The 144,179-nt window shown below is 42.5% G+C and overlaps 5 protein-coding genes across 11 annotated transcripts; 3 read left to right on the plus strand and 2 right to left on the minus strand.

The window, feature by feature from the left end:
• Positions 1-9,085: 9,085 nt before the first annotated feature.
• On the plus strand, positions 9,086-13,532 carry LOC147856732 (blue-light photoreceptor PHR2-like). 2 transcript variants are annotated; one of them, XM_087328349.1, is made up of 4 exons: positions 9,086-10,354; positions 11,822-12,066; positions 12,894-12,986; positions 13,095-13,532. In XM_087328349.1, the coding sequence occupies exons 1-4, from the start codon at positions 9,185-9,187 to the stop codon at positions 13,168-13,170; spliced, it is 1,584 nt and encodes a 527-aa protein (XP_087184475.1). In that variant the 5' UTR covers positions 9,086-9,184; the 3' UTR covers positions 13,171-13,532. The 2 variants fall into 2 exon arrangements, with proteins under 2 accessions (XP_087184475.1, XP_087184476.1); XM_087328350.1 differs by having other exon boundaries at positions 11,828-12,066.
• Positions 13,533-16,003: 2,471 nt separating this feature from the next.
• Positions 16,004-20,036, plus strand: LOC147856733 (Transducin/WD40 repeat-like superfamily protein). The gene is made up of 9 exons (XM_087328805.1): positions 16,004-16,183; positions 17,229-17,436; positions 17,545-17,640; positions 17,787-17,861; positions 17,944-18,054; positions 18,147-18,238; positions 19,016-19,100; positions 19,208-19,331; positions 19,478-20,036. The coding sequence occupies exons 1-9, from the start codon at positions 16,065-16,067 to the stop codon at positions 19,732-19,734; spliced, it is 1,167 nt and encodes a 388-aa protein (XP_087184931.1). The 5' UTR covers positions 16,004-16,064; the 3' UTR covers positions 19,735-20,036.
• Positions 20,037-21,766: 1,730 nt separating this feature from the next.
• On the plus strand, positions 21,767-33,175 carry LOC147856734 (N-terminal nucleophile aminohydrolases (Ntn hydrolases) superfamily protein). Of its 6 annotated transcripts, none has more exons than XR_015530576.1 (12): positions 21,767-21,907; positions 22,699-22,749; positions 22,827-22,965; positions 24,951-25,035; positions 25,166-25,250; positions 25,476-25,556; positions 26,275-26,442; positions 26,529-26,680; positions 27,020-27,140; positions 32,770-32,885; positions 33,009-33,082; positions 33,126-33,165. XR_015530576.1 is itself a non-coding variant. In XM_087328223.1 (12 exons), exons 1-11 carry the CDS (start codon positions 21,767-21,769, stop codon positions 33,078-33,080), a joined length of 1,200 nt encoding a protein of 399 aa, XP_087184349.1. In that variant the 3' UTR covers positions 33,081-33,082; positions 33,126-33,175. The 6 variants fall into 6 exon arrangements, 5 of the variants coding, with proteins under 5 accessions (XP_087184349.1, XP_087184348.1, XP_087184350.1 ...); XM_087328223.1 differs by having other exon boundaries at positions 32,781-32,885; positions 33,126-33,175; XM_087328222.1 differs by lacking the exon at positions 33,126-33,165 and having other exon boundaries at positions 32,781-32,885; positions 33,009-33,119.
• Positions 33,176-33,605: 430 nt separating this feature from the next.
• Positions 33,606-50,977, minus strand: LOC147856735 (1-phosphatidylinositol-3-phosphate 5-kinase FAB1A-like). Its single transcript, XM_087328383.1, has 13 exons — positions 50,776-50,977; positions 49,219-50,688; positions 48,982-49,129; positions 48,519-48,872; positions 44,403-45,086; positions 43,931-44,259; positions 43,714-43,840; positions 38,158-38,330; positions 37,741-38,045; positions 34,958-37,650; positions 34,375-34,641; positions 33,976-34,220; positions 33,606-33,909 (listed from the first exon to the last, which is right to left on the minus strand). Exons 1-13 carry the CDS (start codon positions 50,886-50,888, stop codon positions 33,825-33,827), a joined length of 6,993 nt encoding a protein of 2,330 aa, XP_087184509.1. The 5' UTR covers positions 50,889-50,977; the 3' UTR covers positions 33,606-33,824.
• Positions 50,978-59,431: 8,454 nt separating this feature from the next.
• Positions 59,432-66,969, minus strand: LOC147856736 (uncharacterized protein At4g10930-like). Its single transcript, XM_087328313.1, has 12 exons — positions 66,855-66,969; positions 66,666-66,748; positions 65,907-65,997; positions 65,078-65,148; positions 64,867-64,939; positions 64,667-64,776; positions 64,503-64,568; positions 62,489-63,214; positions 61,344-62,400; positions 61,080-61,154; positions 60,126-60,965; positions 59,432-59,689 (listed from the first exon to the last, which is right to left on the minus strand). The coding sequence occupies exons 1-12, from the start codon at positions 66,876-66,878 to the stop codon at positions 59,477-59,479; spliced, it is 3,429 nt and encodes a 1,142-aa protein (XP_087184439.1). The 5' UTR covers positions 66,879-66,969; the 3' UTR covers positions 59,432-59,476.
• Positions 66,970-144,179: the final 77,210 nt, after the last annotated feature.

A 144,179-nucleotide genomic window follows, 5' to 3' on the forward strand; every position in this document is an offset into this window, starting at 1 on the left:
TGTCCACATACAAAATGTCGAATCTTTAGAGGAATACTTCCATTCAATAGTGACCACCATGATGCTTGAATCTTTGTTTTCCCATGCACCAATCCTTCATGCTCAATAAAATATTGCATCATAGATATCCATGGTTGATCTTGTTGACATATATCTCGTAATAATGTAAATCTACGAGCCATCAAATGCCTTTCCAAATCCAATATTATTGCACCACCTAACCTTTTAGGAGTAGCCAAATGGTCCCATGAAATCCATGTAACTCCCACCATTTCTTCCTTCCGCCACAACATGAACCGAATAGGTTGTAACATGCTTTGTAATGTCTTCTTAGTCCAAGGAAGTAAAGGCAAAAAATATAATAACATGGGTATCAAGATACATTGCACCACTTTGAGTCGTACATGAAAGGGCCATAATTGAGACTTCCAATACATAAATTTGTCCCTCAATTTACTACCAATCCAATCAATCAATTGAACATTTGTAACATCAATGCCCAATGGATAACCCAAATGTCGATAAATTGAACCTCGTGTAATCACTAACCCTTGTCATCCCAAACATTCCAAATCACTCTCCGTACAAGAAATAAGACAAGACTTCCTCCAATTTATATACAACCCTGAAGCCAAAGCAAATTGATCCCAAACTTGCATACTCCTTTTAAGATTTTCTTTTGAGGCTTGTAAAAACATAAAAGAATCATCTGCCAATGCTTGTGCCACCAATTCTCCACCAGAAGGAAGATGCAAACCCACAATATCACCACTGGCCGCAAGATTTGACAACATTACTAACAAAGGATGTGTAACAATAGCAAATAACAATGGGCTTAGTGGACATCCTTGACGCGTGGATCTAGTAAGAAACACTTTCGAAGTGACTCCGCCATTAAACATCACACGAGAGGTTGCATTTTGTCCTAGCAAAAAGATAAGTCGACACATATGAGGACCAAACCCCATGTTATACATCACACCTGAGAGGAAAGACCAATTAACATGATCATATGCTTTTTCCAAATCTAATTGCACCATAACCATTTCTTGATGTGTATGTCGAGCATAATCGGTCACCATTTGAACATTCAAAACAATATGCAATATATTTCTACATGTAATAAAACCATATTGAGATAGATGAATAAGTTGACGTAAGAACTTAAGTCTGTTGGATAATATATTTGCAAACACTTTGTACAACACTCCCATCAATGAAATAGGCCTCCATTGATGAAATGACTCCGGAGATGGTACCTTTGGTATCAATTTGATTAAGCCCACCTTCCAGCTCTCAGGCATGAAACTAGAATCCCAACATTGTTGAAACATTTGTGTGAATGGACTCTTAAGCATGCACGCATACTTCTTAAAAACTTCATTTGTAACACCATCCTAGTCAGGGCTTTTACCATTTGGAAGGTGTAACAATACCTTTTCCATCTCAACTCCTTCAAAATCAACATCCAATTCTTGACAAATATTTGTATTCACGGCACTCCCAATTACATTATAAAACTCTTGTCCTGCTTTCAAGACATCCTCATTAATAATCAAATTTGGCCCAATCAAATTCTTAAAATGAGTAATACATAACTCAATAACCTTGATTGGGTCTACAACAATGTCATCCCCTATCTTAATTTGTACCACATTTGCACGAGCATATGGTGGTCATAATCCTTGAAAAAACATATGAGATTGTGATTGATTATCTATAAATCTCTCATTTAATTGACGTAATCTTTACTCTTGTCTGTTGATAACTTTGACAAGGCCAATTCTTCACAATGTCATGTACTTGAACTTGAACATCCAAAAGCTCTTCACCATGTGGATTATTCATCAATAGTACATTGCACCGCGTAAGAATATATGAAAACTTATCAATCAATTTCTTACGTCTTTTAGCATTAGTCATACCATATATACGATGAATACCATTGATGTTTTGTAGTTTTGTATCCCATGCATGCCATCCTTTTGAAATAACTTGTTCTGAAAACATGCCAAAAATTTGTTGCATATAGGCATCAAATAAAGAATGTAATAATAAAGAAGAATTAAACCTCAAAGGAAGTCGTTGAAGCAATATTTTGTACATATCTACCCCATGTTTATTAAACTCGAAACATATGGGAAAATGATCCGATGTCACAAGCTCTTGCATAATTGACATATTAAGCATCTTTCTCTCTTTTTCTCGTCATTAGCTTACCCTAGTGGTAAGTTGTTAACACTACAAGCACTACTTCTTGGGTTCAAAGACAAAACCCAATTTTCTCACTTCTCTTTATAATATACTTCATATATATCTCTTAATTCATTAGATGCCACTGTGGAATGTAAGGATTGAACCCATGACCACTTGAGCTACATCCATATGGGCTCTCTCTCTCTCTCTCTCTAGTTGAGGACTTGGTTCATGCACTAGGTACTTTTCTTGTAGTGGTCGTGGATTGCATACATGATGTTAAGATCTTTAGTCTGATATCTCCCAATTGAACTATGCCAGTTAGAAATTCATGACAAAACTTATCCTTAAGTTTCACATTCTATGCCGTATAAACAAGTTTATTGTAGTTTAATCATGAGTATATTTCTATTCTTCTCTATTGTGAAATGCACATAGGGAGGATCCGAACTAGACAATTTTTCTTCTTACTTGCTATTTAATTTATAGTTGATGCAGAGGTCCCCATTTGGGTTGGTTTGGCTACCAACTAATGTTGGCACAAAGGAACAAAGGTACACCACAACATGAAGCCTTGCGCTTGCTCAAAAAGTGGCATAAAGGTACGCCACACTATTATGGTTTTAATATATTCTTATTAAGTGTCCTTTTGGATTTAGAGTAAAATTTATATCATAAAATTTACCCTAAACCAAGTGTATAGTGTAAGTGGTGTATAGCAAGCGTGCATAAACTCTTGGATGGGATCATCATCAATAGAACAATATGCCACTTAGCAACACCAAGTTATCACGTAGTACTCGACATTTAACGCCCCTTGCTCGACGTGAAAATAAATTGTTGTTATGTAAATGTTCGTGCTTGTGCTACTTGAGTGGGATAACGAGGGTTTCAAAGGTGGGAGGATGAGAATGTTGGGAGGATGTGAGGACGCGAAGGTTGGGAGGACTCGATTATTGGGAGGATGTGTAGGTTGAAAAGACATGAATGTTGGGACGACACAAAGATTAGGAGGATGTGAACGTTCGGAGACGATTGAAGGACATGAACGTTCAGAGTACACAAACAAAGGACGTGGATAAATGAGGCAAATGCCCCCGAGGTGAATGAATAGGAAGTCACCAATGATGACAACATGAAGCGCCCAATCATCAAACAAGGGCGTCGGGTTCCTATTTACGTGACATATCAATCACCTAGTTGCTAGGATATCATCAAGAATGAAGGCCCATTGAACTGCAAAATAAACAATGGACTAATCGTTTGACGCACTCAAAGCTCACAGAGGGAAAGAGGGAGGGTGCTTGTGAGCACTACACACGTTGGTATGAGTGGCAACCAAGCAAACCAACAAAATAAGTGTGAAGTTGTCCGCCATAGTTATAAGGAGAGTTGTATTTCCAATGCAGAATTGCATAGTGGCCGAAAATGCGTTTAGAGGCAGAGTGGCTCGATACCATTCACGCTCTTCGAGTTGAAAGCGGGTGTTTGGGCAACACCGAAACCGATGCGGTTTGTTGGCATTGCGATGGACGGTTTCACACTAGCCCATCACATGCATGCATGTAACATCTATAAGAGTGAGTGAGTGAGAGAGAGAGAGAGCCCAATACCAATGGAGAACAAGGAGTGCAACCTACCTAGTAGTTAGGAGTCGGTAACGGCTCCGCTCAAGCCTTAACCGAGCCATTAAACTATTCATAAACAATTTGGTTTGGTTTTTGTTTTATATAAATGGTTTGGTTAAGCTTGGTTTGCTTTCAAGGAAAAGAAATCGAACCGAACCGCCTATTTAAATGATGATTCTAACTTTATTTATACATAATACTCAACTAATCTCAAAACTTATGCTCATGTTAACTCTATTTAGTTTGTCAACTGCAAATTCCATAGAAAGGACATTACAATACCTTGCTTGGGGGATAAAAAACAAATCTCCTATATCCTTATATATATATACTCACTAATCTCAAAACTTTTGCTTGTGTTAACTTGATTTAGTTTGCTGACTGCAATTACATAGAAGGACATTATAATACCTTAGGGGATAAAAACAATCTGTCCTGACGAAAGTCCAGGAGTCATGTCTCTCTACCAATGCAACTAGAGATCCCAACTACTTGGAAACTTGTTGCACCACATACAAGAATAGGAGCCCAACACATATTTGCTATTGCAAGAGAGCCTTTCACGTTATCTACTCAGATGCATTTGGAATGACAAGTCATTGGTATTTCATCAAAGATTACGTGGTGTAGTGGTTTCCCTTTGCATTACATACCTTGTTTCTATATATATATATATATATATATATATATATCTTTTAGCTAACAAGCAGACATCTTTAGGCTTGTGTTTTTTGCCGAATCATTGAAGTAATTGCTTCTTCAATCAGAAAAAGGCAAAAATCTTCATAAACCATGATTATTCTTTTTGGGATTGCCAAACTTAGAGTTTTTTTTTCCAAGGTTCAGTGACAATGAAACAAACATTTTAACATCTACCCTTTGTACTTCTTATTGTACCCTTGCCCTATCCTTCAACCTTCTATATATTTATTGTTCGACTTGTTTCCCCAATGTGCGCTTCTCACATCATGAAACGCTTGTATTAATATGAGTAAGCACCAACTACCCTCTTAATTATTGAGGTGAATGGAGAGAGTGGTGCAACTAATGTATGGGTTAACAACTTGTTGCATAGTAGGGACCTTACTTAGAGTTCTAAGCTTAGATCTCCATATATTTGTGTCCTTTTGTTTGTCGTACTTTTTCCACTTTTAGTGAACCACTAAACCAAGTATTAACATTACCGATGTTGATCAAACTCCAAACGTTAAAAAGGGATATCTCCTATGTAACGTTATATAGTTTATCCATGTCATGTTCATCATGAGGCATTAAATCATATCATGCGAAAATGTAGGAGACAACTATATGCCAAACTTTTCATGCACAAAGTATTGATCTACCAATACAATTCACATGATCGTAATACAAATATCAACATTCACTAGGACTTTGTATAGAAGAAACACATGGTATTTGAAAACTTGACGTCGCAATTAATGAACATGATCATTCATGAACGTACAAGTAACACTTCACAACTACTATGTAACATAAACAATAGCTTGGTGCATCAAATTTGAAGGGAGTTGTTATTACATATGAAATCATATCTTTATTAATGAACAAAAACAACTTTATTTCACTCTGTGTGATTGTTTATGAATCACGCATTGTTTTATGGAACATTATTAGAAATGGAATTGGAAAAGTGGTTTAATTTAATCGTCATCTTCTGATGGAGTTGGAGCAGGAGGAATTGGTGTTGAGGGAGGAGTCAGAGCAGGAATAGTTGGAGCAAGAGGTGGAGTAGGAATTGGAGAAATAGTTGGAGTTGGATATACTGATGGACAAGGTTGGGGCTCAGGCTCAGGTTCATCCGCATAGGTTTTTGATGGCCCATGAAGGACTAACATTGTGACAAAAAGGAAAATGCACAAAAATCGGAATCGTTGCAACTCCATCTTCCCCATGATAATACAAGTTATATATTGGATAACATTTAAATTGTGTATGGAGTATGTAATTAAGTTTGCTTCTCGTTGCTACAAAAGCTTTCCCCCCCCCCCCCCATCTTATAGTGCCTCAACACCTTGATGTATCATCAATACCAATGAAAAATTTCATAAATGATTCGTGAAAATAACAACCATGGAAATTGGAATCTTACAATGAAAATAAGCAATAATTGTTTTCCCTTCCCTCGGGTTTTCTAGGATATTCTAACTCTTCATTTTCAAGCATTTAATTCATTAAATTGATTTTGATGAGGTGCTTCGTTATACTATCTCTTTCCGTTTTTCAATGAATGAAATCTTTGATATTAGAAAAACATATATTACAAGACATGATATTTACATTTCAAGAGCTCCATGGGCAATTTCGATTGAAAATTGCAAAGGCACAGTCCATGATATGCTTAGGTAAAATTGCTCGGAAATGATGGTCGGCAAAAGTTTTCATCTAAAGATTATCGATAACAGTTAGTATGGAATGTTAGTGGATATTGAATAGTGATTATTTTGCGTGCATGCCTTAATGTTTCAAATAATTTTCAACATCTTCAATTTCAAGCAATTGCTTTACTGAAATGATTTGGATGGTGTATACATTTGTTTCATAAAAAGCACAAATATACATACATATTACAAACATACATCAACATGCATACACATACATATACATAAGTTTCTAGACATTCATGTAAGCACATGGTTAATCAATCATACACATTAAAACACGTGCCCTTAATCAATTGTACACATTCATAGAATTGCAAATTTGAGGTAGGTGCATTGTTTATCACATTCTATCTTTACATGAATTCTTACTTTTTGTGTGTTCTATGTAATAGGTATTGATGTCCCAATGGCATCTGATCGACACACAAAGTCGAGGGAAGTGAAAGTTTGTATTTTGAGGTATATTTTAGTGTAATTTCAATGGTCCATAACTTCCCTTGATTTTATTGGCAAGGAAATACAAAAGGCATGTCAAACATCGTAACCAACCGATGGTTGGCACACCCTTAGATTGGCTAAGTGTGGGATTGATTGATAAGATGCCACTTTCTACAGGATCATGTACTGGTTCTTTGGATTGAATGTAATCTCAATGAGAACTTTGATGAGATTCATCTAAGAGGTGGGCTTGTGTTCAAAACAAGGTTAGGTGAATTTGTGAAGTTGTACTTCCCTCAAATGGAGACCCAATATTTGTCCAAATCTCTTACCCTAGGATTATTGTTCTTATCTACACTAGAGAGTTTTACACACCCAATTGTTTCTTAATATTTCTGGGATGGCAAAATCTATCACAAAAAATTATGTACTCATGGTTCGATCTAACTGTCCGTAATTAGATCGAACTCCTATCCTTGTTCTTCACCCTTGTATATATTGACTTCTTGTTTAACACCGTTATCTTCTTCAACCTTATAGTAACATATGTCTCTCTCAACATGATGGGGTGTGAGGATGACTCTTGTATGAAGAAACGTTGCTCTCTCTCTCTCTCTCTCTCTCTCTCTCTCTCTCTCTCTCTCTCTCTCTCTCTCTCTCTGTGTGTTAATATTCACATGCTTCCATTTGGTACTTGCTGAGGACTTTATTCATGCACTAAGTACTTTTCGTGTAGTGATTGTGGATTGAACACATGACGTTCAGATCTTTAGTCTGATCTCTCGCAATTGAACTATGCCTATTAGAAATTCATGACAAAACTTATCCTTAAGTTTCACATTCTATGCCGTATAAACAAGTTTATTGTAGTTTAATAATGTGTATATTCCTGTTCTTCTCTATTGTGAACTAGACAATTTTTCTTCTTACTTGCTATTTAATTTATAGTTGATGTAGAGGTTCCCATTTGGGTTGGTTTGGCTACCAACTAATGTTGGCACAAAGGAACAAAGGTACACCACAACATGAAGCCTTGCGCTCACTCAAAAGGTGGCATAAAGCTACGCCACACTATTATGGTTTTTATATATTCTTAAGTGTCTTTTTGGATTTAGAGTAAAATTTATATCATAAAATTTACCCTAAACCAAGTGTATAGTGTAAGTGTTGTATATCAAGCGTGCATAAACTCTTGGATGGGATCATCATCAATAGAACAATATGCCACTTAGCAACACCAAGTTATCATGTAGTGCTCGACATTTAACGCCCCTTGCTCGACGTGAAAATAAATGCCCCCGAGGTGAATGAATAGGAAGTCACCAATGATGACAACATGAAGCACCCAATCATCAAACAAGGGCGTCGGGTTCCTACTTACGTGACATATCAATCACCTAGTTGCTAGGATATCATCAAGAATGAAGGCCCATTGAACTGCAAAATAAACAATGGACTAATCGTTTGACGCACTCAAAGCTCACATAGGGAAAGAGGGAGGGTGCTTGTGAACACTACACACATTGGTATGAGTGGCAACCAAGCAAACCAACAAAATAAGTGTGAAGTTGTCCGCCATAGTTATAAGGAGAGCTGGATTTCCAACGCAGAATTGCATAGTGGCCGAAAATGCCTTTAGAGACAGAGTGGCTCGATACCATTCACGCTCTTCTAGTTGAAAGCGGGTGTTTGGGCAACACCGAAACCGATGCGGTTTGTTGGCATTGCGATGGACGGTTTCACACTAGCCCATCATATGCATGCGTGTAACATCTATAAGAGTGAGTGAGAGAGAGAGCCCAATACCAATGGAGAACAAGGAGTGCAACCTGCCTAGTAGTTAGGAGTCGGTAACGGCTCCGCTCAAGCCTTAATCGAGCCGTTAAACTGTTTTAAAACGGTTCAAGCTTGAGCTTGCAAAACTAGTTTGAGCTCAGTTTGGCAAAGCTCAAGCTTATCTAAAGCGTTTTGGGCCAAACCGGTTTAGTGTTCAACGGTTCAAGCTTGAGCTCAGTTTGGCAAAGCCCAAGCCGATCTAAATCGTTTTGGGCCAAACATGTTTAGTCTTAATCGAGTTAGTGTTCAACAGTTCAGGCTTGAGCTTCCAAAACTAATTTGAGCTCAGTTTGGCAAAGCTCAAGCTGATCTAAACCGTTTTGGGCCAGACCGGTTTAGGGTTAATCGGTTCGGACAAACCGGGTAAGGCTTAACCGGTTTAGGAACCGGTTGGGTTCTAAGTTTGAAAACATGCGAAGTGGTTTAAGGCTTAACCGATTTGGTGTGGACAAGGCCAAACCGGTTAACCCGAAACCGAACCGTTTGTGTGTTTGAAGATGATGAATCTGAAGAAGAAGAAGAACTCTCTAGATTGTGAATCCAGCCTAAAGACTTTGTGAAGGTAGAAAATGGATGGCAGGGAAACCACTGTAGTTTCCATGGAAAGTTGAAGAAGAAGAAGAAGAAGAAGAAGAAGAAGAAGCAGAAGCAGAAGCAGAAGAAGCAGCAATTGTAGAGGTGGCCATGGCTATGGCCAACCCTTTCACTGACCTAGACCTCCTCATGGATCACAACACAAGCTTTGCTTCATCAGGTTCCATGTCTCCTTCTTCACCTCCTCCTCCTCCATCTAGTTCTGCTCTTCAATTGCTTGACCCGGAAAGCTCCTCCGCTCTCGTGGATTCCTCATCTATGTCGTCGTCGCCTGTATCATCGTCTTCTCATGCTTCTTGCCATGGTTTTGCTACCCTCTCCTTGGCTCTAGGCCCTGCCATCTCTCCTGCTTTTCTTTCTAGCCCTAACCTTATTGTGAGACCTAACCCTAACCCTAATCCTTATAGGCGCCCGGCAAATCCTCCTCCCTCCTTCCCTTCGCAGAAGAGAAGCATAAATCCCAGTGCTGCTCTCATGCCGGCCATCTCCGCCGCCGCCATTTCCTCTCAGGTTATCACTGAAGGTATCAGGAAAAGCAGCACCGAGAGAAGCAAAAGCATGAAAAGCAATACTGCCTTCCCTGATTACCAGAAGCTTCTGGACCTTTCTGGAAATTTTAAAGAACCGGACAACGGCCCAGCCGTCCGTCAGTCTTCTATTGTGTGGTTCCGGAATGATCTCCGATGCCATGATAACGAAGCTCTCATCACTGCTTCCAAAGAATCTATATCAGTGCTTCCTGTCTATTGTTTCGACCCTCGCGATTATGGGAAGTCTACATCAGGATTCGATAAGACAGGACCTTACCGAGCAAAATTCCTTCTGGAGTGTGTATCTGTTTTGAGAGATAATCTTAGAGAACGTGGCTCAGAACTACTGGTGAGGGTTGGGAAGCCAGAAGAGGTTTTGGTTGATATTGCAAAGAGCATTGGGGCTGATGCAGTGTATGCAAATCAAGAGGTTTCTTGTGAAGAAGTGAAGTGTGAGAATAAGGTGTCTGCTGCTTTGAAAGAAGAAGGAATAGATATGAAATATTTCTGGGGTAGTACATTGTTCCATATTGAAGATCTTCCATTCAAGCTCGAAAATATGCCAAGTACTTACAGCGGATTCAGAGAAAGTGTTCAAAAGCTTGAGGTTCGAGGAGCTTTAGAGTCTCCCAAACAACTTAAAGGTCTTCCTTCTCTGGGAGGACTGAAGCTCGGTGACATTCCTACTTTGCAACAGTTGGGCTTGCGGCCTGTTTCTACACCAAAACAGGTATTTTCATAGTCTTTAGAGAGAGATAGAGAGAAAGAGAGGAGAGAGAGATATCGTTAGAACATTCCTGAACTCAGGATTTTTAATCACGTTCTCCTGCACTTCTACGGGTTAGGGTTTTGATGCTTATAATTATAATTAGACGAAGGAAGAGGAGAAAATTTTGTACCTTAGGTTTTCAATCCCAGGTCTCTTCATCTCCAGAAAGACCTATTCACTCTAGGTTGGGGAAGAAGCAGCATTCAGTTATTTTCTCTATCTCAGCCCCCACTCTAAACCCTCGGGTAGAGAGAACCTCACCATCCAATTTTTAGTTGCAATTAGCTCTTTCTTTAGTGTGAGCAAAGAGCGCGAAAGTTTAATGCGATTGTGACATGCTATGAGTGTGCATGTGTGTGTAGTTTTTAAGTTTTCAGGAGTTTTTTCCTTCAGTAAGTGATCAAAAGAGTGAGGCAATTGCTTTCTGCCTGAAAATGGAAGGAGCCTAAGGATTATTAATCATGTTCTTCCTGACCACTAGACGAAACATGATTACCTATTGTGATTACTGTATGGTTAGTTATAATAGTGAAAGAAGTATTTCTTGCCTCCAAATGTGGTATAAAGTCTAGGAAAAATGGACCGCACACTTATTTATATTGATCATGGCATCAGGAGGTCTTATATTAACTGTACAAGAACCAGTCAGACTGCCAGGTAGCATAAGTTCCACATGCTATTATGCTTTAGTTCAGTTGGATCTTACACTTATTTGTGGGTGTTGATCCCGTGGCCTTCCAGTATTGTGTGTGAGAGAGAGAGAGAGAGATCAAACAGGTATAGATAAAAGGGATGGTTGCCTGGCAATGACTACAAGGTTGTGTCAGCCTTGTTCATTCCACTGTGCCATCCAGCTTGGATATTCCCTGGTTGGCCGCTTGATAGAAAATATGGCATACCTCTAGGGTGTAGTCGATACATCTGAAACTCCACCCAACAGCCTTTACCTCATGTGAATGAGTTTGTTCACCATTCGCTGCTACTGCCACATTTTCTATGTTTATGTGGATTGAAACTCAAAATACTCTGGCTTTGGATCATGCTAAATTTTAGAACTCTCCGCAATATATAGTTTCAGACTCGATTTACTTTGCACTCTTCTGAAAGTTTTGTCGATCATTATTATTACATAGCTAGCTTTAATCTATTAGGGTTTATATTACATCACAATTGTTCACCATCTAACAGTAGCCTTGTTTAACTTAAAAGATCTGTACTGATAGTTAATTCAGTTTGGCTATTGCTCTGTCTTTAAGCTTGTCTTGGCATGCTTGAGCTAGGATTTGTTTAGATATGTAACATATTTATACTATGATATCATTTACTCTGTTTAGATAGGCAAGTGATATGATTCTCATACTGTGTTGTTCAGATGGATTTGTAACATGATCACTGACAGATCCATAACTTTCTTCTGAATTGTTGCAGCAGCAGGATGGACAACCAATGGTGGCAGCAGTGTCTCTGGTTGGAGGGGAAGCAGAGGCTCTCCAGAGATTGAAAAGTTTTGCTCAAGATCACATGAAACAATCTAAAGGCAAACCTTTTGCCAGCGGCGGTTATGGAGAAAGCCAATATGGATCAAATTTCTCTTGCAAAATATCACCCTGGTTGGCCATGGGCTGTCTTTCACCAAGACGTATGTTTGAAGATCTGAAGAGCAGCTCGAAAAGGTAATGAAACCATATATTGTTTGGTATGTGTGCCATGTGACTCTAGATTTTCATTTTCCGGCAATGAGATTATGTTTCTCATACAGTACAGTTAGCATTCAACATCATTGTTAAGTGATTTGGCTTTAGGAATTTATGTTGTTTGTTATCTGTGCCATTTGACTGTCGGATTTTTATGCTGTTTATTGTATGCAATTTGGCTGTAGGATTGTATTCTAACTGTTATGTTGTGTATGACTGCAAGGCAACTGTTTGAATAAAGGATGTTGTACTATCTTAATTCAACAATCAGGTTTTATGCTGTTTGTTTAGGATTTGCATACTATCAATGCAGCAATTGGTATGAATTGTGCCATTATATTGTCTTTAGTGGAAGTAAAAAGAATGTTCACTTTCTTCATTAGAAGTTAGTCTAATAAGTTACAGAAAACAGGTTTTGTTGTGCTCTTTGTATTCCTTTTTTTGGGGGAGACTTGGGACTGGGGTTTCAAGGTTTATGCTGTTTGTTATCCATGCATGCGGTGTGTGGATTTAGTGTTTGCAATGCAATGAATCATAGTCATGCCCTACTCCGCAATACCCTCTGTGGAGCATATGGCAACGACTATATTCTTGTTTTGTTAAAGTTGAAAGGATAATGTTTATCCGTTGCATTGCAAGTTTCTCTTTTCAAGAGTGTTCTCCATATGCTTCTCTGTACATGATGAGTTTATCTACTTAAAAAAAGAGCGTGTTTTATTCCCTCTTTATATTACAAGTTTGTCTAATAAAGAGAGTTTCTGTACGATCTTCTTCCAAATTCTTTCTTTGTGGTTCATTTGATGCAGCGGCACCTCCATATCCGCATCTGGAGAATCCACCACAAATGATAATGGATTGAATTGGCTTGTTTTTGAGTTACTATGGCGTGATTTCTTCAGGTATTCATGTACTTTCAACTATATTATAACTTGATCTTACTTAAAAACAAGTTGATTGCTGATATAAAAACATCTTATTGTCTCATTCTTGAACATGCTTGCTGACAGATTTATTACAAAGAAGTACGCAGCTAGTAAAGATGGTGTTGTCGCATCTCCTGCCACAGCTGCATTGGCAGTTTGAAATGGCAGTTTGAATCAGGGCAAAGTAAATTAATAGCCTTTCCATTAGCATGATGCTATCATGCCAAATTAGATGAAGAGCAATCTAGCCTTTGCAACACATCTTTGTTGGTTAATCCTCTAGTGTTGGGACTTCTCTTTCTCTCTTTATTGCATGTTAAGAAAGAAGATCATCGCCTTTATCTGAGAGTCCTTTGCTTCATTGCATATCTCTTAGATAAGTAAATGAGCTTAAGCTCATGTTGATAAACCTAACTTGGTTAGGTCCTCAAAGTAGAGTATTCGATACAAAAAACATAATTGTTTTTTTGACATGTCATTATCTGAAGGTTCTTTCGTAATATTGATTGTGATTGGATTCAAGTAGAATTGTTTGGTTTCTGGCTCATAGTAGGTGCACATGCCATTGGGATGTTTCGTATATGCAATTCACTGTCAATTACAAATGCAGTGCTTTTATGTTTGCATGACCTATTACATTAAGACAATGGGTGTTGCCATCTATTGGCTTTAAATCTAGTAACTCCTTTGAATCAAAAGACATTATGAAGGGGGAATGTCCACAAAATTGGTCTGAGCTTTTATGGTTCCCATCTTGTTGACAAAAGGATTGGATTGTTTATCTCATGCCATGTTTTAATTTCTTCAAAAGAACTTAGTTATATGGGAAATGTACATTTCTGCTTCTTAATCACTATTGAGAGATATCAACTGCATGAACCTCAATGTGTTTGAACTTCTTGTACGTGTGAAATTTGGCCACATTCCATTACAAAAACTTGAAAGATCACATTGAGATATTGCAAGGACACAACATTAGTGATTTATGCTATGTTGATAAAAGGGCACAAATCTTATGATGGCGTATGTTGTAATAACTAACCTTTATTAAGGAAACAATCGGACTGAATGTAATTACTTTGTTCGTTTCAATTAGTTGAAATTAAAGCATACCATAGACGACAAACTAGATTCTCTTTAATTCCAACATGTAGTTGTGGTTAGAATCAGATTGATGTTGAAAATCTGACTTTGACTTGGAATACACTAAATCCCATAAATTTGGCGGTGATGGTTCAAACACATGTTGTCTTCCTCTTACAATCTCATATGCTTATTATTGAAGTTTTGGGTAATCAACCAAGACACTTCACAACATATTTTAAGGTGTATGGTTTCCAATCACATATCAAACTTGTATTGAAAGGGCATATGGAAACAATGCCTTAGTAGGTGCATTTGTTTCATTAAAAAAAACAAACAATTCTATTTGAGTTTCATAGGAAACTCTTTGGTAAAACCACAAATTTTAAGATTTTATTACAATTTTTATGTTTTTCGGAATTTTTTTTTATGAATGTTTCCAACATGCAAGTTAAACCATTTGACCCATATTGCATTGAATGATAGCACCCTTATATGAATCAAAACAATTGGAATTTACCTTGCTAATGGAAATTCCATATTGCTAATAAAATGATGAAAATGCTAATGTATCTATCAAAAAATGTGAGAATGCCAAACATGGTTACCATATTTGGCTGAAATGCCACTCCGTTCGTTCTTCCTACAAGTGTCAATGTCTAATGTTGGCTCAATGACATTATCATTGCAATCCTTTTTTTCCCCAAAAAAACTCCTTCCATCTTATGAGGATGTTATATACAAATCCCCGTAGGGATGCGATAGTTCCATCTTATGTGGAGGCCCACTAACTCAAGAAAGGGAGAGGACGAACATTGTTGTCTTTCGACTCCATTGGATCCGCCCGTGAGGCCATTGTATTGGCTCTTTAGAGTGGCTACAACTTCACTCCATATCTCCTGCAATAACGTTGATTGATGCACAGTTTGATTGGAAAAGACCCGTCTACACCGTTGTTTCCAAAGAATCCAAAGAGTTATTGGGTTGATAAATTCCAACACAACTTGAGCTTGACATTGATGGGAGTTGAGTGGATATTGTCAATGGTGGAAAACAAAATCTCTTGTGCCTTTATCACCAACGTTATCCCCTCCTCACAGTTTTTGTACTGGTCAATTGAGTGTGTCAAATCTTTGCAACACAGGCTCTCGAGCAGTCCTTATAAGAAGAACCATGTGGAAGACCCTTTTGAAGGGCAGGAACTTACCTTAGGCAAGACGTCTCTCTTGGCAACCCTTGCCATTTCCTTATAAGAAGAACCACGTGAAAGGACCATTTGAAGGGCAAGAACTTATCTTAGGCAAGCCGTCTCTCTTGGCAAACCTTGCCATTTCCTTATAAGAAGAACCACGTGAAAGGCCCATTTGAAGGGCAAGAACCTATCTTAGGCAAGCCACCACTTTGCTTGGGTTGACGAGGTATTGAAACGTGTAGGTTATTCATAACGAGGGGAGGCCGAATCGTGATTCGTGCAGTTGCCTATTGCTAGCTTGCTTAGCCTAATAGGAGATCCAGATTTTTCATTGTGGGTACACATTTTACAATGAAGGATTAATCAGCGTGGTTAGAAGCAAAAGCAAACAAACAAGAGCCAAATGGAGCTCAATTAGTGCAGATAGGGAATGACTAGGTGGTATATGGATCTGGTCTCGACAAACAGCAATTAGCAAGTGCAGGATTTGGGCTTGGGATTTACGGCTCGGAAAACATGAGATCATAGTCCAAATGTGTTGCACATTCGCAACGGGAATTTCGGGTGGCCGGCTATCATTTTGCGCCCAACCAATGTGAGAGTAGCTGATAAAACCATGGTCTTCCCAGGTCTTGCCAGGCCAAGTCTCTTGTAGAAAAATACATACATATTGATATTTATATCATCATTTTGAATATAGCTCATTTTCCTTCCCTAATTAAAATTCTTCTTCTATTTCTTCTTCTTCTTCTTCTTCTTCTTCGTCTGCTCAGGAAGCCATGGATATCGAGCAGCCCGAACCAAAACACAGCAGGAAACGCTTCAACCTCAGAAGGTCCGTCCAAGCCAGCTTTGGCTCTCCTGAAGATCCAGACTATGTCTTCGACATAGCCTCTAGGTAGGCACCTCCTCTCTTTCTCGTAACCCCTATCTCGATTGCTGTAGGGCATGGAATCAATTGAAGATCTTCTACCATGCTCTAACAGAGTTGCAGAGGGTTTCTTGAACCCTGCAAACTTTTTCAGATGTTTCAATTGTGAAAAGGAGCTTTGTATGATCCATTGTTGCACATATTCAGTGCAATGATTCATTCATGTTCTTTGAAAATTGTTGTAGTAAGGCTTGTGCTAATGCATGAATTCATATGCATTTCCTTTTCTTCATATCAAAAGGCATGGATTTATGTAATTCACACATTGTTTTGAAAAAAACGACATTCCTTAAGTGCATGGATTGGGACATGTATATGATCATCTAGACATGGTAAGGTTTATATATTTTAATTAAGCATCATTGAGTTTCTTAACTGATCGAGGGCTAATAGTAGGTCACAAACCCACTCTTTGAAACCTAAGGAGAGTTGATGATTTAGTATATATACACAATCACTCATGTTGTATTCTCACATGGTGAATTATCCCCGAATGCTTATACTTACTTGAGCTCTAGTGTTGTCATCACTATGTATATCCTTTAGCGTTTTTATCTACTGTTTGTATTACATGTCACATGGTAATTGTAGTTTTGCTCATCTATCCTTTGACAGTTTGGAGATGTTAACAATGTATTAGGGCTGTACCTTAGTGGTGAGCCAATTCTAATTCTTGCACCCGAGTTTAAATCTCAATATATGCATTAATTTCCTAGATGCCACTGTGGAATACAAGGGGTTGAACACATGACCTTCTTGTCTTCGCTGGACAACCTTACCAACTGAGCTACAACTGTCTGAGCTATTTCTCGCTCTTGATTTGTTAAGTGAATTGTACAGATGGTGTTGATGTCTGGGGATGTTTTTGCTTGATGTGTACATTGTGTAGACGTCATATGCTAAGTCATTTTTCAGTGGGAGTTTTTGATTGAATATCGAGGCGATTCACTTCAAATTTCCATATTTACACGACATTGCAAAGACAAATTATTACTTTGTGAATGCATTACAGCTCAGACAATGCTGTTATGGCGGTGTCATTATCGATCAACACAATAAAATTGTACTCTCCAGGGACTGGCCAATTTTTGGGAGATTGTCTTGGACACACAAATACAATAACTGATGTGCTTTTTCCAGATCCAACGACGCCCCATTTGTTTTGTTCATCATCAAGTGATGGTACAGTAAGATATTGGGATATTAGAACTCGACAAGAGGTACTTACATATTTTTGGTGCATGCAAGAAAGTGTATATTGATATAGGCTTGGTATTGGTGGCAGTTCTTTTGTAAATTCAGATGTGGTACTTGTTCTCTTTCATCAGGTTAACATGCTCAAATCTTATGAATCTCCTGAGATATTCAGCGTTAGCTTTGGAGGCTCTAGTAATAACTTAGTTGCTGCTGGCGGCAAGTCTAAGGTATAATAAATCCTCTGTTATATGATTGTTTGCAAGGAAGATTCTCCAGTGTAGGTATTCCTTTTGTACCATGGTCTATATATTTCTGCTCACAGAGGATGGTATATATATTGTGTGTGTGAAAAGGCATAAATAGGGTATTGCAGGTGCTGTTTTGGGATTGGAGGACAAGGAAAGAACTGGCATGTCTTGAGGAGTGTCATATGGAGGATGTGACACAAGTAAGTATTATCGATGATGATTTATGGATAATTATATTTGTCATCGATTATAGTCATAGAGATTAATGTTGAGTGGCTCTAGGTTCGCTTTCACCCAATCAGGAAGGAGAAGGTCGTGACAGCATCGGTTGATGGGCTCATGTGTGTGATTAATACATTAGGGGAAATTAATGATGACGATGGACTGGACATGGTAATACTTTTCTTGCGCTCTCCAATATTCTTTTACTGAGGTAAAAAAATATGGCTATTAAGCTGCAATGTTACTTTCCATTACTGGTGCAGGTGATGGGTGTAGGGACTTCTGTGGGGAGGATTGGCTTTTATGGACCATCATATGAAAAATTGTGGTCCTTAACTCACATTGAAACCCTGAGGCAAGTCTCCAGACTTGGGCAAAAAGGCATTCATATAAAATGGTTATAGGAAATTGATATTTCATCGCTATTCGTATTCTCTTTCCCTCAAAGGTATCACATTATATTATTTCGAATACATAGATTACAAAGATGCAAATTACTATCCCATGATCACATCTAAAAATCAAAACAAAGAATAGACATAGCTTTGTTATAGGAGAAGAGTATTTCATTGATGTTATTATTTTGGGTAAATGGGAGTGTATTATACATAGATTACAAAGGTGCGAAGCACTATGTCACATGGCGACATGTTAAAATCAAATCAAATAAACATAGACAGTATATCTACTAACAAAATGTGAGCTAACTAGGCGAGAAAATCAGATGTTGAGGTTGATCGACACTACTAAATTGTGTATATGGGGGTGTGTAATACTCGCAGCAATATTGTGTTTCATTAGATGAAGAGGTAGTAAATGACAAGAGAAGTCATCGCATGGAAGAGGAGGAGAGAGAATAAGTGATGGATATCATTACAAGAGAGAGGTCCCCCTAAGAAAAAATAGTGAGGAAAGAGGAAGAGAGAAACTAATCAATGACAGAAGTTCTTCAAGAGAAGGAACAAATGAGTAAATGATGTAGGAATCATGACATGGGAGCTGGAGATGGAGTTAAAAGGCAAAATATCACAAAAACGATTGAAATCATGGCATGAAGATAACCAAAAAGAAAAGGAACAATAGACATTTTCAATGTATATTTTTTAATGTGGCTTACGTTTTCTGAATGCAGCATATGGGATTGGGAAGAGGGAACAATACTAGCGGACTTCAACGATACTCGAACCAAAGCTTCTTCAAATTGGACACTTCCACCTGTATCTTTCCCTAACAGTGCAAATCAGAAAAACTATATCTCATATTGTTTCTAATGAAATTTTTTGATTTGTAAGGGCTTATCTGAAAATTTCTTCATCTCATCCAGGTTGACTATCTTGTGCAATGCCATTATTCCCGTGCCGCTGAGAGTCTTTGGCTCATAGCTGGCAACAATTCAGGGTTGCTCGGATACTTCCCATTAAGTTTTAGCACCAGTCAAGTGAATACAGGTTGTGAATCTCTCACATGTATATGTGTGTGTGAGTATAGATCTTATTTTCATAGAGTGACACATGGATCCCCATTTTAATTTAATTCAAATCAACCTAACACTAATGCAAGGATATTTCCTCATGAAAAAAATGAGAACAATCAGGTGGAAATCCAGGGATGATAGGGCCAGTGAGTGCAGTTCTTGAAGGTGGTCATACGAGCGTTGTGAGGAGTGTTTGGTCTCCTTCAGAGAGTATGGCCACATCTCCGGGTTTGTTTTGTTGGACTGGTGGTGAAGATGGGCGTTTGTGTAGCTGGTCAGAGGGAGATGAAGACATTGATAAGAGTGGAGGATGGGTCTCTAGATCACTTGTTATGAAGAAATCTCATCGTCACAAGGTAAGGTCCAAACCATATTGATCGATGCCAATGAACAAATGTCTTTAAATTCACTTTTTAGCTCCTTTAAAATACAACTAAGCCTTGGTGTTTTGAAGTGTCCTAGTTTGTTTGTACTACATGATATGATGTTGACCCAACTCAAAACAATTCAGAAGGCATTACAATATATAGATATAATGAGCTTTTCTCTGATTTCTCAAAGACGCAGCAAATCTTCCAAGTTTGGGTTATTACATGATTGATGTTGAACTTTTCAAATATGAGCATGTTAACTTGCAGGAGAGTTTCCAATGAAAGATATTCATTTGTTGTATCGTTAACACTGATGTTATTTTCCTATGCTACACTCATATGATGATTTTTTAGCAATTCTGAATAATTCTCGACTAGGGCATTCTAATTATTCATGAAGAACCTTTTGGTTCATGAGAAAACATGAGTGGTGTCCCCTCAATAAGATACTTTTATTGCATTGCTGAGGAAATTTGAGTTACAAAGCATAACAAGATCATGCATATTCACATGTAAAAATGTATAGTCAGAATGAGGCTATGAAAGGGGATTAAGTTGGCAACAAGGTATGTGAGATCTATGAAGTGAATGAAATTGGGAAGGTTTGTGAGATCATTTTTCTATGGCATGTCCTTGGCTTGTGAATTTGTCGTCCACGTATTATATCCTTGCTAACCTTTGTGACAATATGATGATGATATACGAGCATCCATAGGGAGGCCAACATGAAAGTAAAACTGTGATGTATGTGCATACATGTATATATGTATGCATGTATCATGTATGTATTAGCGAGGTTAATGAATGAAATGCGAATTATGTCGTGCTTTTACACATTCTAGTATTTGATCACTTAAAAGAGTAAACTCCCCTGCGAAGAGGACAACACATCTTAGTCTTACGAAACACGGATACAAGCATTGTAAACAAAAGCAAGCAGTAAACCTCCACATGTACTATAATTTGCACTTAGTAAAAGTTGAAGTACTACCCATGATATATGACTGCCCTTGTGTAGGTAGTAGGGTGGTGGTATGGCTAACTCAAATTCGACAAAATTTGGACTAAAGATGATGAAAAAACACCTTGCTTCCCCCAAGTGGTAGGCATCAATGAACGCATTGACACATGCACCAACAATGCCAACAATTGTCCTAATGTTAAAACTACAACAAATACATTAACAGGAACATATTGATTTGACACTTACATCGACAAGTGTACTTGTGTTAAAAACTACAATGAATACATAAATGATCATTGACAGTCGAAATGTGTGTGCCCAGACCCCTTGTTGGAGGGGGGGGGGGGGTGAAGCAATCCATGCATGATAAGGAGCCCACAAACGTTGAAATTGTAGCAGGTCTGTTATTGATAGGTAACATGGATATGGAATGTCGATCGAAACGTGTTGACAAGCAAAGTGAACCATGCCAAACCACACACATTATGTACAACAGAATTATTTATTAGAGATTGTCGTGAGAGCACTTTAATAATAATGATTATTGATAATAGTGATAAGAGGTTGGCTACCCAAGGGGCTTCCGTTTTACTCAAATGAAATACTTATGAAGAAGAAGAAGAAGAAATATATGGAGGAGGAGAAGGGTATTTGTTGGACAAATACGATTAAAATACGTACGCGAGAGACATACGTATAAAGTACATGTACGAAGGCGTGAGAAATACGTATAAAGTATGTATATACGAAGAAAGCAGAAGAAGAAGAAGAAGAAGAAGAAGAAGAAGCAACGTGACAGGAACGAAGAAGCAGTGGGAAGCAGAAGAAGAAGAAGCAGCAGCAGAAGAAGAAGAAGAAGAAGAAGAAGCAGAAGCAGCAGAAGAAAAAGAAGAAGAAGCAGCAGCAGCAGCAGCAGCAGAAGAAGAAGAAGAAGAAGAAGAAGAAGAAGAAGAAGAAGAAGAAGAAGAAGAAGAAGAAGAAACAGAAGAAAAAGAAGAAGAAGAAGAAGAAGTGGCGAATGAAGGAGCAGCAGCAGCAGAAAAAGAAGAAGTAGAGTAATTTAAAGAAGAAGAGATGGATGAAGAAGAAGAGATGAGAAGGTCTTTCTTCGTTGCAGTTCACGTCGGTGCAGGATACCACTCTCCGAAAAATGCTTCGGTTTATCGGAAAGCTATGCACGATGCCTGCCTCGCCGCAGCTTCTGTTCTCTCTCAAGTAAGTATACTCTCTCTCTCTCTCTCTCTCTCTCTCTCCCCCCCCCCCCCCCCCCCCCCCCCCCCCCTTCTTCTTCATTCACCCATATTTTTTTCTCTCTTTCTCATTTTCCTTTTCCTTTTCTCTCTCGCAAGCATTTCATGCATTTGAATAAGCAGATAACAAGTATATATGTTTATGTATCCTCTCTCTCTCTCTCTCTCAAAAGTTTCATGTATTTCAAATACACACAGGCATACGTGTTTGCACGTTTATACATATCTCGGAAGGATTTAAAAAAAATAAAATTAAGAGAACACGTCTCTGTCTCTAGAATGCTCATGTTTCTCAAATCCTCAGACCACATGGGTGTAAGAACCGTGCAGTCCTTGAACGCCACCGGTGATTGATCTTCTTATAGTCCTATATGTGGGTTGTCTCTAGTTTCCAAGCTTATTGAAGCTGATGAGATTTGCATTTTTCTGATGAAAATTTAAAATAAATGCTGAAATGTAAAAGTGGATGGTACATTGAGGTATGATGAATATGAAGTTTCCAACAGTGTTTCGAAGGAGGATGTTTCGAAAGCAATTGACTGACAGTTGCTGTAGTTGACTTCAAATATCATCCATTTAAAGATGGCCATTTTGGTTGCCTAACATATTAAATACATTTAGTCTCTTTAGACTTTAGAAAAAAATACAATCTCCTGTTTTTTGTTTATATTAATGTAGAGGAGCAACCAACTAATATATAGTTTAGACGATCACTATGCCTAATTTTAGCTTTATTTCTCTGGGCCATCATAACAGGACTCAGGAACAAGTTTTGACTCGGCGGTTGCAGCTATTAAGGTCTTAGAGGTAATTATAAGAAAAAATGCTCAAAATTAGACCATTTTATATAGAACGTAGAAGTCTACATTCCAAAACTGAAAAAGGTAATGTTATTACTACAGGACAGTCACATCACAAATGCAGGCACAGGATCGAATCTAACAGAGGATGGAATTGTTGAATGTGATGCAAGTATCATGGACTCGAGGACTAATGCTTATGGTGCTGTTGGAGCGGCACCTGGTACTCGTCGATCTTGAAATAAAGGCAAAAATACATAAATAAGGGCAAAACTCCAAAATGCACAATTTTTTCATTATTTCCCCAAATGCCCTTCATCAACCCCCCATCTCGAGCAATTATATGGTCCATCCATCCCCTTCTCCTCTGTCAAAGGTTGCTTGGAGCATTTTAGAAAGAAGGCGAACCTAGGGGCAGTTGGGAATTTTTCCGAAAAAATAACCCTGTAATGGAGAATGGTTCAGAAAATAATCCCTACATTTAAGAATCTCTGATTTTCTTCTACTTAAGAGTACTATAAGTGTACAAAATTTCAAAGCAACTTCTAATCAGGATTCATGGCTTTGCGTAAACTAAACCATCCCTGCAAGTAAAAATCAGTTGTGGTTAGTAGTCAAATACAGATGCATTAAAAAAGGCAAGAAACACGATATATGTGAGCTATCCTACCATTAATGGCATCCTGACTGACATATCTTACGTTGGTCTGTGTTAAAAAATAGTTTTTATGGTTATCAAAATGGCCTATAAAGCCAAACAAGAGATTACATCGTAAAATGTTGTCTCATCTTTGAGACAAGCAAATCAAAATAAATTTAACCAAGTAGAAAAGTAAATAGAAATAGAATTAAGATATGACTGAAGAATCTTGTCGTCTATATATGTAAGATTCTCAAGTCAGATAGATTATACTTTTTATCTTCAAAAGATCTCTAGTATAGGACGATCTAGAATGGAGAGGTCTCCAAAGCAAGGGGGAAGCACCTGCAATGGTGGGAGATAATGGCCTTTATTTGTCGATGACAAGGGAAGTGAGATCATGGTCCACAAGGCCGGGGATTATGTGCATGACAAATTGCTATTGCCCGATCTATTGTAACCCCTTTGCTTTTCCTAGTGTGTAGCCCTTGATTTCCTTGTAGAACGAGGAGTGATGGGGCTAAAGGAAATTGTGACTGCTCTTTGTTGATGAGCTTGTATAGCGGCGTTGTCCAACTTCTCCCTGTTTCTCTTTGGTTTCAAGTAAGTAAAGGCCCAAGGACCATTGGTCCTCATTTACCATTGCCTTGCGTACTAGGGCAAAGCCTTGCTTAAAGAGGCAAAGTTATATTCCTCGTCTTTCATAAAAAACAAGACAATGACAAGAGTCTTAGAGGAGTGGGGACAGTGCATTTATGTTTATGCCATGTGACTCGCCCATTGTTGGGTTTCGCTATACCAACAACGAATATCTCCATGTTCAGCAAGTTGTTTTGGAGACATAAGTGTCAACTTTGAATTCTGTTGTTTAGGTATCTCCCAAAGCTGTTGGATACTGGTCACTGATCGCAATAGGGCCTCGATGATTATTTGGCCTGCTCCAATCTCTGCCGAGATTATATCATTCAACACCAATGCTTTGCTCCTTCTCATGCAGGAAATCATCTTTCCAGTTATTTGCCTTGTAAGACGTGGTCCCTAGGTTTATACTCCATAGAGGAGTTGGTGTGACAAGTATAACAAATGGCTACAATTTTAGTTTGTGGCTCTTGGAACTGCAAATGAGCACATTGTCTTTCAAGAACACCAAGGGCTGCATATGCATGAGAAAGTCGAGCACAAGCAGCCTCCCAAAAGGAGAACCAAGGCCTTTTGAATGTTACTCTGAGGTATGTGTGGGATCGTGTGTACGCAACCTTGTTGGTTCTCATCTTGTTATCAATGTGTACATGGTGTTAAACGGCATCATTTTAGTTAGAGAGAATCTGCTGATTGCGCATTACTAGAACAAATTTCTATGAGAACAGTATATACGTCCATGCATCTATGCACAGACATATGTGTATACACACACTTACATGTATCTCAATGTGTGTATACATATTTATGAAATCTTAGGACCATTTCAATGATGAACTTACAGCTTTCAAATCTTAGGACCATTTGAAATTCTAAGTGTTTGTAGTGTTGAAATTGCAACAATATCACTGCCTCTTTGATATTTTCAGGATTGCAGAACCCTATTCAGGTTGCAGCTGCTTTGGCGAAGGAGAGTCTTAGAGGATCATTGTCATTTGGTCGTATCCCCCCAATGTAATGAAGGTTAATGGTATTTCTATGGAATGTGCTTAATAAATTGCTCGATTTTTAGAATTCACATTTAGGAATATGTGAAGAAACTCATAGTGAAAAGCTTATCTGAAGCTTGCCATATGATTTCCAGTTTTTTGGTTGGTGAAGGTGCGAGGATTTGGGCAAATGCACATGGATTAAAGACTGCTTGTGACCCTGTTAAACAAGTACAGAAGGTAATATTGATGGTGATTGTGGAGACAGTGCAGAATGAAGACCAATACGTCTCTAAAAAGTTGAATTTTTGCTATGTGTCATCATGATGTACTCATAGTTTTATGTTCATTGGAATTTTGGATGCATTCGTCTATGTACATGCACATCACAGGATTTTCCTTGTATTTCAGCTGCCATCATGATCTATGTAAGCCTGATGTAGTCCTATGATGGACCCTGTCTAGGATGGTTGGTTGGTTACTAAAAGGACATACCAACAATGGTTGAGTTACAAGAAAATGCTCCAGATGGATTCAAGTAGTCATGTAAGTGATCTGTTCTGGCTTCAGTTTTGCGTGCAGAAATAATAATCTAGTTTGGAACTTCATGAAGTATTGTGTCTGTGGAATAAGATCATCGCATTATCCAGAATGACCTAAATGGAAATTGTTGCTGATGTTTTTTTTTCTAACCAACGGTGGATACTACCTATGTGGAATTTTCCATATTTGTATGAAATGCGAATGGAAACTGTGTGTAATTAGTAAGCATAGACTATTCTACTGTGACAAATGTACATATAGGATTTTGGAAGTTTGGGATTTCTGCTTTTCAGAATACAGAGGACTTGTGATGTTGCAGGGATGGTCACCCTTTCTGGCCCAGCTGTTTCTGTTGTATGGATTCTTTAAGGTGTTGGGGCATGCCAAGACAGAAAACATGTCTTACTTTCCTTGACTATATGTCTGTGTCTTCAAGAGGAATCATCTTTGATTCATGTATACCTGTATCGACTACTCCTAATAATCAATTAAGTGAAGTAATCTTTTAATCTAAAAAAACAACACCTAGCAAGCCACATTTGTTATTGAATGCACAATGTGATGAAGATCAGTATGCAACTTTCGTAATCTGCTCAAGGTGAAATAATGTTGCTATTTTTGAAGACAAGAAAAACATGACTTTTGAAATGTCCCCAAAGTTGAAACAAAATATTAGGAGAATAAAAATAACGAGTTTGGATATTGGATTTTCTGTCTGAAGGTGATTCCTCCAAATAAAAATGTTGAGTGCTCTGTGGAGGGTGTAGAAAACATGCATTCCTCTACTAGTCATAATGAGGGAGCAATGATGGATACTGTTGGAGCCATCTGTGTAGATTCATTTGGGAACATAACAGTGGGATCATCAAGTGGAGGTATAGCAATGAAGGTTAGCCAGAGCCAGGCTGTATTTCAAAATATTCACCATTCAGTAACATTCATGCTAATTGATAGGGGAAAACCTGTATATTCTAGGTGAAAGGACGTGTAGGAGTTGCTGCTACCTACGGTTCTGGTTGTTGGGCACAAAAACATGGTGCATCTGCTGTGGGTTGCTGTGTAACAGGGGCTGGTGAGCATATGATGAAGGGGCTGATAGCATATCACTGTTGTTTGTCGATATCAAAGTAAGAACTTGTTTCTTGGAGTGGTCTTTGAATGCTGTATTTATGCCTTTATATTTTCTTGTTTGATGTTATGTTTAAGGATCTGCTGGTGCCAATGCAGTCTGCACCTCAATTTACTCAACCTTATAAATAAGGAACTCAAAAGTTTCAAAAGTTTCTGTTTCCTTCATTCACTATTTCACAATACTTTACGCATTGTGGTAAAAGCTGAATGGTTTTTGATATTTATTGTCACTAACCATTACCATTTCTGTACAACATAAGTTTGAGAGTGTTTATTTGGTATTTCTAAATTACAATGCACATGGCAAAACTGCACCTTTTAATTTTGTGTTACAGAATGCAAAGGGATCCAACAGAAACATGTGTAGAGGTATTAACAAGTGCTCTTGCGGAACATCTTCCCAATCCAGATACATCTGGTGGACTTCTACTCGTAGAAGTAGATGATGCATCGGCAGTAAGTCATCTATTTAGGGAAATATTATTTTATTTTTCTCCCCTTTCTCCCATGCCATGTAGGTGATTTCTATGTACATGTGGGGCAAGTCCAACTTTGCTAATGTATGGTCTTTCCTTATTGAACAAAACTCTCTGATGCAGAGATTCATCTAAATAAAATAGTTGATGGAACCATTTGTTTGAGGAGACTATTTATTTATATGTGCAAGTTCTTTTATACTTTCCTATTGATGAGCCATCATATGAGGTCATTTCGAAAAAAAATTGGGTTTGGTATGCAGCTTATGCTTAGGCTTGATCCTCTTCAGGGTCTTTGATATAATTGTTGGAGGGTGGCAGCTCCAGCCCTGCACTCTCTTTCATATTTATTATCTTTGTACTACATTCTCTCTTTTCTCAGATTCTTCTCTCTCTAGAATCTGCAACTCTTTAAATGCCTTCTCTCTCTAGAATCTGCAATGCTTTAAATGCCTTTTCTCTCTTCTACCTTTTCCAAGATATTCCTAGTTTTTTGTACCTGTTTGGTAGTACAAGAGTCACTTAACTACCAAACAGCCATTTCACCCACATTCCCCAATTTTGTATAAATAGGCTATACCAGCCTCTTTTGTATAAGTTTTCATTTTCTTTTTTGCTACTTAAAACAAGCTCTATTCCTTGGCTGTGTCTCTACTCTTTGCAACCATTTTTTCTACTGCTGTCTAACAGCCTTCTCACAGCTTGGCTGTGCCTATTTTGTTTTAAGTCTTCCGCTGCTGCTATTAACAGCTTTTCTCACATGGTATCAGAGCAGTGAGGTCTCCATATCCTCAGCCTGATTTTTTTTTGCCAAAGAGCACACAGACCTATCTTCTTTTATCCCTCCCTCCCAACCCTACAGAGGAGGCTCTTCTGTTTTCTTTTCCCCTTATCTGAGCCTCACCTAGCATCTAGGGAGAAGTAGAAAGACCCTGAGTATCTACTTACAACTGCTGTAAATTGTCCAGCTGTAGCTCAAGAGGAGGATATCCATGGCCTCACATGCCACCATTGTTTCATCAACCATTCCCCAACTCCCCAAAGAATCCATCTTGGATGGGAACAATTACTTGGATTGGGAGCTACAAATAAAGACCTTGCTACAATACCATCGTTTATGGAATGTAGTCAATGGTAGTGACAAGAAACCACCAGTAACTTCATCCTCTTCAATCAAATCAGTTGCTGGCTCATCTAACGCTGAGATTGAAGCTTGGCTAGATAAGGATTCTCGTGCTCATGCTTTCCTCATGTTTAATATTAAACCGAGCATCGCTCGTCAATTTCAAGATAAAGATGACGAGACAGCCAATGAACTATGGACAGCCATCAAAAGGAGGTATCATCGAGCTAATCATGCTCAAATGATAGCTATTGAAAGCCAACTAGCAAATCTCAAGATTCATGACACTCCCAACATCATGGATCAAATAACGGAATTTGTCACTCTCCAAAAGGAACTAGTTTCTTTGGGAAGCAAGTCCATTGAAGTTGAGTTTGTGCATCGTCTAATGATAAAGTTGCCTGAGTCATTCTCAGCCTTTTGTGACACCATTTCTCTTCTTCCCAACACACCTGACATGAATACATTTCTTGGTATGCTACAAGATAGGGCAACAAGGAAGAAAAGTGCTCAAACTTCCAATGAGACGCTTCTACATGCGACAAGTAAAGGCAAGTGGAAGCAAAATGGTAACTCCTACAACAAACCCAATCCAAGACCGCCAAACAACCCAGCTTACAAGGAGCTCACTTGTCATTATTGTGGCTACAAAGGTCACATTCAGCCAGATTGTCGGAAAAAGAAAAGGGACAATGCTAAGAACTCTTCTTCTACCAGAAATCAACCTACACCGAAATCCAACTCGGCCCACTCAGCCAAAGAAACAGTTTTCCTTGGCATTGAGGAACATACTTCACATTTGGCTGGACCAACTACTTCAACCATGGATGAGTGGTTAGTAGATAGTGGTGCCACTTCACACATGACCTATGACAAATCCATTTTGCATGATGTGAAGCCTAGCTCTTCCCAAATCTCTATAGGAGATGCCTCAAGCATTGAGGCTTCATGTGTGGGTAATGTGGTTCTTGACAATTCTTCAGGTGAAGAACCTGTCGTTCTTCAAGATGTGCTACATGTGCCTCGCATCTCTACCAACCTACTTTCGGTTTACAAAATCACCAAGCAAGGTTATGGAGTCTACTTTGATAGCTGAGTTTTGGAAGTGATTGACACCAACAATCTACAAATTGTAGCTAGTGGCACACAAGAAGGGGGTTTATATCGCCTAAAAAGCTCCCATAGTCCCTTGGAAAACTCCAAATCTCATCTTCTTCATCTTCTTCAAGGCTCTCATGCCTTGGTGGCACAAGAAGATCCCACGTTGTGGCATGCTAGGTTTGGTCATCTCAACTATGATTCTCTTCAAAAGCTCTCCTCCTCCCAACTAGTTGAGGGTCTTCCTATTTTCAAATCTCCCAATACCCCATGTGTTGCTTGTCTTCATGGCAAGCAACATCGAGAGCCTTTCCCTCATGAAGCCACTCACCGAGCAACATCTATCTTGGAGTTAGTGCACATGGATCTTTGTGGTCCCATGAAAACCACTACTCTTGGTGGTGCACGCTACTTCATGCTTATAATTGATGACTTCTCCCGCAAGGTTTGGGTTTATTTTCTTGTAGAAAAATCCCAAGCCTTCGCAAAATTTCAAGAATGGGTAGCTCCCGTGGAGAACGAGACATCGAAGAAAGTTCGAAAGATCAGGTCGGACGATGGTGGAGAGTTTATCTCCAAAGCTTTCCACCATTTCTGCTCTCAACGAGGCATTGCTCGCCAATTTTCTACACCCAATACTCCTCAACAAAATGGAGTCGTGGAAAGGAAGAACCGGACAGTCCAAGAGATGGCTCGTACGATGCTATCTCAATCCGATCTTCCTCTCTCGTTTTGGGGTGAAGCTGTCAACACAGCAGTCTACATCATCAACTGCTGCCCAACAAAAGCAGTTGCTAGAATGACGCCTGAAGAAGCATTTACAGGTGTAAAGCCCTTGGTATCTCATTTTAAAGTCTTTGGTTGTGATGTTTATGTTCACATTTCAGATCATAAAAGGACGAAATTTGAGTCCAATTGCATTTCTTGGTTACAACACACAATCTAAAGCATACAGGTTATGGGATTTAGAGTCAAAGTCCCTAGTCATATCTAGGGATGTTCATTTTGTGGAGTCTCAGCCGGATGACTCTAGGATTTTACTTGAGTTCATGGTTGAAATCCAAGCTCCTCTGGAATCTCCTATTTTAGACGAAGATGTCTCATCTTCAAGCCCCCCATCTCCTCCTACTCAATCTCTAACTTCGCCAACAATTCAAACCTCTCCCTCAACTCCACTTGTTTCCACTCCCTCTACAAACCAGCTTCCACCACTTCCCAAGTGGCTTCAAGCCACCATTCGTGATTCTCATCTCTCCGATGCTGAACTTCATGAGTATACATCTGGTTCTCAAACACGTAAGTCACAACGGCCTCTTCACTCATGCAACTTTGCCTTATTGTGCACTGTTGTGCAATCAAAAGAACCCACAACAGCAAAAGAGGCCCTTGTTCTTCCAAAGTGGAAAGCAGCAATGGAAGTTGAACTTGATTCCATTGAGCGGAATCATACATGGGAGCTGGTCCCACGGCCTCCACATCGACAAGTCATTGGATTGAAATGCAAATGGGCCATTTTTCAAATGGATGTCAAGTCAACCTTCCTTAACGGTGACTTGAAAGAGGAGGTTTATGTTGAACAGCCTCCACGTTTCGAGATTTTAGAGCAGAAAAACATGGTCTACAAGTTACACAAAGCCTTGTATGGCTTAAAGCAAGCTCCCAAAGCTTGGCATGACAAAATTGATAGCTTCTTTCTTTCTCTTGGGTTTCAAAACTGTAATGCTGACAGCAATCTCTATGTTTTTTCCCAAGATAATTTGCTTTGCTTGATCATATTATATGTTGACGACCTTCTAATTACAGGGTCCCTTGCATCTAAAATCGAGGAGGTCCGCGCTGACCTCAAAACAACCTTTGAAATGACTGATCTAGGACTTCTCCATTATTTCATAGGTATGGAGGTCTATCAATCACATGGTGGTATCTTTCTCAGCCAACATAGGTATCTCAAGCAGCTCCTTGAGACCTATAGCATGACAAATTGCAAGCCACTCTCCTGTCCAATGGATCCAAACTCAAAGCTATCTCGTGAAGACGATTCTCCCATATTTGAGGATATCACGAAATATAGGAGATTAATCGGGTCCCATCTTCACTTAACTTATACCAGGCCTGATTTGTCCTATAGCGTGAGTATTCTCAGCCAATTCTCAACTGCTCCAAGACAAAGTCATTGGCAAGCAGCTATTCGAGTTCTTCGGTATTTGGCCAACACACTCGACTATGGTCTATCTTTTAGAGGCGGCATTGAGCTTGTTGGCTACTCAGATGCTGATTGGGCAGGTGATATTGATTCTAGAAGGTCCACATCTGGCTATTGTTTTATGTTAGGTTCAGGCTTGATTTCTTGGAAATCGAAGAAGCAAAACTCAGTTTCTACTTCATCGACGGAAGCTGAATATCGCGCCTACTTGGATACTTGTTGTGAGTTGCTATGGTTGATGCAATTGTTTTCTCACATTGGTGTTTTGCAAGCCTCTCCTATTGCAGTTTTCACCGACAGCCAAAGTGCACGTGCCTTGGCACATAGCTCAGCATTTCATGGTAGAACAAAACACATCGAAGTGCACTACCATTTTGTTCGTGACTTAGTGAAATCACAAGTCATCAACTTGGCATATTGCCCTACTCAAGAAAATGTGGCTGATTTATTTACTAAGCCACTTCTAAGGCAAGCCATTGATCAGCTCCTTGATCGACTCAATGTTGGACTGCCGTTCTGGAGCTGAGAGGAGGTGTTGGAGGGTGGCAGCTCCAGCCCTGCACTCTCTTTCATATTTATTATCTTTGTACTACATTCTCTCTTTTCTCAGATTCTTCTCTCTCTAGAATCTGCAACTCTTTAAATGCCTTCTCCCTCTAGAATCTGCAATGCTTTAAATGCCTTTTCTCTCTTCTACCTTTTCCAAGATATTCCTAGTTTTTTGTACCTGTTTGGTAGTACAAGAGTCACTTAACTACCAAACAGCCATTTCACCCACATTCCCCAATTTTGTATAAATAGGCTATACCAGCCTCTTTTGTATAAGTTTTCATTTTCTTTTTTGCTACTTAAAACAAGCTCTATTCCTTGGCTGTGTCTCTACTCTTTGCAACCATTTTTTCTACTGCTGTCTAACAGCCTTCTCACAGCTTGGCTGTGCCTATTTTGTTTTAAGTCTTCCGCTGCTGCTATTAACAACTTTTCTCACAATAATTTCAGCTCAGACTACAAAAGATTTTACATATGGTACCATACTTCCCAGGGAACATGCATAGTTTTTAATTTCAGCTTTCATTAACGTGGACACAACTTTGGGAAGTGTACTAGTAAAGATTGTTGGTCCCGTGAGTCATGTGGCTCCCTACAGACATTGATATCATCTTTCTGCATTTTTTATTAACTAAGCTCATTAACAGGGCGAAGAATATTGTGGGCATATTAAATCTGTCGAAGTGGCTGCGTCATTTGGAACTACATCTTTTGGAATTGGATATTTCCAGAGCTCTATGACAAAACCAAAGGTGTATATATAAAGCTGTAATGTTGATTTGCCACTGAATATTGTATATTTGACATTCTATTTCTAATTTTCATCATAAGATTGTTTTCTTAACATTATTGATTTTAGTTAATTCTTTCTGCAGGCTACAATCTTGAGACAGCCTTGTGACACCCAGAAAAGGATAAGCCATTTCTCCACATCTTTTAGATTTTAATCGTAGTACATTTAGCCTTTTTCCAAAACTTGGTTCTTTTTGCGGGCTACAATCTTGAGACAGCCATGTCGTACACAGAAAAGGAGATGCCATTTCTCCACATATTTTAGATTTTAATTGTATAACATTTAGCCAGATCAGTGAATAGCATGATACTCCTTGAATGTAAAACAGTTATGAGATGACCTCTCTTCATATATACAGTTGGAATTTGTAAGATATTTCTTGAGTTCTAAGATGATATCTATCTTCATATATACAGTTGGTACAAGGGAAGTACCACCTCATTTCTCGTTCCTTGTCATTTCTCATTACAGGAAATTCACAAGGTATATAACTTGAACTTTTTGCATGAGTTTCGTTTGATATTAGAATAGTCTTATGTTACATGAGAAACAAATTTCTTCTTACAAGTAAAGAAACTATTTAAACAAATAGTTGGTTTCTATAATAAAGAATTCTTTCACATTTTTACAGCATAGTCTAAAATTTCATGCAGCCATCATCACATGAAATATATAGATGTTTGTATACAGAAGCTCTTATATAACCTTTTTCAGAAGTCAAAGAATTCACAAACCTTCCACTTTTACATCACATGAAGAAATGTAAAGAAGATTTATATACAATAATTACACCTGGACGTCAGACCAGAAGCTCATATACAACCTTTAAAATAAACCAAAGAAAACACTAACCTTACATTTAATATACATCTATAATGTGGTAATTGAATGTCTCACCCTACAAAAGCTTCTGAGAATCATCTGCTGATCCATTCGTGTTGGAAACTGAGCTTTTTTTTGGTGCATCAGTGTTGGAAACTGAGCTTTTTTTTGGTGCATCAGTGTTGGAAACTGAGCTTTTTTTTGGTGCATCATTTGAATCAGTTGACGTTATATCAGGAAACTTTAAAAAGTACAAGCTCATTGCCTTCCGAAACCGTTTCTTATATTGCTCCGGAGAGATCACAGTTGGAGGTGTCTTTTTTGGTCCGCCTAGTATTCCTGAAGTCTTTACCCATGTCTCAAATTGTTTATCCCATGTATATTGTCTCATGAAATCAATTATCCCAATGTATAACTGCCTTCTATCTCCGTCTATACCGACAAGGAGGGAATAATCCATAACATCAACAGACTGCAACACATAACAATCAAATCAATCTTTAATCAAACTCAAGGAACTCTTGGAATACGAAAAACTTAAGGGCATATTGGGAAACAATGAAAACAGACAGTATTGCCATTTCCCCCCCCTTCAATTTAGTATAAAGTTTTGTGAGGAAACTGACCGCAAGAAAAGCTGTATCATTCCACACTGCTCGCTCTAATAATCTCTTGTCCTTGGTGCTTATGAAGATAGGATTATTGGGAAATGAGTCCACCATATTTTGATCTAGAAGGACAGCATCTTTTCTATTCATATCTGCATTGTAACGGGATCTTAAAGAACCTTTCAAGTCATAAATTTGAGTAACATGTCGACCGTAAAGCAGATTTTCCATGATCATCAGATCCATACGGACCTCTTTGCCGCCTTTTACATGTTTTACCATAACCTGTGAGGGATAGAAAAAACACTGTAACGCTATATTTCTAAGGTTTAAAGAAGTATTAAAGTATCGCTGAAGTAAAAACACATGGGAGAAACTTGGAAAAACTCATAATAGGTAAGGTATTTTCCAGAATACCCCTAAGCTATTAAAGAGCTTCAGATTACCCCTTCAATCAGTAAAATACTTACTGCTGATAGTAATCCAGGTAGTCTGGTAGGTTTGAGAATTTTAGGGGTAGTTTGGTAAATAAAAAAACTAGTAATATTATTTTTAAAATCACGAAAATAAAATGATTACAGGATCTGTAGAGTAGGCTCACTTGATATATGCCAAGAATTTTCGCAAGGCAAGTTGGGCTCCCTGTTTTGAGTGAATCCGTTATATACTCAAAATATGCAGAGGCAAACGTCATGAAGGAATCAAGCTCAGTCCTGGTGATTTGTTTGACAACAAATCTGTCATCTGCAGTTTTCGCAAAATACACTTTGCTCTTCCCACCTTCTGCCCCCCATTTCTTGCATCTACAAAGAGACACGATGAACTCTTCTATACTTCGACAGCATTTACTCCGCAAGCTTTGAAATTTTTGTGCATAATAGAACGTGACAGAACAGTTTATTTTCCCACGAGGGCTGTCACCAGTGAAATCAATTTTCACATGTGCTGATGAGCCAGAAGGCAATCCATTAGAACTACTCTTATTACCATCTACTAGGTAGGAGCTACCTTCCACCCAGTGGAGTGAGTGGAAAAGACCACCATCATTGTCCAATATTCTTTTGTCCTCTTTTTCTTCAAGCTCTTTTTCATCCGTTCTTTCAGGAAAATGGCTTTTATAATGCTGTGAAGCAATGGCATATGCAATGATGCTTGTCGGTTCGTCATCATATAAGGAGATCATCGTTTCCTCAATCTCTACTGTAGGTGACTCTTTTGACCCTTCTTGACCTGTTGCTTTATCTAGGACTGGAGGTGAAAAACATTGGGTGGACGACGAATCTAAATTTTTTTCTGATTTCCCTGCCTCTGTATTATCCCTATCACGGATGCTTGCATAGGTTGCACCGACCCAGCCTTCTATAGCAGATGACTCTTGAATGTCTCTCCATTGATCGTCGAGCTTCTTGTCATTGTCTTCTGACAATTGGATATTACCATCGTCTGGATTCTTGATATGTTCTTCTGACGAATCTTCATCAGAAATCCGAGATTCTGATATTCTCGCTTCATTAAATGTGTTGATCAAATGCAATTTACTTGTCTGTATGGAATCAAGAGAAGATGGTAGAAAATCATGGACTTCCGATGATGCTCCATAGACGTTGATATCCTTGGATCTCAGAGTGCTTGGGATTGGCTCACTTGGACCTGAATTGCTTTCATTTAGGTTAGTTGCAAATCCTCCATCAGACACAAGTTTTACAGGTTCGTCCAGTCTTTCTGACGATTTTATTTCGTTTGAGTCTTCCATTGTGTCCATGCATGCAAGACTATTTAATGTCCTATCAACTGAGCCAGATTCCTTTAGTCTAGATTTATTGCGCACTGTCCTTATTTCTTCTGGCTCACTTGTACCTGAATTGCTTTCATTTAGGTTAGTTGCAGATCCTCCATCGGACACAAGTTTTACAGGTTCGTCCAGTCTTTCTGACGATTTTATTTCTTTTGAGTCTTCCATTGTGTCGATGCATGCAAGATTTTTTAATGTCCTATCAACTGAGCCAGATTCCTTTAGTCTAAATTTATTGCTCATTGTCCTTATTTCTTCTGGCTCACTTGAACCTGAATTGCTTTCATTTAGGTTAGTTGCAGATCCTCCATCAGACACAAGTTTTACAGGTTCATCCAGTCTTTCTGATGATTTTATTTCATTTGAGTCTTCCATTGTGTCGATGCATGCAAGACTATTTAATGTCCTATCAACTGAGCCACATTCCTTTAGTCTAAATTTATTGCTCATTGTCCTTATTTCTTCTGGCTCACTTGAACCTGAATTGCTTTCATTTAGGTTAGTTGCAGATCCTCCATCAGACACAAGTTTTACAGGTTCATCCAGTCTTTCTGATGATTTTATTTCATTTGAGTCTTCCATTGTGTCGATGCATGCAAGACTATTTAATGTCCTATCAACTGAGCCACATTCCTTTAGTCTAGATTTATTGCTCATTGTCCTTATTTCTTCTGGCTCACTTGGACCTGAATTGCTTTCATTTAGGTTAGTTGCAGATCCTCCATCAGAAAAAACTTTAACAGGTTCGTCCAGTCTTTCTGACGATTTTATTTCATTTGAGTCTTCCATTGTGTCGATGCATGCAAGACTATTTAATGTCCTATCAACTGAGCCACATTCCTTTAGTCTAGATTTATTGCTCATTGTCCTTATTTCTTCTGGCTCACTTGGACCTGAATTGCTTTCATTTAGGTTAGTTGCAGATCCTCCATCAGACACAAGTTTTACAGGTTCATCCAGTCTTTCTGATGATTTTATTTCATTTGAGTCTTCCATTGTGTCGATGCATGCAAGACTATTTAATGTCCTATCAACTGAGCCACATTCCTTTAGTCTAGATTTATTGCTCATTGTCCTTATTTCTTCTGGCTCACTTGGACCTGAATTGCTTTCATTTAGGTTAGTTGCAGATCCTCCATCAGAAAAAACTTTAACAGGTTCGTCCAGTCTTTCTGACGATTTTATTTCATTTGAGTCTTCCATTGTGTCGATGCATGCAAGACTATTTAATGTCCTATCAACTGAGGCACATTCCTTTAGTCTAGATTTATTGCTCATTGTCCTTATTTCTTCTGGCTCACTTGGACCTGAATTGCTTTCATTTAGGTTAGTTGCAGATCCACTATCAGAAAAAACTTTAACAGGTTCGTCCAGTCTTTCTGACGATTTTATTTCATTTGAGTCTTCCATTGTGTTGATGCATGCAAGACTATTTAATGTCCTATCAACTGAGACAAATTCCTTTAGTCTAGCTTTATTGCTCATTGTCATTATTTCTTCACCTTCCTTACTGATGAACTCCAAAGATCTGGTGCCTTGAATAGTCCGAACATTAGGAACAACCAGATTATGCCCCTTATCAACAATATCACCTTCCTTACTGATGAACTCCATAGATCTGGTGCCTTGAATAGTCTGAACATTGGGAACAACCACATTATGACCTTTATCAACAAGAAACTCCTGATTTTCTTCCAGATGTTTAGTTCTTCCACTTCCAATGCTGATATCTTTCAGAAAGGATAAAACAGTAAACCCAGGCTTTGATGACTTTGAAGATGATAGCAAGTTTTGTATCTGGCTTTCCCACATGGTGGAGTATTTTGAGAGGGTTCTTTGTATCTTATTGAGTTGTAGAATATCAACACATGGTTGATATGCTCCATGTCCTGGCTTGGTCTCTTGCGGTTGATATGCTACATGTCCTGGCTTGGCCCCTGTCAAAGCTATCTAAAATACAAGAAGGGCTCAACATTACACAAGTTTTTGCATTTTTAAATAAAGTGTAGACAACATTTTCACTTACTCTAAAGCCCTCCTTCTGTGTTGACAACATATTTTCCAACTCTAAAATACTATTCTGAATCTCGAGAACTTCCCCAACATTTTTAATTTCGTTCTCCTTAATACGTTGCAGACGATTTGAAATAGATTTGAAAAATGCATTCCCGTTCTCTTCAATCTACAAAAACATGTCTAAACATTAATGAAGATTTCCAAACTCTATGACCAACTGGAAATATTTACTATCAATCATAAAACTTTGAATATTTACTCTCAAGTTTCATGTTTATTTAAGTGTTAGCCACCAGACATTTCCTTCATACATGAAGGTATCTTTGATACGTTACATGCCATAACCATCCAAAGTGATGTTCACACTTTTGCCTTATCTAAGTTTTATTTGTTCTTTATTTTCCAGATACAATGAAACGTTTCCAACAAACTTCAATATTAATTATAGAAAAATACAAGAATATGGCATAGGTAGTAAAGAGAACAATGAAAGGCCTCACATATAGCAACCTTGTCAATATATGTGCATGTTTGCTCTATTGTCAAATATTTTTTAGTATGGAATAAGGAGATTTCTAAGCATATGTTCACCAAAGGTAGAACTCTGAGTTTATGTAAGTTACGTGCTTGGTAGCGAGACTACTCTGTAACTGAAAGTGAATTATAATGAATAACTGGACAAGTATGAATCAAATAAATCAGCCGACCTACCAATCTTTGATACCTTTCACGATCAACTTTCTCTCCTGCAATCAAATAAATCTGGCATTGCATCCAAATGACCTTTCCTCATGCATGTAGCGTACTTACCACACTTACTGTAAATGAATAACTGGACAAGTATGAATCAAATAAATCAGCCGACCTACCAATCTTTGATACCTTTCACGATCAACTTTCTCTCCTGCATCCATATGACCTTTCCTAATGCATGTAGCGTACTTACCACACTTACTGTAAATGAATAACTGGACAAGTATGAATCAAATAAATCAGCCGACCTACCAATCTTTGATACCTTTCACGATCAACTTTCTCTCCTGCATCCATATGACCTTTCCTAATGCATGTAGCGTACTTACCACACTTACTGTAAATGAATAACTGGACAAGTATGAATCAAATAAATCAGCCGACCTACCAATCTTTGATACCTTTCACGATCAACTTTCTCTCCTGCAATTTCAGTTAACTTGATCTTTGGGTCAATTGGAGAAGCTACAGGCCTACAACCCAACATTCCAGTTTCTGTGAGAAGATCTAATACATATCTTTGCTGAGATAGAACAACTCCTGCCCCACGAGCTACCTCAATTCCAAGAAAGAATCATAGCAATCCTAGATCCTTCACCTCAAACTCTTTACCTAGTTGTACCTTTAGTTGGGCAATTTCTCCTTCATCATTACCTGTGATAATTATATCATCCACATAAACAGCAAGTAATGTAGTATGCTCCTTGTGTTGTCGAAAAAACAATGTATGGTCCGCATTGATCTGTTAGTATCCCATACCCACCATAACCCTTCTTAACCTATCGAACTAGGCTCGAGGAGATTGCTTCATTCCATAAAGCGACCTCCCTTAGTCTACAAACCTTGCCTACTGTTTGAATTGTACCAAAAACTGGGGGGACATCCATGTACACTTCCTCCCATCAACTCTCCATGAACGAATGCATTTTTTTACATCTAGTTGATGTAATTTCCAATCCTTATTCATTGCTAAGGAAATAAGCGTTCTAATAGTGCTCAGGTGCAAAAGTCTCATCATAATCAATGGCATATGTTTGACTATATTCCTTAGCTACTAATCGTGCTTTATAACGATCTATTTTGCCCTCTGGGGTCTGTTTTATTGTAAACACCCATTTGCTCACAACCGCCTTCTTTCCTGGTGGTAATGATACAATCTCCCAAGTTTTGTTCTTCTCAAGAGCTCCAAGTTCTTGCATAGCTGCTTTCCACTTTGGATCTTCTTTAGCAACCTGCCAACACTTGGGTAAAGTGATAGAGCCCAATGATGCAATGGATGCTTTGTGTAGCTGATATGCTAGAACAAGAGATAAACTAAGCAATATCATGAAGAAAACCATAACGATCAGGAGGGACTCTTGCATTACTGTGGGAGGTCCTCCTAACCACTATAGGAGGAGAGGAAATCACCGGTGATTTCTAGGTTTGGGAGTTCTATAGGTATTTCATAAATCCAGGCAAGTCGGGACATGAGACTTGATGGCACAAGTGGCACTGCAGACGTGTTCATATTTCCTTCCTTCTGCCTCTTCTTCCAGGTATACACCTTTAGCTCCCCCTCAGCTTGAGTCCCAACACATACAGGTTCCTCGTCTTCTTTTCCTTCTGCTTCCTCATCTCCTACGCTCACTTGTTTCTCAGCTAGTGTAGGGATCTTATTTTTAGCAACCTCTCACCATTATCTCCTTCCCTCATATTTTCAGTCTCAATTAAGTCGTCAAAGGGTGAAGTTACTTCTTGTTTATAATACAGCTCCGACTCTCGGAAATGGACATCCATGCTCACAAATAATCTCTTCTCCATTGGACTCCAACAAACGTACCCCTTTTGTGTAGTAGAGTATCCCAAAAACACACACATCCAAACACCTTCAAAGGAAGGATCCCAGAGTTATCTCCTTGCAACAACTCACATGGAGACTTCCACTCCAATACTCTAGAGGGCATTCTATTGATCAATGTGGCAGCCGTCAAAACCGCTTGTCCCCATAGCTGCTTTGGGACATTCATAGAAATCATCATGCTTCTTGTTACCTCTAGAAGATGTATGTTCTTCCTCTCAGCTCCTCCATTTTGTGCTGGTGTATATGGGCATGTAATTTGATGTTGTATTCCTTGATCTGACAGGTATTAGACCTCAACACCTTTACTACTGCACCATATTGAGTTTGAACAGCTCTATGAAAATCTTTAAAGCAAGCAAATACTACATTCTTATTTTCCATCAAATATAACCAAGTAACACGAGAGAAGCAGTCAATGAAAGAGACAAAATATCTACATCCATTAATAGAACTTGTGGAACACGGTCCCCAACCATCAGAGTGTATCACATCAAACGCATGGGGACTCCTATGACCTGAACTAACATACAGGCTTTTCGTAAGCTTACCAAATTCACAAACAAGTTTCGATTTATCAGCCTTCTCAAAAAGGTGTGGATACACCCGACTCAAAACCCCATAAGAGGTATGTCCCATACATTGGTGGTAAAGCATCAACAAGCCCTCACAACTCATTTTAGATGCCCTTACATCTATTCCCTCTACCATAGATGCTAATGCTGAATCCAGCCCTTCACGATCCAAATACCATAGTCCATTATGCCATGTGCCAGTTCCAAGTCTCCAACATGTCCCTTTTTCCTGGAATGTTAACTTGGGAATATCAAAAGAAACAAAACATTTCAGTTGGAGTATGATAGAACTTACGGATAATAGGTTTACTTGGAAAGAAGGAGCTTGCAATGCATTAGACAATGTCACAGAGTTGGTACATTTCACTGTACCTATACCCAACTATAGGTTGTGTTGTACCATCAACAGTTTGAATGCTCTATGGTATTGCTAAGTGAGTATATGAGGAGAACTTGCTAGCATTAACCATCACATGCCTAGATGCACCAGAATCAATTATCCATTATGGTGTAGAGGCAAGAGTATGAGGGTTACTAGTACCTTTGGCTGAATAAGCATAGGTAGCAACATTAATACGGCTCTTTGCTTCCTCAGTTTTTCTAAGAGAGCTCGATCCTCTTCAGTGAACACCACCTTAACTCCTTCCTCTTTTTCTGCTACCATCAGGTTTGCCCAGTGACCTCCTCTTCCACCTCTTCAGCCCCCGCGACTGCAACCTCTAGTTTGTCCACATCCTCCATATTCTAGAAGTCGAGGTGATGGTTGTGTTCCCATCACACCTCCAGACGCTACAATCTCAGCCTGCTTCATGTATTTCCCCAACGTTTTCACCTGATCCTCGTTCAATTTTGACAACACCTCATCCATCTTCTCAACCTGGACTATCTCTTCTCTCCTCTCCTCTTCTAACTTCTTTTCTAAAGTCACCTCTCATTCACATAGCACTGTCATCCTCGAAGGAGAAGCCTCCCTTTCCTCTCTTGGGTGCTAGGACAATTGTTATACCAGCAAAGGGATGGATCTAGGGTTTTGCAAAGGGACAGATCTAGGCTCTGATACCATATTGAAAAAAGAGAAAAACACCTTTATTCTCAAGAATATACATATATGTCACAACAGGAGAGAAAAACACAGAGATCACTTTTTACATGAGGAGAAGGTTCCTCTTAAAGGCCAAGATCTGGCTGTTGGGATAACTAGCTGTTGGGGCTGACTAGCCGTTGGGCTAGCCGTTTTGACTATAACTTTAATCATTCTTAACAAGCCTTGAAATAGAAAATGAGATACCCCTCATAAGACAAATGAAGAGTTTTGAGTATATGACCTCATGTGTGGCAGGCTGTCACTCAAGGGTAAAGCTGAAGATAAATTTCCTACTCGTTTGAAGAGGATATTGATCCTCCAATAACATTCTAAAAAAATAGGGTAAGGAGCCTTAAATAGAAAAATAATATTCAAGAAACAAATCTTAACTGGCCCAGTCTGCGTCTGTGTAGGACAACTGTCACACCAGCAGAGGGATGGATCTAGGGTTTTGCAAAGGGACAGACCTAGGCTCTGATACCATATTGAAAAAAGAGAAAAACACCTTTATTCTCAAGAATATACATGTATGTCACAACAGGAGAGAAAAACACAGAGATCACTTTTTACATGAGGAGAAGGTTCCTCTTAAAGGCCAAGATCTGGCTGTTGGGATAACTAGCTGTTGAGGCTGACTAGCCGTTGGGCTAGCCGTTTTGACTATAATTTTAATCATTCTCAACAAGCCTTGAAATAGAAAAATGAGATACCCCTCATAAGACAAATGAAGAGTTTTGAGTATATGACCTCATGTGTGGCTGGCTGTCATTCAAGGGTAAAGCTGAAGATAAATTTCCTAATCGTTTGAAGAGGCTCTCGATCCTCCAATAACATTATCAAAAAAAAGGGTAAGGAGCCTTAAATAGAAAAATAATATTCAAGAAACAAATCTTACATGCCTTGAGTGTGCAGAACTCTTAAAAAGTTAGAAATCGGAACTATCAGTGCATTTTCTTGATAATTTTCACAAATTCGGCCATGTATCTACTTCCTCTTGTATTATACATTGAAGACATAATGAGGTTAATATTTCGGTAAGCTGTATGAAATTTCCCGAGGTTATTGAGTTTCAGAATTTTAATGCCTGCAGGATGTAGGATGTAGGATGTAGAATGTGTATGCTAAAAGGGGGAAAAGAAAATATTAAATGGATTCTCAGCTTGCAAACTAGGATTTCCTTGGCCATTATCCACTGACAATAACACAGATCTTAGACATAAAAATATCCACGTAATATCATAGGCAGAAAAAGAAAAAGTGTCAGACCCTAGATATAGCAACAATCAAAGGAAAATACCTCTTTAAATTCCTTCTGCAGCCAATCTTCATGCTCTGAGTAATTGAACTCTAACTTTGATGGAGGCAGATTGACAGAGTACACATTAGCAGGAGCATATCGAAAACAAGCTATCATGTTTCCAAGCCTACAACCATCACAAATGTGTTTAGTATCTATCATTCTTCATGCATTCTCATATTTGCAGAATAAATGGACTATGTAATAATATTGTTACCCATAAAATCTAAGACAATGATGATGGACAGAATGTCCACATGATGCTAGTCTACTTGCTGCTGCATGTTTAGAGAAGTTCAGCTCAAGGAACTTGCCAAACGATAAGTCACAAGCAGAATTTGACATCACTACTCTTTGACTACATTGAGGTACCCTATCAATCCATGGGCACTTCAAGCATCGGTACCACATCCATATTTTACCTCCATCATCTCCAGGTAAAGCTGAATTCTGCCTGTGCACAAATATTGTTAAACTTCCTTGTTGATGGGTGTAACAGTCAACATGCTCCTCTTTTGTATGCTGACAGAATGGACACCTGTAAGTCTGTCATACAATTAAATCGATCATACATGCCACTCTTTCACCGGTTGCCATTGACAAAGATAACATTGAGACACAACAGAAGCTAGCAGAACACAAACAATTGGAACTTAAAATGACCTTATCCATAAAATTCAAACCAATACCGTGGTCAAAATATTGCCTTTTAAAAATGTCCCAAGAGGCTCGTCAAATGTACCATAGTAAATTATTCTCCGCAAATCTCCTCTTTGACAAACAATCCCTTTCTTCAGAATGCTAGAAAATGAAAGCAGGATACTCTGATCAGATGGAGAGGGAGAATATTCCTCATGAGACAATTTTGGCACATGACCATGTTGATTATTGGAATCAGATACATGATCAAGTTCTAATGAAGAAAATCCTCCATTCATAGCTTTTGATTGTTTATCTGTTGCCTTAAGTTCAGTCGAATTATCTTTGATCTGTACATGATCTTCAGTGATGCCACCAAATTCGGAAGATCTTTCTTCCATTGGGAAAGATTTATTATCAGAAAGCAAGTTGTTTGAACCAACTGATGAGATTGGAACGCCTGAAACTGGCAAATTTCCTGATGGCACATCAAGAACAACTTGTGATGTAGATGCTGAGAAATCGGGAACCTTTGAAATGGACTTCTCTGACTTTGATTTCTTGTTTGGGAGAGCAATCTTCAAAGGTAAGTAATGATGAAATTCAACTAAATTTGCACACTCATCAGCAAGAAAAGAGGTTTCTAATGCCAAATTGTAAACTGCAAAAACTGCACGTTGAACTACCGCCTTCAGTTTTTTTAATTCCTCCTTCGTTGACCCATGGAGTAAAACCTGAAAGCACAATTATCGCAGCAAACTACCGTTAAAAAGAAAAGTTAAATAACAAGACTCAATATAACAGATCTTGGAAATCATATACAAAGAGGTAATAAACGGTTAGCACTGCCTACCGAGTAGCTCCTGTCAAATTATAACAGAACTGGTCATGCTTTATATGTAGTAAGTTTATCGATATATATGTTCTTTAATGAGGAACAATCTCCTCATCAAATTCCTGTGCCAGTTAAATATAGCCCCCACAATTTCACTCTATCAATTTATAATCCATCTATCTAAGCAAGCATACAATCAATTTGAAAAGATTGCGACTGTCGAACAGTGTTTGATGCAAGAAAGGAACAAATGGGTGGTATATAGAGATGGTAACATGATTATTACATAGAAGAGTGCCATGTGACGGTCTATGCCCTATGAGGCCTTACGCATGACTACGTTGAATTGCAATGACTCTCTAAGGACAGATGCCAGGTAATTTGAAGGCATTTTCAAGAACACAGATATTACTATGCTTACAAAGACCCATCAATGCATGGCTGGTAAACTCCCTGATTTACAAGGATATAGATGGGAGTCACGATGTCATCCCCAACCACAGACACTATGAAGCACTAGAGGCTCTGCAGGAGTGGCTGTGTTGTACAAAAAGGAGCTCATTGATATAGGGTATGTTATGCTGTAGATGGGTGTCTTATGTGCATAAGAATCAAAAGTGGGCATCTTAGGGAACTATATATTGCAATTTCTACTTTCCACATGCTTACTCAAGGTTTACAACTCTCGGAGAATCGCCATATCTACAATTATATCATGATATAAGGTTTTCTATTATGGAGGACATAATACTATTAGGAGACTTCAATGCACGAACTAAGGTTAACAAACAACTATGTTTGACACCAATGAGGCTGTTTATAGAAAAATTATGGCAGAAGATTTGGTCTAAATCGACAAGCTCAAGATATGAGTGAAGTAACAGAATATGGCAAACATTTTCTAACCTTGGGATGTGCATGTGGATTTGTGATATACAATGGATTGCCACAATGGCCCAAATCAGATGCTTTGACATATTGGAACCCAAAAGAAGGTGCAAGCAGTCCACTACCCGATGGGATCTCCATCTATTATATCTGACATAACGGAAACAGGAATTATGACAAGATACTTCCCTGACAACTTCCAATAGCTGTCACACATGCATACCCAGCTGACAGATATCAAGAAAAGGAACCAAGATTAATGGCAGTAATAAGAACTCAATATTGAAATTTAATACATGTGGAAGGTAGAAGATCATAAATCATTGATATAGACTCGTACTTCACAAGGTTATCAATTATTAGGAAGTAACTCATTTATATGTTTACAGGTTTAGTGAGAGAGAAACTTGTTTCTACACCACTATAGACATGTATTCAGACTTAGAGTCATCATTGAGCGGGGCAATGCACATGAAAAGAAGGTAAATTGCTGCTTCACCAAATTCCATGTGGTTCTATAAGACATTGATATGCAGAAGGACATGCAATAGGATTTTAGACATAATACAAATCTGCCACAGCTAGAGTTTGGGGCACTGGGAGATGTTGAATCCAATGAACGGTAATATTGTTGCAAAACAAGGCTGTCCACTTGCCCACACTTTTCAGACTATGTACGATGATGAGGATTCAAATTATGGCAACAGATGGAGCCAGGAGGTAGCCTTGCAGGACTTTCAATGCCAATATTATTGTATGCAAATAACATTGTACTGATTCGAGATTCACAAAGGAACTAAACACCCATCTACAAACGCTAGAAACTTTCTGCATACATAGAGACTTTGAAATGAATATTCGGAAAACTATGTATTGGTATGTAACACAACATGAGCATGAATTACTAGACAAGAACACCAATTCAAATATCAAGAACTGCTAGTTGAGTATGTAAAATCATGATCGAGTCATCTATCACATTAATTATCAGAGCAGAACTAGAAGCTACACCAGCACATAAGCCCTCTTCGAAATGATTTGACTTTCAGCAGATATTGTAGGAGTCCCAACAGGTACCTACGACTGCCACTTAACTTGTAAAAACATCTAGCATGAGGAGATACCAGCCTGAAGTTTCGTGCCATGGACAATGATGAGTTTCCCCTTTCCAATACAGATTTGACAGCCCCATTTAGGATCTCAACCACACAGAACCGAGCCATATCATCAAAATGGGCATTGCAAAGCTGGATATAGAACAGGCTTGGATAAAACCACCAGTCCCCGTAGGCACAAGGATAGAACATCACAAGAATAACATCCTGGAGATATCGCATGTGTTTGCCACATGCCATAGCTACATGCCTCGGAACAAATTATCATCTCGATATGAACTCAGAGGAGCATACAACATCTTCTCCTGCCCTCGCAGGTGCTTCCCTCGCGTTGGAGACCTCTCCAGTCTGGATCGACCTATGCTAGAGATCTTTTGAAGAAAAAAATTATAATATATCTGACATGAGAATCTTACATGTATCGATAACAAGATTCTTTAGTCTCTTTTTATCTTATTTACTTTTTTCACTTAGTAACATTTATTTATTTTGATTTGGTGTTCTCAATGACGAGACAACACTTCAGATGAAATCTCTTGTTTGGTCTTATAGGCCATTTTGACCTCTTAAAAGACATTAGTATATCTTTCTTTCTTTAGGAAAGGTTTTGAACCCTTATAAAATCATGGAATTTGAGGACCAGATGTACTTGGAACTCTCCTTGCTCAAACTTCAACGCTACCTAAAGAAACTGTTGAGAAGCAACAGAATATATCTACCAAGGGACAGGACACAAGTGAACTGAGCCAACCCAGAAACGCTACCAACTTCTTCATAGCCACAGCTCCACAAACGTCCATCCCTATTTAAACACCCTCAAGGGGTCACAACACTCCATGGCACTACACAGCCACAACCTTGCCACAACCTCACTATCTAAAAAGAGACAAAAGCCATCATTGTCTGCCGTAGGAGTCAACGAGGGACATAATGAGATCACACCTCAATTCTAGCTTTTAATTTGTTTATAGACTATATACCATATTTATAGTATCCGGTTCATATATTTGTAAACATGTTTTTGGTCTCATAGGTCATTTGGCCTTTTGTAGATGATAATATTACTTTTCTACTTTCCATTTTTTTTTACAAGATATATCCACAAGCATGCAATTATATTCATTAAAAACCATTCCTAACCATGCATTCATCATTATGACCAGCAGTTAAACAGGCTGGTGACTCAGGTCATGCCAAAACCAATTACGAACCAAGCCCAAATGTGACAAAAATCAATTTAGCACATCTTAAGAGAAAGTTGTACTTCTCAATCAAGAAAAGCGAGCATACATTCATAGGCCATGTTAGTTTAAACTGGATATACTGACCGTGCAGGCAAAAGGTTTGGGGCAATTCTTGAAGAACATGAGAGTCTTTGATGACTCTGTAACCTCATTGGAACCTTTGATATGCTTTTCTATATATTTCTCAACATAAAAATGCTCACACTGCCCAACTGTTATTGGGTTCCTGTTTATTAAATCTCCAAGAGTCTCAATGATAGTAGCATCTGTGCATCTGGCAATTTGTTCTAATAAAGATTTCTTAACATTGACGACCAAAGAAATATCTTTCCCCAGGGCCCACTCCTGAGCTTGACGTGAAACAGCATTTCCAACCAATAATACGTTTGGATGAAATTCTTCTATACTCGATAAAATGAGGCTTAGATTATTTTGATCCTACAAGAAACATGCACCCATTTAGTAGGACCCCTCGTTGCTATAACATAGCATTTTTTGAGAAACCTTCATAATAACATCTAAGAGCACATTGATCAGATGAATTCACCTCCTCTAAAATAGTCTTCACGGAGGAAAGCTGACAGGGAGCAAAGTCTAATGCACATCTCAATACAAGTAACCGGGGATTCTCAATATTAGTCTTCATGCGCTTGTGAGCTACATTCTTCTCGCACACAATCCCCTTCACAAATTGACTGCAATGAACAAAGGACAAGAATACTTTGACTGATAGCATGTCACAAACAAATTATGTTTAAAGACAAAGATAAGATCAACTATTTACCTTTCACTTGGCTGTCCATTAGCAATATATTTAACCTTTACATAAACTCCCGGATCCATCCCCTTTCCAAGATTTAAACCTGGTTTTATATAACCTATAGCATCAGATACAAATGATGAGATAATCTCAGACCATTTATCATGGACATGATTTGGTCCTTCAATACCCCGCCCCTTCAAAAGATGCACAATAACAGCTCTGAACTGTGCCTCTGTGTAAGCTTTCACAGTTTTTAGCTGATTGACCTTTACTGATGTGTCTGTGGCTTTCTGCTCATTACTACTCGTAACCATCATGCTGGAAACATCTTCTTTACCTACAATCTCATTTTCTACAGTCTCTATCCAATCCTCTTGATCCGAGGGTTCTGGAACATCCCATAATGAGGGATTGTTCTCGAGGAATGATTGAAAGAGATGCCAATCCTGTACACCCAGCTGTGAAACATCATCAGATGTTGAGCTTCCACTTGATGTTGTCAATCTTCTATTTTCACGGTCGACATTAAAGTTATCATTCAGACTACCCAGCTCAATGTCTTTTTTATTTTGGAAACTAGTGTTTTCCAGTTCCGAAATTTCATCAGATGGTGTTACTGCTTTAGTATTTTTAACGCCAGAATCAATATTACTATTCAATACAGTGCCCAATTCAATATCTCCACCATTTTGGGGTCTAGTAACACAGTTATCTTCCACCCCCAAAACTTCATTTTGGGATCTTGTAATATCTGCAATGTTGACATTGTTGTTACCTTCCATTGTAATATCCCACATAGCATTTTCATTTTGGGATTTAGTAGCGAACATATCTTCCCGCTCCAAAACGTCATCAGATGTAGAGCTTCTGATTAGTGTTATGGCTTGTCTATTTTCAATCTCCATAGTTTCATTATCATTTGGTATAGTATCCTGGTCAAAGTTATTTTGATTATGGGATATGCCAAACGTATCTTCCAGCTCTGAAACATCATCCAATTTTGAGCTTCTGGTTAGTGTTATTGCTTTATTCTTTTCAAAGTCAACATCATTGTTACCATTTAGTACAGTACACTGCTCAGAGTTTTTTTCATTTTGGGAACTAGTAACACATGTATTTCCCAGCCCCAAAACTTCATCCAATTTCAAGTTTCTGGTTCGATTACTTGCTTTGTTGTTTTCAAAGTGGATACTGTTATAATCATTTGGTAGAGTATCCTGCCCGGTCTCATTTTCCTTTTGTGAACCAGTAACACAGGTATCTCCCAGCTCCAAAACTTCCTTCAATGTCAATGTCAAGCTTCTGTTTGGTGTTATTGCTTGTCCATTTTCAATCTCCCCACTGACATTATTGTTCGGTACAGTATCTAGCTCAATGAATTTCTCATTCAGGGAATTCGCAACTCCCTCTCTGTCTTGCCTACACTCCCTTCCCGATTCAGAATGGCAATTTTCTGCGTTATCATCATATTCATCTCCATCATCATTAGTTCTACAAAGAAAAAGGATCAACAAAAAAACAAAACACCATCATCAGCACATGAATAATGGGCAATCCAATTCACAATAGATACCTTACCCAATAAATGCGCTCGCAAAATCATATGGAGTTCGAGATCCTTCCTCTTCTTCAGCTTCCCTCTGTCCCTGTTTCTGCTTTTCATGGTCAATGTCTTTTTTGTCTATAAACATCTGTTTGCTGATATTAGCACTTCAATGACCAAATTGGGATGATACAGAACCATTACCAGTCTGCACAGATGCTTTGCCGCAAAAAAAATCTACACCTGAAATAGCAAGACGTTCCTTATAAGATGCATTTACAATATGTCCATGAGAGCTCTGGGTGATAATATACATTAGACTTTGAGAACAACTAACTGTAAAGGTGAACAGATTTAGCTACCCCAACATAAGTTCCAGATTTTAGATACAACAAATGAGTTGATGGGACGGCTGTATGAGGACGGATTAAGAAGAAGAAAAAACATGTCTAGAAGTACGCAAACATGAAACAACTTTGTGGAGGATCTTTGAAGGCATTGGATGAAAGAATTACCTTTCCAATTCATCTTGAATCCAACCATACAACCAATACTATAACACGAAAATACAGATAACAAACGACCTTACAAAAATGTAGGAGATGATATGATGAAATGCATGAAGTACAGGGGTTTGCGAAGGACCTGAAAAAGATTCTATGTTTGAATTAACTTTACACTTAGCAGGAAGGCATGTAAGAAGATAATATAGGCAACATATGGAACTCTGGACAATTACATAATCAAGGATTTTTATAAAGAGCATAGGTACCAGAATTGGTAAAGTATATCTGAAAGGGATGTCAAAGACACAAATGTTTTGGCAAGATTAAAGCATAGAAAAAGGACACTCAAACAACAAAGAAAGAAACACCTTTGCAGCATAGAAATGTCGTGGATCTTGCAAGGACTTTGATTAAAAGAACAAATATAAAAGACCGGATTTGTGAAGGCTTTGAGTCCTAGTGAAAAAACGAATTCCTTAAGTTCATTTGTCTTTGAGGCAAGCCCCGAAGAAGAGAGGACGGATAACAAATGTGCTTTAGAAACTCTAGTGATGCAGGATGAACATCAAATAGTATACCACACAGCTGTTTAGACAAACAATCAAGACCTTATGGAGAAAAAAAAAGCGACAACTTAATAAAGAAGAAAGTAAATAAACAAAATGGGGGAGTAAAGAACAAAACATAATTTACATAGAAAGGAATGAAAAACCCAAACTTACAGAAGCAACAAGATGATGAACAGAATCTTCCGAATGTAAAAGAACCTGTACCGGAATTGTGTGGGAGACTTTAGGATGACGACAATGATGATTGTAGCAATCTGTAGAACTGGAGCTGGGAATATAGGATCATTATAGGATCAGGAAGGACGCCATGGGAAGCACAGATGCGCTGATGAAGCTCCCGACAGATGAGGGTGAGATAACAAACGATGATCTGCAAAACCCGGAGCTAGGAAAGAGATATGAATTATTATGTGAGCAGGAAGAGAGGCGGGTGAATCACACAGAGGCGATGAATCTTGGGACGGACGGATGACTGCGACGTTGACGGTGAGGGACGGATGATTAAAGGTACAGCGCTAGGGGTGGGGAAGAGGATGATTTATTGCAGGATCAGGAAGAGAGCACAGGACTGAGCTGCGATGGCGATGGAGATGGCGATGGCGATGGCGATGGCGATGATCTATCTGCAGGGGCTGGAGTGGAGGTGGGAGGAGATGATTGACGGTTAATCGGATGAGGAACAAGCAGGAGAAAGAACACACCACGGAGAAAGTCCACGCTCTCTCAGACGCACAGAAGAGAGAGAGAGAGAGAGAAGCTGCTTCTCTTGATAGAGAGAGAGAGAGAGAGAGAGAGAGGAGAGAGAAATGTATATCCAGATTTTCCTGCTTACTCTGGAAGAACCAAAACAATGCATGGAATCTAATATTCTTCCTATGTACATAACATATATGTATGTATGTATGTATATGATATATCATATACTTATGTATGTATGTATGTATGTATGTACATGTGTATTTATATGTACATATAGTAGTGTAGTGTAGTGTAGTGTAGTCTAGTATACATATGTGTGTGTATGTGTGTGTGTGTGTGTGTGTTTGTTTAGTATGTGTTCGTTTCTATGCATATGTATTTATGTATGTTTGGTATGTGTTTGTATATATGTATTTACATATGTATATGTGTATATATGTATTTACATATGTATATGTGTATATATGTATGTATGTGTGTGTGTGTGTGTGTGTGTGTGTGTGTGTGTGTGTGTGTGTATGCTTGTTTAGTATGTGTTCGTTTGTATGCATGTATTTATGTATGTTTGGTATGTGTTTGTATGTATGTATTTACATATGTATGCTATAGTATAGTTACTAGTATATGTGTGTGTGTATGTTTTGTTTAGTATGTGTGTTGTATAAATGTATGTTTGATTGATTCGTATGTATATGCATGTTTGTTTAGTATATGTCTATGTATGTTTAGTATGTGTTTGTATGTATGTATGGTTTTTTTGTTTCGTATGTATATACAATAATACATGTTTGTTGAGTATGTGTTCATATGTATGCATGTATGCATTATGTACATGTATAGGTGGCCATGACCATTCCATGGGACGGGTTGTCGTCTCAGATGCCAGCATTCAAGACATGGAGTCCGGTCGATGCTTTCTCACCATACATTCTTGATACCCTCCCCTCTTGATGTCTGCCCTCTAGTTCTTGGTTTTATAGAGGGCATGGATGTTCCGAACAAGATAAACAAGGAACTAGTTTGTCTCGCCCAGCCTCATCTATCATACTTCCACAATATATTTGCATGTGTGCTTGCTCATGCATAACTTTATCTTAGTCGCCTCATAATTGCAAGAAGCATTTTTCCAACGACTACACTGGCCAAACGATGAACTTACGCCTCTCGCATGCTCTTTGATGCTAATTATGTTCCTCTAATATGTTGGAATCCTCTTGAAACTTTGTGTCCATTCACATATTCTCTTCATACTTTTGACCTTTGTAACAAATGACAATGATTGATTAATGTGTCGTGCATCGAGACTAGTGAGCTAGGATGTGTTTTTTTTTTTGTGGGGGGGGAGGGGGGGGGGGGGTCCCTTGGGGTCAAAGTATAGACTTGTTGACTAGATTTACAGGTGGGTGGAAAATTGGTTCTCTTACGTTAATTTATTACGAATAGATATGTAATTATGAGAGTGATCTTAACAGTACCAAACATAAATAGTATTGTGAAGTGTATCTGTTGAAAAACGATATATACATCTGTCTATTTTCGCTAATGAGTCTAACTAAGTAAAGCCTTGAATGTGTGAATATAAATAAAAGCTTTGGTTTACATTCATTGAACTTTTGGTGCCCAATAATTAGGCATCTGATGCAAGTTGGATTTGTTCGAAAAGGAGTGACTCGTGAGTAGCTAAAGTTATTTTTGAGCCCTATGACGAGACAACGAAAAGTGCATGCTTCACTCACTCACTTTAACTGCATCAATGGTAATATTTTCATTTTTGGGGCTGATGCACTTGCAAAAGTCTTCTCAAATTCGTGGACCCCATTGCATGACCACTCCCTTTATCTTAACATGTAGTAGCTCAAGGACACGACTTATTGTGTCCATACCTTAACATATGTCATCTATCACGTTTCCCCCTATATTTTTGTTAAATGAAAGATGATCACAACTCAGCCATCAATAAGGAAACTTGTCGGAAAGTTTGTCTCGATCTTTAAATGCCACACATTTATTGTACGAAGTTCCTTTCCTCACTTCCAACATTTCTTCCTTTTACTATCAATATTTCAAAACAACGTGATTATACTTACTTTTGTGTACTTAATATGAAGGCTCATTTTACCTTCTACCTTAATAACTTAACATCTTAGTTTGTGATGTGTTTAGCATAAATTTGAAGCTTTACTTTTGTAGCAAATCAAAAGGACGTAATATTGATTCCATGTGACATACGAAAACAAAAGGAGTTCATGAATCATGACATAATGAATAGCTAACTTGATAATCAATCATTTTGTCTTTTCAATAGTGACGTTCAACTAGATTTGAAGGTTTTGCTATATACAATAGATTCACTATAAGTGATCTCTTTCAAGTTATTGTAACATTTTTAGACCTTTCTCACTCATTCCTATTTTTTATTTTTTAAGTTCAATTCAGTGGGTACTTTTATAGATATTTATTCTTATAGACACTTTGTTGGTGCACATTTTAAGGTATTAGTTCATTTCCCACAGTCTAGTGCACGTGAACCATGTAACACATATTCTAAATGTGCATATTCAATTACCTACAATTACTCCATTCAATCTTATTATCTTGTGGAAAAAGTGTACGTCATTAAGTAATAATTACTGTAAATAATGAACTAAGTGCTCAATTAACATTAATGTTGCATTTTTATAACCTTGGACATGGAGATTTGAATTTGCAAAGTTGTTTTCTAAGTGCAAATTGTCAATGTGCATAATCCCAAACTTAAGTGGAAAGAATTCTTATTATAATAATCGAAGTAACTGGAGTAACTAATTATTTGCTTAATTCACTAAAATTGATGTTCACAATTATAAGCAATGTTATCCATTTCAGCCTTAGATTGAATTTATAACACCTATTTTAAGTAGTAGACTGTTAATGTGCATAATCAACATGAAGGTTATTTATGTTAAATGCAACATCTCTCAAGACTCCAACTCACAAATTTTACATATTTAATTTAAACGCAAACCTTATCAACATATTGTGAAATGCACAAATTTTATATTTTAGAGTTTTCCATCCTAGTTCCGCGAGATCCCACGTCAGGTTCTTCATGCATGTATCTTCCAAGATCTAGATTTTAGAATCTGCATTGTTTTTGCATCTGTCTACGTCTACTTTTTCCCATTCTTTTTTAGATCTAGTAAACACTCTAATTGGCATCCAAATAATCCATCTAGCATTAAAGCGCCCCAACCATTTACATCCCTCAAATCCACGTTCTACCACATGAGCTTCCCAAGGATACATCCACATAGAATTTTTTATGAGTGTAATCATTTTCTTCCATTTTTTATTGTCACTTTCCATTATGTTATTGATTTCCTGTTGGTGTTCCCACCACTTAGCCACTTTGGGCCGCCATTGCTTTTCTAAATCTGCCCAAGGAAGTCCCACATCCATTCCCAACATTCTTCCACTAGCATAAGCAATGTTGGGATTCCATAGAAGAGGTTGATGAGCCCACTCCATAGGAGAGGATGGCTGCCTCCAATGTATTTCCTCGCTAAGCGACATCCAAGTAGCCATGATGGAGAGCATCGGACGGCCTTGAAGCGCTTTGGAAGATTTGAGCTTCATTTCCTATATAAAAAGCCATATGTTTGTCGGCAACCATTTCCCTCCTGTCCTAGGAGACCACATACATATCAAATCTACGCCTCATCAACACTTTCCAAACTTTCTTACCATGGAGGAGACTCCTTACTACTAATTTGCTCAATAATGCTTTGCTCTAAGTTTTTGGATCAATGAGTCCAAGTCACCCCCCCTCTTTCTTGCATCATGTTATTTTCTTCCATGCAACTTTGGTTGCCACTTTACCCTCCGATTTGCTTGCCCATAGAAATTTGCAAATATCAAAATTTATACAAGCTATACCTTTCCTATCAAAGATAGAACGTGTTCCATGTATATGCAAACCATACCATACTATAATCTTATCATAAATTTAACAAGGTAAACTTTCGAATGTGTATGCAATCTTTGTTAGAGTGAATGTAGGACAATTTAACATTTCCGATATGATGCATATGTTAGAGATTACTTCTAATGTAAGCATAAAACAAGGAAATAGATGATAGATAATAAAGAGAAAGAGAGAGAAAGAAAGGAGTTGATCCACCAACCACCCCCGAGTGAAGGGATCGAGAAGGACCTGAACTTTGAACAACATCCAATACCACCGCCATGGCATTGAGTCGTACTTGGTATTGGTGCGCACTCACCGCAAGAGGATAGCTAGGCCTCATATTTATAGCCAGATCTAAGGCCCCCAAGCAAGTTCATACTTGCCCTTATGGGTTGTCTCAATCCCTAGGATTAAAAGTAATACTCCCATCTGTACACTCTCGATTAACCCTCACATTTTTATCATCATGTGTAGAATATTATGGTACAAACTATCACGGGATAAATTATGGTCCTGCCCATAACAATATAGATGGATTGTTTCACCTTGTGCTTAGAAATTAATTTTGTATTGCTAATAACCACCATGAACAACTAGGGAAAGTTTGCGCCAATTTTACAGAGATGGGCAAAGATTAAGTAAAATTTTTAGGGACTAAAATAGTAAACAATTGAAACCGAGTAAGCTAGATTAGCTCGTTATCCATGCATGTAAGGATTCTTACCTCATGAATGCATGGTGCCAATAGATTATTGTTCTTAGTCATGTGCATTTCTTTTTCTAATTTTTTTTATCTCATCCTACATTTGTCATATTGCAAGAACATGGAATCACACATTGAATTATGCGAGCAAAAAGGAGCTTTTAGTGAGTGAACAAGAAGAAAGAGTAGTCACAACATTGGTCGAAACAAGCAACCATGAAAGGTGGCAAGATCAAATTATTACGTAAATGAGTAGGTTACATGGAGCAAGTGAATTTGAAATGAGATTGCCAATACTCATCACATACAAGATCAATGATGCTAACTAGGGCCAATGGTATGAACACTCTAGATTCCTACGAGTTGTTGGATGTAGTGCATGGGAATTATAAAGGATGTATAGAAATAATTGAGTTAGTGATTATATGAGGAGTGTTTGAAGGCATAGAGGCAACAAAACACTGACCCTATTTGTTATATTACCAAGAAACACAAGAATGACAACATTGATTCAAATAAATCTTTGTAACCAAGATAAATAATCACATAATGAAGTGTCTTTGTAGAGGAGTATTTATAGGTATTGAGGCAACAAAATTAAAGCTTGTCAGGTGCTTTCTTATTGGACACAATAAATACAATGATGACTGGATTGAATAAACATAAATACCAACAAGATAAATATTTAATAATCAAATGGTGGAGTTTCTTGCAAAGCAACCTAGTCATTGCAACATAATGAAACATCAATGCCAATATAAATTATGCCCAATGTGGGAGGTAAAATTGTTGTCAAAGTATTCATTTTAGATACAATAGTACTACAATGTTGAGCAACTATAAATGTCCACTGCGAGATGTTTATCATAGGTATTCAATTATTGATACAATGTACCAGCAATTCCTCTCTTTTCTCAAAATGAAAGATCAAACTTTTGTGCTGGTCTGAGGCTCAAAACCTTCCCAAGTTGAAATCAAATTATCCTTCTTTGAAATGTGTTGATTTTATCATGTCTATTTGAAAGATAAATATAATTCAATCATATAAAGAGTTTGTACTATGTCATGCTCTTTCCCCATCATAAGATCATGATTGATCAACGATAGAATCTTATGATTATTATGATTGAAATCTTGTGAGTTTGATGATGTGTCTACATTGTGCATGTTACTTTCACACTTCATTGGACAAATAGCACATGGCAAATTGTCACTGACCAAGGGACAACTAGCTCATACTCAAAAGAATCCGATTGGAACAAATTAGGATATTGTCAAGCATACCATGTATAGGTGGAAAAAGCAGGATATCACTTGTATCACATTGGAATGAAGTACCATATTTGTAAGCATACCACACAAAGTAGTAGGAAAACGTAGGATACCACTTGCACCCATTGGAATAAAGTACTATGTTCTCATGCATACTATGCAAAGTAGTAGGATAAAGTAGAATATCACTTGGTTAGCAAAGAGAAGAGTTACAAATAAGAGCCTAAAATGTTCTGTTATTACCATATATATTGCAATGCCAAACATTACTGGTATATTGGTAACTAGCATGTGCTTGAAAAGGTGAAGACACACAGGGTTACATTATGCAGGGTTACATTATGATATATCATATTACTTGTCTTACCTAGACGTACCAAAATGTACAACCATAAATGATCTGTTTATACCATTGACCTTGCAATGCTAAACATCAGTTGTATATTGGTAATTAGCATGTGCTTGAAAAGTTTAAAATAAAGAACAGGGTTGTCATCATGTGTCACATCACTTTGTTTTGTGTGAACATTCGAAACTTATGTAAGCTTTAGAATTGAATGTATGATAAAAACTAAAGACAGCCAATATGACTTGTCACTACAGATCCCAAACGATCTATTATATTTATAATTACTAAGAACATGAAACTTAAGTGACTTCCAGAGCATCCATGATTAGGAAATCAAATGATGCATTTAGTTGGACTCGGATAAGGTTCGCAAAGTAGAAATAAAAATTGTATACCTCAATTGTTGAATGCTGTACATTCAACAGGTACCTTATAAGGATTTTAGTGTGTAGAACATACAAACTTTCCACAGGTTGGCAGTGGCCTAACTCTGTGCTACATGTGAAGCAAGTTACTTCACAGGTTCTTAATTGTAATACCTATCTTAACAGAAGAATGATTTGTTTACAAGACTTTGCACACACTTGTAGTTAATGATGCAAAGTAATAGACACAAACAGAAAAACTAGAGCAATGGCAATACAATAAAAAATAATAGGATATGATATTATATTATATATAGATATATCACCTTAATGTCTCTGATCATTGTACAATGCGAGGTATTGTTCAGCAAGCTTTTTCACCTTCTCACCTTCTGAAATGAGGAAATTGGCAGATCTTGCTTGCACGTGATGTTGCATTACCTTATTTGTTGTTTTTGCGACAGCCCATGTGTACTGTTCAGTAGTAATGACATGACTTCGATGGAGAGGTCTGATATGTTCCTTGATATATGCTTCAACCTGTAAAAGTACAGTCATCACAATTAGAAATTCCAAACCATGTGCCATATATTTTGTCAAATCTACATTTACCTGAACTAAGGACTGCGTTAGATATTCAGAAAATATGTGCAACTGAGAAATCAAAAGAGAGCATTACGATGACATTAGAGGATGATATGTCAGCCTGTTGAAAAGGGACTTGGCCTAATGAAACTAGGTTATAAACAGTTTGATCATAAAAGTTGGGAAGCTTCTTGAACTCATTGTGATTAACATTGTGACATGAAGAGTTACTAGTTTCTTTTAAATAATCTACACAAAGTCAGTTTGCTTTTATTGCAAACTACCATTAGTTAAATATAATCACCAAAGAGCATGGCAAAACCTACAGTCTCTATATCTTAAAACACTATTCCAACAAAAAATACTTTTTTCCTAAACTGCTATAGCTTGCCTGTTTCCTGACTCGCTCCATTTGGAAAGCATCATCAACTGCTCCCTCATCTGTTATAATGTTTTCATCAATAAAAGAGTGCTCACAACCAGAATTACTAAAAGTACGTCCAAAATGGGGTCCTCCACTTTCTTTGTGTTCTACTGGGGGGAATAAACCGTCCTGTGTATCTGAATGCATTTCAGAGCATTTATGGATCTTTTCAGCCTGACGTTCATCATTTGCTAGAGATATATCTTTAAGGATAGGATGGGCATTAGCCTTTTCATCCTTCACACCGTTTGAAAGTGCCTCTTCATTGATAACCCCCAGATTATCCTCTTCTTTATGCCCTGAAGGTGCCTCTTCATTCATCCCATGTGGGTTGTTGGCGCCTTCATTATCCCTCAAGTGTCTGTCTTCATTCAAAGACTCACTGTTTTTATCCTGTTGATTCTCGTATGTAGCTTCAAGTGCTTCCTCAATCTTGCCAGAAGAACTCTCCCTTAGGGGAGAAGGACCATTGTCAATAACAGGTAGGTTGTCAGAAATAGGACTTTGTGGAGGAGAATCTGATACAAGACCAGTTGCCTTCCAAGCCTCACTGACAACTAAATTTTCAAGTTCTTCTGTTTTTGACACTGAACAAGGTACTGGTTCTAGTGACTCTATTAGTTTTGGTGCTACAGAAAGAGCTTGAACACACAAATTAACATAGACACCCTTCGAGTTGGACCTATCATAAATCTCCTTTTCCTTGCTGACAGCTGCTGCAATAGCAGCTTTGCACTCAGGGTTTTCATCCAATGCTTTAGGTTGATGTTCTTGCAGATAATGCTCCACAAAACGATCCAGTTGCATCTGCAATAAGGTAAGCCTTCGTTCATGAGCATCACCCTTTTTAGGAGCAAAAACTTTAGTTCAACTTGAAAAGATTTTCCACTGGTGAAATTTCAGACGTTTAGTTGAGATTACCTGCCTACTTGCAGTTGGTACTTTGCTTCGGCGATCATATTCTAATATGGGCCTCAAGTGCCCAGGCAACTCTTCCTGCATCAAGTTATCTAAGTTACAAAGAAGAAATTTGAATCATGCAGACACATTATGAGAGTGTATCATAAGCCCAGATTTTCCAACTACTACTTTATAGACTTACCAGCAATGATCCTTTCCTATCATGCAGACATATTATGACATCTTATCATAACCCAGGCTTTCCAACTACTACATAATCCTTACCAGTAATGATCCTTTCTTTTTATTATGGCACTTTTCTTGCTTGGTCTTTCTTGCAAGTATGTCCAGGGCCCATTGTCTCTTATCAATTCTTGATGTTTGATCACTACCAGACAAGGATCTCTCATCAATCTGTGGGGGTCCTGTGACAGGTTTTGTTGTTTTAGTAAGGCCTGGAACCTTAGTTTTCTGCACAGGCTGTTTCTGTTCATGCTGAGCAGATAGGGGCTTTATGTCACTTTGTCTAGGTAAGAGAGATGTGTCTGCAAGGTATATTCGACTTTGCAAGGAATCAAGCTCTGCCTTATTCTCTTTCCTAGATTTGCGTATTGTTTCTTCAATATGAGCAATCTCTTTCTGCAAAATATCTTTGGATGACGCCTTTACCTTCTTTTCATAAGATACCCTTTCCCTCCAGGAAGAAATATCCCAGTCCCTATCCCAAGCTTGCCTCCGCTTTCCACTACCACCATAAAGTTTCTTCATCAAGCTATTTCTAGAGCCATCAAGTTTAGATCCAGGTTTATGAACCTTGGTTCTTTGCATACCAGCATCTTGCCTTCTCAAACTAGCTTGTGAGCTCAAAATTGCAGCTTTGAATGCTGTGAAGAACTTCTCATCTGTCACATTTATCTGACCAATATCACTAGACGTACCACTAGTTTCTTTTAAATTTTGGCGCATTTGATCAACTAATTTTGAGGCGTTCTTGTCCAGGTCGCTACCTCGATAAATTATTTTCCTTGTTCGAGTGCCATCATTTTTCCCATTTACTCCTTCCTTAGCATTTGGCCGAGGTAGAATTACTCTTCTGTGACAAGGACTAAGCCCTTGCACCAATGTTTTTAATTCATCCATAACCTTTGATCTTGGATTGAAAGCCTCTTTGAAACTGATTTTAATGGAATTAATGTTTGCCTGATCCTCTTCTTGCTTTGTATCAGAAACACTCTGAGTAACATCCTTGATAAGCCTCCCTTTTGGTATTCTATCATCTTTACTTGCAGCTATCTTTGGTGATGATACAGGTACTATAGATCTTGAATTGGTTTCTATTTGCCTGCATCCACAAATATCCTCCTTGAATTCCCTTAAGATATACTAAAGCAGTAATAATAGTGAATTGACCATGTAAAATAGCTAGATACCTGTGATCTGACTTCTGCCTCTTATTCTCACTCTCCAGATGCTCTTCATGATTTTGAGATGGCTCTCTTTTCTTCACATAAGAAACATCTTGTGCATCACAGTTATCTTCTACCTTGACTTTCTTATATTCCTCCTTCCGTATGTTAATTTTTTCTGTGTCACTAACAGCCAAATTTACTTTTAAAACCTCATCATGTATAATCCTGGGAAGCTCCTTTGAGGCAACTTCGAACGAGTGATGTTCACAATAATTTTCTGCGTGGATGATTGCAGTTTTTGGTACATCAAGACAGTTTGTAGAAGATGACAATGCAGAAGAAGAATCCTTTACATTGGTGATTTTTACATCTTCATGCGAAGCATGACATGTGCTTTTGTCTTCATCGCTTACATAATCTGTTGCAGAAGTTGGCATGGAAGAGAAGGATTTTTTTTCACCAGTGGTGTCCAAGGGCAAAAAAGAAGTTGATGCAATCCCATTTTCAGCATTCATATGTCCAATTTCTTTTTCACGACTGGTTGACGCTAGCTCTGTAGATTGTAGACTGGGCAAAGAATAAATACTTGCATCCATGGAAACCACAACCGCTGTTTCTCCTTCGTCCACAAAAGTAATGGACCCATCCTTACCGAATATCTCATTATTACTTGAAGACTTAGATGCATAAAACTTAGCTGACGATGGATGAAACTTGAATAAGTCCAACGCACCAGTACCCAGGCACCTGAATATATGGAAAGTCTGATATTATCAATCAAACTAATTTCTGGACAGGAAACTGCATCGAAAAACGTTACCCACTACTTGAAAAGGTTTTGCAGGTTATTTCTACTGATACAAGTACCAACTGCAAAGAAAATGTAGTAACCTCCAGTGCACAGGATAAATAAACTAGCATAACTTTGTAAATTTGAATTGGGTCCAGAGACAAAACATGATTTACACTGAGAAAATTCAAGTCAAGAGGAGACATCAAAGATATAGTGGGGGGAGAAAGATTAGATGACGCTCAGGTACTTCGCACCTCAGGAAAAGAGTAACCACTCTCAGTTTGATGACTGAAGCCTTTCATTCTGCGTTAATTAAGGTGAGTGGATGTGGCCATCTATGAACGTATTGGTGATATGATTCCCTTTCTTTGCATGTCCAAATTGGATCACAATTGTTGATTGGGCAACCAGATGACAAAACCAGCCTCTTGACATGACAACAGACAGTATGGTATTGCCTTCTTCAAAATCTGATGCATCCATGCCTGTATATTTTCGCTACGTATTTGGTTTGTGATCTATTTTCAATGGTAAATGGTGCATATAGGATTGTTAATGGGCACATTGGCCACCCACTTCTAGTAGATGTGATGCTAGTTTATCATGTGTCAGGATTGCAGGCTCACTGCGAATGTCTCTCTCTCTCTCGTGCTCATATTATTTGAAGCCAACATATCAAGAAGCAGGAGGTACTCATAATACTAATGGGCCTTGAAACTTAAAAGAAATCCTCAGGTGTTGTTTGATCACTCGTATATACCATATCCCTTAGACTGCACCCTTTTTGTGTTTCTCTTTTACATACATTATGTTTTCATTCTTAAGTTTAGTTTGTTTTCACTTATATGTATGTTTTATCTCTTTTACTTTTTAAATGGATAAAAAGGAAACTGAAAACCTGTTGTAATACTTTTCGGTCTCCTATGCCATTTCAACCTAACCTAACCTAATCTAACCTAACCTCTTTATGATCACGAATACAGTCTTTGCTTTCAAGTGGAGGTCTATTTAACACCAGCATTATTCTCATTGTAGCTTCTGATCTTCGTGTAAAGTTCAGCTACGCATGTTTTTGCAAGTACTGAAAGTCTAGTGACACCATGCCAATCAACTAAAGAGATACTAAGTAGGAAGAAACTAGGTCTACAAATTTCAGTTATCTCGCTGCTTTTGAAAGTACTTAAGATCTGGCAACACCATGAGAATCATCTAAAGAGATACTAACTAAAGTAGGAAGCAAACCTTGGACATATCCATGATTTTTCATTTTGAGAATCTGCCTTATATCCCACACAAGATGCATGATACCTGTGAGTAGAAGTATAAAAATGAATTAATCGATATAACATATAATCGTCGGAAAAAATAAATAAAAATTGCCTCTAAATTTCGAACATCGGTAATACCAGCAATCACAACTATCGCAAGCGACAGAAGTATCTTCCAAACCAAACTCTCCATCTGGTGGAAATCCAGACCGCACAAGACAACGGTCACCATCAAGGCAAACAACTGCCTAGAAATTCATAGTGATAAAATTACTACTATGAGTATTGATCTTCTTGAAACACCACACATTTTAGTAATGAATGTATAAATTGCATACATCTTCTGCAATAAAGTATGATGGGAAGGATAGGGCCCCATCATCCTCATTGTTGGCGGTCCAAGACTCTTCCCTATCATTGCACAGTTAATCCTCTCACTACACAAAATTCAGTTTCCTATGATGTAGGAACAAACAATGAAGGCCAAAACTGAGTTTGGCCCACACACAAAAATATCATAAAGCAGGATCAAGATACCTAATAACATACCTCTCTTGTCCCAAAAAGTCAAACAGAACTCCTTCAGTTTCCACATCACTCGTATCTTCCTCCTCTTCGACCTTCAGTTCCCAAATACACACAGCAAACCAAGTTAACAATAAAATACAAACACTAAGTTCTGCGACCTGTACAGAGCTGAGACAGTTTTCTCATTCTCCATTAACATAATTTATACTGCCAGTTTGAGCTAGGATTTTCTCTTTTATAGACAAGATATTATGTCTTATCAGTATTGTAATTTTTGAATTTTATAAGCATAGTTCAAGAAGAGTCGGTGATACATTTTGTGTTCAATTTCCCACATACGCTCATCATAGGAACAGCTTTTATATGCTACTCCAAAGGTACGAGAACCCCCTAAATTTTCACCAAATATTGCTTCGTGTGCCTAGCATTTCAAAGCTCACCTGGGACAACAGTAAGCTAATGAAAACAAAGAACCCATTTCTCTTGAAGGGAGATGAATCAATTCACATTGTTTTTGGGTTTCCTGAGTTGTATATGATTCCCTGTTTATCTATATGTCTACCTTTAGAAGCTTAAATTTGCACTCTTATCACTGTTTTTATTGACCTTCGTGTTGAGAGTTCAAACCCCATTTGGATTTCTTTCTCTTTCATAGTTTGACCATGATTCTGTGAGCCAGATAACCTTCAATAATCGATCTTTAAACTGATGTGTACCAAACTAATGGCATAGGATGATGCATGCATAGAATCATAATGAAAAAAAAGATGAAGAATGCTAGATAAACCATTGAAGCAGTAGTGTCCCCCAGGATAAAAACAAGCACAATCACCAATTCATTCATACTTACAGCAACAAAGGTAATAAACTTGAAATTTAACTTGCAAAGTGGGCACATGTTTGTAAATGCTGACCAAGTATCGATGCAACTGAAGCAGAATCTGCATTGCCAACAATCGTTAAACACCAAGTTAAAATCTCAACAAAGTTAACGGTTATATTTGCAGGTTAATGTCTCACAAAGATAGATGTGAAATTAGAATATACCCCGGAATTGAAAGGTAATTTAAGAAAAGCATTATTATTATTATTATTTATTTTTCCATCCAAAAAATACAACTAATTATCTAATTTAAACTTCGAGACAATATCTTGATTGCTTATCCATTAAGAGCCCAGAGAATGTTCAAGAAATAAAGTTTTCAAATAAATCTATTATAAAATAATCATATTTGAGATAAGTATCTTTATTATTTAAGCATTCAAAACTTGCAAGCAGTTTCATCCTCAAAATAAGGATCTTTGTAGCCAATGCATTAAGATAACATCGAAACCTCAAACAAGCATACTGGAATTTTTTTTTTAAAATTCAGGCAGATATCTGTCTCATTGAACTTGAACCTCATGTCCTTTCTACTCATTAAAAGAAAGCTCAATCAAAGCATATTAATATGGAAAATATTTGAAAGAGATATGCATGAGTTCTTCAAGATAAATATTTCGATTGTATACTCGTTCATATCACACAGAAATCTCAAGCTAAACACAATCAGTATGAAAACAAAAGACTTCAAAGAAACATGTATTGAATGTTTTTAAGAACACTCACATGTCATTGCAGCAGTCTAATACACCACGAGAAGTAGCAGGTATACAACAAATACCACATTTATCTCTGCTCTTTCTCTCTTCCTGCAGAAGGCACAAAAGGTCGAAGCTAAGAAAAAAGAGAAGAAGAAACGAGGAAGATGAAGCTCAACACCAGAAGACCTAATGAAAGGGAGATTTATGAATTGACCTGAGAGAGGCGGGGATCTGCCATGGCGACCGGTCGCGTTTTCTTCTTCTTTGCCGGGGCCTTTCCTGCGATCGCCGTCTGCGTATCTTCTTCTCTGAAGGAAGGAAGGATCGATGCGCGCGCGATCAGGCAGCAGAAAAGGAGTCGAATCCTCTGAGCAAAAAAAGCAGGCTTATAAAAGTTAAAAAAGCACACACTCAATTTTTACAAGGAAAACTATAATAATTAATAATAATAATAATCATAACAAACAAACAAACAAATGGACGGGCGGCCGCCCATCCAATCCAAGCTCATCTGTCTCGTCCGCAATGTCCACGAAAGTCTGGTGTCCCAGGCTGCCTCCTTCCTTGTCTCCTCGGGCCCGGTGGATGGCCAGCTCGCCGTCTCATCGGCAATCTCCATGAAAGTGTGTGTGAGGTCTTTGTCTCCTTCCTTGTCTCCTCGGGTCGGGTGGATGGCCAGCTCGCCGTCTCGTCCGCAATCTCCATGAAAGCGTGATGTCTGTCTCCTTCCTTGTCTCTCCTCAACTCACATGGATGGGCCGCCTCGCGGTCTCGTTGGTGATATCCATGAAAGCCTGGTGTTTGTCTCCTTCCTTATCTCCTCGGGTCCAGGTCCCGTGACCCGAACCTGACCCTCACATGCATATGATCATCGAACGAAATGGTCGACCGACATCCGACTCACCTCCCTCCCTACATCTTCTTCCTCTTCCCATGTGCTTGCCTTATTCACAATTCATTAGAACTTTAATGTGATTTGAACTATGTATATCCTTGTCTTTTGAAGGATACATGGATCAAAGAAAACTCTTGAACTCGTCATGCCCCATTGCTTGATATTGGCCTCTTTATGGATGCTAAGAAAAAAAAAGATCTAGCTACTATCTTGCATGTTAATCCCCTCTGCAAGCCACGAAATAATTATATGGTTGCATTTGGAATCTCTTTCTCATTGTGTGGACACCTTGATCTCTTTGTGGCATCCACAGAATTTGATGGTGTGTCATATCCATTTTCAACCATGGACTTCCTAGTGGCATTTGTATGCATATTGCGTTTCTAGTTGAAATACTACAACGGATATTTCTAAATTGTATTATGCATGCATGGATTGTAAACTTCTTAATCATGTCTAATGGCAAGTCCACTCTCTGGACCACGAATTCTAAAGGCTAATTTCAATGGGGTAGGATAAGTGCGAAATTATTATCCTAAGCCGTTGGACAAACTCCTAAGGATGACCAAAATGGTGAAAAGAAAGAAATGATCGATGAAGCAATGTGCATTGGTTGTGTTATTGGAGTCCCATTTTGAGCTTCATGGTGTCACTCAATGGTGTGGTCCTCATATTGTGAGCCCTCTTAGGATCTCACTAATGTCGCATAACTTGTAGCTTAAATTTTTCATCGATGTTCTGATAAGCCCAAGTCTTTGTTCATGTATAGTCGTCAAAGGAAAGGAGAGTATCTTGGGTGTATATACAAAAGAGAGATTTGATGTCATAATTTCTTTGAAGCATACTTGTAACCTTAACCATTTGGATATGTTATTTTATACATTGTGCTAATGTTTCGTAGATAATATAGAGTATACACACAATATTTATGAGATGTCACCGCCTCATATAGGCTAATGCATGATCTTCATATGGCATGCTTGCATGAATGCCAATTGGTGATCATGTATGGTTATGAGGTGGTGAGCATGCATATGTCCAAACATGTTATGTAACTCTAGTATTGATGAACTATTCAAATTAAATATCAGTTTTCAACATATATTATAAGGGCCATAGCCATGAATAAGGAGTCATGCCCTTTAATTTGGACTCTTTTCATTGGAGGTTTCGACATTACTCCTTTGTATGACCCTTCTTTTTGCAATAACCACATGTATGTATTTCTCGCTTAGAGTTGAGAGTTGTTGAGAATTCATTGGGTGTCTTTCGTTTCAGACCGAATTGTGATCAATTATGGTAGAAACCAAGGGTTTATTATGGTTCTTTTTTTATGTATGAACATACAGAAGTAAAATGTCTATTGCTTCCTCAAGATTAGTAGGATCCTTATGATGGACAATCCAATGATAATTGGAGTTAGGAATGCAATGTAATAAGCAAGCAATAAACCACTTATTAGCTTCGAGAACGGATTTTTGGAATTGGGTCCTAGCATAATACAGTTTTCAAGATAAGAAAATTTCTGGCTAGAAAGGGTAAATAAATTTTGTGTTACGTCAGTCTCAGATGGAGGTTTGAGAAAAAATTTCTTAAAAATGTCGACAAAGTCATCCCATGCATTAAGAAACTATTGGGCATTGTGAAGACCACGTCACCAAGCAGCAACTTTACCTCAAAGCTCACGACTAACATAAGCAATCTTTGTATGATCTGGCTTGGGATGAAGCTCAAGATGAGACTCCCAACGACCAAGCCAAGTACTAATAGCTTATTCGGTCTGTTCCTTCTGTAAGGTTTCATGACAAAGGACGGTTCACCTTGCTTGTCCTCTTTCAAGGAAGAATTCATGTGCATATCCAATACACGAAACTCAAGAGATGCATGATATTTCTGATGCTCAGAAAGCTCAGTCAAGGTAGAATTGAGGACATGTTGTATTTGATGAAAATATGCCTCAATAAGAATAATGTTGGACATGGTAGCTGGTGCCATGGGCATAACATCATATTCCATGTCCATGCCATTAATTTGTGCCATAGAGATGTCTAAAGCAAACGATAATTTGACAAAGTTTAAGAACTTATGCTAAAAACATGATAATGTTGGACAAGTTTTGGCAACATCACTCAATAAAAATTTGCATGTCCATACCCCTTTACACGTGTGACAAATGTTTCAAGAATAAGGACACTATGGTAACACTAACGGGTTTTAACAACCACGGAGGAGACATTAAAAAAAAGAAAAGTTCTTTATCTCTATATCGAATTACCATGGCGACTCCTCGAGGCGCAACCATGTTTGTTGACTAAAAAGCATGATCCAACCACTTTAAGAATGACATGCAAATAGTGCCCACGTATGTGGTTTCGACTCTTCAAGTCCAACTCTGGGACCCTGAATTGCACAACAAATGCCTACGTTTACTAAAGTCATCTTAGTACTATGAAAATTTGTTTAAATTTCCTCATCATGAGCAAATAGTCATCTATCGAACAATAGAATTCATAAATATGTCTAAGGTCATGTTTCGTCAATTTGTATGTATTGTCGTTAAGAATTTGTATTTTATTTTATGTCAAACACAATCATAAAATTATACATTCTCAAATTTGAGAATGTTAACGATATGTCCTCTAGTGTTCGTGTATATAATTTATTTATTTATTTTTGTTGAAAATATAGATGTATAGCAATATGTCGACACATATGTTAATACATATATACATATGTTAATACATATATACATATGTTAATACATATGTCAACAAAATACGAGAAAATAAATAAACCCACATTCAAAATTTGAGTGGAAAAATAAAAGCATCATAATTCGAAAAACAAAATCGCCCAAAATTAGAGCGCAAAACATGCAACACACCACCATAAACACAGAGTTTTGTCAGGTGTGGATAAAGCAATTGTTTTTTTACATAAAGAAATAATAAAAAAATAAAATTATGTCGAATTTATCTATTTAGATATGTATATTAAATGCTTTTTTTCCTAGCCCCGAGGCAGTGGGACGACTGCGATGAGCTGTTACAGTAGGTCAATAGGTCATGTTGACATGCTGCAATTACATGTTGTTATGAATAGCATATCACGATGACATGTTGTTGTAGGTCACACTAGCCTGCTGCAAATTACCTGCTATAGCATGTCATTTTGACTTGTTGCATGTTATTCCCTACAGGTTGTGGCCTAAAATAAATAAATAAATATAGAAAAATACATATAAATGAATAAATAAATAAGAATAAACCATAAGAATAGAAATCAAATTTAGGAATAAAATAGACATAACATTGGCACATTTGAAACAGGTAATATGTCACAATTTGAGAACGCCATGTAAAAAGAGGACCAAAAAAGACAAAAAATAGGTTGATTCACAAGAAGGGCATGCGCAAGCGTAAAGGATATTTAAAAATGCTCCATAAATATATTGATTTTTAACTGGTTAAAAAATTGTGGCATGTCCAAAAACACCTAAATAATTGGCAAGCCAAACTTACAAAATAGTATACAAAATGACAACACCTAAATCGATATATAGTTGGTATTTGACAGTTTAATCTAGAATACAATATACAGTTTATGAGTGAAAACTGTTGCTTTCCAAGTCTATTCCATCATTTTCGGACCCATCTAATGAGCTTGTAGCACATTGTGAAGTCTTGTCCTCTTCCTCTCTGGCGACTAATGCATCATCTTCATCCAATTGCAAGCCAACTGAAACGTGCTTATGCGACATGCTTCTTGTTTGTCTTTGTGTTGTTTCTTGCGCTACATTAGGGAGCTTCTCTTTTAATATCTGGTTGTAGTTTGTCTCAAATGATCTGTTTTGGTTAAAGAGAAGTCATACACAAGTATATCAACATAATCAAGTGTGAGAGTTGATATACTAGGTACATTTTTTCTTCTTCGCTTTTTGCCCGCGCTTGACCATCTCTAAAGAATACTTTCCAGTAAATGCATCATGGAAAGATGTGTGATACCAATGGACCACAATTGACTTAAGTTGATTACTTTGTTCATTCTTTATTATCTCAAGAATCTTAGCAACCCAAAATGGATGGTCAAACTCATTATCCCCCGCTAATGTTGCAACCAACATCTCAACTTGTAGCTCAAGTAAATTTCCTTGCCATTGCCTGGATTGTAAGTGATATTCTTGGTCCCACGTAAATATCTCTTTGTTGTTGGTGAACTAGATTATTGAGTTCCATATTATCTACTAATCGATGTTGAGAGGTGGACACGTGAGATGACATACTAACATTCCATATGAATGGAAATTGGAGTGGCCAATAGTCGGCAATATAGTTCTATAAAATTCTGCGTTGGTGGTCAAAGAAGACATCCCACCAGTCAACATTATGGTCACCTGCATACCTCTTCGTCCATTCAATATTTTTGATTTTTTCCTCTAGGCATTGCTCCCAATATATCTTTTGCTCTTCAATAGAAATGTCAGAAGCCATTTTCTTACTATCATCATATGACATTTGTTCAGCACTAGGAATTTCATCATTTGGGATATCAAGTAAGAACTTACAACCCTAATGGAGGATACTTTTATGGAAAAAAAAAACTTACAACCCTCTTGTGGCTCCCATTGTTTACTCGATGAGTATTGTTTCGCAAATAGGAGAGTTGTGTTGTGGCTTATAACATCTCATTTGATTAGGAAGACATGGTTAAAACTAATAATATTAAGATATGCAAGAACCTTGATCTTCATACCATCACCTACATTGCAGAAGCAATTGAAATCATACACTTCATTCAAATGATGTACTTCTAGTTTAGGTGTGTAAGCTTCACTAATCAACTTGGTTAGCATGGGGAGTGTGAAGGCATCGCATCGTGCTAATTTCTTTGAGAATCTGCTGAACATTTGATCTATATGATCATGCGTATGTTCAACGAGCGAGATGTTTACCTTGATATTCTTGAATATACCTTTCTACCAGCATACCCAAATAACCAAAAACCGTTGAGTTTTTGTTCTCTCTAGTTGTGTTGTCAAGTTGGACATATAGAATAGGTGGGAGTATACTTGGCCAAGATTGTAACACTCTTTGCATGACTGTCACTATAAGATTGGGGTCATTGTGAATATTGGGATAGGTTAAGTATGCATGTGGCTTTATTTCCAAGGAATACAACAAACACCCAACTAAACATATTTGCACAAGGCATTCATCTCCAATGTCCTTTGGCATCCATTGAAAGTGTGGCAAACATGTATTCTTTTGATCCATCCCATCAATAATTATACATGTATACTTTTCAGGTGATTGAAGAGCTTTTTGATGGTGACGCATAGCTTTAGAACGTTCCAATGCTTGACTCTCGCGACGATCTTTCAACATGTTCTTGTAACTTTTTATTTCGTCATCAGATTTCCCACCTTTCGCCATGCTCTTTAAACTTGCACAAACTGAACATACACCCATGCGAACCTTGCGTTGTATAACAACATTATTAAATTGTACCTTCCATAATCTATTGAAATGTCGATATTGTACATAAGGTACAAATTGTAATAACATGTCTTCCTTATATTCTTGTGATAAACCTCGTGTCGAGTAAAATTATCTAACAAGTGCAATCTCCTAGTAGTAGGCATGATATCACAATGCCTAGAGAAATAGATATGCATCCAATGGATACAATGACGCCTTATAATTCCCTTACCACCTGAGGCATTAGTAGGGCATTTGTACCGAAAGGTATCCACGATCCCCTTATCATACATTCTTGAATCCTTTGAAGCCACATGTTCCCAATGCTATGATCAATTTTAAAAGCAGCTCAACAACACTTCAAACTTAGATCAAGAAAATATTCCACATGCATTCATGTGCCCTGATCTCTATCAAGTTACATATGTGAAATAAGAAATGTATATTGTTCATCACCATTAAGTGATAAATACTTCTCCCTCATTCTTCGTAAATTTATCTTTCCAAATTTGTTAAGGCATAGATTGCCACAACATGACTTACTTGAATCGCATATAATCTGTCGATTGAAACATAGAAGTTAAATCTCTTCACATTAGCTTGTCGAGGAACTCGTTTAAAACTTAAAGGTTTGGATGGAGAAACTTCATCTATTGAGTTTTCATTGAACTCACTTCTAGCACATTGCAAACCAGTATTTGGCGCATTCCTATAAGGATCGATTGAGAAAAGAGAGTTAGAGCAAGAATCATTATTAGCCTTCGATCGTTCAAGCAAACCCTTTACTTGACTTGGAACATTGTACTCCTCGATTGAGAAATATGAACTACTAAATAAGTCATAAGGGTCAACAGAAAACAGAGAAGCTCTACTTGAAGTGGAAGACATTTAAAAAGCAGCACTCGAGAACCACAAATACGTTACTATAAATGGAAAAAAACTCTTTCTCATTTTAGCATCTACCTTAAAGCAAACTTTCATATAAGAAAGTCAATAAACATATTTAAATTTTTTATAATTTATTATCAAGGTGTTTTAGGTTTATTTTCCCTATAATTAATTTTTTATATAATTTTATTATATCATTTTTGAGGTTCAATATTAAGTTCAATATAAGATTTTTTATATGATATTATAGTTTTATTTATATAAATGACCTTACATCTATTTTCATATGAAGCTCAATATATTTCCTATTTTTTCTTTGAAAAAAATAAATTTTCAAAAAAAACAATAATAAAAAAAAAGAGCTACTATATAAAGGGTGGACCAACCCTCATTGTCAACATCACGTGTCAGAATATCATTGAGGCCAAGTTGTTGGTTTGGAATCATAACAATGACAACGATTATTGACAGAAGATGTCATGTATTGAAAGAATTCAATTATTTCATTATGAATATTTTGATACATTAAAAGATATGGTCCCAAACTCATCCTGGTTTGTGCCGACTGTGTTTACTTGAAGTTGGGATAGCTATCGACGAAACCACAAAATCGGAAGGCTTAAGAAAGTTCAATTCGTGGTTTCAACTGATGAGCTTTTCAATGTGGGAGTGCAAAGAAATAAAAGGTCAACGGGTGAAGAAGGTCAAATTAGACCCTCAGGTAGAGATAAAGGCAAAGTCACGGAAGAGTGACTTGATTATTGAAGATTTGCCTGAAGATATGAAGCTCTTGGCATGGTACAAGGAATCAAGGACGACAAAATGTTAATATCTGTGCTTTCTCAAGTGGCCGCAAAAGTGTTTTCTTTGGATAAGATGGTCATAGAATTCCAAAAGTATTTTTTTGAAATTATCTTAGTTTAACTAATTATACATTTCATCATTGACAACATATTCTATTTCTTCTTTAGCCACAAAGTATATATGAAAATTCAAGAGTTGATGATGAAGAAGCTATGCCTGCCGAGACATGCATGCCTAGTAACTTCATTGTAGAAGGCTTTGGAAGAATTCTTTGTTGTATTTAGAGAATGGGTAATTGTAATTGAAGTTTTAGCTATGTTGTGATACTTGGGATTGTGTTGTTTTAAGTTCTTTTGTTATTTTCTTAAGGGAGTTGATTATTGCAGAAACCATCTTGTTCTAAGAAAATAGGTGATACAAATGAAGCCATTCCAAGTTCGTTTATCATGCACTTGGAAAGAGTCAAATATGAGAAGAGGATGACGAAAGGGAAAGAGCTAGATGTACATGAGGATTCGACGACCGTTGCACAAGTCCGACCCTTTTCGACAATTGCACTATAGTGTGTTCAACGAGGAAGTGGCTAATATGCTTAGCATATTACCAAAAAGGGTCTACATGTTGTTAATCGCAAACATTCCATATGGATTCCGCATCATAGGATCTATGTATGACGATGTGCCTTTCAAATATCCCCAAATAGAAAAAATGGTGAAAGACTTCGCAGAGTGCACCATTGTGGCAAATTGTGATGTTTCATAGCATGGGTCAATCTTTATTTGTAACAATTGCATTGAAGTCGCGTTGTCATGCTACCGAACATATGCATTGGTAAGTTATAGTATTAAGTTTTTTTAAATATGTTGCAATAACTTTACCATAGATTGACCCATGCGTGATATTTGTGGTATTCGACATCTGTAATATTCGAGAATACAAAATGACCCCAACAATATTACAGAACCATTTGTTTATTTATTTATTATTTATTACTTTAAAAATATTTGTATTATATAAAAATATTATTAGTGTGAGGTCCCCTTTTTAATGTCAAGATAGTAAAAAGTGGGGAATTAATGAACCTTTTATTTATTTATTTTTATATTAAAAATAAAAGAAATAATTTTAATTTTTTCATCTATTATAAGAATATTATTAGTGTGAGGTCCCCTTTTTAATGTGAGATAAAAATATGAAATTTTATGGCAACCATTTATTTATTGTATTTATTTACATTTTGTTTTTGTTTTATTAAAAAATAAAACAAATACATTTAAGTTTTAGATCTATTATGAAAATATTATTAGTGTGAGTTCTCCTTTTTAATGTGAGATAAAAATATGAAAATTTATGGGAATCTTTTATTTATCTATTTTCTTTACATATTTTTATTTATTTTTTGTTTTATTAAAAAATAAAACAAATACATTTAAGTTTTATATCTATTATAAAAATATTATTAGTGTGAGGTCCCCTTTTAATGACAGATAAAAATATCAATTTTTGTGGCAGAGTAAAAAGTGAGAATTAATGAACCTTTTATTTATTATTTAATAGAAATAAAACAAATACTTTTTAGTTTTCCATCTATTATATAAAAATATTATTTAGTATAAGTCTTCTTTTTAATGTGAAGTTAAATATTCCCTTTTTAATGTGAAAGTCTCTTTGTTATATGATATATTTTTTTTTTTTCCAAAAAAAGATACTACATTAGTATTAGAAAACCGCCATAAGGCTAAACATACAAGCTATACCGATCCCCTATATTTATCTAAAGTCTAACCATTGGCTTGAATAAACACTTTGGTGTTGAGTAGAACCACTCCACCTTACCAAAATACCGTCTATAAAATATACCTATGTCCCAAATGGCATGAAACTCCACCCGCCTAAGCTCCGCTTGATGCGTATTACCTTTTATACCATCCAAAATCCCTCTAAGATTATGTACAATCGCTATCCAAATTCCGGAGATTATTTGAGCAGGTCTTTCAATCATATTTTGAAATACCTTCAAACATCGAGCCTTCCAAATATACCAAATTGTAATACTGCTTACCAATTGCCATATTTGAGGTTTATCAGTTTGTATTTGTGGATTCGGAGGAATCAAAATTTTTTCCATCATACCATGCCTCACCATAATAGCATCCGCAACCTCCTCATGTTCATATTCCATCGGTTTATCATGTACCGCTGCCCATAATACTGCACCCCATGTGTACACTGCTCTAGGATATATTGGAATTAAAAATTTTATAATTTGTTTCCATATATCCAGAGCAAAACCACAACTCCACAAACAATGTTTAGCAGTCTCTATTACATCTGTACAAAAAGGACACATCTTGTCTACATTTCCTTTTCGCCACCCATTAACTGGTATAGCATTATGAACCAACAACCATCGAAAACCAACAATTTTCCTACTCATCTTTATACCCCATAACCATTTCCAAAATTGTTTAAGATGTTGTGGAGAAAGTTCATTTCGTCTCCAAACAATATTTGCAGTTGGTTCTTTCCATGATCTAGCAGCTAATACTTTCCTACCAATCCTCACAGAATACTGAAAAAACGGCACATATTTGATGTTATCTTGCATCCTCACCTTCCAATACAGTTCTCCAGGATCCCAAGTTAGTGTAGATATTGATCTCCTTTCCAAAATCCAAATCCTCCACAAACAATTCACCTTTTGAGGATCCGGGTCTAATACCCAATTTGATCCATCATTTGCAATCACCCTCACTTCTTTATGTAAACAAAAACTAAACAAATCATGTTCCATAGATGTACCGATTAACCTACCATCATCCTGTACATCAAAAGTCATGCATTCTTGTTCCCCAATATAGGCTTTCACTCCAATTAAAACATCCAATGGAGTAAATAAACCCATCCACTTGTGTGTATTATATCCAATTTGCATTTGAACATTAACAAGGGCATTCTGGATCGCAGAATACATTATCTTCCCACCCCTTATATTACTAATTAATAGCATTTGTTGATCTATAGATTTAGACAAAAAAGTTATCCATGCACCTATAGACTGTGCTGGCCCACGATCTAATTCTGCCCATGCACATTTAGTACGCTTTCCCAACATTTGTCCTCTTAGATCAGTCAACCATGAATTCCAAATCAGCGGTTGCCTACAGAATTCAGATTCTGTTTTTGGCAATGTCTTAACTAAATCACGAGAGATATCTTTCCATGCTTTAAGAACACATCGAGCAAATCTATCTTCCCAACTTGTAGCAATAGCCAATTTATTATGTTATATGATATATTTAAGAAACTAAAAAGTATAAACTTCTTTTCTTTTCTTTTTTTCCTTTTTTTTATGAATATTTTTTCATGCATTCTTATACGTATTCGTATGCATTCGTTGGTAACCCCCACGAATGCGTATATGTCAATCTATGAACTTTACAATGTAACAATGGTAACATTGAATGTGTGAATATGATAGGATCAAAACAAATATTACACGTAGTTCGGGCGAACAGATGGTTAGTGTGGTAGAGCATATCTGTATTGCTTACTGCAACTCAATCACAAAGAAGAAAGTGCGGGCATATGTGAATGAAAGGAACGTTGTCAATTACATCATGTGCCTTGTCATGACTAAAAAGTTGCACCATATATCCGGCGCTAAGAGTTTAGTTAACCCTTACCAAAAACCGGAGATATTGATCAACTGCCTGATCGAGCTCTTCTCCAACCTAGATGACTGGGTGCTAGATTTGTTCTCTAACACAGGTAGAGTGTAGAACTTTACTAACATGTTTGTATTATAGTATATGGATGTTATTGTGGTTTGTGTTAAAGGCTAGGGAATGTAATTTGACATGCTTTATGAATTAAAGTACTACGACAATGTGTGCATTAAAGATGTTCAGGAACTCTGTTGAGCTAAAGAATGATTCTGAACAAGTCAACTTCATCAAAATGTGGATCCAAGGTATTTGGGATTGTCTAGATCAAGACCAAGAAGTTGGAGCTAAACATATAAATGAAATTGAAAGATTCCAACTGGAGCCAATTGATGAAGACGCAATGGATCTTGTTGACTTGGAAGACGTTACAGAGTCTGAACACTTAAATTCAACTACGTGTACCGAAAACGCCAACAAGGACAATCTAAAACAACTAGCTGGTCTAGAAGAGCCCGTCATTACAGACTTATTGATAGATTAATTGCATATTGCTTAATGTAATTGATTTTGAAGAATTTGGAACTGATTGACTTTATTAATCCAAACAATGATTTGGTTAATTAATTATTTTGTTCTAATATATAGTCTAGTTTGATGTCATTTTAAGTTGTGTCGTATATTTCTTAAGTGTCTATGTTTAACAATCAATAGGAATGCATAGCTCTATCAATAGGAAGCAAAATTTACAATTCTATATTGTATATGTTCTTGACCTTTACCTCTCTTGAAGTGTAGTATATATATTGTTGATATCATTGCTAAGTGCATATTATAGATACATATTAATTGTTGAATTTTTTCACTCCTAGAATCTTCGGTAGTGCGTTGACTTGATTATAATTGTTGAACTTTGACACTCTAAAAATTATCGATAGTAGTGTGACTTGAGACAAAAAGTATAGTCGGAGTAACTTTACGATCTTAGACTCTCTTGGAATGTTACATACTATGACTTAATCTTAGATAGTCGGAGGGACTTTACGGTCGTAGACTCTCTCAAAGTGTTAGATAGTATGACTTAATCTTAGATAGAATGACTTTAGACATAAAGTATAAGTTGTGCAACTTTGAGTTTAATAGAATTTGACAAGTTTACGTATTAATCTCCATTCAATTTTCTCGGAATCAATTGCTAGTAATGATTGGATGGTGATTAGAATGCGGGAGTTTCTAACAATATTTTAGGTGTCATGTGTTTCACCCTAAGTTACCGAAAAAACCCTTGTTTTAGATGTCTTTCATATTTAGAACCTTTAGAAATGCAATGATAGATATAGAATGAGGATAAATCGAATTAATGTCCCATGGATTTTCATTTCTTACCTAAGAATTGGGTAGATAAACATGGCTGATTGAATATAAGACTATTGCTTTTATTGTCATGAAATGTTACACTTAAGAAATCCATCATATTTTAAGAATAGATGTACACATGCACAAACCTTTATGTAAAAGTCTAACAAAATTAAGCAATTCTTGTTGAGCAAGCAAGCTCAACTCCGGTCGATCGGCTGAAGAAGCTGAGAACCAAATCGGTTGAAGACCGACCGGGGAGACCCAAGTCGGTTGTAGGATCGAGAACCGAGAGCCATGTAGTGAGGGACTCGGGTAGGCCGTTAATAGAATATATTCCTAATATAGTGAATAGGAATATTGTACACAAAATTAGTGTCAGGCTCATTTATGAGCATTCAAGTATTGACGGTACTTGTGTCAGCCCACTCGTCAGGGCTTGTATAAAAAGTGCTCACTAAGCACGAAGTATGTACAAAGCATTATTCCTTTTAATAGATTTTTGTGTATGCTCTCTCTGTCTCTGTCTCTCTCCCTCTGAGTACCACTTTACATGCAAGTGCCCAACCTATGCCGAGATAAGGGCAAAATACCAAGACATACTTGGTTCGTCTCCCACCCTCCCCAAACTATTAGATACTCTAGATATAAATAAATTAGGCAAATACATTCTAGAGCTAAAACAACACAGAGAGAATAAGTTACAAAATGTTGACAATAATGTTGCTAATGATCACGAACATGTAACAAATGAAGTTTTTTAGGAACAGGAGGAGACAACGAATGCTGACACACTTGCACCACTCGGCCTTTCCATTGATGAGGCAGAAAACCAGAGAAGAACCAGACATCCTCGGGTGCCGGGTTTCAAAGCAACTCGACGTGATGTGGAAGCAATATTGAAAATAAGGGAATGTGAGCTACACTGCCTAGAAGCCATGGCTAGGGCACTTTCTACATTGGAACCACGGGTCACACCCACATCAAGACCCTTTGACCCCCCACTTCTTTTCGAGAGGCTTGGGTGGAAATAAAATTAGGCTTAGTGTATAGTCACTTTCGAGTATACTACGTATTGTACACTACTAGAACTCTTTTAGTTTAAGTTCTATTTTTTTACTTAATTTTATTTAGTTATGATGACTGGATAAATACTCTTTTGTTGTAAACCAATTGTCTCATGGGCCAAATTTGGCCTTAGAAGATGTTAATATATCTTTCTTTTTTTCTTTCTTTCTTTTCTCATTCTCTGTGTTCTCTGCATTTATAGAATTGTCGTGTTTCTGATATGTATACTCTATGTCTTTTACGCACGCTTCCGCACATCGTATTCTTTTCATGGTATCAAAGCGCGAGGATTGAGACTTGTTGAGCGAGCAAGCTCAACCGGATCCGGATCGGCATCTGGAAGGATGAGCTGGATCGGTATCCGGAAACAACCGGCCGGATTCGAGCGGGAACCAGAAGCCTAGTAATAGCCTAGACTACTAGGTTATCATTGTCTCGTAGTTAGTGTCAATTGCACGTAGGAATATTTAAGTACCTGTCAGTACTTCTGTCAGACCTTTATGGACTTGTATAAATAGTGTTGTTTACCACGTTGTATGTACAGAGTTGGAGAGTTATTTTGAAAAACGTTTTACATTCTGCTCTCTCTGTCTCGCTTGTGTATACTCTCTTTGTGTATTAAACTTTTCCATTAAACCTCTTATTCTCTGTTGCTATCCGGCTGAGCTGGTTCTGTCTAACGCTTTCGCACATTTACATTCACATGGTATTAGAGCGTGAGGGTTGAGAACCTCTGCATCCGACACTTGCTTCCGTAGACGAACCCTAGAACCCGGTAACAATAGATAGAGAGAAGATATGGACAAAGGAATGGTGAGTTCACTTCCAATATACAGAAGCTCGACCGGAGCAACTACGTGTCCTGGTCATATAAAATGCACTAGTACCTGTTGGGGCATGGATATTGGAGCTTCGTGAAAGGAACAAATGAAGTAGCACTGGAGTCGTCACACAAGGACTTCCCGGTATGGGAGCAAGGAGCGAGCTGAGTATTGTACTACCTCGTGTCCTGTGTGCACGATTAGATGCTCGGCTATATCAAGGATGCAAAGACACCAAAGGAGGCCTAGGGAAATCTGAGGAAGATTTTCGCCGTGAGTACCACAACCCGTAAGTTGCATCTCCGGCAAGAGTTGAACAACATCCGACAAAGAGACATGTCGGTTATGGATTACACCACCAAGATAAAGGAGATTTGTGATGCAATTGGGTCCATCAACGTGACTGTGGATGAAGACGAGATGGTACAAACCTGCCTCGGTGGTCTAGCGCAAAGGTACGGGCCAATCCGGACAATGATTTGCACCCGGGAGAAACCACCGTCTTTCTTTGACTTGCAATCGATGCTGATGGTCGAAGAAAACCACACGTGTGGGTCAAGGACCACTCAATCGGAAGATAGGATGTTGTACACGGAGACAGATCGGCCCCATGGACGCGGTGGACGAGGTGGGTCGACACTCAATGGAGGCGGCCGACAAGAGCAGGATCGGAGGCACAGAGGAGGTGTCGATAGCAGTTCCAGACCCTCCACAAGTAGGGGGAGTCAAAGCGGCGCCGGGAGCCGACAAGGAAAGGCCGACACGAAATGCTGGTAATGTGGCAAAAAGAGTCACAGGGAAAGCGAGTGTTGGAAGAAGCGCGCCGATTCAGACAAATCCGGATCTAGCAAAACCAGTCGGGAGAACCGGCAAAGCTCGCACTACACGGAAGGATCGGAAGGATCCGGAACCGGGAAAACTGGTAAAGGGCCAACCTTCGTGATGAAACACAAGGCTAACTTGATGAAGAAGACTACATCCAATCAGAGGAAGTATGGTACGTTGATTCCGAAGCATTGTCGTGAAGATCCATCACTATGTGCGGATCGTGAGGCGAGACCGCCGGGGTTCTGGACCGGATGGACTCGAAGTACACACTAGCTTTAGCGAGAAAAGATTTAAGATAGATTGAGATTAAGATTCCAAATTTGAAACAGATTTAGAACGATTGAAATAGAAAGAGAGATTAAGATTGAACTCTTGACTTTAGATTTGAAGAACAAGATATATCATCAAAAGGATAACAAATTTTCTTCTTAATATTAATTTTGATATAAAGTACAAACCTTGCTTGATAAAAATCTCTCATTTTTCCTCTCCATCCACTCTTTTATAGATGTCCCCATGCATATGATGCTTATGAGGGTGCAAGACATGCATGAGATGCATGTTTGCCACTTGGTGCTCATGTATTACATGTGATGCATGATAACCATGTCACTCAATCGAGCTCTAACATGAAAGTTTACATGTGAAAGTATAATGATAATAAAAACATTTCTAAAGACATGACTTGGCTTAGTGGTAAGTTTATTGCCTCCTATCTTGGAGGTGCAAGGTTCAAGCCTTGCTTGCATCCCTTTGATTACAAATTTCTAATAGGTTTTTTAGTCTAGATGATTTTGTTCGTTTCACACCGAAATTGTCGCGATCAACCTATCCGATCGATCCGTCTATCCAGTCCGCATTCGATCCAGTCTATCCGATTCGGTTCAATCGTCGTCCGATAAGCTAGAGTTTAGCCCAAGAACATTTTGTGCTCCACTCATAAACAAAAAGTAATTAGTTCTGGCTTTGCTTATATATTGTGGGATCTTGATTTGTCTTATCTATGTGGGATATCTCATAGTTTTGTTTTTCTCTTCTTCTTCTCAAACTTCACATTCGCATAACTTGACATTTATTTGTCTGTTTCAAATGTAGTAAAGTACATTCGGAAGCTCTTGAAGATATCCATCTTCCCGTACCAAAATATTAAGCTAATCTAAAATAGTATCTTCACTATAATTGTTTCATGTCTTGTGTGAAGAACCATACTCGATTTTAGACATTCCTTGCAATTTTCGCACCATTGCCGAAAATCTTCACGACAACGTCCAACCACATGACAAGCCATGAAGAGTGGTTCTCCTTTTTGGAGAAGCCGAAACAACCGGGGATTGTCGAAACCGGAGACGACACCCCTCTCCCGATTGTGCATGTCGGAGAAGTCCCTTTAAGCCATGTTGGACAAAAGGGGAAGCTAATGAATGTACTACACATTCCGACTATCACAAAGAAGCTGGTGTCAGTTGGACAAATCGTTGACTAGGGGATGCAAGTGCGGTTTACGCACCTAGGGTGCTTCATCAAGGAAGAAGGCCGAATACTTGCGCAATGGCGTAGAGAAGGGAGGATGTTCATCCCCAACACCAATGACGTTGGCACCACCATGTTTGCCAAAGGGCAAAAGGTCGAGCCGCACATCGACCTATGGCACAAGCAAACCGGCCACGTCAACTACCGGAGGCTTCAAGACTTGCAATCGAAACAGGTTGTCTTCGGTTTGCCGAAATTTAGCGGCCGGAAGGCCGAAATTTGTGAAGCCTGCCAACTTGGGAAGCAACACTGACTTCCATTCCCCACCGATCGAAACCAGAGCCATAACAAGCTTGATTTAATCCATTCGGATGTATGGGGACCGACACAAAACGTTAGTCTTGGCGGGAGTCGATATTTCGTCTCCTTCATCGACGACTATAGCCGGCACACGTGGATCTACCTGATCGAGAGGAAGAGCGAAGTCTTCGAGTGTTTCCGGAACCTTCAAAGCTTGGTTGAACGGGAAATGGAGAGGAAGATCAAGTGCTTGTGGTCAGATGGCGGGAAATAATACTTTTCCGGCCAATTCAACAGTTATCTGCAACAGAACGGAATTCAGAGAGAATTCAGCTGTAGGGTCACACCGGAGCAAAACGGTGTGGCCGAAAGGAAGAATCGGTCGATTGTCGACGTGGTAAGGGCAATGTTGGAGGAGAAGAGCATGCCCCATTTCTATTGGGCTGAGGCGGTCCGGACGACCGTCTACATCCAAAACCGGATCGGTGACAAGGCGTCAGCACACGAGCTATATTTCGAGCGCAAGCGGAATTTGAGACACCTTCAGATATTTGGTAGCATAGCATATGTGCATGTACCATATGAGAAGCGGAAAAAGCTAGATCCGAAGTCGAAGAAGTGCATCCTAGTCGGCTACTCGCATGAGCAGAAGGGGTATAAGTGCTATAACCCTTAGACTAAGCAGGTCCAAGTAAGCCGAGATGTCGAGTTTGATGAGACAGCATCATGGTACTCCTTACCGACTCTAACTCCCGACGAAGACCCGATTCCGGAAGATGAGGCTAGTGAGCCCGAGGAGGTCCAGATAGAAGATGACGAGTTGGAGACTCTAGAGGAGAGTTCGGAATCGTTTTGGTTGAGCGGACCGAACGAGCGACTGGGACAAAGTGACTAGTTGGATGAAGAATCGGTGAGTAATGGAGATTTTGCCGTGCTCTCCCCGTGCAAGGAACCGAAGAGACGGTTCACGCGCAAAGAGAAGGGGAAGAAGAAGATGTCGTAATACGAAGTCAGCAACGTTGAGTTGGATCGGAGCGCATTCGACTCCGGAAAGGATGAAGACGGATCTTCGGGAACGAAGTCCGAACCGGCCTAGAAGGGCCCCAAACTGGGGGATACCAAGTTACGCCGGTCTTCTTGCCTGAAGAACCCTATTACGCGGTACAGGTACAATGAGTGCATGGTGCATCACTATGTGTACATGACCAAAGTGGCGGAAGTGTGTGAGCCGGAGAGCTACGCAGAAGCGGCAAACGACGCAAATTGGCATGCCGTTATGGAAGAAGAAATACGAGCACTCGATGCCCACGACACATGGGACCTCGTTGACCCTCCCCGACACTATAAACTGATCGGTTGCAAATGGGTGTACAAGGTAAAGTACAATGCCGATGGTTCAGTTAACCGGTACAAGGCCCGATTAGTGGCGAAGGGATACACATAGATCCACGGAATCGATTACGACGAGACCTTCGCCCCGGTAGGGAAGATGGCGACGGTTCGTGTGGTACTGGCGGTTGCTGCGGCACGGGGGTGGCATTTTCACCAGATGGACGTTGTCGTGCCTTTCGGCTCCGGATTGTTGCGTGAGTCGGGTGGGAACCACAGAGGTCTTGGACTAGGAGAAAGAAGTTCGTGAGATAGAGATTAATTATGAGTAAATAGCAAAGAGAAAGATAAGAAACTCGTGAATCACACGAGTATACTATATTAATTGGTACTTAGGGTGTTAAGAGAGAAGTAGATGTATAAATCGTGAATCCCACGAATAATTTTTGTATTGATTAATACTTAATCCAAATAATCAACAACCCTTTACATATTTCTCTCCTCCTTATATAAGGAAGGAAGAGCTAAGCATGGCTTCATGCTTTTTTTTTTACAAAAAGTGTTCATGTCCACTAAAATGTGCATGTGATGCTTTTTTATTTCCTAAGTATAGGGCTCATGCACGCTAGAGTGCATGAGTTATTTTTAGTGTCTCGTGTTTTTTTTTTCTCTTTTTCATATATTAAAAAAATACACGATTTACCTTTTAATAAAGGTATGCATAAATAAAGGTCTTATACGTATTAAATCTATATTTAAAACACTTAAGATAAGTTAATGTAATGGTAAGGTTGGGGTTTGTCAACGTGGAGGTGCAGAGTTCGAATCACGCCCTGCGTAGTAGTGAGTATTTCCTTTCTTTTACATTTATGTCTCTTTATCCGGCTCTTCCTTGCCGGTATGCCGTTTTCCTCCTTGCCGGTATGCCGTTTTCTTCCGGTTCTCACCGACTACTCCATTCTCTATCCGGAGGGACAAAAATATAATTTCCACATAGTGTGCAACCTACACTACGACACTCGCCCCCTCCAAACCCGCACATCCTCCGGTATGTGCCGAAGTTCTTGATTCTTCGTATCCGTCTTCATCCGAAGCTTCCTCCGATTCTCCCCTTATGTCGACTATGAGTTGTAATCCACTTTCTTCGCTTCCCGCATCATTGTGGTCTTCGTCCGATTGCTCCTCGTTGTCGGCCTCGACTTGGATCACATAAGGTTTGTCGTCGGTCCGCTTCTTGAAAATCTTCACCCGCTTCCCGGCTATAGGCACTCGTAGTATTGTTCCATCCAACTCGGACAGTCGGTACGTCCCGTTGTCGAAGACCTTCCGAACCTCGTACGGCCCGAACCACCTTTTCGCGAATTTCCGCATCGTTGTATGTTGATGGTCCAAGCTACTATCATAGACGATCACCCAATCTCCTTCTTCAATCCTCCTCGGTCGTAGTCGGTGCTTTGTGTCGAACCGGCTTTTGTTCCGGAACCGTGCTTCTTGTTGTCGACGTGACGCTTCCGCTACATCTTTCGGTCTTCCCTCCAGTTGTCGTATCCGGACCGCTAGTAGTTCTTCCCGGCTCATCTCCTCCTTCCACGGTAGTATTGTCCATGTCGCGATTGCGGTTTCCGTTGGCATTACCGGTGCTTGTCCGGTCATGAGTTCTGCCGACATGTAACCGGTCACGGAGCTATGCGTCGTCCGATCCGCCCATAGTGCATACGGAAGCATTTGTGGCCAATCCTTCACCCTTCCGTCGCATGCCTTCGCAAGTGCTTTCACGATCGGACTATGTCCTCGTTCGATCTTCCCGTTGGCCTTCGGATTGTAGGCCGTTGTCAACGTTAACCGAACTCCATGTTTGGCGAAGAATCCCCTAGCTTTGTCCGAGTCGAGTTCTCCCCGGTCCGCAATCACTTGTCCTACGCAGCCGTACCTACAAAACACTTCTTCCAAAAGAAATTGGCACACCGCGGCACACGTTTTCCTCCGAAGCGCTCGACCTTCAACTTGGTTTGTGAGATCTTCTCGAGCTAACACCAAGTATTTCTTTTGTCCAATCCCGGTCGGCATAGCTACAATGTCGACCATCCACTTGAAGTTGATTGTCGGTGAGAATGTCGGATGCAGCTCATCTCGGTGTCGGACCCCGGAGTAGACTTGACATTTCTCGCAGCTTTCTGTGAACTCCGCGACATCTTTATACATGTTCTTCCACCAATATCTTTGCTTGATTTTCACAAAAGTTGCCCATGTTCCTCGATGTCCAGCCCAATCGGATTCGTGGAACTCGGACATTATCCGGTTTCGTTGCTCTTTCGTCCCGACTACTCGAAGTGGTATCCCATCCGGTCTTTTCGGCGTCCTCCATATTAAACCGTTTTCCAAGAAGAACTTTTGGACTTGCCTCTTCTTCCTTCGGATCTCGGCTCTCCTTTCTTTATCATTGGTTGAATCCTCGACCTCTTGTAGCATCTTCCCGATCATCAAGGTTTCCCCCTCGTATTCTTCTTCCCGGAATTCTCGGATCACGTTCACTCGGCATATGTGTTCTGACGTGAAGTAGTCTTCGGAAACTTCTTCATTATCTGATTCGGTTATGTCGTCTTCAAACTGCGCCCTCGATAACATGTCCGCTACCGCGTTGTCCTTCCCCGAGATGTGTCGAACCTCCGGATTAAGTGACTTGACATATGCAATCCACCTTAGCATAGCCACATCCGGTATCGTACAACACCGCATCATCCCGAGTATCGGAAGACAATCCGTCTCGATCACCACTTCAGCTCCGATCAAATAATCCCGATCCGATTTTATCGCCGACACGACTCCCCACAATTCTCTTTTGACTTGTGCATATCCGCGTTGCCTTTCGTTGAGGACCTTTGCTCCAAATCGGATCGGATACCGCGAACCATCCGAGTCGGCTTGATTGATGACCCACCCGATACCGGTTGGACTTGTATCAACCGTTACTATGATTGGCCGCTCGTAGCTTGGCTTCTTAAGTGATTCCGCCCTCCATAGTGTCTTCTTGAGCTTCCTCATGGCTTTAGTGTGTTCCGGTTTCCACTTGAATTTCTTACCTTTCCGCAACAAGTGATAGAGCGGGTCCGCTATATGTGCATAGTGCGGAATCCATATGTGATAGAATGCACACGCACCCAGAAACCTTCGGACTTCCGATGTTGACTCACATACTTCCTTCATAGCTTGAATCGCGTCGATCTTTGTTGGCGACGGTCTTCGGCCGTAGGGTCCACATAGATGTCCGACCACCAATATTTCTTCTTGCCCGAATGCCGATTTCTCCCCGGAAAGTGTTAGGTGCACATCTTCTAGCTTTCGCAACACTTTCTCGCAATCATGAATATGGTCGACCACGAACTTTCGGCATCCCCGATCATCCATAGTCTCATCTTTTTCTTCCATCGCGCATCCTTTCATCGGAATGTCATCTAGAAACGGCATCGTTATCTCCGGGATGCAATCTCGAAGCACCTTGTTCATCGCGTTCATCATATGTGCAACCGAGTTTGTCGCTCCTTGTGGTAGTGTGCACATTCGAACTAGTCCTATCGGTGTCCGCATGGTAGTGATGTCTCGGCTCTCCACGGCTAGTTGGAATTGGTCATACCCCGAGTATAGGTCCCCGATGGAGTATATCGCACGTCCGGCAAAAGCTTCCGCGAATTCGTCCACTATCGGACCGACTCCCGAGTTCCGGATCGTGACCTTGTTCACCGGTTGCAAGTCTTGGATGAATCGGAGTGACCCATTCTTCTTCGGAACCGTAAACCATCGATTTGAGTACGGAGCACTTGATGGCTCTAGAATCCCCATCGCCACCTTCTCCTTGAGCAAGTCGATGACTTTCGGAATATGCGCCCGTGGCACCGGAATCGGCTTCAGGTTCCACGGTACATGATCAATCGTGAAAATCACCATCGGCTCCACTATCTTTGGATCAATGCATCCGATCTCCCTCGACGTGAACGCGAATGCTTTGCCATGTTGCTCCAACATCTCTCGAAACCGTTTTTCTTCTTCTTGTAAGAGGAACCCACCTCCACCGATCCGAAGTTTCTTCCGGGTCTCATCTGTGAAGGCATGTCCGATATCCACGGACTTCCGAAGTGTCGGATCTCCCGAGACTTCTTTCTTCTTTTGTTCGCTATCGGCGGGTAGTGGTCCCGCGGCCGGTTTCACCTTCTTCTCCACGGTCTTGTATTTCGTACTTACCATTGCTTCTTCTTTGCGGAGCGCATCCGGCCCCATTTTCGCAACGATCTCGTACATCTCGACCGATTCCACCGGGACTACCCGGTTCCCTTGGCTTTTATCTTCCGCAAGCTCTTCAAGCCGTTGTAGTGTATTCCCATAGAACACTTCCTCGATCACTCCCACGATTTCTTCGTCTTCTTTTATTATTGATGCCGACCGTAACTTATCCTCCACTTGTCGGTATTGTTTCTTCATTCCTCCGGTTACGGCCGTGTACGTAGATGCCCCATCCGGGCCGATTCGTACTTGTTTTGCTCAGAGAGTTTTCTTCCTGTGTGGGGTATCAGGGCTTCTCGGACTATCACTTCCCCACTCCGCAACAGTCCGCTTTAAAAATCCATTCTCACTTGGGACAAGAGTTCCCTCTTGTTCCTTTCGTGATTTGCCGGCACCGTTAGGAATTGGACGGATTTCCCCCCGTTTTGGCTCCGAATTCGCGCAAAAGCCGCACCACTATCGAGCACCTTCGTCTCCATCCGTGAAGCCGTGATAAAGGGTTGGCCGAGGATGACAGAATGTGAAACCTCATCCTGCACAAAGAAATTTTGGTCAATTTCGACATCCCCGATCTTTACCGTCACATCCGGACAAGCCGCAAATAGGTCTTCTGTCGTTTTCGTGGCTGCCCGAATCTTCCATCCATGGTTGGTGTTTATAGGCCACTTCCCCTTTCGGTAGAACTCCTTGGACATCAAGTTGATCTCCGATCCGTGATCAATCAATGCTAGCACGGGTTCTTTGATGTTGCCGATTCGGACCGGAGTCTCCGTAGTCGCACGTGCCCAGTGTGGCCTTGTATAGTGGGAGTTCGGAATTTCGCCTTCCACTTCGGTGTCGTTCATTGAAACGGTATTTGCATTCACCCTTGGAGCATTTTCCTCCGTACTTTGTCTCTTCCTTTTTACGAGATCCACGAGAAGATCGTGAAACTCCTTCTTCGCTATTCCGAGTAGTTCCCGCAGCGAAAAATCTACCCGGCTATCCAAGATTCTTTCCTCGAACACTCTTTTCAAGTCGGTTTGTTGTTCTATGTTCGAGGCGAGCTTGAATGCCGGAGTCGCCTTTTCTTTTCCCTTACCTCCGGAGTTCCAGCTTTCCGGTATCTTCGACGGTCCGGCCGCATCCTCTGTGCGCCGTCGTTTCTTGTCCACATACACCTCATGTAATTGACATAGGGCGTATATGCTATTCTTGTCGACAGGGCACTCCCATCCCGTAGCTTCCCGGACGCCTTCCGCGGTGTTTCGGATATCGTTGGAGTCAGTTTTCTCGGTGTTTCCTAGCACCTCCGGCCAGAAAGACGCCTTCGCTCCCGTTGACTCCCCGACACATATTCCCGCGGTTGTCGCATAGTTGCTTCTTGCCGCTAACTCCTCCTCGAGCACCTTCTTCATGCCGCCTTTCCGGAAGTTCGGTCGGAGTGGTTTCCGAGAGTCCATCGAATGAATCCGGTTTCCCTCGTAGTAGATGAGATCCCGTCGTAGCGCCTCCTTATGGTCGTCGCAATCCCTCCGATCGTGTTCGGCGCTATCGCACCATATGCACCGTCGATCTGTATATTTGGAGCTTGTGGGGCGGTCATCCGACTTCTTCACCATCGCGATCTTTAGATTCTCCATCTCCTTCAGCAGCTGCTCCACCGTAGACGCGTCGACTCCCTTCTCGGCCGTAATCTCCCGAGCCCTCGGTTGATGGTCTTCCAGTCCCGTTCTCGGTTTCGGAATCGGTTCCGAAACCCTCTTTTCTTCGTTGGCAAGCCATTGCCCCCTCTTCGTGTACCGCGCGACGATATCCCGCACGCTTTCCCATGTTTCGGTGAGGCCGCTTTCGGTGGTCGTGTCCTCAAGAAGCACTCCGAGATCTTTCCGGTCCCGGACGTCCACAGCTCGCAAAAACATGATGACTTTGTCTGGTGTAAGAATAGTTTGATCTCTCGCGGACAACCTCCCGAACCGACTTTCGAATGTCGAAAACACTTCGAGGACCTTCAGCCCCTTACCTGACGTTTCCACCCAATCCTCGAATCCCCTCCGCGTTGCCTTGGAGGAGTCCTCGATGGCAAACGTGGTCTTTAACGCCTCTTCGAATGCTTCCCACGTCGGATTTTGTTGTTGCAACCCGTGGATACTCCCTTGAAGCCCGTCGATCGCCACCCGGTTAAAGGATGTCACTTGCAGTCCTTCCGAAGCCCGGCACCGGAGCATCTCCGCCTTGTAGTCCTGCAAATATTGCGACACATCCTTACCATTAAATTGCCAGTTGCGTTGCACGAGCCGCTCTACTGATGCCGAAATCTCCGACATCGTGCGTTGTTCTTGAAGCATCCGTTCGAACATCGCCATCATATTGTTAGCTTGTTGAGCCTCCATCTCCTTGCCACCCGTCTTCACGTCGGGTTCACCAACTGTGTCGTGCCTTTCGGCTCCGGATCGTTGCGTGAGTCGGGTGGGAACCACAGAGGTCTTGGACTAGGAGAAAGAAGTTCGTGAGATAGAGATTAATTATGAGTAAATAGCAAAGAGAAAGATAAGAAACTCGTGAATCACACGAGTATACTATATTAATTGGTACTTAGGGTGTTAAGAGAGAAGTAGATGTATAAATCGTGAATCCCACGAATAATTTTTGTATTGATTAATACTTAATCCAAATAATCAACAACCCTTTACATATTTCTCTCCTCCTTATATAAGGAAGGAAGAGCTAAGCATGGCTTCATGCTTTTTTTTTTACAAAAAGTGTTCATGTCCACTAAAATGTGCATGTGATGCTTTTTTATTTCCTAAGTATAGGGCTCATGCACGCTAGAGTGCATGAGTTATTTTTAGTGTCTCGTGTTTTTTTTTTCTCTTTTTCATATATTAAAAAAATACACAATTTACCTTTTAATAAAGGTATGCATAAATAAAGGTCTTATACATATTAAATCTATATTTAAAACACTTAAGATAAGTTAATGTAATGGTAAGGTTGTGGTTTGTCAACGTGGAGGTGCAGAGTTCGAATCACGCCCTGCGTAGTAGTGAGTATTTCCTTTCTTTTACATTTATGTCTCTTTATCCGGCTCTTCCTTGCCGGTATGCCGTTTTCTTCCTTGCCGGTATGCCGTTTTCCTCCTTGCCGGTATGCCGTTTTCTTCCGGTTCTCACCAACTACTCCATTCTCTATCCGGAGGGACAAAAATATAATTTCCACATAGTGTGCAACCTACACTACGACAACGTGAAGAATGCATTTCTTCAAGGTGACCTTGAAGAACGAGCCTATATGATCCAACCTCCCGGTTTTCAGTCGGAGATGAACAAGTCGGCGGTGTGGCGGCTTAAGAAGTCACTTTACGGTATGAAACAAGCCCCCCGAGCTTGGAATTCGAAGATTACGCACCGGTTGCGTAAGATGGGGTTTGTGACCTCTAAATCCGAATCATCGTTGTTCATCCGACAAGGTTCGAACGGTCTGGTTTGCATCTTGCTTTATATAGATGATTTGGTCATCATCGGACCCAGACTCAATGAAATCGGCCGAGTAAAGTCCCAGTTATCAAACGCATTTGAAATGAAGGACCGGGGGACCTTCATTATTTTCTTGGGATCGAGGTGATCCGAATCGCCAACGACATATTACTCTCACAACGACACTATGTGTTGAATATGTTGTACAAGTTCGGCATGACGGAATGCCGACCTGTCTCCACACCCCTAGAGCGGAACCATAAGCTTTGTCCCAACTCCGGACCGACCTGCGATGAGAAACAGTTCCGAAAAATCGTCGGAAGCCTCATATACCTGACAATCACTCGACCGGACCTCATAGTGCGCACACCGGATACTCTGGTATGTTAGCGGCACAAAGGATTGGGGACTGTTATACCGACATGGTATAGCTGGGAAGCTAATCAGATATACCGATGTCGAGTGGGCTGTTGATGCATCGGATCGCCGATCCACCTCCGGTTACATGTTTTCTCTAGGTAGCGTGATTGTTGCGTGGAGAAGCAAAAAGCAGCCAACAGTGGCTCTGTCGAGCACCAGGGCATTACTAATGCCACCTGTGAAGCCATCTGGCTTCGGTGACTGCTCCAAGACCTGTGGATTGAGGTACCGACCCCGATCCTGATCTACTGTGACAACATGAGCAACATTCAGCTCGCTAAGAGCCCCGTGTTCCATGCTTAGACAAAGCACTTCATGCGTGAGCGGGTTTTGAGCGGTGAAGTTGAACTTCAGTATGTTCAGACGGATCAGCAAGTTTCCGATATCTTCACCAAACCGCTCAGATTGGACAAGTTGCAGCACTTCACCGATGTCGTGAAGATTTTCGGCAATAGTGTGAAAATCCCATAAAACATACAAAATCGAGTATGAATCATGTAATACAATAATTGTGAAGATAACATTTTTAATATCTAAGTACAAAATGATGGAGGTTTTGAATGCACTTTATTACACGAGAAATGGACAACTAAATGTCAAGATATGAGGGTATAAAGTTTGTGAAAAGAAAAGAGAAAATTGTGAGGTATCCCACATAGGCACGACAAATACGGCTCTCATCATATATAAGGTGGAGCAAAAGATATTATCTTTGTGTCTATGTGTGAAGCATAGAGAGTTCAAGGTAACTTGAACTTAGAGTGGAGGTGGCTAGCTACTCAAAAAGGGTTTTGGCCAACCAAAACTGGACCGGCGATGGAGCCGGTGATCCGACGGCATCCGACGGCAATCCGGCGGCGGCACCAGTATCCGGCGTCGGTATCCGGCGACGGTATCCGGCGAACCGGCGACTAGATAAAATAAATATATAAAAATATATACATATTTACATATACAAGGAGGGCAAGTATGGATTCAAACCTTGCACCTCCAAGTTAGGAGTCAAATGGCTTACCATTAAGCCATAGTATTTAGTTGAAATTATATTTCTATCATTGTACTTTTACATGTAAATTCTCATCCATGAGTGCTAAAATGAGTGACATGGTTAGCATGCACCACATGTAATACTTAAGCGCCAAATGGCAAACATGCAATTTATGCATGTCTTGTACCCTCACATGCATCATATGCATGAGAGCATCTATAAAAGAGGGAAGGGGGAGGAGAAAAACACGGTTTTTTTTTTATGAAAATTAAGAGGAAGAAATTCGTTATCAAATTGATCGTGTAATCTCAACTTCTCTCTTTCCCAATCTATCTTAAGTACTTTCTCGCCAAAGCTTGTATCGACTCTAAATCCTTCTAGTCCAGAACCCCGGCGGTTCCGCCTCATGATCTGCGCGTAGTGACGGATCTTCACGACACCGAAATGCTTGGTGTTCAGCATCTCGACGTGCCGCACTTGAGGGGGAGAAAAGGATGTTAGGAAATAGGTCCCTCTAGATGGGAAGTGAGAACCGGATGTGGCGTACCCGACAACGGAAGACCCGGTGAGAATTGGATGTGGCGTACCCGGCAAAGGAAGACCCGGTGAGAACCGGATGTGGCGTACTCGGCAACGGAAGACCCGGTGAGGACCGGATGTGGCGTACCCGGCAATGGAAGACCCGGTGAGAACCGGGTGTTGCAGGCCCGGTGAGAACCTCTCATCGGATGGAAGGGACATATATGTAAATATGTTCCAGAGAGCCCATTGGGGCTATATTTGTAAATAGCCCGAAAGTCATATCAGTATAAATATGACCTAGGGCAAAAATGATGAGTGTTGTTGGTGTAACCTCTGTTCAGTGCGTAAGAGAGAGAGAGAGCAACATACAGAGAGCGTGTCTCTGTTGTAACCGCCGCGAGGTGAAAATTGTGAGCAAGAGGTCGTTGCCTCTGTGCTCCCTATTGTATTACTTTACATAGTGATAGTTTGGAGTCTGTGGACTCCCGTGGTTTTTCCCTCTCAGGGTTTTCCACGTTAATATTCTGTGTATTCTCTTTTGTTTGTTCGTGCACTTACCTCCATTCCCATTTCTTCTATGTTCGATTGTATCAAGTGATTTTCCCTTCGGTTGTTGCCGGAGATTATTCCGCGTATTTCACGACAAAGTGGTATCAGAGCGAAACGACACAGAAAAATGGACGATTCGTTGGGAGGGAATTACTCAGTGTGGAAGTCGAAGATGAGGGACATGCTCGTGGTTAAAGATCTTTGGTTGCCGGTTCAGTTCAGGGACAAGAGACCGGACAAAATCGATGCCACGATATGGGAGGTGATGCACATGAAGACAACGACGTACATACGGTGCTTCATTGACATGTGTCTATACAACAACTTCAATGAAGAGAGCAAGGCTCATGAGCTTTGGGAGAAGATCGACATTATGTTTCAGAACAAAAATGTTGTTAATCAGGTTTCGGTATTTCGGAAGCTAGTAAGACTCCGATACCAAGATGGCTCCAGCATGGCGGAGCACACGAATGCCTTCTAGGGGCTGATTCACCAAGCAACATCATTGGAAGTACCTCTCTCTGATGAGGTACTAGCACTACTTCTGCTCGGTTCCCTCCCAGATAGCTGGGAGACGTTGGTTGTCACTTTGGGCAACGCCGGGCTGGAAGGGAAACGGTTATCCCTAGCAAGAGTGAAGTCGAGCTTGCTAGATGAAGAGGCGCGTTGGAAAGATAAGGATACGAGCTCCGACTCCAAAGCGCTCCTTACCGAATTGGAACGCGGAAGACAAAGGAACCGTAGTCCCTAGAACCGGGAGAAGTTGGGGACACGGTCAAAGTCAAGGGGGAGGCCTACTTGCTTCTATTGCGGCAAGCCGGGACACTTCCAAAAGAATTGTCGGCATTTCCGAAAAGACAAGGAAATCGATGGTACCGATTTGAAGCGGACACCGGACCGGAACGGTAAAGACCGGAGGGGGCCGGACCGGAATGGAACGACGACAATCGCGGCAAGTGAAGAAGAGTTGATGCTCATCACCGAGGAGAGCGAGCTAAACCTTGCCGGCGACGAGATGACCTGGGTGATCGATTCCGGAGCGTCGTTCCACCTTACCCCAGACCGGAAATGCTTCTCATCCTACTCAGCCGGTGATCACGGCTGTGTCCGGATGGGGAATGAAGGTACATGCCGAATTGTCAACATAGGAGACGTGTGGTTGACAACCCCAACCGGATGCAAGCTGTTGTTGAAGGATGTCTGACACGTTCCGGAGGTTCGACTGAACCTGATATCAGCCGGTCGGCTAGATGATGAAGGCTACACGGGTAGCATTCGGAACGGAGTCATGAAATTCAGCAAAGGGAGCCTGATAGTGGCTCGGGCCCGGAAGGTTAACACGTTGTACCTGATGAATGCCCGATTATTCTTGGAAGAAGTGAACATGGCTTCCGACACTGCCGGTGAGCAGTGGCACAAGAGGTTGTGTCACATGAGTGAGAAGGGGATGAAGAGGCTTGCAGACGACAACCTCATTCCAGTGAAGAATGTGCACTTGGAGAAGTGCACTGATTGTCTGGCCGGTAAGCAAAACCGGACCTCCTTCCGACCAAGGCCACCGATGAGACGTAATGCACCACTGGAGTTGGTGCATACTGATGTGTGTCAAGTGGACACGAAGTCACATGCCAGATCGTAGTACTTCGTGACGTTCATAGATGACCATAGCCGAAAGCTGTGGGCCACACCGTTGAAGACGAAGGATCTGGTGCTATCCGTCTTCAAAGAGCTCCACGCGAGAGTGGAAAGAGAAACCGGCCGGAAGCTAAAGGCGGTTCGAGCAGATAACAGGGGTGAATACCGGGGCAGTTTGAGGAGTACTGTCGCTCGAAGGGAATCCGGCTCGAATTTACCATGCCGAAGACGCCGAAACTAAACGGGCTGGCCGAGAGGATGAACTGGACCATAATGGGGAGTGTTCGGAGTATGCTGGCGCATGCAATATTACCCAAGACGTTTTGGGCTGAGGCGTTGTCGACAACGACGTATGTGATAAACAGATCACCCTCAGTGCCCTTGGATGGAGACACACCGCAGAAGGTGTGGACCGGTAAGGAAGTCTCCTACCGACATCTGAAGGTGTTCGGGTGTCTCACGTACGTGCATGTTGCTAAGGACCGGAGAGGAAAGTTGGATCCCAAGACCCGACCATGCATATTCCTCGGATATGACGATGATGAGTTCGGCTACCAAGTGTGGGATCCGGTTGACAAGAAGGCTTTCCGGAGCCGAGATATTATCTTCATGGAGGACAAGACTCTTGCCGACTGGGAGTCGGAGAAGAAGATAATGAACTCCGATGAGATTCGGACACACCCGGCTAAGAGCCAATTGACACTCGAGGAACCAGCCAGTTACGGTGAGGATACCGAACCGACAGAAGAAGAAGTAGAGGAAGTTGAAATCGGAACTGGCCAAGACCCCGAATCGGATTCGGATGAAGACCAAATAATGGAGCCGGCTTCTGAAGGCCAAAGACGGAGATATCCTCTCAAAGAGAGAAGGCCCCCCTAGAGATTTCCGGATGTAGAGCATGTGCTGCTGACTGATGAGGGAGAGCCGGAAAGCTTCGAAGAAGCGAAGGATGACACCCACAACCGCAAATGGTTAAGTGCCATGCAGGATGAGATGGATTCCCCGCATGAGAACCATACGTATGAATTGGTGGAGTTGCCGAAAGAAAAGCGGGCACTCCGAAATAAGTGGGTGTACAAGTTGAAACCGGGAGATGCCGACAACTCCCCGAGATACAAAGCCAGGATCGTGGTGAAGGGGTTCCAGCAAAAGAAGGGCATGGACATCGATGAGATATTTGCCCCGGTACTAAAGATGACCTCCATTCGGACGGTGTTGAGTATAGCGGCAAGCATGGACCTCGAGGTAGAGCAGATGGACGTGAAGACGACATTCCTTAACGGTGACCTCGAAGAGGAGATCTACATGCAGCAACCGGAAGGATTCGTGGAGAAAGGGAAGGAGCACTTGGTTTGCCGGTTGAAGAAGAGCCTGTACGGACTGAAGCAAGCTCCCCGACAATGGTACTGGAAGTTCGACTCCTTCATGACCGATCAAGGGTACCACAAGACGCAGGCCGATCACTGCGTGTTTGTGAAGAAGTTCGAAGGAGGCGACTTCCTGATACTCCTTCTATACGTGGATGACATGTTGATTGTCGGACGGAACCAAGCCAAAATACGGATGCTGAAGAAGGCTCTCAACCGAACTTTCACAATGAAAGACTTGGGTCCGGCCAAAGAAGCAATTGTGGTTGTCACAGGAGAAGTACGTGACAAAGGTGCTTCAACGGTTCAACATGTCAGACGCGAAACTGGTCGGGTCGACACTTCCGGCAAACTGCAGATTATCCGGTAAGCAAAGGCCGAAGACGAAAGCAGAGAAGGCGGATATGATGAAGGTGCCATATGCCTCTGCCGTCGGGAGCTTAATGTACGCAATAGTGTGTACTCGACCGGATATTGGATACACAGTCAGAGTGGTGAGTCGGTTTATGAGCAATCCTGACAAGGAGCACTGGAACGCGGTCAAATGGATACTCCGGTACTTGAAGGGCACTTCGAATATGTGTCTCCGATTCGGCTCCGGTAAACCTCAACTTGATGGTTTTACCGATTCGGACATGTCGACTGATGTGGATACCAGCCGGTCTACATCCGGGTATGTAATGACATATGCAGGGGGAGTTGTTTCGTGGCAGTTGAGGCTGCAGAAGACGGTTGCGTTGTCAACCACGGAGGGGGAGTACATGGCGGCTGTGGAAGCCGCCAAGGAAATATTATGGATGAAGGACTTCATCGGAGAGCTCGGTATCCGGCAAGATGAATACCGTCTCTATTGCAACACTCAAAGTGCCATTCACCTTGCTAAGAACGCAACGTACCATTCCAGGACGAAGCATATCCAACGAAGGTATCAGTAGATCCGGGAGCGAGTAGAAGATCGAGAGTTCGCGCTGACGAAGATCCACACGACCGAGAACGGGTCACAGATATGCTGACCAAAGTACTGATACCCGACAAGCTAGATGCGTGTCGGAAGCGGATTGGACTAGTAAGACATCCCATGCCGGAGTGAAGGGGGAGTTTGTTAGGAAATAGGTCCCTCCGGATGGGAAGTGAGAATCGGATGTGGCGTACTCGGCAACGGAAGACCCGGTGAGGACCGGATGTGGCGTACCCGGCAACGGAAGACCCGGTGAGAACCGGGTGTTGCAGGCCCGGTGAGAACCTCTCATCGGATGGAAGGGACATATATGTAAATATGTTCCAGAGAGCCCATTGGGGCTATATTTGTAAATAGCCCGAAAGTCATATCAGTATAAATATGACCTAGGGCAAAAATGATGAGTGTTGTTGGTGTAACCTCTGTACAATGCGTAAGAGAGAGAGAGAGAGAGCGACATACAGAGAGTGTGTCTTTGTTGTAACTGCCGCGAGGTGAAAATTGTGAGCAAGAGGTCGTTGCCTCTGTGCTCCCTATTGTATTACTTTACATAGTGATAGTTTGGAGTCTGTGGACTCCCGTGGTTTTTCCCTCTCAAGGTTTTCCACGTTAATATCCTGTGTATTCTCTTTTGTTTGTTCGTGCACTTACCTCCATTCCCATTTCTTCTGTGTTCGATTGTATCAAGTGATTTTCCCTTCGGTTGTTGCCGGCGATTATTCCGCGTATTTCACGACAAAGGAAAGGGAATGGAGGGCTCCAAACAAAGAGCCAGAGAGGAAGAAAGAACCAACAAAGGGGGAGACAAAGGGAAAAAGGAAGCCGAGTCGACGAAGGAAGTCGGCACATCCGAACAAGTAAGAACAAGCGGCAACGACGACATAGTCAACAAGGACAGAGCTGACCGAAAGGAGAAGGCCAAGGCCCGGACATGGTCTGATATGGTGAAGGGCCTGAAACCGGAAGAAGAGTTAGAGAACACCAACTCGGACAAGAGCTGGAACGAATCGGGAGCGACCGATTCAGACAAGAGCTGGAACGAATCAAAGGAAACTAATTTGGAGAAGCCGGATCAACTAAAGGCCAAACAGACACGGAGCTGCGGAAGTCGACACTAACACGAAGGAACCGATGGGCCAACAAGTGCCGGAGTCGCAGTAGTGAGGGAGCTGAAATGGGCCTGTTGAGCAGACAAGCCGATCGAGGAGGTCGAGGTGCGCAGAACCAGAAGGGTCGTGGCAAACAAGACCGGACCGGACGAGGAACGCGAGCGAGGCAGAGCAACGCCAGAAGGAGCTGGTTAGAAGAACCGGCTACCGCAGACACTAACACCACGATCCGACCTCAAGTTGAGCTTGAGGGGGAGTGTTGAGCGAGCAAGCTGAATCAGATCCGGATCGTATCTGGATGATATCCGGAAACAACCAGCCGGATCGGAGAGCCGGATTCGAGCGGGAACCAAAAGCCAAGAAGTAGCCTAGACTACTAGGTAATCATTGTCTCTTAGTTAGTGTCAGTTGCACGTAGGAATATTTAAGTACCTGTCAGTCCTTTATGGACTTGTATAAATAGTGTTGTTTAGCACGTTGTATGTACAGAGTTGGAGAGTTATTTTGAAAAATGTTTTATGTTCTACTCTCTCTGTGTATTAAAATTTTCCATTAAACCTCTTATTCTTTGTTGCTATCCGGCTGAGCCGGTTCTATCTAACGCTTCCACACATTTACATTCACAAGACTCCTCTACAACCGATAGAAAAGCAAGCGATCAAGATAGAGTCAAGTTTTCTCGTTTTCGGAAAAGATACGACAGAAATATGGACAGAGGAATGGGAAGTTTGCTTCTGATTGAAAAGCTTGATAGGAGCGACTACACATCTTGGTCGTTCAAGATGCACCAATGCCTGCTTAGCCATGGTTACTGGATTTATGTCAAAGGAGCTAATGATGCAGCGCCCGAATTGACACAAAGAGAGTTCCTAGCCTCGGAACAGGTGGCAAGCAGAGTTCTCTACTGTTTTGTGTCCTATGTGAGCAATCATCTCTTGAGCTACATTCAGGATGCCAAGACGCCAAATGACGCGTGGGTGAATCTCAAACGGATATTCGTCGCTAGCACAACCGCCAGGAAGCTGCAACTTAGACAGGAGCTAAGAAATGTCCGACAGAAAGATCTGTCTGTGGCCGATTATACAGCCCGAATCAAGGAGATTTGCGACTCTCTTGCCTCCGTCAACGTGAACGTCGAGGAGGATGAAATGGTGCCAGTTTGTCTTGGTGGGTTAGTGTCAAAGTTCGACGCATTTCGAATGGCAGTCTGCACGAGGGAGAATACGACGTCGTTTTTCGAGCTTCAGTCGATGTTGCTCGTAAAAGAAAACCATGCAGGTGCATCCACGAGTACGTACACCGACAAGAAAATGTTGTATACGGAGGCAGAGAGGCCCCGTGGTCGTGGTGGACGAGGCCGGTCGGCACGCAATTGAGGTGGCAAACAAGAGTAGAATTTACGGCATAATCAAAATGTCGACAGCAGTTTCGGACACTCCAGAAATAGGGGGACCCAAGGCGGCGTCGGGAGCCGGCAAGGGAAAGCCACACTGGACTGCTGGTATTGTGGTAAGAAGGGCCACAGAGAGAGCGAGTGCTGGAAGAAACGAGCCGATTCAGACAACGCTAGATCGAGCTGAGGAGACGCAGATAGGCGTCACAGATCGCACCCCTCCTTCGTCATGAAGCACAAAGCCAACTCGATAGCAGTGAATACCTTGAGCTCGAACGAGGTATGGTATGTGGATTCGGGAGCATCGAACCACATTCAACGAATCACAAGTAGTGGTTCTCGACTATGGAAAAGCCGGAGCAGCCGAGGGTTGTCGAAATTGGTGATGACACCCCGCACCCCATTGAACACATTGGAGATGTCCCTCTTAAGTCATGTCGGCCAGAAGGGAATCATGAGAAATGTCTTGCATGTGCCAACAATCACCAAAAATTGGGTGTCAGTCGGACAAATAGTCGACCAAGGCATGCAAGTTCGATTTACTCATCTCGGGTGCTTCATAGAAGTGGAAGGCAAGATAATCGCGCAAGGGCGTCGAGAAGGGAGGGTGTTCATCCTCGAGACCAATGATGTAGGCACCCCTATGTTTGCAAAAGGGGAAAAGGTCGAATTGGATATTGACCTATGACACAAGCGGTTCAGCCACATCAACTTCCCACGGCTTCGAGAGATGCAGACGAAAAACATTGTTTTCTGCTTGCTGAAATTCAGTGGCCGAAAGGGCCAAGTCTGCGAAGCTTGCCAATTAGGGAAGCATCACCGACTTCCATTCCCAAATGAAAGAAATCGGAGCCAAAACAAGCTCGATTTAATCCATTCGTATGTATGGGGATTGACACAGAACGTGAGTGTCGGTGGGAGCCGATACTTCGTCACTTTCATCGACAATTTCACTCGGCATACATGGCCATGCATGATAGAGAAGAAAAGCGAAGTCTTCTCTTGTTTCTTGAAGGTGAAGAACCTTGCCAAACGGGAGATAGGCCAAAAAATCAAATGTCTCAGGACCAATGGTGGAAAGGAGTACTTCTCCCACCAGTTCTGGAGTTATCTGCAAAAGGAAGGAATTCGACGCGAATTCTCCTACAGATACACGCTGCAATAGAACCGTGTGGCCGAGCAGCAGAATTAGACGATCGAAGAAGCGGCCAGGGCAATGCTCGAAGAGAAGCATATGTTGAAATTATATTGGGCCGAAGCCATGAAGATGACTGTTTCGTTGCAAAATCGGACTTCTGCAAATGGAGAAGTGTCGCCACATTAGTCGTACTTCGGGATAAAGACGAACTTGGCACACTTAAGGGTTTTTGGTAGCATAGCGTACGTACACGTGCCGAAGGAGAAATGAAGGAAGTTAAACACAAAAGCCAAAAAGGGTATCCTGGTCGGCTACTCAGATGAACAGAAAGGTTATAAATCTTATAACCCCCGAATGAAAGAGGTCTGAGTGAGCTGAGATGTCATGTTTAACGAGTCGGCTCTGTGGTACTTGCCTTCATCACCTACCCCCATGCACTCCATTCCGAATTCCGACGATGAAACCAGTGAGGCCAAGTTGCCTCTGCATAGTGAAGAGATCGGAGCTCTGAGAGACAGTCCGATCTCATTTCGGTTAAGTGGGCCGAATGAGGGGCTGAGTCGATTGAAGGGCCGACGAGTAGTGAAGACTCGGTCGTGTTGTACCCACGCAAGGAGAAGGGAGAGAAGAAGATGCACAACAACGATACCAGCCGTGCCAAGTGACATCGTAGTGAATCTAACTCCAAACTAGTCCAAAAGGAACCTTTGAGGAAGAGGTCGAAAACGGCCGATAAGGCCGTGAAATCGACGAATCAAGAATTACACTGATCCACCCGCCTGAAGAACCCCGTAAAGAGATACAAGTATAATGAATATATGGCGCATCATTACGCTGTCGCGTTGTTGTGAAGAAAACCGGCCAGAAGCGGAATCGGCGAAGCAGGGCGCATGAACCGGGCCTACACTTTTCCATACCAATTAATACCTTGTACATAACTAGGAGTAGGATGGTGGGAGCAAAGAGACTAGATGTGACGCATTGAATGTATTGGAAATCGAAGAGTATCTCTGTCCGAAAGGATAGAGAATAAATTGATGGAAACGAGGGTGCAACGGCCTGCCTCGACGGCCTATAAAAGGGAAGGAAGAAGGGGATGAAGGTATCGTGTGTTGGGGAGCGAGGAGGAAGTGTTGTCGGACGGGGACCGAGCTCTCTCCTCCATCGTTCGTCATTCTCTGCAGGATTTTGGACTGAGTTGCCTCTGCTTCGTGGACAGCCCGTGTGCTTCCGGCAGAGGCTCCACAGTGCAGTAGGGGCTGTGTGTGTGCGTGAGCATCGTGTGTGTATGTTCGCCTGAGTTGGGTCCGTTGCCGGCTTGCCGGTTGTAATTGTTATTGATTTTGTAATTAAGACTTTGTTCTCTCTTTCTCCCTCTGTGTTTTTGCAAGCTACTCTCTCTCTCTCCCTCTCTCTTCTTTCTCACGCTCCTTGGTTCAAGGCCCCTGCGGTCCCGCCTCTTTCCACACGCGAAGATTGTAACAACTCGACATATTTGGTGAAATAGGCGGCAAAGGAGTGAAGGATGAGGGGATCCGAGCTTGCTGAAGCTATGGCCGTAGCCGTTGACCGGCTAGTGAGCGCTTGCGAGGGAACGAGTGCCCTCGACAGGGCCATTGCGTCGATCGTCGGCACCATAGGTCGATTCGGTGGGAAGAATGCCATGAGGTACCTGGAGGCCTACCGGGCCGAAATGATCATGAGGGATATCTCGGTGGACAGGTGGTTGTCCGGATTCCCTCGGGTGGTGACGCCGAGCATCCACGTAAGGTGCTCGAGGTGCTGGCCGGATGCCAGACTTGGGAGGAGTTCGAGCTATGGCTCCTCGAGATGTATGGGTTCGATGACTCGCTTCGGCTGTCGAAATGAGACTTCATGGCGTGGGTTGAGAGCCCTGGGAAGGGGAGGAATGCGTCGGCGCTGCTCCAGGAGTTCGAGAAATGGTTTGCACAGTTGTCAACGTTGGACTGGACCGTGCTCGACACAAGCCAGGTACTACTAATTGTCAAGGCGGTGGACGCCATGGACCGGGAGAAGGTGGGTCTCTTGTTGGAAACGGATGAAGGGCTCACGGCAGACTGGGCCATGGTAAGGAGGGTCTGCGGTCGTTTCGACAAGCGGCGTGAGTGGAGCGATGAGGGCTCGTCGGCGGCAAGGCCGGTTCCAGCGAGGGAGCTCGAGGAGCTGGTGTCGGTACCAGCTAGGAAGGAAGAAACTCGGAGTTGGCTTGAGACGGGCTCAACCCCGAGTGGAGTGGTCAAAGGTCCCTCCGGAGGCGCGACTCTAGAAGAGCTGTCGCAGATGGTGCGAGATCTCCAAATCGCATAGGCTCGGAGGGACAACGGCAAACAGTCTCGTGACCGAAGGCCGTCGGCGGGTCAGTGGTGCATGTGGTGCGATGCGATCGGGCACATCTGGAAAGAGTGCGCGGATTTCGCCGAGGCACTCAGGACCAACGTGTGGTACCTCTGGAATGGGCAGGTGCACGCGAGCGAGACCCGGAAAGCCCTGGAGTTGAATACGGGGCGTGGCGGAATGAAGCGGTTGATGGAAGAGGCCGCGACACGACATGCAGAGGCCGTTAACTACTCGGCGTCGGTAGGAATCCGGGTCGGGGTTGATGAGGCCCGGAAAATGAAGGGTTCCGGATTCTGGCCGCTGGTGCTAGAGGGTCTCTCCAGAGTACGACTGAAGAAGGAAGAGGTAGCGTGGAACAACGGATCCGGGAGGTCACCAGATGGGACGACCCGGTGGAAGAAAAGACTGGCTTCGTGGCGACCACATGCCAGAACTACGAGGTTCTGGTAGAAGACAAGCGTGCAGGAAAGGTCGGAGGGGCCGGCCCCTCACAACGGTATGAGACCTGGTTCGGACTGAAGCCGAATGAGGCCGCCAACGTCGGCGCACCGGAGAAGAAGAAGCAGGCCGGTTTCCGGCTGAGCACCGAAATCGAACAAACAACGGACCTACGGAAGGTCCTGGAAGAGAGAATTCTCGATAGCAAGGTCAAGCTGTCATTATGAGAGGTGTTGGGAATTGCCAAGAAGGAGTTCCACGACTCCATCATGGACTTGGTGAAGCGGAAGAGGCTCCTGACGGAGCCGGAACCGGAGAGGCCGGTGGAAGTGCGGACGATGCACTTAGAAGACATGGTCCTAGAGGATGAGTTGGCGGAAAGCCACTACGTGAAGCCGCATTGGGCTAGGGCCGCTACGGAAACCCCTGTTCGGATCGGCGACATCCAGGAGCCGGTGGTGGCATTGGTAGACCACGGTTCAGAGATCAACATGATGTCTATGGACTTCTATAAAAAGGGGAAATGGCCGATCAACACCAAGCACGGGTAGAAGATACGCTGTCGCGTTGTTATGCGCGTGCGTGTAGAAGGGCAGGACCACGGGGGTCTTGGACTAGGGAGTGGAGGAGAAAGATTAGCTCAAGAGGAGAAGAGAACGAATATGACATTATGATAGAAGAAGAAGAAGATGCAATCAAGATACTCAACAAGAAGTTCTATTAAGAAATGAATGATTACAACAAATGGTGGCCGCCATGGCCGCACCAAACGACTATATGAAAAACCCTAAAGGAAAACCCAAGAAGAAAACCCTAACCGAAACCCTAACCCTAAAACGAAATGGGAAGAAGGAGAACCCTCGACTAAGTGGTATACCTTACTCACACAAAATAGGCAACCCTCACAATGGTGCCTTCCCTCTCCTTTTATAGCACAAGGAGGGAAGACCGTTTACAAAAACGAGACTAAAATATCCCCTTCATTCAAAAGGGGATATTTGCCTTGATTTGGGGAGGGTGAGATTGATGGCCCCTTAACTCCCACCTCCTCACAAACAACTAGGTACCTATGTATCGCATAGTACCTCTCTCTCTCTCCCTCTCTCGTGGATGTGTGCACAAGACCACATCGCCTTTATACCTTAGGGATCTTATGGGGCATTTCTAGCACCATATCCTTTTCCCCTATTGTTATTATTAATACATTATGTACGTGTGCAACGTTGCACATCGCTCTTTGGCTCTTGTTGCTCGGGTTTCCGCTTGTGGACGAAAATCTTCACGACAACGCGCAGTGACGCGTGCTACAGAGGAGCTGCATGGTGCGTGCCCGAACGTACGCGTGAAGATCGACGACGTCGAGATAGATCAACATTTCTTCGTGTAGGAGACTTCCTCGCACTCGGTAATTCTCGGCGAACTGTACATTACTGCAGCACGCATGGAGACGAAAGTACTGAACAACGGTTTGGCCTATGCGCGCGTCAAGAGCCAAGATGGTCGGCATTCCGTCCAATTCATGAAAGTGCGACCCAGCCACGAGACCCTTGGCAGCGACAACCGAGGGGATTTTTATAGAGGGCTATCACAGTGTGGGGCCGCGATAGTCCGGACACTCCAGAAGAACCCCACACATGTATTAGAGGTAAGAAATTTTGGCTCTCCGAAAACGGAGGTTGTACATTAACTGGCATTAGTAGCCAGAAGAGGAAGCGGGTGGAGAGACGACTTAGGGTGTGTGGAGTCCTCTCCCCCGACGAAGAAATTAGTGGCGCCATGGAGGCGGTCTCTTTTGACGACACCTTGGGCGAAATACGAAAGGTGGTCGGTGAGGGCCTTAGCGAAGACCGGACCGTTCCAGTTAGCTCGATGGGAATGTACGAAGTCATTGCGGACTTCGGGGAGAGGATCGGGTTGGATCGAACGGCCCGCATAGACACGAAGTATAAAACTGTGGACCAGAAGGTGAGGCCAGTTGCGGCGTCCTTGCCGGAGGGCAACGAGTTATGGATAAAGGGGGTCGCGTCGGACCCAAGTTTACGAGATCCGGCCAGCATCGGACACACGTTCACCGACATAACGCTACGGTGTCGTGAAAAATTTCAGCCAGAGGCGAAAACCGGGAAACATTGGCTACATCGCCGGGGTGCAGCGTGTGTACGCACCCATGTACATTTAATGTGAATTACGAGGGCGCCTTTATGGCGCCGAAGAGTAGTCAAGTCGGGACAGACGGTCCCATGTAAGTCGGGGTTTATCCCACATTGTAACGCATCCCTGTCCTTGTTCTATAAAAGGAAGGGAACGCCCTTTGTGAAGGGGTTGCCCATTTTGCATTAGAGGGTATACCGTTAGGTTTAGAGTTAGTTTCTTCTTCTTCTTCTTCTTCTTCTTCTTCCCCCCCCTTCGTGTTCGCTTAGGGTTTGCTTCAGCTCATCTCCTGCGCAAGACCCCGCTTGGCGCGACGAGCCCGTGAGCTCCCTGACCGGCGGCTTGGTAGCTGACGACTACTGTAACCTACCTCGGTCTGGCTCGACGCCGGGAATGTATTATTCTTATATATATATATATATATATATATATATATATATATGTTTGCGTTTGTCTGTGTATATTCGCGTCTTCGTTGGTGTCGGGTGCTTCCCCTTTCCTGCATTTCTTGTACTTAAGGGTGTGAGTCGGGTTGGTGTGTGTGTGTGTGTGTGAGTGTGTGTGCGTGAGTCGGTGTTAAGTGCTCTCTCTCTCTCTCTCTCTCTCTCTTCGGTTGCTTCTGGTGTGCTTCTGGGATGCCCCGGAAACGGTGAAGCACGACTTCCTACGCTCCATCACTCCCTAGTCCAAGACCCCCGTGGTCCCGCCTTTCTCCACGCACGCGCGTAACAACGCGACATATTTGGTGAACCCGACGTGAAAGGCGGCAAGGGAGGATGGAGTCGGAAGACGACGACCTTGCGGACATGGTGGCCGAAGTGGTGTTGGAGTCGGCACGAGTGGTGATGAGGCGAGAAGCAGCGCAACAAGCGGTTGAGCGAGTGGTCGAAAGAGTCGGCCGTTTCAACGGGGACAAAGTCCCATCTTACTTGGAAGCCTACAACGCGGAAATGGAGGAGCGTGGCGTAGACGAGGCGTTAAGGCTGCAGTTCTTCTGTCGGGTCGTGGCTGTCCGGATGCATGCGGAAATAAAGGAGCTCCGTGGGGATCATAGTTCGTGGGAGGCCTTCGAAGAGGCGCTCCTGAAGGCATACGGAGGACGGCGGAAGAACCGGGGACGGCACGACTTTGACCAATGGGTAGCATCGGCAAAGACCCACCGGGGTGCGGCCAAGGCGTTTCGAGAGTTCGAGCGGCGGCTTGCTCGGCTCCCGGAGTGGGAACAAGGTTTGGTGGGGGCGGACAAGGTCCTATTGTTCGTCAGGTCGATTGACCGAGCGGAACGGGAGGCCATCGGGATTGAGCACGAAGACGATGATGGAGCGAATGGGCTTACAAAGGACCGGTCGAAGGTCGGAAGGGTGTGCCAACGGCTAGACAACGAGGGAGCCGAGAAGGCCAAGAGGAAGGTACGCGACGGCGTGCCATCACAACGGGAAGAGGCCGAACGGCAAAGAGAGTCGGCAAGGGTCGGCGTTGGAGCCAGGATTGCGGAGGTGTACGCAGCTCTCGAGGCGATGCTCGAGGAAGAGGAAAGACGGAGGCCGCAAGCTGAGACTGAGGAGACGGACTTGCCGCACGCGACGGCGGAAGATCGGTACAACGGTACCACGGGAGAGGGTGTGGAACGAAACGCCCTCTCGACTTGCGGAGATAGAACGGCCAAGGACGAGGCCGAGATACAGATCGCGGAACTGGAACATTGGGACCAACGGTTTCGGGCGTGTCAGCCCGAGATCTCGGTCATTGAAGAAGCAAGCCCAGACGGGGCTTGCACGATCGGTAAGAAGACGACCGCCGACCACGAAGAGTCGGTGGCTACGGACAAGGGCGTAAAATGGACGGGCGATTCTTTGTGTCTTCCCACACTTGCTCCCGAGATGATGGCAGTCGGGCCCGAGTGCCCACGTGAGTCCCAAGTGGAGGAAGGCGGCGGCGAAAGGCCAAGAATCACCGGCGAGACAATACGGGGAAGGAACGGACGAAAGCCCACGGACCCGATTCCGGAGATCTTGGCATTCGGGCCCGTATGCCCATGTAAGACCAGGGAGATGGATGGCGGTACCGAGGAGTCCTAACAGGATGCCAGCGAAGATGGATGGGAAACGGCCTGTGAAGAGGCCGAGGACGGACGCGACACGAGGAGATCAGCATTCCGATACGGGTGGAGTGTGATCCGGTCGTGGATCGTTCGATCGGGGCCGGATTCGGCATGAAAGTGCCGATACGGAAGGGGGTGCGGGACGAGCCGCCCTCTTTTACATGGGGAGAAAGACCGATCGGGCGAAGGTCGAGAGTTGGAAGGAGAATGAAAGCCGGTCCTATGGAGTTCCTTACATCGATCCGGCTGCCGGCCCGAGTGCCGGCGTGAGTCCTATAAGAGAGATCGGTGGCGACAGGAGAATGAGACTCGACAATCCGGAGAAGGACGAACGGACCCGGACGAGAACCGGGCGGAGCGGACTCCCGAATGACCATTCCGGGAGGGAGGAAGAGAGCAGGCCTACGGAGAGGCCGAGGAGATGGTACACCGGTACCACGGGAGAGGGTGCGTAGTAAACCGCCCTCTCGGCATGCGGAAAAGGACGACCCGGGACAGGGTCGGGCTACGGATGGGCGGTCTAAGGAGGATCCTTCACACCGGTTCTAGAGACTTCGGCAGTCGGCAACGCGGTCGATGTAAGACCAAGATACTGACGGTGGCGGCGAGGTGACGAAGGCAAGGGCTACGGATGGGCGGTCTAAGGAGGATCCTTCACACCGGTTCTAGAGACTTCGGTAGTCGGCAACGTGGTCGACGTAAGACCAAGATACAGATGGTGGCGGCGAGGTGACGAAGGCAAGGGCTACGGATGGGCGGTCTAAGGAGGATCCTTCACACCGGTTCTAGAGACTTCGGCAATCGGCAACGCGGTCGACGTAAGACCAAGATACTGACGGTGGCGGCAAGGTGACGAAGGCAAGGGCTACGGATGGGCCGTCCCACGAAGATCCTCACACCGATCCTGCTGCCGGCCCGAGTGCCGGCGTGAGTCCTATAAGAGAGATCGGTGGCGGCAGGAGAACGTGATCGGACGGTAGGAGGCGACGAATGACAAGGATGTATCGGGCCGGCGAGGCGGCCACGAACCAAATCGAACCTTCCGGCAAGGTCGGTGGGCATAAGGAAGTCCGGTCCTATGGGATCCCCACACTTAACCAGAGACTCCAGACCGAGGGAGAAGGAAGGTGGCGTCGGGAAACGGGACCCGGCTACGCGGAAGACACGAGGAGAGTCCGGGAGAGACTCAAACAAAAGGCACCCGAATTTCGGCAAGCATAGAAACGGAGCCCGGTCCTACGGGACCCTCACACCGATCCGGAGAGCCCGGTTGATCGGCCAACGTGGCAACGTAAGACCGAGGGAGAAGGAAGGTGGCGGCAGGGAGCGGGACTCGACGACACGAGGTTTCGGAAGGAGCCGGTAGGGGCAAACACGGGGAGGTGTGTCAGGCCGGAAAGGCACACCTGGGATAGAACAAGAGTCTCGCAAGTGGCCATCGCTGGGCCGGATCGAAGCATGACTACGGGATGGTGTTCGGCGCGGGCGGGGCCGAACGAAGGAAGCGGAAGACGGCACAAGGGAGGTGTCGGGAACGAGGTGACAAGTGCCTAATGGACTACACAAGGTCGGAGTCTGGAGATGGCAAGAGAGGCCGGAGGAGGATCTTCCACACTCGCTTCGTAGATCTCGGTAGCTCTGTCGAAGTGGCGAAGACTGACACGGCAAGCTCGGGGTGACAAGCTGGTGGGGGCGAGGGGACGACGGCAAGCGGAAGACTCAGGACCTATTGCAGTAGGACGAAGACGGGAAGGGCCAAGCGGGCTACTACGGGGTGTTCCTCGGATGCAAAGGACACCAGTATGCGGGGAGCGGCGATGCACGATCTGGCCGGAAAAGGGGCCGACAAGGCGTGCAATGAACCGGAGTACGATACCGGCAGTGCCAAACAACGGACGAGGGTATGTGGCACACGGAGGTGCCAGAGCGGGAAGGCGAGCGTGGATAAGACCGAAAGGGATCCTCCACACCGTTCCGGAGACCATGGCGGTTCGAGCCGACGCGACGATGTAAGACCATGGAGAAGGAAGGTGGCGGCGAGAGGACAAGGGCATACGACGGGAGCGGGGCATTCATACGGCCGAACAAGGGTCAGCCGAAGTAAGCGTACTACGGAGATCGCGGCAGAGGACCCATCGACGAGTCGAACGAGCCTACGGGGAGGTAAGCGCGAAGGAAGAATCGAGGCCGACGGATCAAACCGGCAGCGAGCCGGGATGCGGATCACGGAAGACCGGTTTCTCACCGGCCGAAATCTCTCACCCTTCAACCGGACTTGGCACATACCGGTGGATGTGTGGTTAGGTGGGAACGGATGTCGTGAAGAATTTCGGCCAGAGGCGGAAACCGGGAAACATTGGCTACATCGCCGGGGTGCAGCGTGTGTACGCACCCATGTACATTTAATGTGAATAACGAGGGTGCCATTATGGCGCCGAAGAGTAGTCAAGTCGGGACAGACGGTCCCATGTAAGTCGGGGTTTATCCCACATTGTAACGCATCCCTGTCCTTGTTCTATAAAAGGAAGGGAACGCCCTTTGTGAAGGGGTTGCCCATTTTGCATTAGAGGGTATACCGTTAGGTTTAGAGTTAGTTTCTTCTTCTTCTTCTTCTTCTTCTTCTTCCCCCCCCTTCGTGTTCGCTTAGGGTTTGCCGAAGAGTAGTCAAGTCGGGACAGACGGTCCCATGTAAGTCGGGGTTTATCCCACATTGTAACGCATCCCTGTCCTTGTTCTATAAAAGGAAGGGAACGCCCTTTGTGAAGGGGTTGCCCATTTTGCATTAGAGGGTATATCGTTAGGTTTAGAGTTAGTTTCTTCTTCTTCTTCTTCTTCTTCTTCTTCCCCCCCCTTCGTGTTCGCTTAGGGTTTGCTTCAGCTCATCTCCTGCGCAAGACCCCGCTTGGCGCGACGAGCCCGTGAGCTCCCCGACCGGCGGCTTGGCAGCTGACAACTACTGTAACCTACCTCGGTCTGGCTCGACGCCGGGAATGTATTCTTCTTATATATATATATATATATATATATATATATGTTTGCGTCTGTCTGTGTATATTCGCGTCTTCGTTGGTGTCGGGTGCTTCCCCTTTCCTGCATTTCCTGTACTTAAGGGTGTGAGTCGGGTTGGTGTGTGTGTGTGTGTGTGAGTGTGTGTGCGTGAGTCGGTGTTAAGCGCTCTCTCTCTCTCTCTCTCTCTCTTCGGTTGCTGCCGGTGTGCTTCTGGGATGCCTCGGAAACGGTGAAGCACGACTTCCTACGCTCCATCACTCCCTAGTCCAAGACCCCCGTGGTCCCGCCTTTCTCCATGCACACGCGTAACAACGCGACAACGGGAGCTCAAGATCGGTGGTGGTGGTTTTCTACTGCCGGTAGAAGAGGACTGGTTTCCGAGAATGCTTGGGAAGCACGGGAAGGCTTTCGCATTCTCATTGGAGGAGATCGGGTGCGTAGAACCAAAGGTTGTGGAACCAATGGTGATCTTCAAGGCACCGCATGTGCTGTGGAATCTCAAAATGATTCCGGTACCCAGAGCTCACATCCTGAAGCTAATGGAGCTGCTGAAACAGAAGGTGGAGATGGGCATCCTCGAACCGTCGAGTGCCCCATATTTGAATCGGTGGTTCACGGTGCCAAAGAAGAACGACACGTTGCGCTTCATACAAGACATGTAACCGGTCAACAAGGTGACCATCCGTTGTCGCGTTGTTACGCGCATGCGTGGAGAAAGGCGGGACCACGGGGGTCTTGGACTAGGGAGTAATGGAGCGTAAGAAGTCGTGCTTCACCGTTTCTGGGGCATCCTAGAAGCACACCGGAAGCAACCGAAGGGAGAGAGAGAGAGAGAGAGAGAGAGTGCGCTTAACACCGACTCACGCACACTCACTCAAACACACACACACACACACACACACACACACACAGGCCAACCCGACTCACACCCTTAAGTACAGGAAGTGCAGGAAAGGGGAAAGCACCCGACACCAACGAAGACGCGAATATACACAGACAGACGCAAATGTATATATGTATATAAAAAGAAGAATACATTCCCGGCTTCGAGTCGTTCCAAGGCAGGTTACAGTAGTCGTCAGCTGCCAAGCCGCCATCGGGGAGCTCACGGGCTCGTCACGCCGAGCGGGGTCTTGCGCAGGAGATGAGCTGAAGCAAACCCTAAGCGAACACGAAGGAGAAGAAGAAGAAGAAGAAGAAACTAACTCTAAACCTAACGGTATACCCTCTAATGCAAAATGGGCAACCCCTTCACAAAGGGCGATCCCTTCCTTTTATAGAACAAGGAGAGGGATGCGTTACAATGTGGGATAAATCCCGACTTACATGAGATCGTCTGTCCCGACTTGACTACTCTTCGGCGCCTCGATATTCACACTAAATGTACATGGGTGCGTACACACGCTGCACCCTGCCGATGTAGCCAATGTTCCCAGTTTCCGCCTCTGGCCGAAATTCTTCATGACACCGTAACGTAGGAATCGGGCCGACCATAGATGAGTTCGCGGAGGCCTTCGCTGGAAGCTCGATCTATTCGGTCAATGACTTATACTTGGGGTACGACCAGTTCCAACTAGCCGTAGAGAGCAGGGACATCACGACAATGTGAACTCCTCTCGGCTTGGTGCGGATGTGTACCCTACCGCAAGGAGGAATGAATTCGGTGGCGCACATGGTGAACGCAATGAACAAAGTACTGAGGGACTGCATCCCGGACATTACTATGCCGTTCCTAGACGATGTACCGATAAAGGGGTGTCCGGTGGAGGATGCAGAAGAAATGGTCGGGCCGGACGGATGCTGGAGGTTCGTCGTGAACCATATCAATGACTATGATAAGGTGCTGCAGAGGCTCGAGAGTGCGCGACTCACCTTTTCCAGAGAGAAATCAGCGTTCGGGCAGACAGAGATCCTGGTAGTCGGACACCTGTGCGGGTCCTATGGCCGGAAACCGTCCTCGGCAAAGGTAGAAGCCATCTCCGTGATGAAGGACGATTGCGGGTCGGTTACAGAGGTCCGCAGATTCTTGGGTGCGTGCGCGTTCTACCATATTTGGATTCCGCACTACGCACATGTCGCGGAACCGCTCTATGGGCTATTGAAGAAAGGGCGTAGGTTCGAGTGGAGGACGGAGCACACGGAGTCGGTCTGGAGGCTGAAGGAGGCGCTTGTTGCGCCACCGGCTCTCCGAAAAGCGATTTACGGCAAGGAAGTCCCCATCTACGTGACGGTGGACACGAGCCCGATCGGGATCGGGTGGGTGATTAGTCATGAGGACAAGGACGGCGTACGGTTCCCGATCTGGTTCGGGGCGAAGGTATTGAGCAAGCGGCAACAAGGATACGCCCAAGTTAAGCACAAGCTATGGGGTATCGTTTCGACAGTTAAGGTCGACAAAGACTATCTGATTGAGACGGAAGTAATCATTGAGACGGATTGCCTGCCGATTCTCGATATGGTTTCCGGATGCGTGACGCCAGACCTGGCAATGCTCTGGTGGATAGCGTACGTCAAGTCCCTGAATCCGGAAATACGACACATTTCCAGAAAGGACAATGCCATGGCCGACATGCTTTCGAGAGCGAGGTTCGATGACGAGGACGACATGGTTTCGAAGGACGAGGAAGTCAGCGTGGACTTCTTCGAGGCGGCTTACGTAACAAGAAAGGGGAGCACTCCAGCGCTTAACGACTTCGACGAGAGCAAGGATGAAGGGGAGTGGCTCCGAATCGGCGGGTTCCTAAAGACAATGACACCGGATGCGGCGTGGATGAAGGAGGAGACCAACCGGATTCGGAAGAAAGCGTACCGATTCTTCGTACGGGACGGGAGCATATGGAAGCACCCGAAGAAGAGAAACGGTATCCCGCTCCGAGTGGTGGCAAAGAAAGAGGAACAGGAAGAATTGTTGGCGGCATACCATGAGAGTCCCTGGGCCGGACACCGCGGGACGTGGGCCACATTCGAGAGCTGAAGGAGAAGTACTGGTGGCCGGGACTATACCGGGACTTGCATCGGTTCGTAACGACTTGCGAAAGCTGTCAGATGCACTCCATAGTCCGACATCGAGACGAGCTTCACCCGACCTACCCTCCAACTGTCCACTTCAAGTGGATGGTGGATCTGGTGACGATGCCGATGGGGGTAGGGTAGATGTGATATCTGGTGCTAGCTTGGGAGAACCTGACGAACGAGGTGGAAGATCGAGCGTTGCAGAACAAAACGACTGCGGTCGTGTGGCGGTTTCTAATCGAACATGTGGTATGCCAGTACGGGTGCGTCAGTAAGATCATGGCCGACCGCGAGGAATTGGAAGCGCAAGAGGCGGAAGAGTTGTTTGACCGGCTAGGGGTTAAACTCTCGCTCACCACATTGTACAATCCGGAGGCTAACGGGAAGGTGGAACGCGGACACGAACCGATCGTCAAAGCGTTAGTACGGGTGTGTGGAGGCCAAGTCGGGAACTGGCCGTGGCTCTTACCCTATGCGATGTGGGTGGACCGGACTACGCACAGTTCGGTAACGGGGCTCATGCCGGCAGAACTGATGTACACGAAGAAGCCGATCATGCCGGTGGAACAGACGATCTCTTTGTCGGCCACAGTGGGCTGGAAGGACGAAATGAGCCGGGAAGAGTTGCTGGCGGCGCGGATATGCCAACTTGAGAGGAGGCTGGAGGACGTCGAACGGACGAAGGAGAAGCTGTGCATGACAAGGGAACAAAACAAAACCCGGTTCGACCGAACGCACGGGCTACGACTAAAGAAGATCAAGGAAGGCGACTGGGTGATGGTTTACAACAGCAGCCTCAAAAACCAGCACAAGGCGACCCGCAAATTCGCGAGGAGATGGTTCGGGCCCTACGCGGTGAAGAACGCGAACGACAACGGCACATACCATCTTGCAGAGCTCGACAAGAGACAATTGGTGATGCCGGTAGCCGGGAAGGGGATTAAAGCCGGGGCGGGGGAGCGAGAACGACAACGATCGGTTCGGGGACGGCGATAGTCCGGAGGGCGACGAGTGAACGCGAGCCAGTTTTCTCTAGTATTAGTCCCTCTCCAGCGCATACCGGTAGATGCGCGGTTTAGTGGGGGTGGATGTCGTGAAGAAAACCGGCCAGAAGCGGAATCGGCGAAGCAGGGCGCATGAACCGGGCCTACACTTTTCAACATCAATTAATACCTTGTACATAACTAGGAGTAGGACGGTGGGAGCAAAGAGACTAGATGTGACACATTGAATGTCTTGGAAATCGAAGAGTATCTCTGTCCGAAAGGACAAAGAATAAATTGATAGGAACGAGGGTGCAACGGCCTATAAAAGGGAAGGAAGAAGGGGATGAAGGTATCATGTGTTGGGGAGCGAGGAGGAAGTGTTGTCGGACGGGGACCGAGCTCTCTCCTCCATCGTTCGTCATTCTCTGCAGGATTTTGGACTGAGTTGCCTCTGCTTCGTGGACAGCCCGTGTGCTTCCGGCATAGGCTCCACAATGCAGTAGGGGTTGTGTGCGTGAGTGAGCATCGTGTGTGTGTGTGTGTTCGCCTGAGTTGGGTCCGTTGCCGGCTCGCCGATTGTAATCATTATTGATTTTGTAATTAAGACTTTGTTCTCTCTTTCTCCCTTTGTGTTTCTGCAAGCTGCTCTCTCTCTCCCTCTCTCTTCTTTCTCACGCTCCTTGGTTCAAGGCCCCTGCAGTCCCGCCTCTTTCCACACGCAAAGAGCGTAACAATTCGACAACGTTATTACGCTGTCGTGAAGATTTTCGTCCACGATCGGAAACATGAGCAACGAGAGCCAAAGAGCGATGTGTAACGTTGCACACGTACATAATGTATTTGTAATAATAATAGGGGTAAAGGGTATGGTGCTAGAAATGGCCCATAAGATCCCTAAGGTATAAAGGCGATGTGGTCTTGTGCGCACATCCACGCGAGGGAGAGAGAGAGAGGTACTATGCGGTACATAGGTACCTAGTTGTTTGTGTGGAGGTGGGAGTTAAGGGGGCATCAATCTCACCGTCCCCCAAATCGAGGAAAATATCCCCTTTGAATGAAAGGGGATAGTTTAGTCTCACTTTTGTAAACGGTCTTCCCTCCTTGTGCTATAAAAGGAGAGGGAAGACACCATTGTGGGGGTTGCCTATTTTGAGTGTGCGAGGTATACCACATAGGTCGAGCGTTAGGGTTAGGGTTAGGGATTCTTTATCTTTATCTTCATCTTCGTCGGTTAGGGTTTCGAGTAGTCGTTTGGTGCGGCCTATGCGGCCACCATTTTGTAATCGTTCATTTCGTTTTAATACATCTTGTTGTTCATCTTGTCTCCATCTTCCTCTTGTTCGATCTAGTCTCTTGTTCATTCTTCTTCTTCTTGAGCAAAGCTTCCATTCCGTGTCTGATTCCTTCTCCTCTACTGCTTAGTCCAAGACCCCTGTGGTCCCGCCCTTCTCCACGCACGTGCGTAGCAACGCGACATATTTGGTGAACCCGACGTGAAGAGGCGGCAAGGGAGGAAGGAGATGGAAGGACACTATCCCCCCTTTAAAACGACGAGTGTAACGAGTCGTTTTGGATTGAGGACCCGGTTTGTCTGGATATTGACGATGGAAGTCCTCAAGAAGAGCACGAGCATTGGTGACATTCTCTATCGGTTCCCAAGTACACTCGCTGGGACTATATCCTAGCCAATCGACTAGATAGTAGAGCTTGTTGCGAACAAGCTTGGAATCAAGGATGGCGGCAACCTCGTACTCAGGTCCATCTTCAAGCTCGATCGGGGGTGGAGGTTGTGTAATACGTCCTGGGATGGTGCTCTCTTGATAGGGTTCGAGGAGAGAACTATGAAACACCGGATGTATCCGAAGTTGTGGAGGTAGATCAAGACGAAAAGCAACATCATTAATCTTTCCTATAATACGGAAAGGACCTAATCGCCGATAATCCAACTTCTCGCATGGGCGAGTGGTCTTGATGTGTCGTCGGAGTAGCCATACCCGATCTCCAATGTTAAAACTAGATGGGAGTCGATGACGATCCGCATAAACCTTGTGTGTTTGTTGAGCTTGTTGGAGGTGAGTAGATATATCCGCTTGTATCTTGCTTAACCTCTCCAAACGATCTTCTCTCTCTCTCTCTCTCTCTCTCTCTCTCTCTCTCTCTCTCTTCAGTTGCTGTCGGTGTGCTTCTGGGATGCCCCGGAAACGATGAAGCACGACTTCCTACGCTCCATCACTCCCTAGTCCAAGACCCCCGTGGTCCCGCCTTTCTCCACGCACGCACGTAACAACGCGACAACGTGAGGAAGTAGGCCCACCGAGCTTGACGTTGATTCAACACACGAGCATCCTGAAAGTAGGCAAGGTTCTTGTGGTCACTAAATACAGTGACCGGATGAGAGGATCCCTCCAGAAAATGCCTCCATTGCATAAAAGAATCCACTATTGCCAATAGCTCCTTATCATGAATTTCGTAGTTGATTTCGGCGGCGTCAAACTTGTGTGAGTGAAAAGCCACAGGATGTAGCTTCTCATCATTCCCCTGTTGTGACAGAATGCTCCCCAATGCAAAATCCGATGCGTCAACTTCGATAATGAATGGTTTTTCCGGATCGACATGAGCTAGAATTGGAGCCGATGTAAATGCCTTTTTAAGACTCTCGAAAGCCATGTTCGTTTCTTCAGACCAGATGAACAGTTGTCCCTTCATGGTAAGTTGTGTGAGAGGTAGAACGATCTTTGAGTAATCTTGTATGAACTTTTGGTAAAAATTGGCAAAGCCTAGGAAGCATTGCACATCCCGCACTGAACGCGGAGTCTACCATTCTACCACCGTTTTGACCTTCGTTGGGTCCATGGAGATGCCTTCTGATGAAATGATGTACCCGAGAAATTCCACTTGGTTGCACCCGAAACTACATTTTTCCAGCTTTGCATACAGACCATGTTCTCGAAGTCGTTTTAGTACTAATAGTACATGAGAATCATGTTCTTCTTGGGTCTTTGAATAAACCAGTAGATCATCCAAATAGATGATCAAACAATCATCCAATAGATCTCGGAATATATCATTAGCCATGTGCTGGAAGACTTCCGGCGCATTAGTGAGGCCGAACGGCATGACCGTATACTCGAAGTGCCCATATCTGGTGCGAAACGCAGTCTTCCATTCGTCTCCTGGTCGGATCCGTACGAGGTTATATGCTCCCCGTAAGTCGATCTTCGTGAAGAACCTGGCACCATTGATCCGTTCTAAAAGACTTGAGATAAGGGGAAGAGCATACCTATTCCTGATTGTAACCTTATTCAAGCCACGGTAATCTACAACGAGACGAAGCGATCCATCCTTTTTCTTGACGAAGAAAATGGGCGCGCCAGCTGGAGATTTCGAATGCCGAATGAAACCATTTTCCAAATTCTCCTCTATATAGGCTCGAAGGACTTCCAGCTCGGTTGGTGACAAATTGTAGATCGGTCCCCATGGCGGCAATCGTACGGTCGATGATGAGGAAGTGTGTTGGCTTGTACTTTCCCGGTTGTAAATCGATGGGGCAATCGTACGGTCGATGATGAGGAAGTGTGTTGGCTTGTACTTTATCGAACACATCGACGTAATGACGATACTTCTCGGGAAGTTGAACGGTGGATTCTTCTTTAGTGGTGTTGGAGGGGTTTACTGATATTGCAAAGAGGAACATTTCTTCCTTGCGCCCTTCTTTACGCAACTGACATAGCGAAATGGTTGCCATCTTCTGAGTTGACCCTTGGGTTTGTCGACACCGGATTTCTCTTGTTCTCCCATCTATGTCTGGGTTATGGAACTCGAACCACGGTAATCCTAAAACTATGGGATGTTTTGGGATACTAATAATATTAAATGATACTACACATGCTAAGTTATCTAGGACAATATTAATGGGCTCTGATTCTTCTATGATATTTCCGGAAGCAATGGGACGTCCATCAATGACTACTACAGAGGCTGGACACTGGAGTTTTCTTAGGGATATCTTATGAGCTTGAGCAAATTTCTTATCCATAAAGCAAGAGTTAGCTCCGGAATCTAGGAGTGCTAGGACATGTACTGGAGGGGTACTTTTAGTACTAACTATAACGAACACATCACTAACTTGCTTAGAGGGAATGGAACCACTAATGGGCTGCACAAATCTAGGGCTGTCCAACCAAACGGCTCCTATTTTGGCTGGACTTAGTCGTTTAACTCTTCTTCTAACTGACTAAGGACATCAAATCTGTTCACTAGATCTGGGCTATTAGTACTATTAAGACTATCAGATATCCCTACTAAAATAGGCTCGGGTTTAGTACAATTAGAACTAGCGACTATTTGGTTTACCTATCGTCTTGGTCTATGGGGGCAATTTATTGCAATATGTCCTGGTCCACCGCAGTAAAGACATAGTCGATTTGTACGGCGTCGCTGCTTTTCTTCTTCGCATAATGGCCCTCGACGACGTGTAGTGTCAATCTCCATCGGAGTCGGAGTATTCGCTGGAGGCGCATTATATGACTCCCTCGGAAAAGGTCTTGATACCACTGAGGCGTAGGTGGGCTCTGATCTTGCCCTCGGCATTTGTAGCTGTCGTTCCGAACGTCGCTCAAAGAGGTGGTTGTCACATCTCACCGCGCGACTGATTGCTTCTGTTAAGGACTTTGGCTCTTCGGTGAAGGTCAAGAGTAAATCCTTGACGTCGTTGCGTAAACCATAACGGAATTGCTCCATCAACGCTTGATCATCCCAAGGGATATCGGCGGTGAGTAGGCGAAAATCTGCAGCGTATGCAAAGGCTGGACGGTCACCTTGGCGTAATCGCCGAATTTTGTTGATTGCGGTCCTGATGTTGTCAGTATCTCCGAAACATGCTTTAAACTCACCTAGAAACTCTTCAAAATTGTTGAGTAACGGAGATTCCTTTTCTAATAGTGGAGCGAACCATGCCAATACTGAGCCACTTAACAAAGTGCCTACTAAACCCACTCGTGATGCATCGGTGGGATATCGGGAAGGATGCATTTGAATAACTAATCGTACCTGGTTAAGGAACCCTCTAAACTGCGATCGCGTTCCATCGAACTTTGTGGGAAGGCCAATCTTGGGTTCTTTATGAATCCCTTGTTGTTGCATCGCTACGATGGTGGCTTCGAGTTGTTGCACGCGTAACGCAAGTTCCCCATGTTGTTGTTGCGTTTGCTGCTTTTCTAAGGAGATTTGCTGAAGATTCCCCAACAACCGTTGGTTTTCTTGTTCCAAAGCATGGAACTTCTCTTTCAAGCATTGAAATTCCGAAAAAACAGATTGATATTCTTCAGCGCTAACAGTGGCCATGGGATGAAAGAAAAGAGGAATAAGAGATTAGTAGGAAATGAGAGAGACAGAAGGTAGGAAATCGGTTCAAACTGTCAGAAACAATACTAAGACAGAGAAGGAATTAGTACTAAAAGAAGTATTAGTACTAAGAGAGGCGAAGAACTCTCGAGAGAAGGAAAGAGTGAGTGAGAGGGAGGGAGAGAGAGAGAGAGAGAGAGTGATGATAAGAAAAGATATATATTATGTGAAGAAAATGTACAGTAGCTAGGAGGCTTAAGATTGGCATTGAACTGATTTGGTTCGAAATAATGCCTTGTGCCTCCTTTTATAGTGTTCTAAGGAATACTCCTGAAGTTTCTAGAATGTTCCAGAGAAATCTGGAATATACATCAATTTTCTATAATAAAACATAAATGAAAATAATATTCTACATATTACAATGTATAGTCTAATGGTCAAGAGCTCGACCCATGTAGGATAAGGTCATGGGTTCGAGTCTTGCCATATCATGACATCTGCCATCTGGACAACAGTCTCTATCCTCTGTTAGGGTTTCGGTGCCATCTATGTGCGTGCGTGGGTGGTGTGCTCAGTTGTGGCGGGCAGCGTGCGGACTGTCTGCGCCTTTCCTGTGTTCCTGCTTGTTGTTTCTCCGTACTCCACGGTCCGGCACGTTTGTGTGTGTGTGGGTGTTGGCTTATGTGGCTTGTGAAGGGCCCGCGCGCTAGGTGGTTCGTTGACAGGTTTCCCTCCTTGGCGTGCAAGACCCAACTCGGTTCAGTAAGCCCGTGCGCTCCCTTAAGGTGGCTTGGCACAGGAGGTGGTCGTCACGCGAACGAGCCTGGGAGCTCCCCGGCCGGCCCTAGGATGCAAGCTCCCTCTTCCTCTCTATGTGGAACTGGCGCCACAGCAAGCGTCGCGTGTGTGTGTGTGTGTTTTCGGGTAGCGTAGGATACGAGACAGGGTGCGTGCGTGGTCACTAGTGTAGAGGTGTCGGTCATAACCAGGTGTGGATATGTGTGTGTGCGTATGCGCGGGCGCGGTTAACCGGGCCGTGCCCCGTGCCTCTTTTGCGCCCCTTGTACATACGGGCGAAAGGGGCAGCAAGGACGAGGGCGAGCTCTCTCGCTTCCTGTGAGGTTACCGGCTGCGTCCGGAGAGTATCCGGGATCGAACCGGCCGGCAACGCGGCAAGCTCTGGAGGATTCGGGTTCTCGGCAACTCCTCCCCTCCTAGTCCATGACCTCGACGGTCCCGCCCAGATCCGACATGCAAGTGCGGATTACCGCAACAACGTCTTGATAAATTCTTTGACAAATTTCCAAGGCTGGGGCCACTAAAACCTCTGAGATAGCCACTCCAACGTTTTCATGACCCCAAAGTGGCTGACAAGAGGATCATCATGGCAATTTTGTAGGACTTGACTGCAACATGCTCCAGCTAGTACGTAAAGGAGGTGATTACAATAGAGTAGCCCATCCTGAGTTGTAAAGTGACTGAGATACGAGCTTTGCATTCCCTGGGATGGGTCATTGATGCACGCCAGGATGTTGGTAGCGAATGGGCCTAACATGGTGGCCTAGGGGATTTCGTTGAGCAAGGAATCATCATGCAACATGTAGGTTGTCAATATTTGGAGTTGATCGCGCCGCAATAAACAATGTGATTGCTGAGAACATGCGTCGTCACCTAGGCGTAGCGCAAAATCTAGTCACCGAGAGAGGGTATCCGCTTTCCCATGTTGAACGCTGAGTCGAAACAAGATTTCGAAATCGTAGTCAGTGAGAAAAGATGACCAACGAGCCTACCTCTGATTCAACGTACAACTAGTAGTGAAGTACATGAGATTCTTGTGGTCAATCAACACCTAGATACGATGTTGGGCCTCAGCGAGATAGGGTCGCCATTCGGCAAGGCAGAGATGATAGCTGCAAGCTCCTTGTCGTAGACCGAATAATTTATTTCTGGGGCTATAAACTTCCGAGAGTAGAAGTCGACCGGATGTAGTGTGCCATCTTTTCTGGCTGGGACAAGACCGCGCCAATGGCAAAGTCGGAGGCATCGTTTTCAACCTAGAAGGTGGGATCGGGGTGAACCAACACTAGGGCTGAGAGACAAGCTGCTTTGAGGATCTAGAGAAATGGAGTATCTTTTCGAGTAAGTTGGATAAGAGGATGCACAAGGGAAGAAAACCCATCTATACATCTTCTATACAAATTTGCGAAACCAAGAAATGATTGTACCTCTTTCAGTCGAGTCGGGAGAGGCCAATCGGTGATTGCCGCTACCTTGCGCTTATCCATTGTGATCCCGGTGGGTGAGATCATGTAGCCCAAGAATTCGATAGAGGTTCGATCGAATTCGCATTTCTCACTTTTGGCATAAAGCCCATATTCCCGAAGTTTGGTTAGAACCAACTGGACGTGTTGTGTGTGCTTCCCTAAGTTGGAAGGAAAAACTAGGATGTCGTCAAGGTAGATTACCACGAAGTGATCGAGGTACTCTCAAAATATATCGTTCATCATGTGTTGGAAGACATTGGGGCATTGTAAGACCAAAAGACATCACATTGTACTGAAATTCCCATAGCGCGTTCAAAAGGTCGTTTTCCACTTGTCCCCAGGCTTGATGCGCACTAGATTGTAAGCTCCTTGCAGGTCGATTTTGGAGAAGATACACCCGGTTCAAAGTCGATCAAGGAGCACTGGAATTAAGGGCAAGGGATAACAATACACCCAGTTCAGAGTGAACCCGATCGTCGACCGCTTCAATGGATATGGGTTGTGATGTGTGGACGGTGGGGATATTATATGTGCGGACAAATGATATATCGATAAAACAAGTAGATGTTCTGGAGTCGAGCAAACCATGATAGTGTATTGAAGTCGACCCAAAACAAAGACTTGCAAAGCAAATCCTCCTAATGGTGGAACAAACTTGTAGGAGCATGGAGTAATGGGAAGCGTCCAACGGCATGGATCCTACTACAATCGGTCTTGGTCGTTTTCCTATTGTCGAGGAACCTCCGCAAGATGTACACGGTGGAATTGGTGTCGAGGGCCCCGCACCGAGAAATGGCAAATGATATGGCCAGGGTTACCACAATAGAGACAGATGCCATTGTCACAACGATGTTGGCGTTGGGCATCATTTAGTGGTTGGAACTGAGCATGGTCGATCTCCATCGGGTATGGGAATCAACCTCCATCGTAGTATGAGTATCATTGGATGATGGTAAGGTTGGTGTGGGGGGCGAAACTGAGACATAGAGCCTGGCTATTGATGCATTTCGGTAGGAAGATTGAAACCCACGAGTCCCACGTTCTTCTTGATGAAGCTCAAATAGACAATTATCACATTGGACGGCCTAGGAGATTACTTGAAACAACGATGTGGGCTCCGGAAAGTTCAAGAGAAGAGTCTTAACATCGTTTCGATTTAAGGTTTAGAGAAGAGTTCAAGAGAAGATTATTGTCGTTCGTCGCCGGTCTATCCCGCCAAACATAGCTTCGAGCTCAGCAAGGAAAGCGGTGAAGTTTTCTAAGAGAGGGGATAAGGTCTCAACCAAGGGTGCAAACCACACTTGTGTCGGCCGGGGGAGAAGGGTGTTAACGAGGCCGATCGGAGAAAAGTCGTTAGCATACCGTTGGGGCTGTAAACGGATGATAAGCCGAATTTGATTGATGAAGCTACGAAGATATGCCCCCGTTGTCGTGAAGATTCCGAGGAATATCGGAAGAATCGACGGGGTGGAGTATGTGCACTCACCCTTGTACAAATGGTGTGGGTAATAGGGGTGCCTTTATGGTGCCGAGTAGGAGTTAGACGGGACAAAGAATCCCATGTAAATCAGGATTTATCCCACATTGTAACATATCCCTCTCCTTGTTCTATAAAAGGACGGGAGGGTCCCTTGTAGACGGGTTGCCCATTTTGAGTTAGGAGGGTATACCACTTAGGTCGAAGGTGTGTTTAGGTCGAAGGTGTGTTAGTTCTTCTTCTTCTTACTTTAGAGTTTCTTTGAGGTCTTCTTCTTCGTGTCTGTTTAGGGTTTAGTCTGGTGAAGAGCTTGTATGTCCTGTGGAGTTTGCTTCTGCTTGGTCTCCTGTGCAAGACCCCGCTCGGCGCAACGAACCCAAGAGCTCCCCGATCGGCGGCTTGGCAGTAGACTGTTGTTGTGACCTAACCTACCTCAGTCCGGCTCGGAGCTGAAGTTGTATCTTGCTCTTATATATACATACATATATATATATATATATATATATATATATATATATATATATATATATATATATAGTGAAGTTATGTGCATCTGTGTCTGTGTCGGTGTCTTTGGAGTTCCTTCTTTCTAGTTTCTGTACATAGGATGTGTGTGTCTAGTCAGTGTTGTGTGTGCGTCCTTTTCTCTCTCTCATACGGTTGCTCCCGATACGTATCCGGAAACACTCTAGTTGCTGTCTTGGCCGGTGTCAGGAATAGTACTAAAACAGAGATGGAATTAGTACTAAGAACAGCAGTACTATTAGTACTAAGAGGACGGGACCGCGTAAGATTCCCGAGAGAGGAAGTGAGAAGAGGAGAGAGAGAGAGATAGCGAGAATGAGAGAGAGAGAGAGATGATGACAGCAGCTATATATTATGTGAAAAGATAAGTACAAGCGGCTAAGAGGCTTAAGACTGGCGTTGAACCAATTTGGTTCAAAACAATGCCTTGTGCCTCCTTTTATAGTGTTTTTAGGAATAATCCTGAAGCTTCTAGAATGTTCCAGAGAGATCTGGAATATACATCAATTTTCTATGATAAAGTATAAATGAAAATAATATCCTACAAAATACAATTCATAATCTAATGGTAAGAGCTCGACCCATGTAGCATAAAGTCATGGGTTCGAGTCTTGCCATGACACTATCTCCCCCTTAAAGACGACGAGTGGAACGAGTCGGCGCTAATTGCGGACCGGGTTTGTCCGGATACTTTCGGTGGAAATCAGCAAGAAGATCTTGTGCATTGGCAACATTCTCAACGGGTTCCCAAGTACGTTCACTCGGACTATAACCGAGCCAATCGACCAAGTAATAAAGTTTGTTGCGAACAAGTTTGGAATCGAGGATGGCAGCAACTTCATACTCCGGGCCGGCGTCCAACTCCAGCGGGGGCGGCGGTGGTGTCACACGATCGGGAATGGTGTTTGCTTTATAAGGTTCAAGAAGAGAACAATGGAAAACCGGATGTATCTGAAGCTGCGGAGGGAGATCCAGGCGGAAGGTGACATCATTAATCTTCCCCGTAATACGGAAAGGACTGAGTCGTCGATAATCCAACTTGTCGCACGGTCGAGTAGTCTTGATGTGACGACGTAAGAGCCATACTCGATCTCCGATGGCAAAAGAGGAGGGAATCCGATGACGATCCGCATAAGTCTTCTGTGTGTGTTGAGCATGACGAAGGTGAGTAGAGAGATCCATCTGGATCTTGCGTAGCCTCTCCAAATGGTCCTCGGCACGAGGGTTGGTAGGTAGCTCCGGAGTGTCGATCACCGACCAGCGAGGATGGAAACCGGTATAAGCGAGAAATGGGGAGACCCGAGTCGAGGAGTGAATAGCATTATTATACGCAAACTCCGCAAAGTGGAGAATCTCGGCCCAATCGTCCTGTTGATAACTCAGGAAACACCGGAGATATTGCTCCAACGTTTGGTTTGTTCGTTCCGCCTGTCCGTCAGTTTGAGGATGGTAGCCGGAGGAGAGGTTGCAGGAGACCTTGAGCATCCTGAAGAGATGCTGCCAAAATTTGGAGACAAATTGCGGGCCTCGGTCACTGATAATACTGTCTGGTAGGCCATGATGCCGAAATACCTCACGCATAACAAGAGCGGCGGTTTCCTCGCTAGTGATGGCTTTAGTACATGGCACAAAATGTGCCATCTTCGTATATCGATCGACGACGGTTAGGATAGCATCGAACCCCTTCGAGACCGGCAGATCTGTAATAAAATCAAGACAAATAGACTGCCATGGCTTACTTGGAATTGGTAAAGGTTCCAACAAGCCATATGGATGGTGTCGTGGCATCTTTGCTCGGCAGCAAGCATCACAGGTCCGAACGTAGTCGTCGACAAAACGGCGCATGTGGGGCCACCAAAAAGATCGCTGCACTAACTCCAACGTCTTGGTACTACCGAAATGTCCCGCCGTATGGGTGTCGTGACAATGTTGGACGATTTGAAGGCGACAGGAGCAATCGGGGACATATACGTGCTTTTTAAAGAATAACAAACCATCATGATATTCGAATTGTCGGTAGTCAATACCTGGTTGTTGAGACTGAGAACAGGATGCCCGAGAAGTATCAATGTGCGCCAGGATGTCTTGAGCAAAACTATCCGTCTTCAAGGTTGCACGTATGTCATCGGTAATCCGTGAATCCATCGGGGTGTGAAAAATCCGCGTCGTGTGCAATCGTGTTGGTCCCAAGATTACTTGCTTTTGATTATCAAATGTTGCATCACCAGGACGAGGTGCAAGATATGAACGCCGTGATAGTGCATCTGCTTTTCCTTGCTGCTTCCCCGGTCGATATGTGATTTCGAAGTTGAAACGCGTGAGGAATTGCGCCCACCGAGCTTGCCGTCGATTTAGTACGCGAGCGTTCTGAAAATAAGCAAGATTTTTATGATCGCTAAAGACAATGACCTGATGTGGAGAGCCCTCTAAGAAATGCCGCCATTGTACAAATGAATCCACGATGGCTAATAACTCCTTGTCATGTATTTCGTAGTTGATTTCTGCGACATTGAATTTGCGTGAATGGAAAGCCACCGGATGCAACTCTTCTTTATTGCCTTGTTGAGAAAGGATGCTATCGAGGGCGAAATCTGATGCGTCGGCCTCCATGATGAATGGTTTGCTTGTATCCACATGAGCTAGAATCGGTGCTGATGTAAAGGCTTTCTTAAGATGCCGAAAAGCCATATCTGCTTCGATGGACCAAAGAAATGCTTGGCCCTTCTTCGTAAGTTGTGTGAGAGGTAAAATAATCTTCGAGTAATCCTGTATAAACTTACGGTAGAAGTTAGCAAAGCCTAGAAAACATTGTACATCTCGTACCGACCGTGGAATTTGCCACTCTAGTACAGTTTGGATTTTAGCTAGATCCATGGCGATGCCCTTTGAGGAGATGACGTAGCCTAGAAATTCCACTTGCTTGCAGTCAAAGCTACATTTCTCTAGCTTGGCATAAAGACCATTCTCGCGGAGTCGCTTTAGTACTAATAGTACATGAGAATTGTGCTCTTCCTGGGTCTTCGAATAAATCAACAGATCATCCAGATAAATGATCAAACAGATATCCAAGAGGTCTCTGAATATATCATTTGCCATGTGTTGGAAGACTGCGGGTGCATTGGTTAGGCCAAACGGCATAACAGTATACTCGAAATGCCCATACCGCGTGCGAAAAGCGGTCTTCCACTCATCTCCCGGTCGGATCCGCACGAGATTATATGCTCCTCGTAGGTCGATTTTAGTAAAAAACTTGGCACCATTAACTCGCTCTAAAAGACTTGATATAAGAGGAAGTGCATACCTATTCCGGATGGTGACTTTATTCAATCCGCGGTAATCAACGACAAGACGAAGTGAGCCATCTTTCTTCTTGACAAAGAAGATGGGTGCACCGGCCGGAGATTTCGAATGACGGATGAACCCGCTTGCCAAGTTGTCCTCTATGTAGGCTCGAAGGACTTCTAACTCGGTGGGTGACAAGTTGTAAATTGGTCCCCAGGGTGGCTCGGTTCCTGGTTGTAAATCGATGGGACAGTCATAGGGACGGTGATGAGGAAGGGTACCGGCTTTTACCTTGTCAAATACATCGGCATAAGGATGATATTTTGCCGGAAGTTGTATTGAGGAGTCCTTCTTAATAGTGCTAGAAGGATGTACTGATATGGCAAATAGGAACATTGCCTCCTTGGGTCCTTCTTCGCGTAGTTGATGGAGTGAAATGGTCGAAACTCGGTGAGTTGATTCTTGGGGTGGTCGATATCGGACTTCTCTTGTTCTCCAATCTATGGCTGGATTATGTAATTCAAGCCAAGGTAATCCTAGGACAATGGGATGCTCTGGACTACTAATTATATTAAATGATATTATACACACAAAACTACCTAGGACAACTTGAATGGGTTCTGATTCTTCTACAATATTCCCGGAAGCAATGGGACGACCATCAATGACCACTACAGATGCGGGACAAGGAAGTTTTCTTAAGGATATCTGAGAAGCTTGGGCAAAATTTCGATCCATGAAACAGGAATTAGCTCCGAAATCTAAAAGTGCTAGGACGGGTACTAGGGGAGTACTTTTAGTACTAACAATGACTTGGGCTAGGAACACATTGCTAACTTGCTTGGAAGGAATGGAACCACTAATGGGATGTACAGATCTAGGGCTGTTGTCCAACCAAATGGCTCCTATTTTGGCTGGACTCAATCGTTTAACTCTTCATCTAATTGACTAAGGATTTCAAATTTATTTGAGATACTTGGGCTATTAGTACTATGAATACTATCTGACACTCTATTAGTACTATTAATACTATCAGACACTCCGAAGGGAAGAATTGACTCGGGTTTAGTACAGGCGACAATTTGATTTACTTGTCTTCTTGGCCTATGGGGACAATTGATGGCGATATGTCCTGGTCCACCGCAATAAAGACATAATTGATTGGCACGTCGTCGTTGCTTTTCTTCTTCCGATAACGGGCCGCGTCGACGCATGGTATCGATCTCCATCGGTGTCGAAGTATTTGCTTGAGGTATGTCTCGTGCAAACGGTTTAGCCGCGACTGCGGCGTAAGTGGGCTCTGGCCTAGAGCATGGTATCTGTAATTGATGTTCTGAACGCCGTTCAAAAAGGCGGTTGTCACATCGAACTGCTCGACTGATTGCCTCCGTAAGAGACTTTGGTTCTTCGGGGAAAGTTAGAAGTAGATCTTTGACATCGTTTCGCAAGCCATAGCGAAACTGCTCCATTAGTGCTTGATCATCCCAAGGTATATCTGAAGCAAGTAGGCGGAAATCCGCCGCGTAGGCAGAGGCTGGACGATCGCCTTGACGCAATCGCCGGATCTTGTTGATCGCCGTCCTGATGCTGTCGGTGTCTCCAAAGCAGGCTTTAAACTCACCAATAAAATCTTCAAAGTTATTAAGTAAGGGTGATTGTTTTTCTAGAAGCGGAGCAAACCATGCCAAGGCTGAGCCGCTAAGTAGCGTGCCTATTAGGCCGACTCGAGATGCATCTGTGGGATATCGGGAAGGATGCATCTGGATGACTAAGCGTACCTGATTAAGGAATCCCCGGAATTGCGAACGCGTTCCATCAAATTTCACAGGAAGTCCAATCTTGGGCTCTTTATGAAATCCTTGGGGACTGGATCCTTGTTGTTGCAACGCTGCTTCGAGTTGTTGTACCCGTAACGCTAACTCCCCATGTTGTTGTTACGTTTGTTGTTTTTCTAGAGCGATTTGCTGCAGATCCCCTATCAGCCGTTGGTTTTCTTGTTCCAGGGCGACAAACTTTTCTTTTAGGCACTGTAGCTCGGAGAAAACGGATTGGTATTCTTGGGCGCTAATAGTAGCCATAGTATAGGGAAAAGGGTAGGAGGATGAGGGAGAGTGACAAGTAGGCTAGAGGAAGGGAAAATTGGTTCAAACTGTCAGGAATAGTACTAAAACAGAGATGGAATTAGTACTAAGAACAGCAGTACTATTAGTACTAAGAGGACGGGACCGCGTAAGATTCCCGAGAGAGGAAGTGAGAAGAGGAGAGAGAGAGAGATAGCGAGAATGAGAGAGAGAGAGAGAGATGATGACAGCAGCTATATATTATGTGAAAAGATAAGTACAAGCGGCTAAGAGGCTTAAGACTGGCGTTGAACCAATTTGGTTCAAAACAATGCCTTGTGCCTCCTTTTATAGTGTTTTTAGGAATAATCCTGAAGCTTCTAGAATGTTCCAGAGAGATCTGGAATATACATCAATTTTCTATGATAAAGTATAAATGAAAATAATATCCTACAAAATACAATTCATAATCTAATGGTAAGAGCTCGACCCATGTAGCATAAAGTCATGGGTTCGAGTCTTGCCATGACAGCCGGTCGCGGGAAAAGGTGAAGGTCGACCTTCCATACTCTATCTCTCTTTGGTCCAAGACCCATGTGGTCCCTCCCCAGATCTAACACGCACACGTGGATTACCACGACACCATGTTGTTGAATTTGTCGAGTAGGTTGACGGTTGGTTCAAGGACTAAGAACTAGGCGAGAGAAAATGAACAAGAACTTGACTTATGATTCCGTAACTAGTGTTGTTCACCTTGAGAATCAAGGTGCACCTGAGTATTTATACAAGAAGGTAGAGGAATGTATGCTAGCTAGTAATAGAGAATGCATGAAGATGCATGCAAGCTAGGAATATAGAATGCATGGATGCAAGCTAGGAATAGAGAATGCATGTATGAAAGCTAGGAATAGAGGATGCATTCAATCTACCATACATAAGTTGGATTTTATACATACAAGGATGCATAGTTGGTAGGGTTGCCCAATGGAGACCAGGAGGTCTTGGGTTCAATCTCTACCTTCCACCGTGGTGTGGCATATGTCTATGACATCTCCATTCTTGAACCATCCATCTCAAATTCCAATACACCACCTTCTCCTCTGCCACCAATTGAATTGTTGACAAGGGAGGAATATGAGGTTGATAGGATACTCAAATCTCACCTGGTTCGTCGACAACTTCAATGCCCGTTTTATTGAAAAGGTACCCCATTTGAGACCCAAGAATTTATAATGTCATTATTGCCACCAATTGAATTGTCGACAAGGGAGGAGTATGAGGTTGATAGGATACTCAAATCTCACATGGTTCGTCGACAACTTCAATGCCCATTCTATGGAAAAGGTACCCCATTTGAGACGCAACATGAGAGTTGACCAAGAATTTATAATGTCATTATTGTTTTCCGTGAATTATATCAACAATCTCCACATAAGACAAAGCCAAGACAAAATTTTGGAGGTCGGCCTTAGAGAGAGGATAATGTGACAGACAAGAAACGAACCTCCAACTTCCCATGTCATAATCAAGGGTCATAAACAATGCATCCCAACATCATGTGGTTATGACAAGATATTTCTATGACAAGATATTGTGGTATTACCATGAATCCTAACCAAGGCCCCACCTAACCAGGGTCACATTGACCACACCCAAATTAGGCCCCTACCAAGCCCCCATAATTAGAAGAGCTAATTGGAGCGGGAAAACACCCACCACGCTAAGAGTAGCCTATAAGATGTAACTTAGAACATAAGGAAAAGGGAGCTATTTTGAGAGCATTTCACATCTTGGTGGAGAAGATGGACAATGCAGCCCCAACTCACGACCCCAAAAACACACGCCACGATGCAACACGACAACAACAACGGCAATGCAAACTCCATGAATCCAGAATTCCTACAACAAACTCAAGAACATCAGCCCACATCACCAATCGACCAACTGGTTCAAGCCCTATCCAACATTATTTTACAAGTTAACCATACTAACCAAGCCATGTTGTCATTCCTCTCAGCACGATCCGAGCCACAATAGAATCTCTCGAACCCTCGAGTTCGCCCAAAACCATTCTCCAGCCTACCATCGAAAGATGTCCTCTCTTGGCTCGATCAGTTCGAAATGGTGGCCAATTACCACCAGTGGCCACACCCCAGAAGGCAATGGAAATGAAGACACTCCTCAAGAATATCGCAGCAACATGGCTCGTACAACAACCCGAGGAGACACGCAACGATTGGGATCTGTTACGGGCAGCCATGATTCGGAATTTTGCTCATCAAGACTCCCGTCAAACGGCCCTACAACAACTCGAGTCAATCGCCCAACAGCCACGCGAACCCATCACCCGGTTCGCAGTTCGGTTTGTGCAGATCCTACGTCTAGTTGACGCCAACATGTCGGAAGACATAAAGTTGTTTTTCTTCTGGCCGCGTATCCGACACGACCTCCATTGCGGTGTACGCGATCAATGCCCGAAGACACTACATGAAGCCATCCTCACCGCCCAACGCATCGAAGCTGCAAACGCACACGACCTGCACACACCAGGTAATCTTAGTCACTATCATACAAACACTACGCCAGCCGCCACTCCCATGGACATCGACATCCAGAACGCGTAGTTATGTGCCAAGCGTGCATTGCTCGAACGAGACATCCAGGGACACCCCAAAGGTTTCTACTGCAACAACTATGGCCACATCCAACGTCACTGCCGAAAGTGGCAAAATCAACAACAGAAGAAGAACGTCCAATTAGCCGATGTTGCCTCCCTTTTTGAGCTCCCGGAAAACTAATGTGCGGGATGCCGTAGGGAGAGCCGCCCCCGCACGTCCACGCCTCCACGTCATCAACTTCTCCCGTTTATACCACGATCGAGCCGCCCCCGCACATCCATGCCTCCACGTCATCAACTTCTCCCGTTTATACCACGATCGAACCGCCCCCACACGTCCATGCCTCCACATCATCAACTTCTCCCATTTGTACCACGATCGCCCACCTGCAGCACATGACCCAAGAAGTTCGCCTCGACTCCAATAGCAACATCTCTTCCATCAGATCAGATTTAGTCGCCCAATTGCAACTTCCCACGAGCCACGCACCGCCCATTAAAATCCTCTTCAGCGACTAGCAGCGGTTGTACCACTCAAATACGCAAGTCATGTGCATGTTCAACATCAATTCCGCCCAGATCCAACATCATTTCTACGTCCTCCCACGCCAGACTGGGTTGCGATTGGTTCCTCCATAATCGAGCCTGTCTCGATTTCTCCTCACAACAGCTTGTCCTCCCCAATCACCTTCCGATCGCGCTCTTCACTAATCCGCAAGATACTACCCACATCAGCAACACACAGTACCTGGCATCACCGACTGAGCACATCCACAACATCCAATGGCTCCTAGCCACCTTTCCCTCGTTGTCTACACCACTTGCAAAGCCTCCCTCGGTCCGCTTTTCGATCCACCACACGATTCCTACAGGCACCGCCCGCCCCATCAGCGCAGCTCCCCGACGTCGCTCCCCTCTCGACCACAAGCGCATCGACAATGTCGTTAAAACTATGCTACAACAGGGGATTATCACACCTTCCAAGAGTGAGTAGATCTTGGAGCCACACATGGTAAAAAAAGGGGACGGCTCTTACCGTTTTTGTGTCGACTTCCGACAACTGAACCATGTCACCACCCATGACAAATATCCTCTCCCTCGTATTGACGACCTCCTCGACCAGCTCGGAAAATCAAAGTACTTCTCCTCCCTCGATCTGGCCTCGGGATTTTGGCAAATCCCTATGAATCTTGAAGATGCCCACAAAACTGCATTCCGCACTAGGAAAGGCATTTTTCAGTTCACACGGATGCCCTTCGGCCTATCCGACACTGGGAGCACATTCCAGCGAATGGCTAACGCCATCTTCGACGATCTCATCACCCGCCACGTCGTCATCTTCTATCTAGACGATATTCTCATACATACAGGCACCTGGGCGAAACACCTCCAAGTCCTTCAGGAAGTCCTAACTTGTGTTCGATGGATCTGTCCCTCCAACACTATATACCTGCTCCGCCGCGCCTCCAACAACCGCTCTACCTTCGCCCACCAGTCTCGCATGAAGCCCTTCTATCAGCTACCACCGCCCACGCCCACGCCCACGCCCATGCCATCCCTCTGCCCAAAACCGTCGTCCACGCCCTGCTGCACTCCATCCGCACAGTAACTTTTTTTTACAAGGGGGAACTATGGTATTACCACGGATCCTAACCAAGGTCACATTGACCACACCCAAATTAGGCCCCTACCAAGCCCCCATAATTAGAAGAGCTAATTGGAGCAGGAAAACACCCACCACGCTAAGAGTAGCCTATAAGATGTATGAATTTCACAATATTTTACATTTAGAGTTTTGTCATTGTAGAAACTTCCAGAGTATGAATTCTAGAAATCTTTGGACAATTCTAGAAACTTTTCAAACATACATGCACATGTACTACTCAAGAACATGTATAAATATAGTTGTTCATCTTGATCCCAATCAATGCGAACAACATCATTCACAGAATCATAAGTACAACTTATTCTTTCTCTCTCAGTATCTTCTCTTGTCTCTATCATGTCTCTTATCTCTCAATATCTTCTTTTGTCTCACATTCCTTGTCTCCTTTTTGCTTTGATCTAACTATCTTTAACGCTTATGCTTTGAGCCCTATTCTAGATTGTAGTATTCCTCCTCTACCTTGTATTGAGCTTGATGGACATTTTGGGCTCCAACATTATGCAGAATAAATTACATTATTTGGTTGATTGGTTAGGTCATACACATGTTGATTGAACATGGAAGCCCACTGAGAAACTTGCTAAGGCCATAAAACTTGTAACCAAAGTTCTTTATTGATATCAAAATAAGCCAAGTCCTAGTTTGTGAAATATGAGCATGTTTATGTTACCCATAGGAGTTGTACGGGGAGGTATAAGGGTGGAACACTATAAAGTGATTGTTGTGTATGTGTAATGTGTATGAGTGTGTGAGGATGAGTATGTGTATGAACACATGCACATTTGTGTGCATGTGTACAAAAGTGAGAGAGTGGGTAAGTAATGTAACTCCCTAGTTGTCTCATTCCTTATTTGTAATGGTTACCTCTTGTACTATATAAACCCCACCCATGGGGCATAATGTAATATAGATTTTTCCCTCTCATTTTGTGTCTCATTGTTTTCTCTTTCCTTCTCTCTCTCCATTGAGTGTGAAAGTTTCAAAAACTTTTGAAAATAAAAAGAGGGTATTATGATTCAAGTGATGAAGGTTCTAGGCTTGTATCTATGAAAAACATTGAATTTGAACAAGAAGATAAGAAAATTAGAAAGAAATAAGAGAGTAATGTAATTGCATTAGCAAGAAACACAAGATTGCAATAATATGTTGAAGATTGGCGTTGAATCGAAATGGTTCATCAATAACTAGAGTACCTACTTACATAGCACAATTGGACACATGTCTAGCCATTGTGTGAAAGCTTGAAAAAAATTTGAAAAGAAAAATGAGGGTATTATGATTCAAGCGATCGGGGTTCTAGGCTTGTATCTAAGAAAATCATTGAATTTGAAGAAGAAGATAAGAAAAATAGAAAGAAATAAGAGAGTAATGTAATTGCATTAGCAAGAAACACAAGATTACAATAATATGTTGAAGCTTGGCGTTGAATTGAAATGGTTCATCAATAACTTGTGAACATATATGCACAGAAGAATATGTGAGGACCTGTTCATCTATGAATAGCAAATGACACAAGTGTGCAACAACGAAGAAACAGTGGATCGACACACAGATGTAGCTTCAATGGAAGTTCTCTTTTATTCTCTTTTTCTTCTCTCTACAAGACTCAAGAAGATACAAGAGGATTAACTTTACAATGTTAGGGTTGAGCTTATATACTCAAGCCCTAACTCCAAGACGTGTTCACACTTGGATACAAAGTGGAAGGAGTTGGCCTTTTATGCCAACAAACTCCCTCGTAAAAGGACTACTCTTTCTACATACAATGGTAACTTGGGGTTATCTCCCTCTTAAACCTAGATTACAATTTTAATCTAAAGTTATAATTACAAGTCAGTTGGCATATAGCCAAGTTGACAGAGGTGAAGTTGGTGTCTAGCTTGATCCAACTAGTCATCAAGGTTGATTTGTCCAAATCAGGCAGGTCTTTGACTTACCTTCTACTCCTTGCACGACGTTCTTCGGCTCGATCACTTGTTGTAGTCCTATCTTGGTCCTTAGTGCTTTGAAGCGTTGTTCTAGGAGTGGCTTCTTTAGACAATCGGCGATGTTCACCTCGGTGTTGATCTACCGGACTTCAAGCTTCTTCTTGGTTACAAGCTCCCGGATATGATGATACCACACCTCAATGTGTTTCGTCTTCACGTGGTAGACTGGGTTCCGAATGAGGTGTATTACGTTGTATGAGTCGCAATAGATCGTCCGCGCTAGGTGGTCAATTCGACTTGTTGCTGAGAAATTGGCTGACAATCTATACAACAAGATTACTTCCTTAGCTGCTTCTGATGCTACTATGTACTTGGCCTCTGTGGTAGATAGGGTTGTGCACTCTTGCAGTTTCAACCTCCATGATATGGCATTGCCGCCATAGGTGAAGATGTAGCCTAATGTCGACTTCCAATTGTCCTAATTTCCGACATAGTCGGAGTCGGTGTAGCCTCCAACTTCGGTTGAGTTTGCCAATCCGAAAGTTAGTCGTGCATCTTCAGTCCCTCTTAGGTACCTGAAGATGTGCTTGACACCCTGCCAATATTTCCATCTTGGGTTTGACATGTACCGGTTGACCACCCCTACAACATAGGCATTATCGAGTCAGGTCGCCACTATCGCGTACATGATATTTCCTACGGCCGATGTGTAGGGTATCTTTCCATTTAGCTATCTCTCCTTATCTATAGAAGGAGATTCTTTGTCCGATAGTTGGATCGATGTCAAAAGCGGTGTTGGTGTTGGCTTTGCAACCTCCATGTTGAAGCGCTTTAGCACCTTGCCAATATAGTCGGATTGGGAGAGTCAGAGAGTTTTTGTTGTCCGATTTCACTCTATCCTCATCCGCACTATGTGTCGTGTTACCCGGCCGGCAAAGGAGCAGAGACCAGAATGTGAAAGGGATGGTTATTCGGAATATATTTAATTAAGTAGATTAGATTATAATTATGTAGTGAACGGACGAACCGGAATCAGTATGCCGATCCGGATCCGGACCGATTTCGAACAGGTGCCAGATGGCACCGTTTTGTACGCAGCACTGGTGACCTATATAAAGGCCCGGTTACAATGTATAACTTTAATGGAGAATTAATATAAGATTCTTGTTTTATCTTTACGTATTGATTACCGTTCTGAATTAATCGTTATATCTTACGCGTGTATTAAGTGTATGCCTTATTGCTAAGTAGCTAATTAAGTCGAAGTAATCGTTGTGTCTTAAGTTATCTCGTCGTAACACCCTTTGGTGAAGTGTCTTCCAGAGACACCCTGTGTTAGGCCATTGTCCGGCCCCAAGGATTAACACACCTGTACATAGCAATAAGACCCCGGAGACGGAAGCAGTCCCGGAGATAGTAGCGGCGCAAGCAAAAGAGCTTGCTGAATTAAGAGATGAACTGGCCGCATAGGAAGCATTACGCACCCGAGAGCAGGACTTGAAGAAAGCGGCAGAAGAAAAGCAACGAAAGACTACTGAGAACCTCCGTCGGGCAGAAGAGAATTTGCGGAAAGGACATCAGGCCTACGACCGGATAAAGGAGGAGAAAGAGAAGGCGTTGCAAGAAAAGGAGAAGTTGCGACGGATGGTGGAAACAGAGATCGAAAGGCTGAAAGAAGAACTCCATCAGCAAAAGGACCGGGAAGACTGCACTCACCGGCAACTCAACCAAAAGCTGAAGCAGAAAACCGATGATTTTGAGCACCTGCACCGGGACTACAAGCACCTGGATACGGAGCATAAGAAATAGCATGAGAAGATGGTACAGCTCCAGCAGGAGGTACATCGGGTTGAGACGGCGTTGGCGAAGGAACGGGCTGAAAGAACCACACTGCTGGAGGAAGCCGCGCAAGAACGGATGGAGATGCATAAGTAGCATTATGAAGAGAAGGAAAGAGTGACGATGATCTTGCAAAGGCTGCAGAACACTTATCAAACCCAACTGTCACATTACCGGGAGCAGGAGGTGGATACTGTGGCACTCATGAAGCAGTTGAAGGACGAACGGCAAGCCGCGGAGGACAAATCAAAGATGGGATTGGAGCGGATCCAGTTCATTGTCCAGGCATGGAGGAACAAGACCAAACGCTTGATTGACGAAAGCTCCACGCAATGGTGGGACAAATGGGCAAAGCACACAGCCGACCTCCAGTTGCTACGGGCAGACGGGGAAAACCGGCAGAAGGATGGCGACGACTGTTACATGCTAACGAAGAAGGACTTCACCGCCGTCAGAGAGGAGTTAGCCGAAGATTTTATAACTCTGGCGGAGGAACAGGCAGTAGTGGTCCGGCAACTTGTAGCCCAGCTAGATGATGATCGATTGGATGCTCAAATCCAGTTTGAGAGCTATGAGCGGACCAAGCTACGGAGAGAAGAAGCAAAGCAGGCGGCGACCGTCAACCTCAGCGATGAGGAGCCATCACCGGAGCAAGGACCGGACGGAGAAAAGGCCGGGACGAGTCAACCAGAGCCAAATCCGGCGGAGCAGCTAACGGAGGAATCACTGCCACAACCGCCGGTACCGGGAGCCGAACAGACGCCCGCTTAGGAGCAACAGTCGGAGGAGCCGCAGCCACCGCAGCCACAACAACAACAACAACCGAATTCCGAACAACCATTGGATACCCTGGAGCAGAGTATTCTGGACATCTTGGATGAAGGTTAAGGGCCGGATAGTGGGATTCGACGTACAAGGTACTGTCCCACAGGCGTGCCATGTGTTACCCGGCCGGCAAAGGAGGAGAGATTATAATGTTAAAGGGATGGTTATTCGGAATATATTTAATTAAGTAGATTATATTATAATTATGTAGTGATCGGACGAACCGGAATCGGTATGCCGATCCGGATCCGAACCGATTCCGAACAGGTGTCTTGAGTTATCTCACCGTAACACCCTTTGGTGAAGTGTCTTCCGGAGACACCCTGTGTTAGGCCATTGTCCGGCCCCAAGGATTAACATGTCGGGCTTGTCCGAGTTCCTTCATCGCAAACCTTTCGTGAAGACTTCGCTTTAGCTTTCCGATTTCGGCTTGATTGCTTCCTACAATCAACATGTCCTCGATATATAGGATCAAATAGTGTTGAGCGAGCAAGCTCAACCGGATCCGGATCGGCCAAATAAGCCAGAGCCGGATCAATATCCGGAACGGAGAGCCGGATTGGTGTCCGGATGGTATCCGAAACCAAGAGCTAGATCGGATTGAAACCGGTAGGCCGTTAAAGGCCTACGGATCTAGCCTAGTACGTAGGCATATTTTTGGGAGTTAGTAACAGTCGCTCGTATGAGCATTGAAGTACTTGTCAGTCCTTTATGGACTTGTATAAAAGTGCTCTTTGAGCACACTCTATGTACAGAGTGTTATTATTTTTTAATATAGTTTATGTTCTGCATATTCTCGGTGTAAGGTCTCGATTAAACCTTCTTCTCTACGTTTTGTTGGTATCCGGTTGACTCGGTTTGTCTTCCAGTCATCTCCTGGTCGGATCCGTACGAGGTTATATGCTCCTCGTAAGTCGATCTTTGTGAAGAACCTTGCACCATTGATCCGTTCTAAAATACTTGAGATAAGGGGAAGTGCATACCTATTCCTAATGGTGACCTTATTCAAGCCGCGATAGTCTACGATGAGACGAAGTGATCCATCCTTTTCCTTGACAAAGAAAATGGGTGAGCCAGCTGGAGATTTCGAATGTCGAATGAAATTTTTTGCCAAATTCTCCTCTATATAGGCTCGAAGGACTTCTAGCTCAATTGGTGACAAATTGTAGATCGGTCCCCATGGTGGCTCTTTTCCCGGTTGTAAATCGATGGGGCAATCATACAGTTGGTGATGAGGAAGTGCATTGGCTTGTACCTTATCGAACACATCAGCATACTGACGATACTTCTCTAGAAGTTGAACTGTGGATTCCTCTTTAGTAGTGTCGGAAGGTTTTACTGATACCGCGAAGACAAACATTGCTTCCTTACGTCCTTCCTCATGCAATTGATGTAGCGAAATGGTTGTAATCTTATGAGTAGATCCTCGGATTTGTTGATACCGGATTTCTCTTGTTCTCCGATCTATGTCTGGGTTATGTAATTCAAACCAAGGTAACCCCAAGATAATTGGATGATCTGGACTACTAATTATATTAAATGATACTACACACACCAAGTTATCTAGGACAACTTGAATCGGCTCTGACTCCTCTATGATTTTTCCGGAAACAATGGGACGACCATCAATAACTACTACAAATGCTAGGCATGAAAGTTTTCTTGGGGATATCTTATGAGCTTGGGCAAAATTTCTATCCATGAAGCAAGAGTTGGCTCCGTAATCTAAGAGTCCTAAGACATGTACTGGAGGAGTACTTTTAGTACTAAGTTCCATTACTTGAGCTAAGAACACATTGCTAACTTGCTTAGAGGAAATGGAACCACTAATGGTCTGCACATGTCTAGGGTTGTCCAACCAAACGGCTCCTATTTTGGTTGGACATAATTGTTTAACTCTTCTTCTAGTTGACTAAGGATTTCAAATTTGTTTGAAAGGCTTGGGTTATTTGTGAGGAATAGCACTCGGCCACAACCGAGCCTCTAACACTTAATGGAAGATTAAAAAATAGAAAATGGAGATTTGTGAACTTCTACACTCAGCAAAGAGGACACGGTATGTTTACGTGGAAAACCCTAAGCGGGAAAAACCACGGGATCCCACAAGCTCCAACTATCACTATGTAAGGAAGGAGGTACAACAGGAGACTCAGAGGCAACGACCTCGAGCTCTATATCTTCGCCAACCGGCGGTTACAATAGAAACTAGTTATGTATCTCTCTCTCTCTCTCTCTCTCTCTCTCTCTCTCTCTCTCTTTGCGACGATGATACAACTAACCACACACAAACAAAGTGGTTGCCTTAAGTCATATTTATACTTATATGAATTTTTGGGCTATTTACAATTATAACCTCAATAGGCTCATCACGAAACATATTTACAAATATGTCCTTGGATCCGGTTCGCACCAGATACATCCAAATTCACCCGGTCCGGTTTCTGGGTCTCACAGAATCCCTTCCGGATCCGGTTCCTTCATCCGGTTCACCTAATCTGATCCTCATCCAGGTCCCATCCAGAGGGACCGAAATCCCAACACTATTAGGACTATCGAACACACATAGGGAAATAGACTCTGGTTTAGAACTATTAGTACTAGCGGTTATTTGATTTACCTGCCTTCTTGGCCGATGGGGACAGTTCACTACAATATGCCCCGGTCCACCGCAATAAAGACATAATCGATTTGCCCGACGTCGTTGCTTTTCTTCTTCCAATAGTGGTTCGTGACGACGTGTTGTGTTGATTTCCATTGGAGTCGGAGTATTTGTTGGTGATGTATTAAATGACTCCCTTGGGAAAGACTTTGCTACAACTTAAGCATAGGTGGGCTCTGATCTTGCCCTCGGCATTTGAAGTTGATGTTCTAAACGTCGTTCGAAGAGGCGGTAACTATCGTATCGTACTGAGTGACTGATTGCTTTTGTCAATGATGTTGGTTCTTCG

This window comes from Azolla caroliniana, unplaced genomic scaffold, assembly GCF_043228905.1.
Source record: "Azolla caroliniana isolate FFs.n. ecotype wild unplaced genomic scaffold, voAzoCaro1.0.p SCAF_12, whole genome shotgun sequence".
Lineage (NCBI taxonomy): Eukaryota > Viridiplantae > Streptophyta > Polypodiopsida > Salviniales > Salviniaceae > Azolla > Azolla caroliniana.

What these genes read in the sequence shown, in the direction of transcription:
- LOC147856732 (XM_087328349.1), top strand. Translation starts at nt 9,185, where the DNA reads ATGGCTATGGCCAACCCTTTCACTGACCTAGACCTCCTCATGGATCAC. An exon ending in CTGAAGAGCAGCTCGAAAAG is followed by an intron (nt 12,067 to 12,893) that starts GTAATGAAACCA and finishes CATTTGATGCAG; the next exon opens with CGGCACCTCCATATCCGCAT. An exon ending in CTATGGCGTGATTTCTTCAG is followed by an intron (nt 12,987 to 13,094) that starts GTATTCATGTAC and finishes GCTTGCTGACAG; the next exon opens with ATTTATTACAAAGAAGTACG.
- LOC147856733 (XM_087328805.1), top strand. Translation starts at nt 16,065, where the DNA reads ATGGATATCGAGCAGCCCGAACCAAAACACAGCAGGAAACGCTTCAAC. An exon ending in CTGCTGGCGGCAAGTCTAAG is followed by an intron (nt 17,641 to 17,786) that starts GTATAATAAATC and finishes AGGGTATTGCAG; the next exon opens with GTGCTGTTTTGGGATTGGAG. An exon ending in ATGACGATGGACTGGACATG is followed by an intron (nt 18,055 to 18,146) that starts GTAATACTTTTC and finishes TTACTGGTGCAG; the next exon opens with GTGATGGGTGTAGGGACTTC.
- LOC147856734 (XM_087328223.1), top strand. Translation starts at nt 21,767, where the DNA reads ATGGATGAAGAAGAAGAGATGAGAAGGTCTTTCTTCGTTGCAGTTCAC. An exon ending in CAGCTATTAAGGTCTTAGAG is followed by an intron (nt 22,750 to 22,826) that starts GTAATTATAAGA and finishes AAACTGAAAAAG; the next exon opens with GTAATGTTATTACTACAGGA. An exon ending in AGATGGATTCAAGTAGTCAT is followed by an intron (nt 25,557 to 26,274) that starts GTAAGTGATCTG and finishes TTCTGTCTGAAG; the next exon opens with GTGATTCCTCCAAATAAAAA.
- LOC147856735 (XM_087328383.1), bottom strand. Translation starts at nt 50,888, where the DNA reads ATGTTTATAGACAAAAAAGACATTGACCATGAAAAGCAGAAACAGGGA. An exon ending in ATGATACAGCTTTTCTTGCG is followed by an intron (nt 34,221 to 34,374) that starts GTCAGTTTCCTC and finishes TATGTGTTGCAG; the next exon opens with TCTGTTGATGTTATGGATTA. An exon ending in TTAAAGTTTCCTGATATAAC is followed by an intron (nt 33,910 to 33,975) that starts GTCAACTGATTC and finishes ACCAAAAAAAAG; the next exon opens with CTCAGTTTCCAACACTGATG.
- LOC147856736 (XM_087328313.1), bottom strand. Translation starts at nt 66,878, where the DNA reads ATGGCAGATCCCCGCCTCTCTCAG. An exon ending in CATACTTTATTGCAGAAGAT is followed by an intron (nt 64,777 to 64,866) that starts GTATGCAATTTA and finishes ATGAATTTCTAG; the next exon opens with GCAGTTGTTTGCCTTGATGG. An exon ending in AGGCAGAAGTCAGATCACAG is followed by an intron (nt 62,401 to 62,488) that starts GTATCTAGCTAT and finishes TTGTGGATGCAG; the next exon opens with GCAAATAGAAACCAATTCAA.